The sequence below is a fragment of the Chrysemys picta genome, chromosome 7 (genome assembly GCF_011386835.1).
Source record: "Chrysemys picta bellii isolate R12L10 chromosome 7, ASM1138683v2, whole genome shotgun sequence".
Lineage (NCBI taxonomy): Eukaryota > Metazoa > Chordata > Testudines > Emydidae > Chrysemys > Chrysemys picta.
Genome location: NC_088797.1, coordinates 109,585,391 through 109,727,357, shown reverse-complemented (window position 1 = coordinate 109,727,357; position 141,967 = coordinate 109,585,391). Strand labels below are relative to the sequence as shown.

Sequence of the window (141,967 nt, the reverse complement as noted above, 5' to 3'; positions counted from 1 at the left end):
CTGGGGCGGTTCCCTATCACACTTTTCTAATTCACTTTCTAGTGTCCTAGCATAACAGACATGTGCCTGACACTGCTTCAGATATCAGAGCTATAGGCCTTGGCTACACTTGCAGATGTACAGCGCTGTGAGTTAAAGCCGCCTTCGTACAGCTGTATAGGGAAAGCGCTGCAGTCTGCCCACACTGACAGCTGCCAGTGCACTCTTGTGGCCACATTTTCAGCTGCATTGGGAGCGGTAAATTATGGGCAGCTATCCCAGCATTCACGTGGCTGCAACATGCTTTTCAAATGGGGGTGGGTGGGGTGGGGTGGGGTGGAGTGTGACAGGGAGAATTGGGGGAGAGAGAGTGGGGTTTTGGAGTGCTGTGAGTGTGGCAGAATGCTGCCTTGTAAGTTCAGACCCCCCTCCCTTTCCCACCCATCTCTCAGTCACTGACAGCAAACAGCAGCTATTTCTTTTTTTCTCATAGACCAGATAAGCAGCCGCTCACTGAAATGGACCCCAACCCCCCTTCCCATCCCCCGCGCCGCCTCTCTCTTCAAGCAAACATTAGCTGTCAGCACTCCAAACGGAGCTCCCCTGCCTGCCTCTCACTCATTCAAAGCAAACAGTAGCTGTGTTTGTTTTTTTGATAAGCAGCCCCCGAAACGGAGCTTTGAAAGGGCACTTCCTCATCCAGAGTTCACAACAAAACAAGAGAGGACGCTTCAGTTAAAAGGATTATGGGGAGTTTCCAGAGGTCAATCAGTGCGTAATAACTTTACTCCCCATTTACACTGGAGCAACAGCTGGGAGAGCTTTCATATGAATTGTATTTTAGGGGAATTACATTCAATCTTCCAAGTGGGAAACTCATCATTATGCGGGATCTCAGGGTCAACTACAGGCAAGGAAGCTCATGGCAACGTGACTCGAATGTGCCCTGGGTACCATGTTGCAGAATCATCCATACAGAGGCCTGTGAGCTCCAGTAATCTCTGCCTCCATAAAATCCTATGTACTCTCCAGGGTTTGGAGTTGAACCCTTGGTTCTTCTGCAAGGGGGAATTAAACTGCAAGAAACAAAGAGGAATCTTGTGGTTCTTTTCTCCTTCCAGGCCCCCATCATGCTGTATTCCCCACAGCAGCAAGTGATTTAGCTCATTGGAATAGAACATCTCAGATGTAATTTTACTTTATTTTTTCCAGTAGCTCCATATTTATTGAAATGTCTCTTTTGTAAAGTATTTAATTTTGGCTTTTGTTTTCTTTCTTTGTTTATCAGCTTCTTCACATACCACACAGGAGCCCATTACTACATGTAAGCTTATAGTCCAATTTAAAGAATTACGTATAATTTCACAGGACATGTACTCGATTCCTGTCTCCGCTGCTTTACAGAAACATACCAATGGAAAGAGCAGATATCTGCAGAAGTAAAGCCATTTTCTTCTTCTCTGGCTTCCTTACTATTTTGACAATAGGAAATTATTCCATAATTGGCTCCTTTTTTCATCCTCCTTAGCCCTTGTCTACAACTAGAGGGTGTCTTGCACTGATGTGCCACTACATAAGCAAATACTGGCAAAAATTCCTAGTTTAGATGAGCTGCACCAATGCAACATGTGCTTTGTACGAGATGGTCTCACCCCAGGGTTGAAATTAGGCCTTTTTTGGGGGACCTCCCAAGGGACACAGCCAAGAAAAAGAAAATTCTCTCTTATCTCCCCCGCCCCCCTGTTTTTCATTCTTTTTTTCTTCATCCTTCTCCTTGATTGTGAGGTACCTTGATTGTTTTTATAGTCTAACTTTTTTTCACAGACCACTTGAAAATGCTGAGGGTCTCGGAGGACCACTTAATGATCTTTCCAAATATTGTTTGTACCATTAGCTAACTATTGTAAAGTGCTTTGGATAAGAGCGCTTTATTAAAAAAAACATCATAACCTTTCCTCGGTCCATCTGAATGGAGTTCTTGGACCACAGTTTGAGAACTTCTGGTACAGATGAAATTTGCATTATGCTAACATGAAAAATGTATAAAAATAAAAAGTATAGATGATGCATGAATGGAAAAATAAAAGTTAACTTCCTCTGAAGAAACTTATTCGATTTGAAAAAAAAATATTTATTCAGATAGCTTTTTTTCTACACTTTTTCTTTACAAAATCGTCAATTAAGTCATCATAAGTAATATTTTGTAAAGAGGCACTTTCAATTAGCAATATTGCTGAACTTGTCAAATGTTCCCGACTCATCGTCTTTCGCAAATATTAGAGAGTATTACATCACTTAGAGAGCCACATCACTTCCTGCTGTTTAAGTTACAGGGCCCTATTGAAAAGAGAATAAAATGTTTGCAGTGTTTTGAGATGTTAGATGGTAACTTCTAGGTTAACTTCTAGCTTTGCCCCTTAAAAATCCAGTCCTGAACTAATGCTGTCAATGACAAAAGTCCCTCAATTGCAAATCAAATAATAATTTATAATTAACATTGAAATACAACTTTGACCCACATCTCCACAAGCAAAAGGTTATTACACTAACTCATTTTTCAACAAAACATGAAATCTAAATCTTTTAAACAACACCACAGTTCTAGATGCTAGTAGTAGTTGCTAGTTCTATCGATTAATTTCTTTCCTCGTCTTTCTGACAGCTTCTGTGGATAACACGACACCGGAAAGAGAGAACTCCTTTTCATCCACTTTTACGCCAGAGAGCACTGGAGCAATATCAACCCCACAACCAGTGAATAGAGCTAATGAAGGTAAGGGAAATTGGAGTGTGAACATATGCTAAGAAAAAATGCTAGAATAAGTTATACAGTTAAATAAATAAGCAAGACCAGATGCCATTCATTCATACGTTTAAAGAGGCTCATCTGTGACCAAAAATATGAATTTTTTGTATTTATGAGATTTGCCATATTTTGTGTCCTACAAGGTTTGTTGCTTTTATATAATATCTAAAGTAGCTCAGCTGTGACCAAAACTGCAAAATTTTAGAAATTATTCTCTACGTGTATAATTTTGACTTTTCTTCACAGAGGTTTTCTTTAATTGCTCTTTAATTAGTAACTATTTATAGTACTGGGAATTCTTTTTTTTTTATTCTTCCGCATTCACGAATACTGGCTACAGAACCCCTGGACAATCTGGTAAAACATTTAAATAATTTCTGGTATGTACTTGACAATATCTAGAAATGTCTTTCGGCTGGATTTTTTTTCTTTTTCTTTTCAGCCTTCTTTCTTAACTTCTGCAGTCTTTTGGGTTTCTCGCACTTCCCAAACGACTACTGTGTCAACAGTCCTGTAGGCATGGAGCCAAGTGTCTTCCCATCCTCTCTCTTTTCCATCACTCCCTACCTAAACTTTGAATGTTCCTCTTTGAACTCACTAAATCAAGTGATATTACCAGAGGACCAAAGGAAGATACACAACTGATCTTCAAAAAGTTGATAGATATAACATGAGAAACAACATTCTAACCTCAGTGTAAGGTGCATTTGTGTGTGTGTGTGTGTGGTAAATTAAACATGAGACAATCATCCACCAAGAGGACAATGCATTAGCGGGACAGAAATATTAAACATAGAGAGTAGAATAAATGGGAGTTTTCCCAATATCTCTAGCAGTAAGAGACTCAGCCAAATAAAATGCAGGTAGTTATTGTTTATGCTTTTACATTTTCTAATGGAGCCACATCACTTCCTGCTGTTTAAGTTACAGGGCCCTATTGAAAAGAGAATAAAATGTTTGCAGTGTTTTGAGATGTTAGATGGTAACTTCTAGGTTAACTTCTAGCTTTGCCCCTTAAAAATCCAGTCCTGAACTAATGCTGTCAATGACAAAAGTCCCTCAATTGCAAATCAAATAATAATTTATAATTAACATTGAAATACAACTTTGACCCAGATCTCCACAAGCAAAAGGTTATTACACTAACTTATTTTTCAACAAAACATGAAATCTAAATCTTTTAAACAACACCAGAGTTCTAGGTGCAAGTAGTAGTTGCTAGTTCTATCGCTTAATTTCTTTCCTCGTCTTTCTGACAGCTTCTGTGGATAACACGACACCGGAAACAGAGAACTCCTTTTCATCCACTTTTACGCCAGAGAGCACTGGAGCAATATCAACCCCACAACCAGCGAATAGAGCTAATGAAGGTAAGGGAAATTGGAGTGTGAACATATGCTAAGAAAAAATGCTAGAATAAGTTATACAGTTAAATAAATAAGCAAGACCAGATGCCATTCATTCATACGTTTAAAGAGGCTCATCTGTGACCAAAAATATGAAATTTTTGTATTTATGAGATTTGCCATATTTTGTGTCCTACAAGGTTTGTTGCTTTTATAACTGGTGGATGGAATAGAGAGCTGTGAGGGTCCTATGGCAGTTTGTTTTTATCAAATCAGTTGCAAATCACTTTCAATATCTGTGTGTGGGTTAGTAGTAATGTTGAAGCACATTACTAGGTGCAAGTGGTAGTTGCTAGTTCTATCGATTAATTTCTTTCCTCGTCTTTCTGACAGCTTCTGTGGATAACACGACACCGGAAAGAGAGAACTCCTTTTCATCCACTTTTACGCCAGAGAGCACTGGAGCAATATCAACCCCACAACCAGTGAATAGAGCTAATGAAGGTAAGGGAAATTGGAGTGTGAACATATGCTAAGAAAAAATGCTAGAATAAGTTATACAGTTAAATAAATAAGCAAGACCAGATGCCATTCATTCATGCGTTTAAAGAGGCTCATCTGTGACCAAAAATATGAAATTTTTGTATTTATGAGATTTGCCATATTTTGTGTCCTACAAGGTTTGTTGCTTTTATAACTGGTGGATGGAATAGAGAGCTGTGAGGGTCCTATGGCAGTTTGTTTTTATCAAATCAGTTGCAAATCACTTTCAACATCTGTGTGTGGGTTAGTAGTAATGTTGAAGCACATTATTAGGTGCAAGTGGTAGTTGCTAGTTCTATCGATTAATTTCTTTCCTCGTCTTTCTGACAGCTTCTGTGGATAACACGACACCGGAAAGAGAGAACTCCTTTTCATCCACTTTTACGCCAGAGAGCACTGGAGCAATATCAACCCCACAACCAGTGAATAGAGCTAATGAAGGTAAGGGAAATTGGAGTGTGAACATATGCTAAGAAAAAATGCTAGAATAAGTTATACAGTTAAATAAATAAGCAAGACCAGATGCCATTCATTCATACGTTTAAAGAGGCTCATCTGTGACCAAAAATATGAAATTTTTGTATTTATGAGATTTGCCATATTTTGTGTCCTACAAGGTTTGTTGCTTTTATAACTGGTGGATGGAATAGGGAGCTGTGAGGGTCCTATGGCAGTTTGTTTTTATCAAATCAGTTGCAAATCACTTTCAACATCTGTGTGTGGGTTAGTAGTAATGTTGAAGCACATTACTAGGTGCAAGTGGTAGTTGCTAGTTCTATCGATTAATTTCTTTCCTCGTCTTTCTGACAGCTTCTGTGGATAACACGACACCGGAAAGAGAGAACTCCTTTTCATCCACTTTTACGCCAGAGAGCACTGGAGCAATATCAACCCCACAACCAGCGAATAGAGCTAATGAAGGTAAGGGAAATTGGAGTGTGAACATATGCTAAGAAAAAATGCTAGAATAAGTTATACAGTTAAATAAATAAGCAAGACCAGATGCCATTCATTCATACGTTTAAAGAGGCTCATCTGTGACCAAAAATATGAAATTTTTGTATTTATGAGATTTGCCTTATTTTGTGTCCTACAAGGTTTGTTGCTTTTATAACTGGTGGATGGAATAGAGAGCTGTGAGGGTCCTATGGCAGTTTGTTTTTATCAAATCAGTTGCAAATCACTTTCAACATCTGTGTGTGGGTTAGTAGTAATGTTGAAGCACATTACTAGGTGCAAGTGGTAGTTGCTAGTTCTATCGATTAATTTCTTTCCTCGTCTTTCTGACAGCTTCTGTGGATAACACGACACCGGAAAGAGAGAACTCCTTTTCATCCACTTTTACGCCAGAGAGCACTGGAGCAATATCAACCCCACAACCAGCGAATAGAGGTAATGAAGGTAAGGGAAATTGGAGTGTGAACATATGCTAAGAAAAAATGCTAGAATAAGTTATACAGTTAAATAAATAAGCAAGACCAGATGCCATTCATTCATACGTTTAAAGAGGCTCATCTGTGACCAAAAATATGAAATTTTTGTATTTATGAGATTTGCCATATTTTGTGTCCTACAAGGTTTGTTGCTTTTATATAATATCTAAAGTAGCTCAGCTGTGACCAAAACTGCAAAATTTTAGAAATTATTCTCTACGTGTATAATTTTGACTTTTCTTCACAGAGGTTTTCTTTAATTCCCCTTAATTAGTAACTATTTATAGTACTGGGAATTCTTTTTTTTTTATTCTTCCGCATTCACGAATACTGGCTACAGAACCCCTGGACAATCTGGTAAAACATTTAAATAATTTCTGGTATGTACTTGACAATATCTAGAAATGTCTTTCGCCTGGATTTTTTTTCTTTTTCTTTTCAGCCTTCTTTCTTAACTTCTGCAGTCTTTTGGGTTTCTCGCACTTCCCAAACGACTACTGTGTCAACAGTCCTGTAGGCATGGAGCCAAGTGTCTTCCCATCCTCTCTCTTTTCCATCACTCCCTACCTAAACTTTGAATGTTCCTCTTTGAACTCACTAAATCAAGTGATATTACCAGAGGACCAAAGGAAGATACACAACTGATCTTCAAAAAGTTGATAGATATAACGTGAGAAACAACATTCTAACCTCAGTGTAAGGTGCATTTGTGTGTGTGTGTGTGGTAAATTAAACATGAGACAATCATCCACCAAGAGGACAATGCATTAGCGGGACAGAAATATTAAACATAGAGAGTAGAATAAATGGGAGTTTTCCCAATATCTCTAGCAGTAAGAGACTCAGCCAAATAAAATGCAGGTAGTTATTGTTTATGCTTTTACATTTTCTAATGGAGCCACATCACTTCCTGCTGTTTAAGTTACAGGGCCCTATTGAAAAGAGAATAAAATGTTTGCAGTGTTTTGAGATGTTAGATGGTAACTTCTAGGTTAACTTCTAGCTTTGCCCCTTAAAAATCCAGTCCTGAACTAATGCTGTCAATGACAAAAGTCCCTCAATTGCAAATCAAATAATAATTTATAATTAACATTGAAATACAACTTTGACCCACATCTCCACAAGCAAAAGGTTATTACACTAACTTATTTTTCAACAAAACATGAAATCTAAATCTTTTAAACAACACCAGAGTTCTAGGTGCAAGTAGTAGTTGCTAGTTCTATCGCTTAATTTCTTTCCTCGTCTTTCTGACAGCTTCTGTGGATAACACGACACCGGAAAGAGAGAACTCCTTTTCATCCACTTTTACGCCAGAGAGCACTGGAGCAATATCAACCCCACAACCAGCGAATAGAGCTAATGAAGGTAAGGGAAATTGGAGTGTGAACATATGCTAAGAAAAAATGCTAGGATAAGTTATACAGTTAAATAAATAAGCAAGACCAGATGCCATTCATTCATACGTTTAAAGAGGCTCATCTGTGACCAAAAATATGAAATTTTTGTATTTATGAGATTTGCCATATTTTGTGTCCTACAAGGTTTGTTGCTTTTATAACTGGTGGATGGAATAGAGAGCTGTGAGGGTCCTATGGCAGTTTGTTTTTATCAAATCAGTTGCAAATCACTTTCAACATCTGTGTGTGGGTTAGTAGTAATGTTGAAGCACATTACTAGGTGCAAGTGGTAGTTGCTAGTTCTATCGATTAATTTCTTTCCTCGTCTTTCTGACAGCTTCTGTGGATAACACGACACCGGAAAGAGAGAACTCCTTTTCATCCACTTTTACGCCAGAGAGCACTGGAGCAATATCAACCCCACAACCAGCGAATAGAGCTAATGAAGGTAAGGGAAATTGGAGTGTGAACATATGCTAAGAAAAAATGCTAGAATAAGTTATACAGTTAAATAATTAAGCAAGACCAGATGCCATTCATTCATACGTTTAAAGAGGCTCATCTGTGACCAAAAATATGAAATTTTTGTATTTATGAGATTTGCCATATTTTGTGTCCTACAAGGTTTGTTGCTTTTATAACTGGTGGATGGAATAGAGAGCTGTGAGGGTCCTATGGCAGTTTGTTTTTATCAAATCAGTTGCAAATCACTTTCAACATCTGTGTGTGGGTTAGTAGTAATGTTGAAGCACATTACTAGGTGCAAGTGGTAGTTGCTAGTTCTATCGATTAATTTCTTTCCTCGTCTTTCTGACAGCTTCTGTGGATAACACGACACCGGAAAGAGAGAACTCCTTTTCATCCACTTTTACGCCAGAGAGCACTGGAGCAATATCAACCCCACAACCAGCGAATAGAGCTAATGAAGGTAAGGGAAATTGGAGTGTGAACATATGCTAAGAAAAAATGCTAGAATAAGTTATACAGTTAAATAAACAAGCAAGACCAGATGCCATTCATTCATACGTTTAAAGAGGCTCATCTGTGACCAAAAATATGAAATTTTTGTATTTATGAGATTTGCCATATTTTGTGTCCTACAAGGTTTGTTGCTTTTATATACTATCTAAAGTAGCTCAGCTGTGACCAAAACTGCAAAATTTTAGAAATTATTCTCTACGTGTATAATTTTGACTTTTCTTCACAGAGGTTTTCTTTAATTGCTCTTTAATTAGTAACTATTTATAGTACTGGGAATTCTTTTTTTTTTATTCTTCCGCATTCACGAATACTGGCTACAGAACCCCTGGACAATCTGGTAAAACATTTAAATAATTTCTGGTATGTACTTGACAATACCTAGAAATGTCTTTCGGCTGGATTTTTTTTCTTTTTCTTTTCAGCCTCCTTTCTTAACTTCTGCAGTCTTTTGGGTTTCTCGCACTTCCCAAACGACTACTGTGTCAACAGTCCTGTAGGCATGGAGCCAAGTGTCTTCCCATCCTCTCTCTTTTCCATCACTCCCTACCTAAACTTTGAATGTTCCTCTTTGAACTCACTAAATCAAGTGATATTACCAGAGGACCAAAGGAAGATACACAACTGATCTTCAAAAAGTTGATAGATATAACGTGAGAAACAACATTCTAACCTCAGTGTAAGGTGCATTTGTGTGTGTGTGTGTGGTAAATTAAACATGAGACAATCATCCACCAAGAGGACAATGCATTAGCGGGACAGAAATATTAAACATAGAGAGTAGAATAAATGGGAGTTTTCCCAATATCTCTAGCAGTAAGAGACTCAGCCAAATAAAATGCAGGTAGTTATTGTTTATGCTTTTACATTTTCTAATGGAGCCACATCACTTCCTGCTGTTTAAGTTACAGGGCCCTATTGAAAAGAGAATAAAATGTTTGCAGTGTTTTGAGATGTTAGATGGTAACTTCTAGGTTAACTTCTAGCTTTGCCCCTTAAAAATCCAGTCCTGAACTAATGCTGTCAATGACAAAAGTCCCTCAATTGCAAATCAAATAATAATTTATAATTAACATTGAAATACAACTTTGACCCACATCTCCACAAGCAAAAGGTTATTACACTAACTCATTTTTCTACAAAACATGAAATCTAAATCTTTTAAACAACACCACAGTTCTAGGTGCTAGTAGTAGTTGCTAGTTCTATCGATTAATTTCTTTTCTCGTCTTTCTGACAGCTTCTGTGGATAACACGACACCGGAAAGAGAGAACTCCTTTTCATCCACTTTTACGCCAGAGAGCACTGGAGCAATATCAACCCCACAACCAGCGAATAGAGCTAATGAAGGTAAGGGAAATTGGAGTGTGAACATATGCTAAGAAAAAATGCTAGAATAAGTTATACAGTTAAATAATTAAGCAAGACCAGATGCCATTCATTCATACGTTTAAAGAGGCTCATCTGTGACCAAAAATATGAAATTTTTGTATTTATGAGATTTGCCATATTTTGTGTCCTACAAGGTTTGTTGCTTTTATAACTGGTGGATGGAATAGAGAGCTGTGAGGGTCCTATGGCAGTTTGTTTTTATCAAATCAGTTGCAAATCACTTTCAACATCTGTGTGTGGGTTAGTAGTAATGTTGAAGCACATTACTAGGTGCAAGTGGTAGTTGCTAGTTCTATCGATTAATTTCTTTCCTCGTCTTTCTGACAGCTTCTGTGGATAACACGACACCGGAAAGAGAGAACTCCTTTTCATCCACTTTTACGCCAGAGAGCACTGGAGCAATATCAACCCCACAACCAGCGAATAGAGCTAATGAAGGTAAGGGAAATTGGAGTGTGAACATATGCTAAGAAAAAATGCTAGAATAAGTTATACAGTTAAATAATTAAGCAAGACCAGATGCCATTCATTCATACGTTTAAAGAGGCTCATCTGTGACCAAAAATATGAAATTTTTGTATTTATGAGATTTGCCATATTTTGTGTCCTACAAGGTTTGTTGCTTTTATAACTGGTGGATGGAATAGAGAGCTGTGAGGGTCCTATGGCAGTTTGTTTTTATCAAATCAGTTGCAAATCACTTTCAACATCTGTGTGTGGGTTAGTAGTAATGTTGAAGCACATTACTAGGTGCAAGTGGTAGTTGCTAGTTCTATCGATTAATTTCTTTCCTCGTCTTTCTGACAGCTTCTGTGGATAACACGACACCGGAAAGAGAGAACTCCTTTTCATCCACTTTTACGCCAGAGAGCACTGGAGCAATATCAACCCCACAACCAGCGAATAGAGCTAATGAAGGTAAGGGAAATTGGAGTGTGAACATATGCTAAGAAAAAATGCTAGAATAAGTTATACAGTTAAATAAATAAGCAAGACCAGATGCCATTCATTCATACGTTTAAAGAGGCTCATCTGTGACCAAAAATATGAAATTTTTGTATTTATGAGATTTGCCATATTTTGTGTCCTACAAGGTTTGTTGCTTTTATAACTGGTGGATGGAATAGGGAGCTGTGAGGGTCCTATGGCAGTTTGTTTTTATCAAATCAGTTGCAAATCACTTTCAACATCTGTGTGTGGGTTAGTAGTAATGTTGAAGCACATTACTAGGTGCAAGTGGTAGTTGCTAGTTCTATCGATTAATTTCTTTCCTCGTCTTTCTGACAGCTTCTGTGGATAACACGACACCGGAAAGAGAGAACTCCTTTTCATCCACTTTTACGCCAGAGAGCACTGGAGCAATATCAACCCCACAACCAGCGAATAGAGCTAATGAAGGTAAGGGAAATTGGAGTGTGAACATATGCTAAGAAAAAATGCTAGAATAAGTTATACAGTTAAATAAATAAGCAAGACCAGATGCCATTCATTCATACGTTTAAAGAGGCTCATCTGTGACCAAAAATATGAAATTTTTGTATTTATGAGATTTGCCATATTTTGTGTCCTACAAGGTTTGTTGCTTTTATAGCTGGTGGATGGAATAGGGAGCTGTGAGGGTCCTATGGCAGTTTGTTTTTATCAAATCAGTTGCAAATCACTTTCAACATCTGTGTGTGGGTTAGTAGTAATGTTGAAGCACATTACTAGGTGCAAGTGGTAGTTGCTAGTTCTATCGATTAATTTCTTTCCTCGTCTTTCTGACAGCTTCTGTGGATAACACGACACCGGAAAGAGAGAACTCCTTTTCATCCACTTTTACGCCAGAGAGCACTGGAGCAATATCAACCCCACAACCAGCGAATAGAGCTAATGAAGGTAAGGGAAATTGGAGTGTGAACATATGCTAAGAAAAAATGCTATAATAAGTTATACAGTTAAATAAATAAGCAAGACCAGATGCCATTCATTCATACGTTTAAAGAGGCTCATCTGTGACCAAAAATATGAAATTTTTGTATTTATGAGATTTGCCTTATTTTGTGTCCTACAAGGTTTGTTGCTTTTATAACTGGTGGATGGAATAGAGAGCTGTGAGGGTCCTATGGCAGTTTGTTTTTATCAAATCAGTTGCAAATCACTTTCAATATCTGTGTGTGGGTTAGTAGTAATGTTGAAGCACATTACTAGGTGCAAGTGGTAGTTGCTAGTTCTATCGATTAATTTCTTTCCTCGTCTTTCTGACAGCTTCTGTGGATAACACGACACCGGAAAGAGAGAACTCCTTTTCATCCACTTTTACGCCAGAGAGCACTGGAGCAATATCAACCCCACAACCAGCGAATAGAGGTAATGAAGGTAAGGGAAATTGGAGTGTGAACATATGCTAAGAAAAAATGCTAGAATAAGTTATACAGTTAAATAATTAAGCAAGACCAGATGCCATTCATTCATACGTTTAAAGAGGCTCATCTGTGACCAAAAATATGAAATTTTTGTATTTATGAGATTTGCCATATTTTGTGTCCTACAAGGTTTGTTGCTTTTATAACTGGTGGATGGAATAGGGAGCTGTGAGGGTCCTATGGCAGTTTGTTTTTATCAAATCAGTTGCAAATCACTTTCAACATCTGTGTGTGGGTTAGTAGTTATGTTGAAGCACATTACTAGGTGCAAGTGGTAGTTGCTAGTTCTATCGATTAATTTCTTTCCTCGTCTTTCTGACAGCTTCTGTGGATAACACGACACCGGAAAGAGAGAACTCCTTTTCATCCACTTTTACGCCAGAGAGCACTGGAGCAATATCAACCCCACAACCAGCGAATAGAGCTAATGAAGGTAAGGGAAATTGGAGTGTGAACATATGCTAAGAAAAAATGCTAGAATAAGTTATACAGTTAAATAAATAAGCAAGACCAGATGCCATTCATTCATACGTTTAAAGAGGCTCATCTGTGACCAAAAATATGAAATTTTTGTATTTATGAGATTTGCCATATTTTGTGTCCTACAAGGTTTGTTGCTTTTATAACTGGTGGATGGAATAGAGAGCTGTGAGGGTCCTATGGCAGTTTGTTTTTATCAAATCAGTTGCAAATCACTTTCAACATCTGTGTGTGGGTTAGTAGTAATGTTGAAGCACATTACTAGGTGCAAGTGGTAGTTGCTAGTTCTATCGATTAATTTCTTTCCTCGTCTTTCTGACAGCTTCTGTGGATAACACGACACCGGAAAGAGAGAACTCCTTTTCATCCACTTTTACGCCAGAGAGCACTGGAGCAATATCAACCCCACAACCAGCGAATAGAGCTAATGAAGGTAAGGGAAATTGGAGTGTGAACATATGCTAAGAAAAAATGCTAGAATAAGTTATACAGTTAAATAAATAAGCAAGACCAGATGCCATTCATTCATACGTTTAAAGAGGCTCATCTGTGACCAAAAATATGAAATTTTTGTATTTATGAGATTTGCCATATTTTGTGTCCTACAAGGTTTGTTGCTTTTATAACTGGTGGATGGAATAGAGAGCTGTGAGGGTCCTATGGCAGTTTGTTTTTATCAAATCAGTTGCAAATCACTTTCAACATCTGTGTGTGGGTTAGTAGTAATGTTGAAGCACATTACTAGGTGCAAGTGGTAGTTGCTAGTTCTATCGATTAATTTCTTTCCTCGTCTTTCTGACAGCTTCTGTGGATAACACGACACCGGAAAGAGAGAACTCCTTTTCATCCACTTTTACGCCAGAGAGCACTGGAGCAATATCAACCCCACAACCAGCGAATAGAGGTAATGAAGGTAAGGGAAATTGGAGTGTGAACATATGCTAAGAAAAAATGCTAGAATAAGTTATACAGTTAAATAAATAAGCAAGACCAGATGCCATTCATTCATACGTTTAAAGAGGCTCATCTGTGACCAAAAATATGAAATTTTTGTATTTATGAGATTTGCCATATTTTGTGTCCTACAAGGTTTGTTGCTTTTATAACTGGTGGATGGAATAGAGAGCTGTGAGGGTCCTATGGCAGTTTGTTTTTATCAAATCAGTTGCAAATCACTTTCAACATCTGTGTGTGGGTTAGTAGTAATGTTGAAGCACATTACTAGGTGCAAGTGGTAGTTGCTAGTTCTATCGATTAATTTCTTTCCTCGTCTTTCTGACAGCTTCTGTGGATAACACGACACCGGAAAGAGAGAACTCCTTTTCATCCACTTTTACGCCAGAGAGCACTGGAGCAATATCAACCCCACAACCAGCGAATAGAGCTAATGAAGGTAAGGGAAATTGGAGTGTGAACATATGCTAAGAAAAAATGCTAGAATAAGTTATACAGTTAAATAAATAAGCAAGACCAGATGCCATTCATTCATACGTTTAAAGAGGCTCATCTGTGACCAAAAATATGAAATTTTTGTATTTATGAGATTTGCCATATTTTGTGTCCTACAAGGTTTGTTGCTTTTATAACTGGTGGATGGAATAGGGAGCTGTGAGGGTCCTATGGCAGTTTGTTTTTATCAAATCAGTTGCAAATCACTTTCAACATCTGTGTGTGGGTTAGTAGTAATGTTGAAGCACATTACTAGGTGCAAGTGGAAGTTGCTAGTTCTATCGATTAATTTCTTTCCTCGTCTTTCTGACAGCTTCTGTGGATAACACGACACCGGAAAGAGAGAACTCCTTTTCATCCACTTTTACGCCAGAGAGCACTGGAGCAATATCAACCCCACAACCAGCGAATAGAGCTAATGAAGGTAAGGGAAATTGGAGTGTGAACATATGCTAAGAAAAAATGCTAGAATAAGTTATACAGTTAAATAAATAAGCAAGACCAGATGCCATTCATTCATACGTTTAAAGAGGCTCATCTGTGACCAAAAATATGAAATTTTTGTATTTATGAGATTTGCCATATTTTGTGTCCTACAAGGTTTGTTGCTTTTATAACTGGTGGATGGAATAGGGAGCTGTGAGGGTCCTATGGCAGTTTGTTTTTATCAAATCAGTTGCAAATCACTTTCAACATCTGTGTGTGGGTTAGTAGTAATGTTGAAGCACATTACTAGGTGCAAGTGGTAGTTGCTAGTTCTATCGATTAATTTCTTTCCTCGTCTTTCTGACAGCTTCTGTGGATAACACGACACCGGAAAGAGAGAACTCCTTTTCATCCACTTTTACGCCAGAGAGCACTGGAGCAATATCAACCCCACAACCAGCGAATAGAGCTAATGAAGGTAAGGGAAATTGGAGTGTGAACATATGCTAAGAAAAAATGCTAGAATAAGTTATACAGTTAAATAATTAAGCAAGACCAGATGCCATTCATTCATACGTTTAAAGAGGCTCATCTGTGACCAAAAATATGAAATTTTTGTATTTATGAGATTTGCCATATTTTGTGTCCTACAAGGTTTGTTGCTTTTATAACTGGTGGATGGAATAGAGAGCTGTGAGGGTCCTATGGCAGTTTGTTTTTATCAAATCAGTTGCAAATCACTTTCAACATCTGTGTGTGGGTTAGTAGTTATGTTGAAGCACATTACTAGGTGCAAGTGGTAGTTGCTAGTTCTATCAATTAATTTCTTTCCTCGTCTTTCTGACAGCTTCTGTGGATAACACGACACCGGAAAGAGAGAACTCCTTTTCATCCACTTTTACGCCAGAGAGCACTGGAGCAATATCAACCCCACAACCAGCGAATAGAGCTAATGAAGGTAAGGGAAATTGGAGTGTGAACATATGCTAAGAAAAAATGCTAGAATAAGTTATACAGTTAAATAATTAAGCAAGACCAGATGCCATTCATTCATACGTTTAAAGAGGCTCATCTGTGACCAAAAATATGAAATTTTTGTATTTATGAGATTTGCCATATTTTGTGTCCTACAAGGTTTGTTGCTTTTATAACTGGTGGATGGAATAGAGAGCTGTGAGGGTCCTATGGCAGTTTGTTTTTATCAAATCAGTTGCAAATCACTTTCAACATCTGTGTGTGGGTTAGTAGTTATGTTGAAGCACATTACTAGGTGCAAGTGGTAGTTGCTAGTTCTATCGATTAATTTCTTTCCTCGTCTTTCTGACAGCTTCTGTGGATAACACGACACCGGAAAGAGAGAACTCCTTTTCATCCACTTTTACGCCAGAGAGCACTGGAGCAATATCAACCCCACAACCAGCGAATAGAGCTAATGAAGGTAAGGGAAATTGGAGTGTGAACATATGCTAAGAAAAAATGCTAGAATAAGTTATACAGTTAAATAAATAAGCAAGACCAGATGCCACTCATTCATACGTTTAAAGAGGCTCATCTGTGACCAAAAATATGAAATTTTTGTATTTATGAGATTTGCCATATTTTGTGTCCTACAAGGTTTGTTGCTTTTATAACTGGTGGATGGAATAGGGAGCTGTGAGGGTCCTATGGCAGTTTGTTTTTATCAAATCAGTTGCAAATCACTTTCAACATCTGTGTGTGGGTTAGTAGTAATGTTGAAGCACATTACTAGGTGCAAGTGGTAGTTGCTAGTTCTATCGATTAATTTCTTTCCTCGTCTTTCTGACAGCTTCTGTGGATAACACGACACCGGAAAGAGAGAACTCCTTTTCATCCACTTTTACGCCAGAGAGCACTGGAGCAATATCAACCCCACAACCAGAGAATAGAGCTAATGAAGGTAAGGGAAATTGGAGTGTGAACATATGCTAAGAAAAAATGCTAAAATAAGTTATACAGTTAAATAAATAAGCAAGACCAGATGCCATTCATTCATACGTTTAAAGAGGCTCATCTGTGACCAAAAATATGAAATTTTTGTATTTATGAGATTTGCCATATTTTGTGTCCTACAAGGTTTGTTGCTTTTATAACTGGTGGATGGAATAGAGAGCTGTGAGGGTCCTATGGCAGTTTGTTTTTATCAAATCAGTTGCAAATCACTTTCAACATCTGTGTGTGGGTTAGTAGTAATGTTGAAGCACATTACTAGGTGCAAGTGGTAGTTGCTAGTTCTATCGATTAATTTCTTTCCTCGTCTTTCTGACAGCTTCTGTGGATAACACGACACCGGAAAGAGAGAACTCCTTTTCATCCACTTTTACGCCAGAGAGCACTGGAGCAATATCAACCCCACAACCAGCGAATAGAGCTAATGAAGGTAAGGGAAATTGGAGTGTGAACATATGCTAAGAAAAAATGCTAGAATAAGTTATACAGTTAAATAAATAAGCAAGACCAGATGCCATTCATTCATAAGTTTAAAGAGGCTCATCTGTGACCAAAAATATGAAATTTTTGTATTTATGAGATTTGCCATATTTTGTGTCCTACAAGGTTTGTTGCTTTTATATAATATCTAAAGTAGCTCAGCTGTGACCAAAACTGCAAAATTTTAGAAATTATTCTCTACGTGTATAATTTTGACTTTTCTTCACAGAGGTTTTCTTTAATTGCTCTTTAATTAGTAACTGTTTATAGTACTGGGAATTCTTTTTTTTTTATTCTTCCGCATTAACGAATACTGGCTACAGAACCCCTGGACAATCTGGTAAAACATTTAAATAATTTCTGGTATGTACTTGACAATATCCAGAAATGTCTTTCGGCTGGATTTTTTTCTTTTTCTTTTCAGCCTTCTTTCTTAACTTCTGCAGTCTTTTGGGTTGCTCGCACTTCCCAAACGACTACTGTGTCAACAGTCCTGTAGGCATGGAGCCAAGTGTCTTCCCATCCTCTCTCTTTTCCATCACTCCCTACCTAAACTTTGAATGTTCCTCTTTGAACTCACTAAATCAAGTGATATTACCAGAGGACCAAAGGAAGATACACAACTGATCTTCAAAAAGTTGATAGATATAACGTGAGAAACAACATTCTAACCTCAGTGTAAGGTGCATTTGTGGGTGTGTGTGTGGTAAATTAAACATGAGACAATCATCAACCATGAGGACAATGCATTAGCGGGACAGAAATATTAAACATAGAGAGTAGAATAAATGGGAGTTTTCCCAATATCTCTAGCAGTAAGAGACTCAGCCAAATAAAATGCAGGTAGTTATTGTTTATGCTTTTACATTTTCTAATGGAGCCACATCTCTTCCTGCTGTTTAAGTTACAGGGCCCTTTTGAAAAGAGAATAAAATGTTTGCAGTGTTTTGAGATGTTAGATGGTAACTTCTCGGTTAACTTCTAGCTTTCCCCTTAAAAATCCAGTCCTGAACTAATGCTGTCAATGACAAAAGTCCCTCAATTGCAAATCAAATAATAATTTATAATTAACATTGAAATACAACTTTGACCCACATCTCCACAAGGTTATTACACTAACTCATTTTTCTACAAAACATGAAATCTAAATCTTTTAAACAACACCACAGTTCTAGATGCTAGTAGTAGTTGCTAGTTCTATCGATTAATTTCTTTTCTCGTCTTTCTGACAGCTTCTGTGCATAACACGACACCGGAAAGAGAGAACTCCTTTTCATCCACCTCCGCACCAGAGACCACTAGGGCAATATCTACCCCAGAATCACGGACTACACCTAATGAAGGTAATGGACACTCAGACTGTCAACATGATGTAAGAAAAATGCTGGAATAAGTTATACAGTTAAATAAAAAGGGAGGACAACATGCCATTCATTCATATGTTTAAAGAGGCTCATCTGTGACCAAAAATATGAAATTTTTGTATTTATGAGATTTGCCTTATTTTGTGTCCTACAAGGTTTGTTGCTTTTATAACTGGTGGATGGAATAGAGAGCTGTAAGGGTCCTATGGCAGTTTGTTTTCATCAAATCAGTTGCAAATCACTTTCAATATCTGTGTGTGGGTTAGTAGTAATGTTGAAGCACATTACTAGGTGCAAGTGGTAGTTGCTAGTTCTATCGATTAATTTCTTTCCTCGTCTTTCTGACAGCTTCTGTGGATAACACGACACCGGAAAGAGAGAACTCCTTTTCATCCACTTTCACGCCAGAGAGCACTGGAGCAATATCAACCCCACAACCAGAGAATAGAGCTAATGAAGGTAAGGGAATTGGAGTGTGAACATATGCTAAGAAAAAATGCTAGAATAAGTTATACAGTTAAATAAATAAGCAAGACCAGATGCCATGCATTCATACGTTTAAGGAGGCTCATCTGTGACCAAAAATATGAAATTTTTGTATTTATGAGATTTGCCTTATTTTGTGACCTACAAGGTTTGTTGCTTTTATAACTGGTGGATTGAATAGAGAGCTGTGAGGGTCCTATGGCAGTTTGTTTTTATCAAATCAGTTGCAAATCACTTTCAATATCCGTGTGTGGGTTAGTAGTAATGTTGAACCACCGGGTTAGTATATTTTATTTGAAAATAATCAATAATTAAATCAGAAAAAATCAGCCTTGCGATCTTAATAATATCACAATATCCACCTACGATCAAGGAAGTCATGTTTTTAAAGAGGCTCAATCCAGTCCTGAACTAATGCTGTCATTGACAAAAGTCCCCCAATTGCAAATCAAATAATAATTTATAATTAACATTGAAATACAACTTTGACCCACATCTCCACAAGCAAAAGGTTATTACACTAACTCATTTTTCAACAAAACATGAAATCTAAATCTTTTAAACAACACCACAGTTCTAGGTGCAAGTAGTAGTTGCTAGTTCTATCGATTAATTTCTTTCCTCGTCTTTCTGACAGCTTCTGTGGATAACACGACACCGAAAAGAGAGAACTCCTTTTCATCCACTTTCACGCCAGAGAGCACTGGAGCCATATCAACCCCACAACCAGCGAATACAGCTAATGATGGTAAGTTAAATTGGAGTGTGAACATATGCTAAGAAAAAATGCTAGAATAAGTTATACAGTTAAATAAATAAGCAAGACCAGATGCCATTCATTCATACGTTTAAAGAGGCTCATCTGTGACCAAAAATATGAAATTTTTGTATTTATGAGATTTGCCATATTTTGTGTCCTACAAGGTTTGTTGCTTGTAGAACTGGTGCATAGAATAGAGAGCTGCGAGGCAGTGTCATGTGGCTGTTTACTTGAATGGAATGTGGGGAACAGTTTGTGATGATTCCTGGGATATGGCAGGGCTGTACAGGTCAAACGAGCCATACCAAGCGGCAGAAGGCTATAGGGGTATCTGTATACAGAATTAGTTACTGACTTTAGAACAGGCAGCCACATGTGGGTGTAAGTGCTAAAAGGTTTTGGTAGGGGGCTATGAAGGAATGTCCCTCGATGAAAGAAATGTAAAATTCAATGTGTACTTCTAGAATAAAAGCAGCCAAGAGGATATTCAATCACAGCCTATTTGGTAAGTGTGTAGGGAGCCACATAAAGATCTCAGGCCTGGCCACTTTAGTGTGTAGAAAAAAGGAAATAATGTTGAGTTATGACATCAACAAGAAAAATGCATGAAAAGTTATACAGTTAAATAAATAGACAGGACCAGATGACATTCAGTCATGCTTTCTAAAGAGGGTCATCTGCAACCAAAAATTAAAAATTTCAGAAATGGTATTTATAAGATCTGCATGAAAAATACAAGACATAAAATTAGGACATTACTGTCCACAGAAATTACATGCAACAATTATACTTTGAAAAATTTATTAAGATATCCCTGCAAGCTAGCTTATCTAATTGTTTCAGGCAATTGTTAAGTATATATGGTGCCACATAATGATCTTGGGCATGGCCTCTTTAATGTGTAGAAGAAAGAAAATAGCATTAAACATTCAATAGCATCAACATTCAGAAAGGGAAGTGTTCAGCTGGATATGGAAATAGGTATTCAGTCAAGCTTTCTAAAGTAGCTCAGCAATAACCAAAAATGCAAAATTTTAGAAATGATTCTTTCCATGTAGATGTATAATTTTTCCTTTTCCTTTAATCGCTTATCTAACGCAGTAAGTGGTAGCGCTATTAGGCTTTAATCTTCTATGTGGACCTGCCACTAGAGGAAATGAGGATGCACAATTTGTCAGCGTGTTTCAGAGCTATTTGCTAGATAACAGAAGAATGCTGAGAATGCTCAGGAATAATGGGTTCCATTCCACATTCTGGAGGCAGGCGCACTTGCTGTAGTGCTTACAGACCCTTCTGCCCCTTTGCCTGCCCCAGTCTCTCCCTGTCCCTTCAATATTTATCCTCTTGACTACTGTCCACGTCCCTTTTCCAGCGACTATCGTCCCTGGCTCCCTGCCCACTCTTATCTTCAACCCTAGCTCCTGACCTTCTCCCATCACCTATTTATTTTTTTCTGTTCTGTTTTTGTTTTACCAGCTCCTCCATTTACCACAGAGAAGTCCATTACAACTTGAAAGTATTTCCTTAGCTTTGCCTTGCTAAACTTTTACACCTGATCCATTTTAAATGTTAGTTTAAAGCAGGGATCGGCAACGTTTGGCACGCGGCTCGCCAGGGTAAGCACCCTGGCGGGCCGGGCCAGTTTATTTACCTGCTGACGCGACAGGTTCGGCCGATTGCGGCCCCCACTCGCCGCAGTTTGCCGTCCTGGGCCAATGGGGGCGGCAAGAAGCGGCGCAGGTGAGGGATGTGCTGGCCGCGGCTTCCCGCTGCCCCCATAGGCCCAGGATGGCGAACCGCGGCCAGTGGGGGCCGCAATCGGCCGAACCTGCCGCATCAGCAGGTAAATAAACTGGCCCGGCCCACCAGGATGCTTACCCTGGCAAGCTGCGTGCCAAACGTTGCCGACTCCTGATTTAAAGAGTAGCCTATAATTTCATAATTAACTTAATAGACTTGGGTAAAGTATCTAAGTGACTTGGGAGAATAATTCCAATCTTCAATACTCTCGGCTTCAGAGTCCAAGCTCCAGCTTGAGCCCGAATGTCTGCACAGGTATTTTTAGTGGTCTGGCGTGAGCCCCATAAGCTTGAGTCTATACACTGGGCTCTGAGGGCTTGTCTACACTTACTGGGGGAGCCACAAGTGGTGATCGATGCATGGGCAATAGATTTAGTGGGTCTAGTAAAGACCCGCTATCGACTGCAGATTACTCTCCTGTCGACTCCTGTAGTACACCGGATTGAGAAGAGTTGGGGGATTTGATGGGAGACTGTCTCCCGTCGACATTAGTAGTGTGTCCCCCGTGGTAAGTAGATTTAAGCTACGTCGATTTGAGTTAAGCTATTCAAGTAATTCAAATTATGTAGCTTAGATCAAATTTCCCCTGTAGTGTAGACAAGGACAACTCACTGCCACGGGATCCTGCATGCCATGTAGATGTACCCATTGACTCCTAGATGCCTAAGTCCCTTTGACAGATGGAACTTAAGCTCCACTTGGATGCTTTTGAAAATGTCTCCAGTGCTTTACGTACATATAGCCCCAAAAGATCAGAAACCTAAAGAAATTAGTACAAACTCTGTCCCAGTCCAGCCATCTTTTAGATATTTTCAATAGGATATTATTCCTATAGTTGGTTCCATTTCAAATTCTTCCATCTTTTTTTCTGGTATCCTTTCACCATAGATGATCTGTATTGGAATATCTAAATCACTGGGAATTGTTATAAGCAACAGAGGGTCCTGTGGCACCTTTGAGACTAACAGAAGTATTGGGAGCATAAGCTTTCGTGGGTAAGAACCTCACTTCTTGCATCTGAAGAAGTGAGGTTCTTACCCATGAAAGCTTATGCTCCCAATACTTCTGTTAGTCTCAAAGGTGCCACAGGACCCTCTGTTGCTTTTTACAGATTCAGACTAACACGGCTATCCCTCTGATACTTGGGAATTGTTATATTAGTTAACTGCAGAACAAACAGGAAAAGCGCAAATAGTCTTAATTTATAAGACATCCATACCACCAAATATACAAGCTACTGTTTTGTATCATTAGTTTCACAGCAGTCAAATAGTGTTTTTAAATAATTTTTTTCAGTCCAGAGGAAATTCCTCACTTATCTTTTTTAACTTTATAAAGTGCTATGCACAGCTATAGCAGTATAAAAATATAAAACAAAGAAACCAATTATTTTCAGCTGTGATTAATAATGCAAAGGCTTAGAGTCAATGCAGATCACCAGATATATACAGGTGAATGTATTTGATTGCTCACAAACCCAGTCTGGGTATTTTTGTGGTCTAGGGGAGACCCCAACAGGTATCAAATACTTAGTTACATTTGTAGCTTGGTATATATTTTCTCTCTCTCTCTCTCTCTCTCTCTCTCTCTCTCTCTCTCTCTCTCTCTCTCTCAGGGATACTATTTTAATTTTGTTGTCTTCTTTTTCTATTGCCAGCTATAGTTACCACACAAGAGACCAGTACAACTAGTAAGTCTTTTCTCACTCTTGCCTTACGGAATGTTCTTTTCAATATGTGATCCATGTTTACAAACCTATTGAAGGGTAGCCCTTAAATTCACAGTGGATTTCTTGAATTCTCACTTCCATTTGTATACATACACATCTGTATTCTCATGGACATAGCAGATATCTGCAGAAGCAAATGCAATATTTCTTAATCTGGTTTTCTTTTCTCTTAAATAGAAAATTATTCTGGGAGCACATTACTAGGTGCAAGTGGTAGTTGCTAGTTCTATCGATTAATTTCTTTCCTCGTCTTTCTGACAGCTTCTGTGGATAACACGACACCGGAAAGAGAGAACTCCTTTTCATCCACTTTTACGCCAGAGAGCACTGGAGCAATATCAACCCCACAACCAGCGAATAGAGCTAATGAAGGTAAGGGAAATTGGAGTGTGAACATATGCTAAGAAAAAATGCTAGAATAAGTTATACAGTTAAATAAATAAGCAAGACCAGATGCCATTCATTCATAAGTTTAAAGAGGCTCATCTGTGACCAAAAATATGAAATTTTTGTATTTATGAGATTTGCCATATTTTGTGTCCTACAAGGTTTGTTGCTTTTATATAATATCTAAAGTAGCTCAGCTGTGACCAAAACTGCAAAATTTTAGAAATTATTCTCTACGTGTATAATTTTGACTTTTCTTCACAGAGGTTTTCTTTAATTGCTCTTTAATTAGTAACTGTTTATAGTACTGGGAATTCTTTTTTTTTTATTCTTCCGCATTAACGAATACTGGCTACAGAACCCCTGGACAATCTGGTAAAACATTTAAATAATTTCTGGTATGTACTTGACAATATCCAGAAATGTCTTTCGGCTGGATTTTTTTCTTTTTCTTTTCAGCCTTCTTTCTTAACTTCTGCAGTCTTTTGGGTTGCTCGCACTTCCCAAACGACTACTGTGTCAACAGTCCTGTAGGCATGGAGCCAAGTGTCTTCCCATCCTCTCTCTTTTCCATCACTCCCTACCTAAACTTTGAATGTTCCTCTTTGAACTCACTAAATCAAGTGATATTACCAGAGGACCAAAGGAAGATACACAACTGATCTTCAAAAAGTTGATAGATATAACGTGAGAAACAACATTCTAACCTCAGTGTAAGGTGCATTTGTGGGTGTGTGTGTGGTAAATTAAACATGAGACAATCATCAACCATGAGGACAATGCATTAGCGGGACAGAAATATTAAACATAGAGAGTAGAATAAATGGGAGTTTTCCCAATATCTCTAGCAGTAAGAGACTCAGCCAAATAAAATGCAGGTAGTTATTGTTTATGCTTTTACATTTTCTAATGGAGCCACATCTCTTCCTGCTGTTTAAGTTACAGGGCCCTTTTGAAAAGAGAATAAAATGTTTGCAGTGTTTTGAGATGTTAGATGGTAACTTCTCGGTTAACTTCTAGCTTTCCCCTTAAAAATCCAGTCCTGAACTAATGCTGTCAATGACAAAAGTCCCTCAATTGCAAATCAAATAATAATTTATAATTAACATTGAAATACAACTTTGACCCACATCTCCACAAGGTTATTACACTAACTCATTTTTCTACAAAACATGAAATCTAAATCTTTTAAACAACACCACAGTTCTAGATGCTAGTAGTAGTTGCTAGTTCTATCGATTAATTTCTTTTCTCGTCTTTCTGACAGCTTCTGTGCATAACACGACACCGGAAAGAGAGAACTCCTTTTCATCCACCTCCGCACCAGAGACCACTAGGGCAATATCTACCCCAGAATCACGGACTACACCTAATGAAGGTAATGGACACTCAGACTGTCAACATGATGTAAGAAAAATGCTGGAATAAGTTATACAGTTAAATAAAAAGGGAGGACAACATGCCATTCATTCATATGTTTAAAGAGGCTCATCTGTGACCAAAAATATGAAATTTTTGTATTTATGAGATTTGCCTTATTTTGTGTCCTACAAGGTTTGTTGCTTTTATAACTGGTGGATGGAATAGAGAGCTGTAAGGGTCCTATGGCAGTTTGTTTTCATCAAATCAGTTGCAAATCACTTTCAATATCTGTGTGTGGGTTAGTAGTAATGTTGAAGCACATTACTAGGTGCAAGTGGTAGTTGCTAGTTCTATCGATTAATTTCTTTCCTCGTCTTTCTGACAGCTTCTGTGGATAACACGACACCGGAAAGAGAGAACTCCTTTTCATCCACTTTCACGCCAGAGAGCACTGGAGCAATATCAACCCCACAACCAGAGAATAGAGCTAATGAAGGTAAGGGAATTGGAGTGTGAACATATGCTAAGAAAAAATGCTAGAATAAGTTATACAGTTAAATAAATAAGCAAGACCAGATGCCATGCATTCATACGTTTAAGGAGGCTCATCTGTGACCAAAAATATGAAATTTTTGTATTTATGAGATTTGCCTTATTTTGTGACCTACAAGGTTTGTTGCTTTTATAACTGGTGGATTGAATAGAGAGCTGTGAGGGTCCTATGGCAGTTTGTTTTTATCAAATCAGTTGCAAATCACTTTCAATATCCGTGTGTGGGTTAGTAGTAATGTTGAACCACCGGGTTAGTATATTTTATTTGAAAATAATCAATAATTAAATCAGAAAAAATCAGCCTTGCGATCTTAATAATATCACAATATCCACCTACGATCAAGGAAGTCATGTTTTTAAAGAGGCTCAATCCAGTCCTGAACTAATGCTGTCATTGACAAAAGTCCCCCAATTGCAAATCAAATAATAATTTATAATTAACATTGAAATACAACTTTGACCCACATCTCCACAAGCAAAAGGTTATTACACTAACTCATTTTTCAACAAAACATGAAATCTAAATCTTTTAAACAACACCACAGTTCTAGGTGCAAGTAGTAGTTGCTAGTTCTATCGATTAATTTCTTTCCTCGTCTTTCTGACAGCTTCTGTGGATAACACGACACCGAAAAGAGAGAACTCCTTTTCATCCACTTTCACGCCAGAGAGCACTGGAGCCATATCAACCCCACAACCAGCGAATACAGCTAATGATGGTAAGTTAAATTGGAGTGTGAACATATGCTAAGAAAAAATGCTAGAATAAGTTATACAGTTAAATAAATAAGCAAGACCAGATGCCATTCATTCATACGTTTAAAGAGGCTCATCTGTGACCAAAAATATGAAATTTTTGTATTTATGAGATTTGCCATATTTTGTGTCCTACAAGGTTTGTTGCTTGTAGAACTGGTGCATAGAATAGAGAGCTGCGAGGCAGTGTCATGTGGCTGTTTACTTGAATGGAATGTGGGGAACAGTTTGTGATGATTCCTGGGATATGGCAGGGCTGTACAGGTCAAACGAGCCATACCAAGCGGCAGAAGGCTATAGGGGTATCTGTATACAGAATTAGTTACTGACTTTAGAACAGGCAGCCACATGTGGGTGTAAGTGCTAAAAGGTTTTGGTAGGGGGCTATGAAGGAATGTCCCTCGATGAAAGAAATGTAAAATTCAATGTGTACTTCTAGAATAAAAGCAGCCAAGAGGATATTCAATCACAGCCTATTTGGTAAGTGTGTAGGGAGCCACATAAAGATCTCAGGCCTGGCCACTTTAGTGTGTAGAAAAAAGGAAATAATGTTGAGTTATGACATCAACAAGAAAAATGCATGAAAAGTTATACAGTTAAATAAATAGACAGGACCAGATGACATTCAGTCATGCTTTCTAAAGAGGGTCATCTGCAACCAAAAATTAAAAATTTCAGAAATGGTATTTATAAGATCTGCATGAAAAATACAAGACATAAAATTAGGACATTACTGTCCACAGAAATTACATGCAACAATTATACTTTGAAAAATTTATTAAGATATCCCTGCAAGCTAGCTTATCTAATTGTTTCAGGCAATTGTTAAGTATATATGGTGCCACATAATGATCTTGGGCATGGCCTCTTTAATGTGTAGAAGAAAGAAAATAGCATTAAACATTCAATAGCATCAACATTCAGAAAGGGAAGTGTTCAGCTGGATATGGAAATAGGTATTCAGTCAAGCTTTCTAAAGTAGCTCAGCAATAACCAAAAATGCAAAATTTTAGAAATGATTCTTTCCATGTAGATGTATAATTTTTCCTTTTCCTTTAATCGCTTATCTAACGCAGTAAGTGGTAGCGCTATTAGGCTTTAATCTTCTATGTGGACCTGCCACTAGAGGAAATGAGGATGCACAATTTGTCAGCGTGTTTCAGAGCTATTTGCTAGATAACAGAAGAATGCTGAGAATGCTCAGGAATAATGGGTTCCATTCCACATTCTGGAGGCAGGCGCACTTGCTGTAGTGCTTACAGACCCTTCTGCCCCTTTGCCTGCCCCAGTCTCTCCCTGTCCCTTCAATATTTATCCTCTTGACTACTGTCCACGTCCCTTTTCCAGCGACTATCGTCCCTGGCTCCCTGCCCACTCTTATCTTCAACCCTAGCTCCTGACCTTCTCCCATCACCTATTTATTTTTTTCTGTTCTGTTTTTGTTTTACCAGCTCCTCCATTTACCACAGAGAAGTCCATTACAACTTGAAAGTATTTCCTTAGCTTTGCCTTGCTAAACTTTTACACCTGATCCATTTTAAATGTTAGTTTAAAGCAGGGATCGGCAACGTTTGGCACGCGGCTCGCCAGGGTAAGCACCCTGGCGGGCCGGGCCAGTTTATTTACCTGCTGACGCGACAGGTTCGGCCGATTGCGGCCCCCACTCGCCGCAGTTTGCCGTCCTGGGCCAATGGGGGCGGCAAGAAGCGGCGCAGGTGAGGGATGTGCTGGCCGCGGCTTCCCGCTGCCCCCATAGGCCCAGGATGGCGAACCGCGGCCAGTGGGGGCCGCAATCGGCCGAACCTGCCGCATCAGCAGGTAAATAAACTGGCCCGGCCCACCAGGATGCTTACCCTGGCAAGCTGCGTGCCAAACGTTGCCGACTCCTGATTTAAAGAGTAGCCTATAATTTCATAATTAACTTAATAGACTTGGGTAAAGTATCTAAGTGACTTGGGAGAATAATTCCAATCTTCAATACTCTCGGCTTCAGAGTCCAAGCTCCAGCTTGAGCCCGAATGTCTGCACAGGTATTTTTAGTGGTCTGGCGTGAGCCCCATAAGCTTGAGTCTATACACTGGGCTCTGAGGGCTTGTCTACACTTACTGGGGGAGCCACAAGTGGTGATCGATGCATGGGCAATAGATTTAGTGGGTCTAGTAAAGACCCGCTATCGACTGCAGATTACTCTCCTGTCGACTCCTGTAGTACACCGGATTGAGAAGAGTTGGGGGATTTGATGGGAGACTGTCTCCCGTCGACATTAGTAGTGTGTCCCCCGTGGTAAGTAGATTTAAGCTACGTCGATTTGAGTTAAGCTATTCAAGTAATTCAAATTATGTAGCTTAGATCAAATTTCCCCTGTAGTGTAGACAAGGACAACTCACTGCCACGGGATCCTGCATGCCATGTAGATGTACCCATTGACTCCTAGATGCCTAAGTCCCTTTGACAGATGGAACTTAAGCTCCACTTGGATGCTTTTGAAAATGTCTCCAGTGCTTTACGTACATATAGCCCCAAAAGATCAGAAACCTAAAGAAATTAGTACAAACTCTGTCCCAGTCCAGCCATCTTTTAGATATTTTCAATAGGATATTATTCCTATAGTTGGTTCCATTTCAAATTCTTCCATCTTTTTTTCTGGTATCCTTTCACCATAGATGATCTGTATTGGAATATCTAAATCACTGGGAATTGTTATAAGCAACAGAGGGTCCTGTGGCACCTTTGAGACTAACAGAAGTATTGGGAGCATAAGCTTTCGTGGGTAAGAACCTCACTTCTTGCATCTGAAGAAGTGAGGTTCTTACCCATGAAAGCTTATGCTCCCAATACTTCTGTTAGTCTCAAAGGTGCCACAGGACCCTCTGTTGCTTTTTACAGATTCAGACTAACACGGCTATCCCTCTGATACTTGGGAATTGTTATATTAGTTAACTGCAGAACAAACAGGAAAAGCGCAAATAGTCTTAATTTATAAGACATCCATACCACCAAATATACAAGCTACTGTTTTGTATCATTAGTTTCACAGCAGTCAAATAGTGTTTTTAAATAATTTTTTTCAGTCCAGAGGAAATTCCTCACTTATCTTTTTTAACTTTATAAAGTGCTATGCACAGCTATAGCAGTATAAAAATATAAAACAAAGAAACCAATTATTTTCAGCTGTGATTAATAATGCAAAGGCTTAGAGTCAATGCAGATCACCAGATATATACAGGTGAATGTATTTGATTGCTCACAAACCCAGTCTGGGTATTTTTGTGGTCTAGGGGAGACCCCAACAGGTATCAAATACTTAGTTACATTTGTAGCTTGGTATATATTTTCTCTCTCTCTCTCTCTCTCTCAGGGATACTATTTTAATTTTGTTGTCTTCTTTTTCTATTGCCAGCTATAGTTACCACACAAGAGACCAGTACAACTAGTAAGTCTTTTCTCACTCTTGCCTTACGGAATGTTCTTTTCAATATGTGATCCATGTTTACAAACCTATTGAAGGGTAGCCCTTAAATTCACAGTGGATTTCTTGAATTCTCACTTCCATTTGTATACATACACATCTGTATTCTCATGGACATAGCAGATATCTGCAGAAGCAAATGCAATATTTCTTAATCTGGTTTTCTTTTCTCTTAAATAGAAAATTATTCTGGGAGCACATTACTAGGTGCAAGTGGTAGTTGCTAGTTCTATCGATTAATTTCTTTCCTCGTCTTTCTGACAGCTTCTGTGGATAACACGACACCGGAAAGAGAGAACTCCTTTTCATCCACTTTTACGCCAGAGAGCACTGGAGCAATATCAACCCCACAACCAGCGAATAGAGCTAATGAAGGTAAGGGAAATTGGAGTGTGAACATATGCTAAGAAAAAATGCTAGAATAAGTTATACAGTTAAATAAATAAGCAAGACCAGATGCCATTCATTCATAAGTTTAAAGAGGCTCATCTGTGACCAAAAATATGAAATTTTTGTATTTATGAGATTTGCCATATTTTGTGTCCTACAAGGTTTGTTGCTTTTATATAATATCTAAAGTAGCTCAGCTGTGACCAAAACTGCAAAATTTTAGAAATTATTCTCTACGTGTATAATTTTGACTTTTCTTCACAGAGGTTTTCTTTAATTGCTCTTTAATTAGTAACTGTTTATAGTACTGGGAATTCTTTTTTTTTTATTCTTCCGCATTAACGAATACTGGCTACAGAACCCCTGGACAATCTGGTAAAACATTTAAATAATTTCTGGTATGTACTTGACAATATCCAGAAATGTCTTTCGGCTGGATTTTTTTCTTTTTCTTTTCAGCCTTCTTTCTTAACTTCTGCAGTCTTTTGGGTTGCTCGCACTTCCCAAACGACTACTGTGTCAACAGTCCTGTAGGCATGGAGCCAAGTGTCTTCCCATCCTCTCTCTTTTCCATCACTCCCTACCTAAACTTTGAATGTTCCTCTTTGAACTCACTAAATCAAGTGATATTACCAGAGGACCAAAGGAAGATACACAACTGATCTTCAAAAAGTTGATAGATATAACGTGAGAAACAACATTCTAACCTCAGTGTAAGGTGCATTTGTGGGTGTGTGTGTGGTAAATTAAACATGAGACAATCATCAACCATGAGGACAATGCATTAGCGGGACAGAAATATTAAACATAGAGAGTAGAATAAATGGGAGTTTTCCCAATATCTCTAGCAGTAAGAGACTCAGCCAAATAAAATGCAGGTAGTTATTGTTTATGCTTTTACATTTTCTAATGGAGCCACATCTCTTCCTGCTGTTTAAGTTACAGGGCCCTTTTGAAAAGAGAATAAAATGTTTGCAGTGTTTTGAGATGTTAGATGGTAACTTCTCGGTTAACTTCTAGCTTTCCCCTTAAAAATCCAGTCCTGAACTAATGCTGTCAATGACAAAAGTCCCTCAATTGCAAATCAAATAATAATTTATAATTAACATTGAAATACAACTTTGACCCACATCTCCACAAGGTTATTACACTAACTCATTTTTCTACAAAACATGAAATCTAAATCTTTTAAACAACACCACAGTTCTAGATGCTAGTAGTAGTTGCTAGTTCTATCGATTAATTTCTTTTCTCGTCTTTCTGACAGCTTCTGTGCATAACACGACACCGGAAAGAGAGAACTCCTTTTCATCCACCTCCGCACCAGAGACCACTAGGGCAATATCTACCCCAGAATCACGGACTACACCTAATGAAGGTAATGGACACTCAGACTGTCAACATGATGTAAGAAAAATGCTGGAATAAGTTATACAGTTAAATAAAAAGGGAGGACAACATGCCATTCATTCATATGTTTAAAGAGGCTCATCTGTGACCAAAAATATGAAATTTTTGTATTTATGAGATTTGCCTTATTTTGTGTCCTACAAGGTTTGTTGCTTTTATAACTGGTGGATGGAATAGAGAGCTGTAAGGGTCCTATGGCAGTTTGTTTTCATCAAATCAGTTGCAAATCACTTTCAATATCTGTGTGTGGGTTAGTAGTAATGTTGAAGCACATTACTAGGTGCAAGTGGTAGTTGCTAGTTCTATCGATTAATTTCTTTCCTCGTCTTTCTGACAGCTTCTGTGGATAACACGACACCGGAAAGAGAGAACTCCTTTTCATCCACTTTCACGCCAGAGAGCACTGGAGCAATATCAACCCCACAACCAGAGAATAGAGCTAATGAAGGTAAGGGAATTGGAGTGTGAACATATGCTAAGAAAAAATGCTAGAATAAGTTATACAGTTAAATAAATAAGCAAGACCAGATGCCATGCATTCATACGTTTAAGGAGGCTCATCTGTGACCAAAAATATGAAATTTTTGTATTTATGAGATTTGCCTTATTTTGTGACCTACAAGGTTTGTTGCTTTTATAACTGGTGGATTGAATAGAGAGCTGTGAGGGTCCTATGGCAGTTTGTTTTTATCAAATCAGTTGCAAATCACTTTCAATATCCGTGTGTGGGTTAGTAGTAATGTTGAACCACCGGGTTAGTATATTTTATTTGAAAATAATCAATAATTAAATCAGAAAAAATCAGCCTTGCGATCTTAATAATATCACAATATCCACCTACGATCAAGGAAGTCATGTTTTTAAAGAGGCTCAATCCAGTCCTGAACTAATGCTGTCATTGACAAAAGTCCCCCAATTGCAAATCAAATAATAATTTATAATTAACATTGAAATACAACTTTGACCCACATCTCCACAAGCAAAAGGTTATTACACTAACTCATTTTTCAACAAAACATGAAATCTAAATCTTTTAAACAACACCACAGTTCTAGGTGCAAGTAGTAGTTGCTAGTTCTATCGATTAATTTCTTTCCTCGTCTTTCTGACAGCTTCTGTGGATAACACGACACCGAAAAGAGAGAACTCCTTTTCATCCACTTTCACGCCAGAGAGCACTGGAGCCATATCAACCCCACAACCAGCGAATACAGCTAATGATGGTAAGTTAAATTGGAGTGTGAACATATGCTAAGAAAAAATGCTAGAATAAGTTATACAGTTAAATAAATAAGCAAGACCAGATGCCATTCATTCATACGTTTAAAGAGGCTCATCTGTGACCAAAAATATGAAATTTTTGTATTTATGAGATTTGCCATATTTTGTGTCCTACAAGGTTTGTTGCTTGTAGAACTGGTGCATAGAATAGAGAGCTGCGAGGCAGTGTCATGTGGCTGTTTACTTGAATGGAATGTGGGGAACAGTTTGTGATGATTCCTGGGATATGGCAGGGCTGTACAGGTCAAACGAGCCATACCAAGCGGCAGAAGGCTATAGGGGTATCTGTATACAGAATTAGTTACTGACTTTAGAACAGGCAGCCACATGTGGGTGTAAGTGCTAAAAGGTTTTGGTAGGGGGCTATGAAGGAATGTCCCTCGATGAAAGAAATGTAAAATTCAATGTGTACTTCTAGAATAAAAGCAGCCAAGAGGATATTCAATCACAGCCTATTTGGTAAGTGTGTAGGGAGCCACATAAAGATCTCAGGCCTGGCCACTTTAGTGTGTAGAAAAAAGGAAATAATGTTGAGTTATGACATCAACAAGAAAAATGCATGAAAAGTTATACAGTTAAATAAATAGACAGGACCAGATGACATTCAGTCATGCTTTCTAAAGAGGGTCATCTGCAACCAAAAATTAAAAATTTCAGAAATGGTATTTATAAGATCTGCATGAAAAATACAAGACATAAAATTAGGACATTACTGTCCACAGAAATTACATGCAACAATTATACTTTGAAAAATTTATTAAGATATCCCTGCAAGCTAGCTTATCTAATTGTTTCAGGCAATTGTTAAGTATATATGGTGCCACATAATGATCTTGGGCATGGCCTCTTTAATGTGTAGAAGAAAGAAAATAGCATTAAACATTCAATAGCATCAACATTCAGAAAGGGAAGTGTTCAGCTGGATATGGAAATAGGTATTCAGTCAAGCTTTCTAAAGTAGCTCAGCAATAACCAAAAATGCAAAATTTTAGAAATGATTCTTTCCATGTAGATGTATAATTTTTCCTTTTCCTTTAATCGCTTATCTAACGCAGTAAGTGGTAGCGCTATTAGGCTTTAATCTTCTATGTGGACCTGCCACTAGAGGAAATGAGGATGCACAATTTGTCAGCGTGTTTCAGAGCTATTTGCTAGATAACAGAAGAATGCTGAGAATGCTCAGGAATAATGGGTTCCATTCCACATTCTGGAGGCAGGCGCACTTGCTGTAGTGCTTACAGACCCTTCTGCCCCTTTGCCTGCCCCAGTCTCTCCCTGTCCCTTCAATATTTATCCTCTTGACTACTGTCCACGTCCCTTTTCCAGCGACTATCGTCCCTGGCTCCCTGCCCACTCTTATCTTCAACCCTAGCTCCTGACCTTCTCCCATCACCTATTTATTTTTTTCTGTTCTGTTTTTGTTTTACCAGCTCCTCCATTTACCACAGAGAAGTCCATTACAACTTGAAAGTATTTCCTTAGCTTTGCCTTGCTAAACTTTTACACCTGATCCATTTTAAATGTTAGTTTAAAGCAGGGATCGGCAACGTTTGGCACGCGGCTCGCCAGGGTAAGCACCCTGGCGGGCCGGGCCAGTTTATTTACCTGCTGACGCGACAGGTTCGGCCGATTGCGGCCCCCACTCGCCGCAGTTTGCCGTCCTGGGCCAATGGGGGCGGCAAGAAGCGGCGCAGGTGAGGGATGTGCTGGCCGCGGCTTCCCGCTGCCCCCATAGGCCCAGGATGGCGAACCGCGGCCAGTGGGGGCCGCAATCGGCCGAACCTGCCGCATCAGCAGGTAAATAAACTGGCCCGGCCCACCAGGATGCTTACCCTGGCAAGCTGCGTGCCAAACGTTGCCGACTCCTGATTTAAAGAGTAGCCTATAATTTCATAATTAACTTAATAGACTTGGGTAAAGTATCTAAGTGACTTGGGAGAATAATTCCAATCTTCAATACTCTCGGCTTCAGAGTCCAAGCTCCAGCTTGAGCCCGAATGTCTGCACAGGTATTTTTAGTGGTCTGGCGTGAGCCCCATAAGCTTGAGTCTATACACTGGGCTCTGAGGGCTTGTCTACACTTACTGGGGGAGCCACAAGTGGTGATCGATGCATGGGCAATAGATTTAGTGGGTCTAGTAAAGACCCGCTATCGACTGCAGATTACTCTCCTGTCGACTCCTGTAGTACACCGGATTGAGAAGAGTTGGGGGATTTGATGGGAGACTGTCTCCCGTCGACATTAGTAGTGTGTCCCCCGTGGTAAGTAGATTTAAGCTACGTCGATTTGAGTTAAGCTATTCAAGTAATTCAAATTATGTAGCTTAGATCAAATTTCCCCTGTAGTGTAGACAAGGACAACTCACTGCCACGGGATCCTGCATGCCATGTAGATGTACCCATTGACTCCTAGATGCCTAAGTCCCTTTGACAGATGGAACTTAAGCTCCACTTGGATGCTTTTGAAAATGTCTCCAGTGCTTTACGTACATATAGCCCCAAAAGATCAGAAACCTAAAGAAATTAGTACAAACTCTGTCCCAGTCCAGCCATCTTTTAGATATTTTCAATAGGATATTATTCCTATAGTTGGTTCCATTTCAAATTCTTCCATCTTTTTTTCTGGTATCCTTTCACCATAGATGATCTGTATTGGAATATCTAAATCACTGGGAATTGTTATAAGCAACAGAGGGTCCTGTGGCACCTTTGAGACTAACAGAAGTATTGGGAGCATAAGCTTTCGTGGGTAAGAACCTCACTTCTTGCATCTGAAGAAGTGAGGTTCTTACCCATGAAAGCTTATGCTCCCAATACTTCTGTTAGTCTCAAAGGTGCCACAGGACCCTCTGTTGCTTTTTACAGATTCAGACTAACACGGCTATCCCTCTGATACTTGGGAATTGTTATATTAGTTAACTGCAGAACAAACAGGAAAAGCGCAAATAGTCTTAATTTATAAGACATCCATACCACCAAATATACAAGCTACTGTTTTGTATCATTAGTTTCACAGCAGTCAAATAGTGTTTTTAAATAATTTTTTTCAGTCCAGAGGAAATTCCTCACTTATCTTTTTTAACTTTATAAAGTGCTATGCACAGCTATAGCAGTATAAAAATATAAAACAAAGAAACCAATTATTTTCAGCTGTGATTAATAATGCAAAGGCTTAGAGTCAATGCAGATCACCAGATATATACAGGTGAATGTATTTGATTGCTCACAAACCCAGTCTGGGTATTTTTGTGGTCTAGGGGAGACCCCAACAGGTATCAAATACTTAGTTACATTTGTAGCTTGGTATATATTTTCTCTCTCTCTCTCTCTCTCTCTCTCTCTCTCTCTCTCTCTCTCTCTCTCTCAGGGATACTATTTTAATTTTGTTGTCTTCTTTTTCTATTGCCAGCTATAGTTACCACACAAGAGACCAGTACAACTAGTAAGTCTTTTCTCACTCTTGCCTTACGGAATGTTCTTTTCAATATGTGATCCATGTTTACAAACCTATTGAAGGGTAGCCCTTAAATTCACAGTGGATTTCTTGAATTCTCACTTCCATTTGTATACATACACATCTGTATTCTCATGGACATAGCAGATATCTGCAGAAGCAAATGCAATATTTCTTAATCTGGTTTTCTTTTCTCTTAAATAGAAAATTATTCTGGGAGCAACTCCATTTCAGATTTTTTTAACTCATTTTCTTGTCTCCCAACAAATAATGGTGTGGACACAAATCCGTATGGCCCTGTATATAGTATCCATGGTACCTTCCCTACCAGATTTAATAATTTTATTTTAAGTTGAATTTATGCGTCCATAAAATCCAATTTGCTCTGCAGGGTTTGGAGTTGACCTCTGGTTCTTTTGCACGGATGAATTAAATGGCAAGAAACGAAGAGGAAACTTGTGGTACTTTCCCCCTTCCAGGCCCCCATCACATTGTTTTCCCCACAGCAGCAAGCATTCTAGCTTATTGCAATAGCACATGTCAGATGTAATTTCACTTTATTTTTGTCAGTAACTCAAAGTTTATTGAAATATCTCTTTCGTAAAGTATTTAATTTTGGCTTTTTTTTTTTATTATTTACCAGTTCCTCCAGCTACTACACAGGAGCCCATTACTACATGTAAGTTTGTATTCCAAATTTAAAGAGTGGCCTGTTATTGCACAGGCTGTTCTCGATTCCTGTCTCCACTGCTTTACAGAAATCTACCTGTATTCCCATGGAAAGAGCAGATGTCTGCAGAAGTAAAGCCATTTTCCTCTTCTCTGATTTCCTTACTATGTTGACAGTAGACAATTATTCCATAGTTGGCTCCTTTTCCCATCCTTCTAAGCCCGTGTCTATACTGGAGAGGGTATGGCACTGCCGTAAGCAACTACAGGTGAAAATTCTTAGTTTAGATGAGCTGCACCAGTGCAAGCTGTGCTTTGTACCAAACGGTCTCACCCCCAGGTCCTTCTCTTTTCTGAGAGGGTCTGGGAGGCCAAGGCTCTCAAGCAGTTTTTCAGTCAGGAGCCCCTTCTTTCAGGTGACAGGGAGCTCTGACTTGCAGTCCTGCTGGCCTGAGCAGGGATCCTCCTTTTTAAGGGTCCACCCATCTCGAGGTCTGACAAGCCTTACAGGTGTGTTGCATTGAGGGTGACTGTGCCCAGAGCTCTTTAATTCTTTCCTGATTGGAGGTAGGGATCTGCCCCACTACATCCATACAGACATTTGTGAGCTCCAGTGATGTCTGCTTCCATAAGACCGGATGCAAACTGCAAGGTCTGGAACTAAACCTTCAATTTTTCTGCATGGAGGAATGAGCTCCTAATGGAAAAATGTGAATTGAACTGCATAAGAGGAAGGGGATACCGGTGGTAATTTCCTCCCTTCAGCTCCCCATCCCATTGGTTTCCCCAAAGCAGCAATGAGCCGTCTCATTGTAATAGCTCATCCCACATATAATTGTACTTTATTTTTACCAGCAACTCATAACATTTGTATATGTGGGTTGCATAAACTATTAAAATTTGTCTTTTATTTTCTTTCTGCAGTACCAACTCCTCCACCTACCACACGAGAGCCCAGTACTTCAAGTAAGTGAGAGAATAGTATTCCTGTTTCCTTGCCTATTTGAAGACAGACCTGTAATTTCACAGTGTGTTTACTTGATTCCTATCTCCTGTGGTTTACATAAACATGCCAACACTCCAGAGTAAATCCATGGTGCTCTACTGTGGTTTCCTTACTAATCTGACGGTGGGAAATTATTCTGGTGTTGTCTCCTTTTCAAATTCCTCTAACCCCTAATCTACACTGGAGAGGTTTTGTAGCTATTCATTTAGCAGCACTAGTACAAATCCCTACTCTGGATGTGTTGCAAAAGTTCAAGTACCACTGAAGACTTGGGCATGCCTTACTCACATAGATATATCCAGACTTTGCTTTTCAAATGTCAGGCTTACCTTAGGACAGCCTTGGTGTTAGCGTCTTAGTTACATTTGTAGCTTGGTATATATTTTCCCTCTCTCTCTTTCTCAGAGATGCTATTTTAATTTTGTTGTCTTCACATAAATATATCCAGACTTTGCCTTTCAAATGTCAGGCTTACCTTAGGACAGCCTTGATGTTAGCACTAACTGAGTCTCAGTTACATCTGTAGCTTGGTATATATTTTCTCTGTCTCTCTCTCTCTCTCTCTTTCAGGGATGATGTTTTAGGTTATGTCTTTCCTTTCTGCAGTATCTCATAAAGTTCATTTCAATGTCTCTTTAATAAACATGCTACTTTAATTTTGTCATCTTCTTTTTGTATTGCCAGCAATACTCCTTACCACACAGCAGACCAGTATGACTAGTAAGTCTTTTCTCATTCTTGCCTGACAGAATGTTTTTTTCAATATGTGATCCATGTTTACATGCCTATTGAAGGGTAGCCCTTCAATTTACAGTGCATTTGCTGAATTTTCATTTCTACTTGTATACATACACACCTGTATTCAATGGATATAGCAGCTATCTGCAGAAGCCAATAAAATATTTTAATCTAGCTTTCTTTTCTGTTTGTTCAGTAAAAAAATACTCTGGGGGCAGCTCCCTTTCAGATTTTTCTAACTCATTTTCTTGTCCCCCCACAAATAATGGTGTGAACACAGCTGTGTATGGCCCTGTATATAGTATCCATGGTACCTTCCCTATCAGATTTAATCATTTTATCTTAAGCTGAATTTCTGCACCTATCTTTTTTGATTTATCAGTGAACTGCTATGCCTACTGAGTGCCAGATTCACTGCCACCAACATGAGCCTTTCAGTTTATACCCATTTGAGTCAGAGGAGGGATGATTGGCACAGAGAGGGGATACCTTCAGAATCAGTGCATCTCCCAGTTGATCTGTTGGTGTCCTGTCCCCCGGAGCAGGCTCCTGATGGATCGGTGTTGTGAGGAGTTTGCATCGTGGCACACACACTGCTGATCAGTTAACCACCACCAGGGAATAACTATGCCCCAAATGTTATTGGGGAACCATAATCATATTGTGTAAATAGAATGAGACCACCCAAGACATTGTAATTAATTAATCTAAGACATTATTTGGACTAGTCCTGTAGCCCACTGTTCTTCCTTGCTTCAGCTAAGAAACATGTATCTAGATCAGTGGTTCTCAAACTTGGGCCACCACTTGTTCAGGGAGAGCCCCTGGTGGGCTAGGCCAGTTTGTTTACCTGCCGTGTCTGCAGGTTCAGCCAATCGCGGCTCCCACTGGCCGCGGTTTGCCACTCCAGGCCAATGGGGGCAGCGGGAAGTGGCAGCCAGCACATCCCTCGGCCTGCGCCGCTTCCCGCAGCCCCCATTGTCCTGGAGCGGCGAACCACGATCAGCCGAACCTGCGGGTCTTCGGCGGTGGGGGGTCCTTCCACTCCGCGTCTTCGAGGAACTTTGGCAGCGGGTCCCGGAGCGAGTAGAGGACGGCGGCCCAAGTTTGAGAACCACTGATCTAGATTACAGTTTCTAGTGACTATTACTAAACTGTGTCTTCTTTTTCTCTCATCTTTGTCAGTCTCTGACCATTACATAGCATCAGGAGAAACGGGTATTTATTAATTCATTTTATTGTAGTTATTTGTTTGCTCCAATTTATTTCTTTTTAAATAGTACTAGTGTCCTCAAAGTTGGCACCACTGACCTACTGTTTGAAAGTCCCAGCTGACAAAAATAAATAATAATAATAATAAAAAGGTTTTGTCTGAAATTCGCAGAAATCTGCTAAGCTTTAACGTTGAGTACAGTTTTGGAGAAGGTGCTATGTATTTTGGCCAAATTATATTAACCACAACAACCTGAGAAGAAAATAAACCATTACATATTTGGAGCCATATGCCATCTTAGAGCCAGATGGAATAAAATAAAAACCCCACCCTCAAACTTTTGTCCATTTTCTGTGCCACACGATAGATATTAGAAACACAGGGTTTCTGACCCTGCTGACGTCAATGGAAGATTTGCCATAGACATCCATGGGGCCAGAATTTCACTGTAAATCTTTAAACTTAAATGTATTCCATACTATGGTACTGATCATGTTTTCTTGTAGTATTTACATAATAAAAGCTTCATATACCCTTTATCTGCCCCCAAGAGAGCCAGAGATCTCAATGGATGTATTCTGTCTGGATCGATGACAAGATAGAAGCCTAAATCAGAAACATAGTGATGGTGTCCTATAGTTTTGAAAATTCATTTCCCTGCTTTTCCAAACCATGTCACTGACACTGGTGAGCAAAGAGGGCAGGTGTTCAGGTTGTGTTGAAGTCCCTTACAATGAAAGCTGGAGAGCAGTTTGTGATGATGGCTGGGATACAAAAGACACAGATATTGTGTGCAGGCAGCTTCGGTGTGGACTGGTTATTTCAGCCCCAGTTCGTGCCCATTATGATGAAGGCTCAGGAAGTATCCTCCTGGATGATGTGCAGTGCAAAGGAGATAAATCAGTGGCAGTGCTGTCTTAGAGGGTGGCATAGACATAACTGTGGCCATCAAGAAAATGCCAGTGTAATATGTTCAGGTACTTCAGCGGGCTGTGTCTCAGACTCTGGGTTAGGTTTCCCTAAGATGTATATCACTGCAGTATTTGTTTATTTTTTGAACTAATATGTATTTCCAAGTTCAGTGCACCAGTCGGATTACACAACCCACAAAATGCTTAGATAATGTGCGGGGATCTCCTTGCCCAATGGGACACATGTTTTAAAAAGGCATCTTGGTTGTAACTACAAAGTATGTGCACTTGTGTGCAAATAGTTAATGAAACATGGAAACTCTTCTCTGGATGCAAAATAAGTATTTGAGAATGCAATTGCCTGTCCATGCAGAAATACACAAAGAGCTTAATCTTCTTCCCATTTAAGCTAATAGTAATTCCCCTTTTCAATTTCAAGCAGGGATTTTTTTTCATTAGATTAGTCTTTGGAAACTGATGGTAAATGGCAGCTCTATTCATCAGAACATTTTCTATTAATATTTTCAAAATCCTTTCTAATTTTATTGCTTACACTGTATGTTAACTGATTTCACTATAATCATAATAATAACTAATGCATGAAGCGTCATGAACTATCCTTAATTTTTGCCTTTTGTTATCTTCTTGCATAGCTCCACCTGATAGTAGTGAAGCACCCAAGACACCTGGTAATATTTTCTTATCCTTCTTTCACTACTGTACTGTAAGTTTGGATAAGAGAAACTAGTTGGGAAAGCCTGATTAGGCCATTTTATTTGGTGTCTATTGCACCTGTTAGGCATATTTGGACCCTCGTGGCTTTCTCTGATGGTCACTGCCTTGGAGGCTGTTGGGGCCCATAAGCGATGGGTGGCTTTCTAGTGTGACCCAGTAATACAGTTTTAAAATTCCAAATATTCTGTGTTCCTAGTACTCACTGTGGTGCACAGCCCCAGACAACGCAGACTTTAAATGTTGCAGTGTCAGAGACCAACAGTAAGGTGGCAGATACACTGAGCTCCAACAGAAAAGAATCTTCATTGTTAGGGAGCTTCAGAGAAACTTCGTCATGGAGGATGGCCAAGGAGCGGGAAGGGGTTCAGAAAGCCTCCAGGAACAAATCAAGAAAGGGAGGAAAGTAGGAAAAAAGAGGGAAAAGTTTTGAGATCCATCAGAGAAGGAAATGTGGTGGACATCTGAAGACAATGGTGAAGCCAAAGAGGGATGCAGATTGTCCCATTAACTAACATGTTTTAAGCAAGGGCTCAAGTTCTACAGATTTTGGTAACAGCATGTTGCTCTAGTAGAAGCAGCTGTGTTTGGTAGTGTGCATGGAGAGAAGGAGCCAGTCTGCACTTGTATACTTTATCATTAAGCTAAGTCTGCATTTTTAGAGTGGTCTTCATATGGATTGATAGGCCAGTTAATTGAACCCGTGTTCACTGCATCTTGCTGGAGTGGGTGTCTGGGCCAAGGATCACAAAAAGCAGATCACTGGGTTATTGCTGTGACCTAACTCCGAGCTCACCCTCTTGGGCAGCATAAATAACTATGGAATCGAACTAACGTGTGTAACCTCAGTATTAATTCCATAAGGGAGCTAGGCAGGGGAAGTAAACTTTCAGTGGTGTCAATCTTCGCAATAAAGAAATGGCAAATTAATTTTCTCTCCACCCAGCTGTTATTTCCAGGATAGTTAATATTTTGTGAGGCCAATTGCTTGCCAGTAATGTGAACATAATATACAGCAGCATTTTAATAACTACTGGATTTGTATACATGCTTCAATATTGTTTACTGATATTAAAATTTTCCATCTAGTGGCACTTACATGTCTGCCAGAATACATGCGTGCAGTCATTAGAAAAGCCTATATCAGGTCAAAAGGCTATTTTTCATGGAATTTTCACTTGAATGACCCAAGCTGTAGACCTATGGTTACAAAATCCGATGTTATATTCCATATACCTTATGATGGCTGTGGTACAAAAAGTAAGGTAAGAGTTTACATCTGAAAATACTCTATATCAAAATAATTTATTAAAATTACTTATTAATGAAAAGTTTTCAGAGTAACTCTGTGCTTTTAAGATTCCTAAAAGATTCCCAATGGGGAAGAAAACACTGTAAAATTTATGTCACCATATAGTTTTGTGAACGCCAACACTTGGGGGAATGAGCTGGGGACCTCTAGAACTGAAAGAATGAGCAGTTACAACTGGAGCTAAAGAGCCAAAGTTCCTTAGCCAGCCTTGTAATAGACTAATATCCTCTATAAATTGGGCACAGAGGGGCACCTCTAACACACCTACAAAGCAATAGATTTATTGGTAATCATAACTCAAAGGAAAAGTTCAAGGGTCCAGTCCTGGTCCAGATGAAATTTGTGGCAAAATTACTGACTTCAGGGAAGCACATTCAGACTTTCTTTCCCCACATTTTTGCTTCAGGGTTTGTTGGGTTCTGGATGGTTTAAGGATTTGGATAGGGTGCTGGCTGCTTATTTTGGACAATTAGAGAGACAAGGTGGGTGAGGCAATATCTTTTATGGGACCAATTTCTGTTGGTGAGAGAGAAAAGCTTTCGAGCCAAACAGAGCTCTTCACTGAAGTTTGTCCAATAAAAGATATTACCTCACCCACCTTGTCTCTCTAAAATCTTGGGACCAAGACGTCTATAACTACGCTGCATATTTTGGACAATGTATTTTCCTTTGTTCTGTGGAAGCAGTATGTGTCTTGTTCAATAATGCACTTGGGCCTTGAGACTTTAGAAATCCTGTTTTCTTGAGTTAAAAGAGAAAGAAGTGCATAGCCTTGTGCTGGCTCTCTGCACAGGGCTGAATTTCTCCCACTGCAGCAACTAGCAAAGAAAACCATGAGATTCACCAAAGATCCCAAAGGTTCAGTACAGAGTATCATCTTATGTGCAGCACCATACAACTGCTGGAAGAGTACAATAGGGTATATAAGAACTCTAGGCACAATGGCTGCCACAATTCATCAAGAAAATTGTGATCCCATTACAACATATGTATAGATACCGTAGCTGGCCTATCTTTTGTTAGGTTGTCACACCACTGAGGACCCATATAGCTACTTCCCTATCTACCTCCATATACTGATGCCAGGTTCAAACCTGCAGACATTAATCATGCAAGATTTCCATTGAGATAATTTGGAATCCTGTATGTGCAAGATCTGTTGCATCAGGCATCCCACCTCCATCTTTATGTCCAATTAACACAATAGTGGCTTCACACGATGTTGAAGAAAATGAAAACTAAATTATGGCCAAAACACAGCAACAGATTAAAACCTTCCACCCGTCTTAGACCTAGAAAGGAAACAAGACCAATAGAAATTACAGATGAGAAATGCATATTAGATCATTCAGTCCATCTCTCTGCCTGGGCACACTTGTCTCCTACAGTACTTTTTCCAGTGTTTTGCCCAGTCTAGTTTAAATATTCCACACAATGGGTCTTCCTTCACAAGCCTCAAGAGGCATACCCTACTACATTTTACCATCAAGACATTTTTTCTTGGTATTCAAACTAAATTTTCCCTCTGTTCATTTCATGCAAAACCAATGACCTAGCACAGGGGTTCTCAAACTTCATTGCACTGCGACCCCCTTCTGACAACAAAAATTACTACACGACCCCAGGAGGGTGGACCCAAAGCTTGAGCTCGCCTGAGCCCCACCATCTTGGGGGGGGAGGTTGGCGCCAAAGCCCAAGCCCCACTTCCCTGAGCGGAGGGGTCGGGGGGGGGGGGGGCGCAAAGTCCAAGGGCTTTAATCCCAGGCAGCAGGGCCTGTAACCTGAGCCCTGACACCCAGGGCTGAAGCCCTTGGGCTTTGGCCCCGGGTGGTGGGGCTCGGGCTTCGACTTCAGCTCCGGGCCCCAGCAAGTCTAACACCAACCCTGGCAACCCCATTAAAATGGGGTCACGACTTTGGGGTCCTGACCCACAGTTTGAGAACGGCTGATCTAGCATAAAAGAGGATCTAAAAATATTCAAGCTGAAACCACTTTTTCACCCGTAATCATCTGACTTTTGGATAACTTGTAGTGCATTTCAGCTGTCTAGATTATAATATTTCAACAAGACTTTTGAAGCACTATACTCTGTATTTTATCCAATGTTTTAACAGGTAAATAATGGGACTATTGACTACTCCAACACAGTCAGAGCATCCACTTCTGATAAGTTCATCACCAGGGCAAAGAGGCCTCAGTTACATTTCACTTGCAGAATGAACCAGAGCATGATAGTGGACATCATGCACATCGTCAACGAGTCCAACTCTTTAGAAACTGATGAAACTCAGTATGGACAATTCAATGTGAAACTTTCCTTTTATGAAGCACCATCATTTTCAAGCCCCGTGAATGATTTCCCATACTTTGTTGACCTAAACCAGGACTTATACATTCAAGCCACTCTCTACAGCCCTGATCCAAATCTGATGTTGTTTATAGACACATGTGTAACATCTCCTGATTCCCATGACTTTACAACTGTGAAATACGATTTAATCAAGAGAGGGTAAGGAAAATATTCACCCCACAGTTTAAAATGATTTTTATATGTAACTAACCTCGTAGGGGGCTACAGCAAGGTTTGAACCTCGGCCTCACAGACCTAAAAGCCTCTAGCACTTTGCGGTAAAGGAATGTATATATTAGCTCAATGCAGTAGCCTTTTATATGAACCAGCCATTAGAAGGAACAAAGAATCACACTTTTCGTGGTGTGGATTACATATAATTCCATGTGTGTATTCTGCATGTGGAAGGATTTGGAAAGAGAAACTAGTTTAAAATCTCTATAGAAATTTCTCATCTCAGTAAAATAAATTGCAGGAATTGTGAAGCAAAGGTTTGGGTTTCTCTTCTTTTGTCTTTTCTTTTTAGAAAATCCAAATGCGAAATAAAAAATAACATTAGAAAGATATCAAGGCTCTTTATCCATATTTTTGAAAGGTGCTTTCCAAAAATATTCTTTTAAAATTCCTTTGTTTGTTTTCAAAATATTTTTGCATTTATTTCATTATTTACACTCCATCTCTGTGTATTTAGGCATTGCATATGGTGAATGTTTATTAACTTTGTTGTTTAAAATGCATGAAGGAAAGTTCCAGTCAATTTATGATGCAACAAAAGTGTTTATTTTTATGCAGCACTAAGTCACATGGCAGAATGCAATATCCATATTTTATTACGGTGTGAGAACAAACTAATTTTATGTATTTTTTTCTTTTTCTCAGGTGTGTAAAAGACGATACCTACACTGCTTACTATTCATCAAACAAAAAAATTGTTCAGTTCCATTTTAAAGCCTTTCAGTTTTTTAATGGATACTCTACAGTTTACCTCCAGTGCAAAATGGTGGTGTGCAAGGTGTATGATACTTCTTCCCGATGCTACCAGGGCTGTGTGACTAGGACCAAGAGAAATACAAGTTCTGGCCAGGAAAATGTGACAGTTGTTGGGCCAGTTAAACTCAAGTAAAAGAATCCCAGTAACTCAGATGGGCATATTGTCAATTTAATGTGATGTTATTTCAATCACTTTTAACATAAAAAGGATTGGTTCATTGCATGATTTCCTGCTGATGAGCTCTAGTAACATTTCTACCAGTGTAGCAAACCCTAATAAACAGAGTACTTGATTAGTGACGGTATACATCTGTCTTTACCATTCCCTAATTTCAAATCTGTTGCATTTACTTCCTAGACAAATAAAAGCCTATACTTCTCATCAATAAATAATCTTGGTTATAAAAGTATAGGTGAACCAGATGATTGATTTTCTGATCTAGACTTCGTGACAACAGAATCTTCTTATGTCTATTCAAATTCCCCCTTTGTTTTACATCATACTACCACTGAATAGCATGAGTGTTTATAGTTTAAGAACAATTAGCTTATATTATAATTATATAACTATATATTTATCTCAACTCACAAGGATTCACTGCTGAGCTTCATACTTGAAAAGATGAAAATAGAAGCATCTGTGTTTATACTTATTAAGTATAGAATAAATGTGTTATGATGCTTGAAAATTATGGAGATGGACACATTAAAATTGCTTAAAGAGAGAGACATATGGCATGTAAATTCTAAGTTCTGCCTCTAATTTAAGAGATTAGGAGCTTCATGTTTTGTGTCTTGAACTAAATTGATATTGTGACAAAGTTCCTCCTCTATCTTGGTGGGTCCTGCGCGTATTGGCGAATTTGCTTGCCTCCGAGATTCACCATGTGGGTTGGGGAACAGCCCAGAGACCTTCCCCTCTGGTAGAACCCACAGTCCAGGTCAACTGGGAGGTTTGGGGGGGAACCCGGTCCTGCCTTCTACTCCAGGTTCCAGCCCAAGGCCCTGTGGACTGCAGCTGTCTAGAATGCCTCCTGGAACAACTGCACGACAGCTACAACTCCCTGGGCTACTTCCCCATGGCCTCCTCCCAACACCTTCTTTATCCTCACCACAGATCCTTCCTCCTGATGTCTGTTAATGCTTGTACTCCTCAGTTCTCCAGCAGCACATCCTCTCACTCCCAGCTCCTTACACACACACACCTCACTAACTGGAGTGAGAGCCTTTTTATACCAGGTTTCCTGATTAGCCAGTCTGTCCTAATTGATTCTAGCAGCTTCTTCTTAATTGGCTCTAGGTGTCCTAATTAGCCTGCCTGCCTTATTCATAGTTTCATAGATTCTAGGACTGGAAGAGACCTCGAGAGGTCATCGAGTCCAGTCCACTGCCCTCATGGCAGGATCAAATACTGTCTAGACCATCCCTGATAGACATTTATCTAACCTACTCTTAAAATATCTTCATAGATGGAAATTCCACAACCTCCTTAGGCAATTTATTCCAGTGTTTAACCACCCTGACAGTTAGGAACTTTTTCCTAATGTCCAACCTAAACCTCCCTTGCTTCTTGTTCTATCTTTAGAGACTAAGGTGAACAAGTTTTCTCCCTCCTCCTTATGACACCCTTTTAGATACCTGAAAACTGCTATCATGTCCCCTCTCAGTCTTCTCTTTTCCAAACTAAACAAACCCAATTCTTTTAGCCTTCCTTCATAGGTCATGTTCTCAAGACCTTTAATCATTCTTGTTGCTCTTCTCTGGACCCTCTCCAATTTCTCCACATCTTTCTTGAAATGCGGTGCCCAGAACTGGACACAATACTCCATTTGAGGCCTAACCAGCGCAGAGTAGAGCAGAAGAATGACTTCTCGTGTCTTGCTCACAACACACCTGTTAATACATCCCAGAATCACGTTTGCTTTTTTTGCAACAGCATCACCCTGTTGACTCATATTTAGCTTGTGGTCCACTATAACCCCTAGATCCCTTTCTGCCGTACTCCTTCCTAGACAGTCTCTTCCCATTCTGCATGTGTGAAACTGATTTTTCCTTCCTAAGTGGAGCACTTTGCATTTGTCTTTGTTAAACTTCATCCTGTTTACCTCAGACCATTTCTCCAATTTGTCCAGATCATTTTGAATGATGACCTTGTCCTCCAAAGCAGTTGCAATCCCTCCCAGTTTGGTATCATCTGCAAACTTAATAAGCGTACTTTCTATGCCAATATCTAAGTCGTTAATGAAGATATTGAACAGAGCCGATCCCAAAACAGACCCCTGTGGAACCCCACTTGTTATGCCTTTCCAGCAGGATTGGGAACCATTAATAACAACTCTCTGAGTACGGTTATCCAGCCAGTTATGCACCCACCTTATATTAGCCCCATCTAAGTTGTATTTGCCTAGTTTATCGATAAGAATATCATGGAGACTGGTTCCAGCAAGTTCCTGTTTGTTCTGGAACTGCCCCTGTTACCTTACCCAGGGAAAAGGGATCTACTTAATCTGGGACTAATATATCTGCCTTCGATCACTCTTCTGTAGCAATCTGGCCTGACCCTGTCACACTATGAAAAGTCAAATGCAGTGGGATTAATATTTTGTATGTTATATTATTTTTAATAAAGGAAAAGATTTTCTCCATTATACTGTATTGTAGTGTGACTTGAATGATGAGTTTCCAAGAGCGCCTCTTATGTATACACAGTTGTGTAATGCGCTTTGTACTCAGAAAAGTCCACATTACTATCCCCTCCTTCTCTCTTGAATACCAACACACCTGGCTTCCTTGGTCTAAGCGAGGATTAAGGTAAGAACACGTCTGTGGCACTAGCAGGATCATAAGCACTGAAGGGTTTGTAACATCAACTTTCTGCTTCTCAGTAGGCAATATTGAGAATGCAAATGGCAGGTTCAATCCATGAATCCTTATGAGTAGTTATAGAATATAATACTATACTGGAGTGGAAGAGATTAGTCATAAACTAATTACATCACCCCCCCATGAGAAATAGGCATACTTAAGGGAATAGAAACTCCTAGAATTGCATTTGCTTTCTCACCTAAGGCCTGGCAAGACTGGGGTTGTTTCTCCTCCCTTCCACCTTTGGGAGTAGAAGGGGATTCACCTCCAAAATTACTAGAGCACCAGGAGCCTGGTGGACAGAACTACCTCTGTGGAGGCCCTGTTCTCCTCTACTGCCTCCAAAGCTCCTCTGTATCCTTGCAACACACCTCAGATAGAGTTGTGCTTCCACAGGTTCCCTGGAAGCTGCTGCTGCTACCAAACCACCTCTTCCTCCCTCTTCCAGGTATAGAAATCTACATGTTGGAAGCAGAAGCAGCCTAACCTATTGCTGGGGCATCCTGGAAGATTTGGTTGGGGAGGTCAATGTCACAAAAGCATGTATAGCCCTGCCCTTTCCAGCCTCTACCCTGTCCCTCCGCTGCATATCTCAGCTCTCATGGAGCACCTGCAAGAGACACTTCAGCAGGCTCGGGTGATGGAGATCAGGATGATGGTACTATCTGCCATGGTACTATCTGCCATGTTATGATGTATGTATAGAAAGCTCAGACCAGTGGTCCAGCTAGTCCAGTATTCTGTCTCTGACAGTAGCCAGTTTCAGATGCTTCAGAAGGTGGAAATAATTAGGAAATAACTTGCCCACAGAAAAAGTTTCTTCCTAGCCCCTGACAAATTAGGATGCTTCTACACAGCGAGCAGCATCCCACAGCAGCAAGTCTCAGAGCCTGGGTCAACAGACTCAGGCTCATGGAGCTCACACTATGTCACTAAAAATAGCTGTCTAGACATTATGGCTCAGGCTTGAACTCGAGCTCTGACGCCGAGGGAAAGGGGTGGTGTTCAGAGCCTAAGCCTGTCTGTGAAACCATTATTAGCACTGTAGCGTGAGCCCCATGAGCCGAGGACTCAGACTCTGAGACTTGCTGCTGTGGGGCTGTTGTGCCCTGTGTAGATGTACCCTTAGTGGTTAGCATATGTTGTGAACCAAAAGGGTTTATAGCCCATGTGATGGGGTGTATTCCCCACACTGGCGCTGAGAGGGTAAATTAGGCCAGGCTGGCCTAATTAACCAATTAAGCAGCAAGTAGGGGAGACTTGTAGGCTACAAGGAGGCCACTAATTAGAAGCGGGTTCAGCTGGACAGGAACAGAGTGGCCTACATAAAGCCCAGGAAGGGTGAGCAGCTGCAGGGAAGGAGTTTGCAGTCACACCCTGAGAGGAGGGAAAGTGGGCTGGTAAACCCAAAGAGGGAGGGGAGATGGTTACGTAGGAAGAAGCCTCGGAAAACAGCAGCAAGGGCTAGGAGAGTACAGGTCTTGGCTGCACGTTATAGGGTCCCTGGGCTGTAACCCATTGTAGATGGTGGACCTGGGTTCCCCAACCACCCACTGGGTAGTGGCACAAGGTGTTAGAGACGTCAGCCAGACAGCTAGGCCTTGGCTACACTTACCCGCTAGTTCGGCGGCTGGCAATCGAACTTCTGGGTTCGACTTATCGCGTCTAGTCTGGACGCGATAAGTCGAACCCGGAAGTGCTCGCCGTCGACTGCGGTACTCCAGCTCGGCGAGAGGAGTACCGCGGAGTCGACGGGGGAGCCTGCCTGCCGAGTGTGGACCAAGGTAAGTTCGAACTAAGGTACTTCGAACTTCAGCTACGTTATTCACGTAGCTGAAGTTGCATACCTTAGTTCGAATTAGGGGGGTAGTGTAGACCTGGCCCTAGTCTGAAAGGATTGCAATTTCTTTTAAAGGGGAAGAACTTAGCGATCTGGCCAGCGGGCCAAGTCATGAACCAGAAGCTGCCACTCTGAGAGCGAGCAAGATGCAGACTGAGAGAACAAGACTGGTAGAGACACTGCTAAGTAGGGTTGCCAACTGTCTAATCACACAAACCCAAGCACCCTTGCCCTGCCCTTTCCCCGAGCCCCCCCCCCGTCGCCTGCTCCCCACCACCCTCACTCACTTGCTGGGGTGTGGAAGGGGTGTGGGTTTGGGGGTGAGGCTGAGGGGTTTGGAGTGTGGGAGGGGGCTCTGGGCTGTGCCTGAGGCAGGGGGTTGGGGTGCAGGCAGGGGCATGGGTGCAAGCTCTGGGAGGGAGTGTGGGTGCTGGAGGGGGCTCAGGGCTGGGACAGGGGATTGGGGCTCCCTGCTGCTCTGGCCCCGTGCCGTTCCCAGAATGGCTGTCATGTCCCTTCGGCCCCTGAGGGGAAGCGGAGCACAGGGCTCTGTGTGCTGCTCGTGCCTGCAAACACCACCCCCACAGCTCCCATTGGCCGCAGTTCCCGGCCTGAACCGCCTGGCCTCCCCCGTCCTCCAGGGGCCACACAGGGATGTGCCAGCTGCTTCCGGGAGTGGCACAGGACCAGGGCAGGCAGGGACCCTGCCTTAGCCCTGCTGCGCCACCGGACTTTCAACACCTAAAATCTGGGAGACTCCCAGTGAAACCGGGAGGGTTGGCAACCCTACTGCTGAGGAGAGTGCAGCACCTGGCACAGCTAAACCCCAGGATGCGCCACGAGCAGTGAGGGAATCCCATCACAGCCCTTAAAAGTCAAATAATTCTGTTGAAGCCATGGATGTTCTCCTTAGCCATAGTTCTATTTCTATGCATTCATTTATTTTATTAACTTTTCTCTTCAGGGTGTATGAGCCCCATGAAACAAGTGCATATTAAGAATGGACATGAAGGAGGGAGAGGACTGAGGCATGCTGTATCAGGTCAGGCCAGAGTTTCAGACATATAGGGACACACGGAAGAAGCTACAGAGGAGGATGCAAAGGGGGCTCCATCAGAAGTCTGAGCCTGACATTTGAACTTATCTACTTTCAAAGGTTTTATTTGTACACTATTGCTTTTCAGCAACAGTTTCAATAGTCATCCTTGAATCAGTTTTAATGACTATTTCATCCTCAAACACTTTACAAACATTAACTAGATCATTGCAATACTCCTGATACATTAGCCCCATTTCACAGTCTGGGAACCGGGGACAAGGAGGTTAAATGACTTGCCCAAGGCAACTTACGAGAATCCGTGTCAGAGCTGAAAATTGGAACTCAGAAGTTCCTGGGGATTCAAATTTAATACCTTCAAGTTCCTGCAACACCAAGTTTAGTTTACCTCCAGGGTAAAGTTTTAATTTGTGACAATGGTGATGTTAATTCTGACTGTACTCAAGGTTGTGTTTCTAGGCACAGAAGAGAGATTTCTTCATACAAATGGAAAGCTGATGCTGTGATAGGAATGCATCCGTCCAAAAAGGGATTGCTGTTCTGTTGATCAGTCATGTAAGAGCAGTATGTAAACTAAAGACCTCATGCAGCTCTCATATATGATGGTGTAAATCAGAAGGAATTCCACTGAAGACAATACTATTACGCTAATGCAAAACTGGAGTGGGAATAGAATCAGGGTCTCAAGGATTCAGATAAAGAGTTTTTCTCACTTTTGCAGATTATTTGAAAGATTGAATGGTCTTCTGGCTGAATGCACACAAAGTAAAGGTGGGCATTGAATCAGGCCCTAAACAACTATCAGTAAGTTAAATACCCAAATAAGGATTTAACAGTTTCAAATCATGACTATCTTGACAGTTTCTTTAACAAAATGTGTATGTAGCTCAACATTACTAAAGTAGCATAATTTAAAAAAAAAAAAACACATTTCAGCTATCATCTTTGTTATAATCTTCTTTACAAAACAAGAGTTAATATTTCAGTTGTATTTTTTTTAATTCATTTTTATGGGAAAGCTTTTAATATGCAGAACCACAAATAACTAAAACAAAGCTAGGTTAAGCCCTCCTAAACCTGACACCTATACAAACAAAATTAACTGGGGAAAGGACAGAAACTTGGGGGGGAAAACCATGCAATAAACAGGAAAAAAATTACCGTTTAGGTTAAAAACTGAATTAGCTCACAGGCTAAATGAGTTGGATTATTCTGATGTTGTATCTTATTAACATTTATCTATCTTATAAAATTACCAAACAGTTTGACAAGATTACCTGTGTGGTGTTCACCAAAGATCCAGGTCCAGTACTGAGAAGCTAATGTAGATCATATTAAAGAGCGCAAGAAGCTTACATAACACTAGCCGATGCTATATTGTAGACTTTAGCTTTATTTGAGCATGAAACTTCATTTTAGAAATTTAAGTTTAAAAAATGCTATATGCTTTAAAACGTCTAGAGCTCAATCTCATATTTAAGGCATGTTAATCATTAGCCATGTTATCCAATTAATTTAAATAATAGTGCTTTATATTATAGATGTTATTTTTTTCCCCTAGTGGTACTTACAATGTGCTCAATCCTGCTCCCGTTTTATTTCAATGGGTGCAAGATTGGCCCCATGTGCAACTAATTGTCAACATGCATAGAATGAAGCTATCCCAGTCCCAAAGAAAATAGATATTCAAAGCACTGGATAAACATTATCTAATTATTGTTCACAATGTCCTTCTAAAGTTAGTAGTCTCATCCCCAAAACTAAGGCAAAGAAATTAAGCAATTTAGCCAAGACTATGCAGCAAATCAGTAGCAGAATGGGAATTAAAACCCTGGAGTTCCTGATTCCCGAACAATGGACTCACGCTTTCAAAGCATGCTGACTCTGAAAATGTCTTCCATATTAGTCTAACCATTCTGTAAGCCAGAATTTATTCTTTACTTTTTCAAATGTAACTTGCTAAAAATTCCCCCTTTAAAAAACAAAACAGAAATATGCCTTAGAAATGGTACAGGTATTGATTATATATGAATGTGAAGGTATGAATACTGCAAATTACAGCATGTATTCTATATTGTACTGTGAACAATTCTTTATTGGGTAAATACGACACATTTCAAGGACAAGAAACTTTAAATAGATTGTTTTTAAAAAAGCCTGGGGATAGAGAAATAAGTGATGTCAGAAGAATATTAGACTAGGACACCTGCCCCATATCCACACACTTGGTGAGACATTTTCAACTCTTCTATCAGTGGATGCTGTAAACTAGACAAGTTACTTCTCAGCAAGTCAGCCTGGGAAAGTTTGTCCAATCTGCTATTCTGAAAATTCACTGGATTTTGCATAACACTTTTTCAAATTTTGCTAACACAAAAGGGAGTTGGATCCATCAATTCATGCTGGGCATTGTCTTGACCTTCAGTATGAATATAATGGGTTCTGTCTCCCATCTGAATAGCTCAGTAGTTTAATGCTGTTAAGTAATGTTGCTCAAAGGATGAAAAATATAGACAGTTAATGAAGCTCTCTGTCACTGTGTTGGTTATGTTTTTTTAAAAATGTAAAAACTCATTGGTGATGTGGGTTCAGAATTTGCATTCTATTCCAAATCATCCTTGAGGAATCAAAATATCTGATGGAAGATAAATTTCCATTAAGGATTGGGTAATGATTCCACTGACCAACTATTTTTTTTTTCTATATAGAGTCTTTCGCTCAAGTGCAAGGAACCTTGAATCTGCAGCTCTACTGCTTATATATCCTTTCATTTGTGGTTCTGGCTACAAATGTTATTGTAGCAGCTCTGGTTCTGAAATATTATATCAATCGCCAAGCAGCAATCAGAAACTGCAGAGCTATTGCCAAAGTACCTGTCATCTTTTCTACAATAGTGTAATGTAGATAGAAACACAATTAAATTGTATATTTGCTACCCAAGATCCATAAACCTGAAAATCCTGGACGCCCCATCATCTCAGGTATTGGCACCCTAACATCAGGCTTGTCTGGTTATGTAGACTCTCTCCTCAGACCCTACGCTACCAGCACTCGTAGCTATCTTTGAGACACCACTGACTTGCTGAAGAAACTACAATCCATCGGTGATCTTCCAGAAAACACCATCCTGGCCACTATGGACGTAGAAGCCCTCTACACCAACATTCCACACAAAGATGGACTACAAGCTATCAGGAACAGTATCCCCGATAATGTCACAGCTAACCTGGTGGCTGAACTCTGTGACTTTGTCCTCACCCACAACTATTTCACATTTGGGGACAATACATACCTTCAAGTCAGCGGCACTGCTATGGGTACCCGCATGGCCCCACAGTATGCCAACATTTTTATGGCTGACTTAGAACAACGCTTCCTTAGCTCTCGTCCCCTAACACCCCTACTCTACTTGCGCTACATTGATGACATCATCATCTGGACCCATGGAAAAGAAGCCCTTGAGGAATTCCACCATGATTTCAATAATTTCCATCCCACCATCAACCTCAGCCTAGATCAATCCACACAAGCGGTCCATTTCCTGGACACTACTGTACTAATAAGCGATGGTCACATAAATACCACCCTATACCGGAAACCTACTGACCGCTACACTTACCTACATGCCTCCAGCTTCCATCCAGGACACACCACACGGTCCATTGTCTACAGCCAAGCTCTAAGATATAACCGCATTTGCTCTAATCCCTCAAATAGAGACAAGCACCTACAAGATCTCTATCAAGCATTCTTAAAACTACAATACCCACCTGCTGAAGTGAAAAAACAGATTGACAGAGCCAGACGAGTACCCAGAAGTCGCCTCCTACAAGACAGGGCCAACAAAGAAAATAACAGAACACCACTAGCTGTCACCTTCAGCCCCCAACTAAAACCTCTCCAGCGCATCATCAGAGATCTACAACCTATCCTGAAAGATGATCCTTTACTCTCACAGATCTTGGGAGACAGAGCTGTCCTCGCTTACAGACAACCCCCCAACCTAAAGCAAATACTCACCAGTAACCACACATCACTGAACAAAAACACTGACCCAGGAACCTATCCTTGTAACAAAGCCCGATGTCAACTCTGTCCACATATCTATTCAAGTGACATCATCATAGGGCCTAATCACATCAGCCATACCATCAGGGGCTCGTTCACCTGCACATCTACCAATGTGATATATGCCATCATGTGCCAGCAATGCCCCTCTGCCATGTACATTGGCCAAACCGGACAGTCTCTACGCAAAAGAATTAATGGACACAAATCTGACATCAGGAATCATAATACTCAAAAACCAGTGGGAGAACACTTTAACCTGTCTGGTCATTCTATGACAGATCTGCGGGTGGCTATCTTAAAACAGAAAAACTTCAAAAACAGACTCCAACGAGAGACTGCTGAGCTGGAATTGATATGCAAACTAGACACAATCAACTCAGGATTAAATAAGGACTGGGAATGGCTGAGCCATTACACAAAAAGAAGAACAGGAGTACTTGTGGCACCTTAGAGACTAACAAATTTATTAGAGCATAAGCTTTCGTGGATTGAATCTATCTCCCCTTGTAAGTATTCTCACACTTGCTTCTTATCAAACTGTCTGTACTGAGCTACCTTGATTATCACTTCAAAAGTTTTTTTCTCTTACTTAATTGGCCTGTCAGAGTTGGTAAGACAACTCCCACCTGTTCATGCTCTCTGTATGTGTGTATATATTTCTCCTCAATATATGTTTCACTCTATATGCATCCGAAGAAGTGGGTTGTAGCCCACGAAAGCTTATGCTCTAATAAATTTGTTAGTCTCTAAGGTGCCACAAGTACTCCTGTTCTTTTTACAATTAAATTGGATATTTTCTGAACAAAATTTTTCAGATCTGTTACTTATTTTAAAGAAGTAAATAACTCTTGCTGTCCTGAAACAATGCAATTTCAGAAAGAATATTTCAAATGTAGTATTTAAATAATTTTTTCATGGGGCTATTAAGATCACTTAGAAATTCAAATTGAATACAGCTGCCCACTTAAAGAGCTTTCTCACAACAACAAGAAAAATTAAACCTGTGCTTTGCAACTGCTGCCTTCTACGTATAGTGAAGTATTTAGATTTGACCTACATAGCCTAAAATCATTTGGGTCCTTTCTCCCTCAAAGGCCTTCTCTAGCCTTGTGATACTCTAGGAACGGCAATATCCTGAGGCGCTTGAGCTGGTGGTTCCCTGGTTTAAGTAGGAAGAGGGGCTGCTGGCAGGGTCTTCTCAGTGAAGCAACCTCAACTGTAGAACTCACATCCTCCTTTGATCCTCTACAGTATCTGGATCTGATGACCTTAAAGGCATACTGCAAGGCTCATCAGTTTCTTTGTGTGAGGAAGTAGGGAAGGAAGAGGAAGAGATGGTGGTATGGATGGGTGGGGGAGGAGAGAGAATGTAGGATAGGGTGGATACAGAACAGGCAATGGGGGCAACTACTTACTAGCCACTGCCCACGCAGACTCTTAATTTTCTTTAGTATTTATTTTAGAATTTGTACATTTTGGGTTAAACATTTTAGATATTTGAATAGAATACATTAAATTACGCTTGGAAATTAAATTTGGAAACCAGTTTTGTCCTACGTATTCTCAGATAGATGGGAATGAAGATTAACAAGTTAGAGTAAAATTAATATAAAGTTTAGGCGGAAACTTCAGATGTGTAGCTATCTCTGTCCTTCTGAAATATAGCTGCTTGTGGTTCATGAGTCTGGAATTTTATTTTATAAGTAAAAATGCCCATAATTAAAAAACAAATACATATCTCTATATTTCTTCACAGAGAGAGGATTGTCTGCTTCTCAAAGGAAGATATTGCCTTTATCTCTGTCAAGCCGGATGCGTGTAGAACATCTGTAGTCTCTGCCAATGCAGTAGACACTGATGAAAGAGGACTCTAAGCCACCTTTCTACCTCCCTGATCCTGGAGCAACCATAATACTATAGGGTCATTCCTCTGGTTCAGGATTACCATAATGCAGATATCCTGTCCCATCATACTCCCTATATAAAAGGGGGCCCCCTTACCTGCTCCTTTAGGGCAGTTTCTGCTACTGCTGTGGGCTGAGGTTCTGACCAATACGCTACACTAAATCCATCCAAGCAGTTGTGTGCTTGTTTTGAAATGAGCATCAATAGAGAAGGTCTGTCATTTAAGTCATTGATAATCGTCCATCCACTTTCTGTACTGTGCTTCAGTTCAGCTTCAGGTGTATCAGATAATGATTCTGAACTGGTTCATTAGAAGTAAAAGGTACCCTATCTTTTTAACCTTTAACCAAAGAACTAAAATAAACTAAAACTAAACAGAAACTGAATTCTGTTTTTTAATCTTCTAGAAGTGGGTTGCCAATAAAACAGAAAACAATTAAGCCAATATAAATACAAAAGTTACAACTCACTTTATTTATAGCACATATTTCATAGTTCAAGTAGATTGAGAACATGTATTTCAAGTGGCTTTTTAGAAATATTTTTAACTAAATAAACCACAAAAATACATACAAAATTCTTACACTTATGAAAAATATTGATATTCTTAAAGATGACAGATGTTTTATAACACTAACATTTAGTGTACAATACTGGGCAGAATTACAGTAACAAATGTAACAAACAACTTGGGGGGCTTAGAATTAGTTTAATAAATATTAAGCTTTGTAAAGACATCAAAATAAATACTTGCCCCTGGAAAGTATTTATATTGGGGTCCTGTCTCTTTCAAATATTGTCTATCTCTCTCCATTTGAGAGTCCTACTCCAGAGTCATATTGTTCTTGTGACATTTTGTTCGATCTGGAGTTTTGAACCATGTCCATTAACAGAACAACTTTAGTATCTATATGTTCCTGAAGTTTCTGCATACTTAGATCAATATAGTCCATTAGTTTTTTCTCCATCAGTTCCATATTTTTGGATATGACCTTTTCCAAGTAGGAGCAAATAGGCTGCTGTTCCATTCTGCAAGAAATGTAAATAATTAGTCATTCCTATTTTTAATATGGAGTCAGTGAGCATGCTGGCTAACTGACATAGAGATCCCAGTGCCTCAAGGAAGGGCACTGAAGTTTTGAAGTATTACTGGGTTTCTTAGAATATGCACTCAGTAGGAGGTACTCTTAATGTTAAAGTCAAAATAATAAATAAATACTTACACCTTTACTACACAGAAGGCCTAATTTTGTCCAAACACACACTGTGCAACATACATTAGTCAGGTGTATATCATAAGGGCAAGATTTGCCCTATTTTACATTAGTGTGTACATTTAACTGTACAACTAACCAACCAAAATACTTTTTGTAAGTGTGTAAGAGTTAAGATACTATGTTAATCTGTGTTTAATGTAATCTTACCCCAATACTGAAAATGGTAATTTTTTGTTTAAGAAAAGATTAGCACACTAATCTGTACAAATTTCATTTTATGCTTCCATACCTGCGTAGTGAGAAACAAAGTTAGGGAATTCTCAGTAAAATAGTAGCACAAAAGCCACACATCATATCCATATGATAGATTTACATTATTTATCATAGTATGTATGGGAGTATGAAATCTTAGGGGAAAAAAAGTTTGGAAAAAAATAAAATTGGCTTCCACTTACAGTGACAGCGTATTCATCAATTAGGACCAGCCAGTTCCAAGTTTCAACTTTTTCTGCCATTTAGGGTTGATTGTGTTTAAAAAAACCAAACACGACTTTTTGTACATATTTAAATGCAAGAGCTATATTTTCCCTCCCTCCCCCTTTTTAAATGTCTCAAAAATTAACTGTTTGTACTCAAACTTTCCAGGATATTCACCATACCCAAACCAGGCGGTTGGGGGAGGGGAACCCTTGCTAAATCACTTCCCACATGTAACCAATGCAATGCCCGTGTTTCTGTCAAGCTGCAATAGAGGGAAAGTTAACTAGAGTTCTGTCATTTTTCATTGCTGCTATTCAGAACCCAGTGGGCAGTAGTATCAATAAACTGATCTTCTTCAGTCTGCTGATACTTGGGAAAGATATGAGCTTTAGCACGGGCAGACACTGGAGCTTTTCACTAGGTGGGAAGACCCAAAAAAAATGAAGACCAGGAAAGAGGGTAGTGTAGTAGAGACATCCCACTCATACAAGTTCTGGGAGAAACAGAAAGAGAATGCACCTTTTGCCACTTAGCAGCCATAGAAGATTTTGGAACAAGGCTTCACACATTTATCACATCTACTAAGCAGAGGCTCATAAATGAAAAAAATGGAGCCACCAAGCACAGTTCAAGTAGAATGCCCAGATAAGGAACACCAGCACTTCCCCCTTTCCTGATAGCTGGAGATGTCTGAATTCTCACCAGAGTACTGCCAACTATAAAGCACTCCTTTTCCTTTCCACCATCTTACATAATAGTCTAAAGCTATGAATCTGGTAACATGGGAGAGAAAAGGTAGGAGAGATTGATGGGATAAGTTAAAGATAAGTAAACTGTGATAAAGGGGAAGAAAAGAAAGACACCTAGAATAATGCAGAAAAAGGTACACTAGGATCGGCCCCTGGAAAGAAGCCAGGATTATGAAGATAATAATGAAAAATATTCAAATACATTTCAAAATGCTGATGTTCATTTAATGTTCATTAAATAGGAGTTCACAACTGTTTTATTCCTTTAAATTGCAATGGCGGGGCTTTGTGGTGTGTGGCCTTGGAGTACTGTCATGGCAGAATTTTTTATTTTATTTTTTAAATACACTATTGCCCACAGGCTAGGACAAGTTGGATAAGTGTATCAAGCCTAACTTACCCAACAGTTTGAATGCCTTCCCCTTTAGCTATTGTACTCTTCGCAAAATGCTTATTGCCATCATCTAGCTGAAGATGATTTACTTGACTACATACGCTTTGAAGAAAAGGAAGCAGCAACCCAGAACTGGGCATATTTGAGTTTGCACTTGTTTGCTCTTGCATTAACGATGACAACGTAACTTTAAAATCATTTCCAGGAAGAGGAGTGCTTTGTTGCATAGTTTTAAGTCTTTCAAGATCAGGAATATTCTCTCTACCAGGTATCCGTGTGTTCACGTCAGTATGTGTTTTTAAATCTTCAAGAACTGTTTCAGTTGTCAAACAACTTTTAAAAGGAAAGGGTGCATTGGATGATTGGTTTAATCCTCTAAAAGCAGCTGCATTGTGCAATCCATCAATTGTATGCTGGTCTCCAAAGACAGATTCCTTTTTTCCAAAGATACATTGAAGTTTGTCTCCAAGAGGAAAACTGTTCTAATGGAAATAAGAAAATGTACATATTTAATGTGTTATTATGAATATAAATTTACAGAAGTAATAGATGTGCCTCTTCTCCCCCCGCCCCCCAAAAGGAAGCGTTCTGTAGCATTTTAGAGAACTATAGCATTCATTCCATTCTCACCAGTGTAAAGTTTACTCAATGAATGTGATATGAAAGTTTATTATAAAGAAAAAAGAACAGGAGTACTTGTGGCACCTTAGAGACTAACAAATTTATTAGAGCATAAGCTTTCGTGGGCTATGTACTCCTGTTCTTTTTGCGGATACAGACTAACACGGCTGCTACTCTGAAACCTGTTATTATAAAGAAAATTATCTACTGATATTTATGGAAAATAAAGAAACTTTCCCAGTAAAGAAATAATGTGAAAGTGATTAACATTTGCAAGATGAAGGTTTAGAATAGCTACAAATTTTTTTACACTGAACTTCAATTATTGAAGCAGGAGCTGATTAAATGAGGGCTCCAATACTAAAAATTACTCCATGTGGGTGGGTGCAGGGGTCTGTACATATGCTTCTCTTTGCAGGATTGCGGCCTAAATCCAATATAGTTATACTACAAGTACTACCCCTTTTATTTGGCGGAAACAAATTTTATTGTAATGAAGATACAAGCGTTTTTTAAAAACAAACAAAAAACCCCACCATACACACCCCACACAATTCTCAAAGTAGCGACAGCTCAGTTGTAACAAACAATATCTATCCTAAACTATTAAATGTATAGTAATAGTCTGCCATCTCAAGTTCCAAGATCACTTTTTATCATTTGATTTTAGCAAGGAAGTTGTGACCTTTTCCTTTTGGGTGCAAATCTCAGCGTCACCCATATTTGGTTAGTTTAAGGCTGGATTACTGCTACAAGTGGCTGATCCTTAAAAATAATTAATATTTAAGTTGGAGTAGAATGTGGCTGCACAGATATTAAACGTTATTTCCTGCAGGAAACACATTACACTTCACATACTCAATGATACGCACTGACTAGCACCTAATTTTGAGTTGAAATGAAAGGTGTAAGTTTTGTCCTACAAAACCTGAAATGGGCAAACTGTTGCTATAATACTACAGTTTAAAAAGGAGCTACCTGTAGCTACAGATCTCAACCTAACAGCCCCTTTGGTTTAAATGGAGAGGGGAGGAAGGTTTCGTGGCATAGTGTTTTTAGTGGGGAGTCTTCAACTCTGGAATTCAGTCAGCTTGGCTTTAGTGACCTTCAGCGCACATTGCAAGGCTCATTTATGTTCCCAGGCTTGTTACAGTGGTGGTGGCTAAATAAGGTTTGAAATAGTAAGAAGTTTCTTTGGAGAGGTCTTTAATCAAATGAGTTTGGAATATGCGTGTAACACAGACACAAAACACAAAGTCCTGGATTATGCCTTTTTATAAATTTAAATAAATAAAGTGTGGTAACTTGCCTTCTGCTGAAGTCGAACCATATTCATGAGTTGCTGAGCACCTGGAGATAACTTTGACCCTATGGATTCCACCATAGTTTGAACTCTGTCTAGATCTACGCTTGATCCTAGTGAAGGAAGATCTGAGGCAGATTTTGCAGAAACTGATTTTACTTGTACTACAATTTTAGTTATGAGTACTCTCTGTCTTTCACCAATGGAGAGCAGCTATTGAAAAAACAAAGAAAAATAATAAGATTTTAGAACAAAGTACTACTTTGGAAATTAAAAGGTCATTTTAGTGGAAAATTGAGACCTGTTTAATAGACTTCCTAGTACTATTATTCTGAATAGTGCTCATATTGAAATAGAATATGAGTGAAGATCAGTTGTGCTTAAGTGTTGGCATGATAAGAGCCTATGTTTAAACTTTATGCATGCGAGTAGTCCCATTGACTACAATAAGATTACTCACATATGTAAAATTACAAATGTGCATGTTTGTAGGATCAACACCTAAAATTCCCATTGTGCACAAACTGTTAAACAGCTAGAATATGTCTATTTTACAAAATTATTTGTTTAAGGGCATTCCTCTCTCTCTCACACACTTTAATAATGACATTTTAAGACATTTGTGGTGTAGATTTGACATGAGAACCCTGGTATCAAAATCCACCTACATTTTTAAAGAGAATACCCAAACCACATCTCAGGTTGATATAAACCTAACTATCATCATCTGAGTAACAGATAGTAAGGCAAAAAATGACAATTTAAAACATAATTTTGTGGAACTTCCTACCTTAATTCTACAAGAGGTTGTTGAGTACTCCAATTTAAGATATTTTTTGTATAAGGTAACCTTGTCATTTCTGTTAGAAAAATAAAATAAATGAGAGCTGTGAAGTCTCTATATGGTAAATGCTACAGAAATGCTTTCTACAAGAGGACAAAAATATCAGCTATTATATTCAGATGATAATGAGAAAAGAGCAGAGTGGGTCATCTTTTAATAGAATATTTTGGTTTTACCACTGAAATTCAGTTTGGATTTAATCATACGGCATACATACACACAAGTACACATATAGTTCCTGTTTTTTTCACGCATGGTATCCACAAAATTTTCTTCTCGTTTTGGCTTGACTGATTGGTTGGTTCTTAAATTAGCAAGTTAAGCAACGTATCTGGCCAAATGTTGATGTACTGTAATTAAAGTCTACCTCCTTTTATCCTCTCTTCCCCCCCCCTCAAAAAAAAAAAAAACTCCATAGGCAAAATCTTGCAGCGTATACAAGCAGAACCAATACTGAAATATATTTTCATTCCTCTCTTTGGAGCCATATATAAAGAGAATTTAAAGTGATCCTAAATGGCTTTTAGAGATTACTACTGAATTAAATACTTTAGCTCACTGAAAATGGTAGCTGACAGCCTTAACCATCTGTTTGACACAGACAACACATTGGCAGTGTAAACCACTAATGTGCGTCAACAATGACATGGAAGGCCTACCTTGAAGGGTGAGAAGTGCAGTTTCTATGCCCATTCATTCCTTGGTCTCTGCTGAGACTGTCAAGGCAGCACAAATTGTGTTGGTGGATATCTGACCACTAAAAACTCAATTGAGACGAAACAACCAGTAGATGGCAACACATTTTGTTCACTAGGACACCTGGGCTACATTTAAGCCAACAGTCTAAAAGCAATATAATACATCACCAGCCCCCCTAAAAAAGCCAGTTTCCTTTTCAATTGGATTTAATAAGCAAATACTAAACTGAGCCTACATAATGAAGACACTTACCTATCATTCTGGATGGTGCAGACAGTCTGTCCCCTACCAGTTCCACAATACTCTTCTCCTACATATACTTCCATGTTTCTTGCCTCACTTAAAATTCCAACATAGACTATTTCCTCAGATCCATGAGGATCACACTGCAGGTACAGTAAGCAGGGAGTTTCCTTTTCATCATTTAAGGGTCTCTCCAAAACCACAGAGTTCTCACTAGAAATATAAGAAACATTCTGTTTAAGCAACTTAACAACATTTTATTTAACCTATGCTTTCCAGGTAACACTATAGTTTATAAAACATAAAACAAGAACTCTTCATTTAAAGTCATTCAGTTTTTAAGAGAACAGATACATAATCTATATTTTTGTAACTGCAGTATTTACAACAAAGAACAAACACTACAATTACAGGTTGTGTGTGTGGGGCGGGAGAATATTTATATCACATTTTACAAATTTCAAACTTGCTGTGGATTCAGTCTGCAATGAAAATTAATGGCTCTGCCACATATGAAGGAAGTTTTGCTCCCAAATACTGTTTTAAATGTCGGGGGTGGGGGAGGGCGGGAAGAACGTGTGTGCTATCAATATTTTTAGTTACACACAGGGAGATCCCTACCTTGAAATACACTAATCAGTTCCCCGGATGCTCTAGTTCTCACAGGACTTGCTCCGATAAGCATGTAATCAGGTCTAGTTACTTCTCTTTCCATTAAAAGTTGTAATCTCCCCAGGGGGAGAAACACACCTGCCCAGACACGGTGAACCTGTGTGAAGACTCACTGCGACTATGGGCATCTATTCCGGGCTCAGTACAGCGCCTGGCACTCAGGAGAACAGCGCTGTAGCCAGGGCCCCGGGCTGAGCCCATCGCACCCCAAGGCGAGGGTATTAGGGGGTCTCGGGACTCCATGGGGCAGCAGAGGATCAGATCCGCACCCCGCCCGGGATCGGGATCCAGCCTCCACTTCCCCGCAAGCGTGAACGTGTCTGCGTTCCCGGGCATCCCTTACCCGCACTCGGGCGGCGCCAGCGTCTCGCCCTCACTGGCTCCCTCGGGAAGGAGACGCAGGGTGTCCGCCAGGCCCCCGGGAGACGAGGGGGACACGCAGTCCCACGAGCAGCCGGCTGCGATGCGGGGGCGGCGGAGGGGGCCATTGGCGCTGCGGATGCCATCCTCGGTTGCCACAGCGCCCGCCAGGCTACCGCTCGCCATCGCAATCGTCCCGCTCGCTGCCAACCGTCCCCTGCCGCGCCGCGCCGGCCAGAAATAACCCGGCAGAACTGATTTCTACAGAGAACATGCTCCCCACCGGACACCGTTGCGGGCGGAACGTCCGCCTTCCCAACGGTCACGGGGCATTCTTAACGCGCCGCTGATTGGCTCGCCGCCTTCCCGTTCTTCCCCATCCCCAGCGCGTCTCAGGCGTCCAGCCTGCAGGCGCAGGGGCATTGTCTCCCCCCCCCCCCCCCATCTGTTTGGTGACGCGCGTGCCCACAGCGGCAGTAGCCCTCGCTTCCGTTTCCGCGCTTAGCTTCTGAGCAAGCGCGCGCTAGGGCCAGGGCGGAGTGAGAGGCTGGTGGTTGTGTGTGACGCGGCCTGAGGGAAAGTAGCTGCCGGCCCAGAAAGCGCGTGGCTTGCAGCTGCGTCCTGGGCCCGTTACTAGGTCAGAAGAGCTGTTGGGTGGAAACTGTGCAGCCCGAGCCCCATAGTTCGAACAGCGACGGCCTCAACCCCATGTTCCCCTTCTGGGGGCTGCGCTCCCTCCCTGGGCATAGGCCCAGCCTCTGGCTGAGGGAGGACGTGACCATGCGTGATTCTCCTGCCTGGCACCTTGAAGGACTCTTGCATACACCTTGAATACCTTGTAAAAAGCAACAGAGGGTCCTGTGGCACCTTTAAGACTAAGAGAAGTATTGGGAGCATAAGCTTTCGTGGGTAAGAACCTCACTTCTTCAGATGCAAGAGCTAACTTTGATTCCATTTGGAGTCTAGTTACAGGCTGCTGAGCTGAATTCACTTCAGGCCAATAGTGCACCAGCACTGGGGCTCCCCTACTACTAGCTGAAATCACTAAGAGCTGAAATCACAAAAGAGCTAAAGTTACTAAGAGCTCTTAGCTTGCATCTGAAGAAGTGAGGTTCTTACCCACGAAAGCTTATGCTCCCAATACTTCTGTTAGTCTTAAAGGTGCCACAGAACCCTCTTGCTTTTTACAGATTCAGACTAACACGGCTACCCCTCTGATACTTGAGTACCTTGTGCAGTTCTGGTCTCCTTAGCTTGAAAAAAAAAAAGATATATTTGCATTGGAAAAGGTATAGAGAAGGGTGTTAGGCCCAAGAAAATAGAGTATAGAACAGGTTGTTTGACCAGCTTAGCCAAAGTTAGGCTAACAGTAGTTGCTGGGCCATTCCTGTCTCTCTGTGATACCTGAGGACATGCTTGAGCTGCAGAGAACGAGATAAGGGGCGGGGGTGGGGGGGAGGCGCATTCTTGTACCAGATGTGCTAGGAACAGTTTGTTTGGACCTATGGAGTCTTGCAGTCTCCACTCCCTGTTTCTGTTCTTCATCTGTTCTTAACTCCATCCTTCTCCTAGTTTCTGGTGCATGACAATAAAGCTGATAAGTTGCTGAGGCATCACGAATTGTTTGTAGTGTCAAAGAAGATAGATATGCATGAATATTAGAAGCTTTCTAACTAATAAAGGGGGGTTGGGTTGTTTTAACTATGACGCGACGGAACTGTCTATATAACCCTACTAGTTGTTAAAACCGTGGCTGTTTCTCTCTGGAGACGGGCCGCTCTCTATTGTTGTGTGCACTCCTCGATAAAGAGCTTGTCACTGGACCTTGCTGGTGTTTCCTGTCTCTCTCTGCAGTCAGACAACGAACCTTACCGTCTGGGTTCTGAGTCCCTGACAAGCAGGTTCATATTAACTCAGTAGCCTAGCTTATATGATGCTTTGTTTTCCTGTCTAGCATTTGAGAGTATATTGTTGCTGGTCTTTGATCTCAAAGGGTTTTAGAATAAATCAGTTTTGTCTTGTCATCCTTATGATGGGGTCAGTCAGCTGGCTTTCTCCAGTCAGCATTTACAATCATGTTATATTGGGTTTGTTGTAAGTTGTCTAACCAGTTTTTGAAAAGCACAATGTGAGAAATTTTACTTCCTTCTTCCTTGGGAGTGTTTGCTAACATACCTGAAATACTTTTTCAATGCTATCTATTGTTTGCCTTGACAACAAAAGATTCTAGTTTTTCTAGTTCTTTCACTTAAGGGAAACTGCTGGTAAGAGCACCATCCAAAATAAAACAGTGTTTCTGAACATCTTAGTACGTGAAGTGTTTGCTCAGAGAAAAATAACCATGTTAAAATGCAGCTTACTTTTGTTTGGTTTTGGACTAATATTTATTGGAAAGCCAGTTCGTACAGCAGGTGAGCTTCAGTCTTAATATTCAGTGAGAAAGTTGCTGCAAGTTATGCTTGTGCACATCAGTCATGATCCAGAACTCTTTATTCAAGCAAAATTCTTATACAAGTCCCGGAGAAATGTATTGACTGCAGGATGAGGTCTGTAGATAGTGTGTGTGTGTGTGTGTGTGTGTGTGTGTGTGTGTGTGTGTGTGTGTGTGTGTGTGTGTGTGTGTGTGTGTGTGTGTGTGTGTGTGTGTGTGTGTGTGTGTGTGTGTGTGTGTGTGTGTGTGTGTGTGTGTGTGTGTGTGTGTCAGACAAGTATGGTATGTTCTTTTTCTGCTTCATTGGCCAGCATGTATAACAAGCAGTCTTTCTTATTTTACCACCTGAACAGACTGGAATTCTGAGTGTAATGATCCTAGTCAGCTTAATAATGCACATTTATTCCAATAGCCAGGTTTATGTTCCTTGATTTCACTTAGTTGTAGTATGATAGTGTATTATGGTAGTGCTTAGAAGCCAGGGCCCCATCATGCGAGGCTCTGTAGAAAGTATTTGTTGTGACAGTTGGAATAACTGTAGCTCTCATCTGTGATGAACAATGGATAAAAAAATTCAGGTCTTCTGTGATGTGAGGGAATTCTCCCTGAAAATAATTGTGTATTTTTGTTGGACTTCTCATTTTTTAATTTCTTATTAATTTTAATTTAGGATTCAACAAAATAATAGTGTGTATGGATCATTACTTATACAGCTGTATATTTGTGACTCAATTACAGTAATTTTTTGTACTTCCCTCCCCTTCTAGTATCAAGGTATAAATTAGTAGAACTTGTTTTAAAAATTAATTGAGTGATGTATTATATCTCTGATCATACAGCATTATAAAGATAATTGGATAAATGAGATATGCTTCCACTCCAATGCCATACTTTCACATAAAACAGACTATGAGAAAATTCAATTTTATTGACACTTAATGGGAATGCTCATGGGTTAGGTGAGGGCAGGATTTTATTCAATATGAAGAAAATTAGCTTTGTTACTGGACATTTCAGTATTCAGTATTTTTACAGGTGTGGTATTAGCATAAAATTATGACCCTCGATCTCTGGAGTTCTAAACCCTATTCGGACCCTGACTTAATGTCCTCTGTGGTTTCTGGAAAGATACTTAGTTCATCTGTGCCTCAGTTATCTCATCTGTTAAAAGTGGATAAAAATACATACCTGCCTCACATGGGGAAAAAGGGGGTTGTGCAGTTTAGTTAATATTTATCAATATTTTGAAGATGAGAAGCAACATACACAGTAAGTGCTAAGTACTAATATTTTAGAAGGCTATTTTTATAAGTGAGTTACAAAATCTAACTACTGAAACTATAAATCCTACCAGTGTTACAGACCCCAAACATGTTTCTTTGTGAAAGGAAATCATATTATTTTAATTGGAGAGTCCTCCTTAATAATGTTGTTCGGTGCTCAACCCTTAAAAAGCCTTAGAGATTTTAGTAGGGAAGAAACCGTCTACAGAAATTGTGCTGAAGAACCCTCCTCCTACTCTGTAAGAGAACATTGTGGATTTTTTGTGCCACTTTGGATTACTTCCATGGACTTTTCTGTGTCATGCGTGATCTTACCTTATATTTGAGATGAAATCCTTTTGGTTTGTTATCTGAGAGCACAGTTCAAATGGGTGAAAGCAGTTTGCTTTGTTAAAATTAATTTATAATTTACTATCCATTGGCCCCCACTGAATTCAACGGGAGACTTTCTGTTGACTTCAGCAGGGATTAAACCAAACTCAGTGAGTAGACAACAAAAGGGAAGGAAAGGTCATCAGGTAAAGTTCACCATTTGAACCAGGTGTTTACCTCAATGTAATGCTGCATTGTTGAGATCAGATTCTAATCAGACTTTTGACCTCCAGCTTCCTGGTTAATAGCTGTACCACTGAAGTACTGTAATTCTGAAATAATGCAGAAGGTGTGTTGGAGTAGGGTGTACTGATGACTAACAGAAACAAACAAAATGGGACATGAAAGCTGTCATTGCTGGATTAGCTGGGTTGGGGGGCGGGAGACAACATGAGGAAACAAGGTTGTAAAAGTAGTGAGAGGGAGAATTATGCAGGACCTTGAAGACAAAGACAAGAAGTCAAAATTTAATTCAGTGGAGAGATTTCAAAGGGAAAGTGGGGTTGATGTGGTTAGATTAGTTGAATAGAAAGATAATTTTGGCTGCAGTCATTTTAGATTGATGTCTTTTAAGTTCAAAATGAAAACACTGAGATGATACAATTTTTTTCATTTTTATTTCTAAAATTGTCACGACATATTTTTATATTAAAGAGAATATGATACAGTAACTCCTCGCTTAACGTTGTAGTTATGTTCCTGAAAAATGCGACTTTAAGCGAAAGGATGTTAAGCGAATCCAACTTCCCCATAAGAATTAATGTAAATGGGGGGGGAGGCTAGGTTCCAGGGAAATTTTTTTCACCAGACAAAAAACTATATTTTATTTATATAGATATATATACGCGCGCACACACAGAATATAAGTTGTAAACAGTTTAATACTGTACACAGCGATGATGATTGTGAAGCTTGGTTGAGGTGGTGAAGTCAGAGGGTGGAAGAGGGTGCGATATTTCTCAGGGAATGCCTTACTGCTAGATGATGAACTAGCACTCGGCTGAGCCCCTCAAGGGTTAACACCTTGTTGTTAATGTAGCCTCACACTCTACAAGACAGCAGGAATGGAGGGAGGGGAGACAGTATGACAGACAGAGACACACATCCGGTGTGTGGGAGAGAGAAAGATGTGCATTGCCCGTTTAAGTATGCTGACCCCACTCTAAATAAACTGCCTTTTTAAGTATATCAGAAAGTTGAGACAGCAGCTGTGGCCAGCAAGCTCTCTCCGTCCTGAGCCCTGTCCTGTATTCACCCTGCTCTGTATGAAGAAGGGGTAAGTGGGGGGCAGGAGTACGGGGAGGGGGACACCCTGACATTAGCCCCCGTCTTCCCTCCCCGCACAGCAAGCAGGAGGCTCCTGGGAGCAGCTCCAAGGCAGAGGGCAGGAGCAGCACATGGTAGTGTGGGGAGGGACAGTTGAACTGCCGGCAATTGATAGCCTGCTGGGCAGCTGCCACACAGGGAACTTAGGGGAGCGGGGAGCTGATAGGGGGCTGCTGGTCCACCCTGGTTCCAAGCCCCCACCAGCTAGCTGCAACGGGTTGCTCTTCCTGCAAGCTGTGGACAAAGCAGGCGGCTGCCAAGCAACGTTATAAGGGAGCATTGCGCAACTTTAAATGAACATGTTCCCTAATTGATCAGTAACGTAATAACGAAAAAATGTTAACAGATGACTTTAAGTGAGGAGTTACTGTATACTATAGAATAAATAATAATTCTTAGCATTTATATAATGCCCTTCATCTGCGTATTTCCACGTGGTTCTATGAATATTATACTAAAAATATTAAAACTGAACTACACTTGTCAAATAAACAATGTATATTTTGTGATATGTTAATCTTTTTCTGTGTTTTGTGTACTAATTCTCCAAATTTGTTGATTCACAATGGTTCTCCCAGTTGGAGTTGAATGAGTTTCTATTCTACTTCCATGTTATAATTAGACTCCGGATACAAAAATGGTGGGGGTGAAAGGGAACCATTATTTAAAAATAATTGTTCACTACTTTCCCACATTTTCTCCTATCTTTCCACTATCAAATTATTTTCAGTAGTAGTATTTTACACCAATGGGGTGCCATTCTTGCCAGATTTTACCAAGCAACTTTAGAAATTATATGTACTCAGTAACACTGCATTGCTACTACTTCTTGGGTGGAGTGTGGCAGCCAGGCAAACACTAGCATGATGTGTACCACAGAGGCATAAGGAGAGTAATATAAAATATGGATTTTATCTATGGATTTAATTTTATGTATGTCTATGTCCAGGCATAATTTTCTGCCTAGATCTGAGAAGTAAAATAATCTTTGGTAGACACAGATTGTTCATATGTAAGCAGAAGTACATGATAGATGCGCTAAAACGATTCTCAAGTTAAAAAGCACTAGCTAGTTAGCCACCGATACTAAATAGTGAAAAAAGGAAGTCACTTTAATGCTATGTATATTTTAAATACTCTTTGAAATAATAAAGTTTTTAAAAAAAGGCTTTAAGTGAGTGTATAACCAAATGTACTTTTAGATGTAATAAGAAAAATGATTAATAAAATGGTCAATCTGTTAAGAAAAAGTATAGCACTAGCATTCATATTCAGATGGTGCAACCTGATATATAATTGAGATCTTGAAACCTCAAATGAAAGTGGTAAGGCATACTCAACCGAGAAGTGTCATAAGGATTAGCTGCATGACCAGAGTTGCTAGCCACTTGAGTAACCACAAGGACCTGTTAATACCTAAAAAAGCAATACACAAATTCAGCTTAGAAACACAAAGGCAAAAGAGATTGTAATTGCTTGACTGAAAGGAAAAAGTCAGTAGAGTTGCAAAATGTAAAGATAAATGTGGCATTCATGTCCTGCTACTGGGATTCTCAAACTGGGAGTCATGAGGTTATTACATGGGAGTCGCGAGCTGTCAGCCTCCATCCCCAAACCCCGCTTTGCCTCCAGGCTATATAATAGTGTTAAATATTTTTAAAAGTGTTTTGAATTTCGAAGCGTGGTCACATTTGGGGGCTTGCTGTGAGGAAGGGGTCACCAATACAAAAGTTTGAGAGCTATTTCATAAACACTCTTCTGTTTTGATTCTGTACCCAATGAAAAGAAAAAGGCAAAGTCATTTATTATAGGTGGCACAGTAGTGATTTCTATAGTTGTTTGTTTCTATTGTAAGACCCTGTTTTCACTTCCATGTAACTTTGCCAAACTTAAACCGTTTGGACTGAAATTTTCCATGCCATTTCTGCGAAGGAGGCTAGGGTGAAATGGATTGTGTTTCCAATGTTAAAAAATTCTTCCGTTTCTCTGAGAAGCTCTAGTACTTCCATGAATTGGAACAGGGACTTGAAATTTGGCAGGGGGTTCTGTTGGTATCAGGGATGTATCCTTGCCATTCTTGTGAAACTCTGCCCAAATTTGGCCAAATTATAAGTCTCTGAAAAATCTGTTTTCAGGTGCTAGATTTGGGCAGATAAGTTCTGTGAAGATTCAGTCTGCTCTGAGCATGCTTCATCCCTTCACAGCTCCTGTGTGCTGACTAGACTACCCATGTGCCATCCCCTGAAATTGCCCCTCCTGGCTACAGTGGCTGCTGTGGCACCATGCTCAGGAACTGAGCAGGGACTCTGTGTCTTGTGTTCTCTCAATGTTGCTTTATTGCCATGCCCAGCAGCAAGGTGAAGGAAGAGCCATGTGTTTGATGCAGCTAGGTAAGGAACAGCGTGAGGGTAGAGATGTACATTAGTGGGAATGTGGCAGGACCTTTGGTAGGGAGAGAGAATAGAAGCAGGACCAAAGGGAAGCTGAAAACCAGGAAGGAATATAGAAAGAGGGGCAGACACAAAGTACGGGGGAGGATGGGAAGGAACTGTGGATAGAGACAGGGGCAGGAGTCAGACAGGAGGGATGGACAGAAGCCAAGGGGATATCAGCAGGGGAGAGGGCAGGAGCTGGGGAGTTGGGGATAGGAGAAAAAAAGGGACAGGGAGGAGTGGTGAAGTGAGGAGATGGGGCAGAGGGATCTGTAACTTGCGAACACACTTCCCTGTAGAACTTCAAATTGAATCCATTATTGCCTAGTCTCAGCATTTCTTTGCTGTCTAGCAAATCACTCTGAAACAGACTGGCGAAGTGTGTGTGTCCAGCCACCCTAGTGGTTGGTCCACATAGAAGATAACTGCCTTCTACTTCTACCGATTACTCTGTTAGCTTAAGTTGTAGATAACTTTGCTGTGGATCTAAAGACACCAACCCTGCAGATGACCCATGTTGGGGTGAGTGCAGTTCCACATGATGAAATTTCTATTTTTATTTAGTTTTTAAATTTCCTGCAAACATAGGAAGTTACAGAAGGGAAAACAAAAAAATCACACCACCCTACATTAAAAGAACATTATTAAGGTTGCAAAATCAAGCGCTCAAAAGATAGAAAATGCCAGAATTAATGTCACCTGTACAACCTTAATTTGTACCCTTTTTGTCGGCGTTATGATCCAGTTTTTAATTACATGATCATACATTATTTTTTCCACAAGATTCCAGCCTTATTCAGCAAATGGGTGGTTATCTAGGGTTTTTTTAATCCTGGTCAATTAATGTGTGGCACCATGCATTATTTACTGCACACCATCCAAACACTGTACTGAGTACAGAATTATGAATTTCCTCACGGACTCTTCTGTGGTGTTATCATTGTAGTATTTTAAATCTTTTCAAACATTAATGAATTTAGTTTTGTACCACCGCTATGAACTGAGGGGTATTTTACACGTGGGGGAACTGTGGCAGAGAGATTAAATCCAAAATTGTCTAAAATGTCAACAAATTTTGGGTGCCTAATTTGAGGACTTAATTTTTCAGAGTATTTAGCATGCTATAGCACTTTATTATGTTCAGAGCAAAGGTCTTAGGGTATGTCTACACTGCAGTTAAAAAGCCATAGGTGGCCTGTGTCTGCTGACTTGGGCTTGCAGGGGTCTGGCTAAGGAGCTTTTTAATTGCAATGTAGATGTTTGGGCTTGGGCTTGGGCTGGAGCCTGGGCTCTGGGACCTGAGCCTGAATATCTACACCACAGTTAAACAGCCGCTTAGCCTGAACCCCACAACCCCAAGTCTGCTGACATGGGCCAGCTGTGGGGTTTTAATTGCAGTGTAGACATACCCTTATTGACTTCACATGCAGTTGTGGGCACTCAGCACTTCTGCAAATCAGACCCTATGAGCCCCAAGCTGGGTACCCAGAAAATGAGGAACACATTGGCCACCTGTGAAAATTTTGGTTTACGTGACTTGCCCAGCATAACATAGGAATTCTGGCCGAGACAGGGATAGACTTCAGTTTACTATGGCATTCAACTGCTTAACTATGAGACCATCCTTTCTCTTCCTGCACTTAGCTTTCTCTGATTAAACTGATTTTCAGTGGTGACCATTGTGAACATAGAGTTTGTGTATTATTTACACTTTCTATTTCTTTAGAGATTTTAAATTTTATTTTTAGGTGCATCCTCTCATCAGACATCTAGACTTACAACATTTGAAATAATTACCCCTCGAAGTTTGACAGGCAGGGAGAGACGCCACACACATTTACATGAGGTTTGTTTTTCTAGCCAATTTTTTTTCTGAATTATTTGTTAATGTTAATATTGCACTACAGTATATATAAAAGAATACACCCTACTGTGTAGAATAGTAAGTAATCTCTTCTGATACCTTTCAGCAGGTTGCATGTTTGTGAGTGAATTATTGTGCTCTCAGAATTGGCTTCAAAACAGGCATGAGATGGTGTTCTCACTCCACATCACACAAATCTCTAGTTCAGTTCATACTGATTGCTACTTTTGTTGGCAATCTTAGCAGAGACAAAAATCTGAGTGAACATGGAAAACTGCCAGGTGTTTCCTCTAAGTCAAATTAGACAGTATAGGAAAGTTTAAACTGACATTATCTATGCTGTGCCTGTTCTTTGGCTAAACAAAGGACTTCAGTCATCCTAGTGCCTTTCACTGTAAATAAGGGCCCAATCATATTTGCATTGCACAAGTAGTCCCATTTAATTCCATGGGGCTAATTGAGAGAGTAAGATAAATTTGACACTAAATTCCCTAGAAGAGAAAAAATATTAATGGATGTTTGAGATAATATTTGCTCCAAGTTAGAGTGTGGTTGCCAGGGAAATACTGTATAATGGGTCAGATTTAGTCATCTTTCAGTGAACTGACCTGTGGAATCTGAATTTGAATATTGTTTCTTGGGCTATGATGATTTGCATAAGGAGTGCCACAAGGCATTATATTATGGATCTCAAAGACTTTGTTTTTACTCTACACAATGAATTTCCCTACACATTTTCTCCCTTCTTTTGTAATAAAAGTTTTAAATGAAACATCTAAGGTAGCAAGATAAATTACAACATTGGTACACATGGACGGTATTGACACTACAAGCAATAACCCAGTGTTATACATTAATGAATTATTTTTAAAGATCTTTTTTTAATTTAAGAAGGATAGATAGTCAATACAGATGCTGATTTTACAAAAGAAGAGATAATCTTCCACATTTGCCTCCCCTTGGTGCTTTCCTACACTTTTTAGAGCATAACTATTAAAATACAGCTCTTTTGGATGGGGATTTTCAAAAGCGCGGGTGATAGCCTAAATTTGCTCCCACTGAAGTCTGCAGTAACACTCCAGTTGTCTTCTCTGACAGTAGAGTTAGGCCAATGCTGAGTGCTTTTGAAAAGTCCCCCATTAATGACTAAGCATTGGAATTTCTATTTGGTAATCACAAAAATATCTACTCTGTATTCAGCTCATTAGGATAAACTACTCCAGTCTTTTAAGCACTGCTCATTCTCCATTTATCATCCCATAAAAATCATGTTCAAAAATCTTATTGTAAGTTTTATACCAAAAGCTTTAGTAGTATGCTTAGTGTCCCATGTTTGAAATAAGATGAAAGTTACTCTCTTTCTAAGGGAGGAGATGTAATGAACGATGCAACAGTGCATCCCATCACCAGCTCGGTATCATAATCTTATTACGAAGGCCCTGATTCATGGGTCCAGGCAAGCTCTGCTCAGCGTAAAGTCTAGGCTTTAAGCTATCTTTGCACTGCTTGGATTCTGGGATCAGTCAGGAGTTAGTTTGGTTTTTGATACAGGTTAGAGCAGCCTCTGGCTGCTCTAAATATGCTTGGTTGCCCAAGAATAGCTGGAGTGCAGCTCCATAGTTGCACTAATGTTACATCCCACAGGAGGTGACAGACAATAGTTATGCTGGCTCCTCACTGCTCAGAGAACAGAATTTGGCTGGGTTTTGGCCCAGCTTTAATTTTTCCATTATTTCACCCTGATAAATTAGTAAGGGGCATTTGTTCTTGAGAGTATAAAACCCTAGACTGCTAGTCTGGATTTACCACTGCTAATGGTTATTTTCTGCTCTCCTATTAGCATAAGTTTATCTTGTCACATTTCCATAAAAGTCTCTATTAGCAGAGTATTTTAATCCTTCTGCTGGTTGTTTGTTTTTTGTTGTGTCTTTTCCATGAAGTTTTCCTAGCTGCATGGAATTTAAAATTTCAATTAAAAAAATAGTGATAAGGTGGGTGTAATATCTTTTATTAGACCAACTCAGCGTGTACTTTAGCATTTCCCAGACCTGAAGAACAGCTCTTTGTAAGCTTATCTCTCTCACCAACAGAAGTTGGTCCAATAAAAGATATTACTTCATCCACCTTGTCTCTGTAATATCTTGGAAGCAACACGACTACAACGCCTCTGCATATAATAAAAAATAATGCAGGGAATGCCACCATCACTGTGGAATATACAAAGCATGAGGTTTTAAGAATATCTCTCTTTGTAAATTTGTTATATACCTAAAACATTGAACAAAAGTAGTAGTAGTGTCTTTTTTGGTTAGAGAAAATATGAATTTATGATCTGGTAGGTAACTGCATAATCCAGGGATATTTTTGTTTTGTTTTCAGGACCATTCAGATGATAATCGCTCTTATTCGATTCAAACTGCAAATGGAACATACATCCTAAAGCTAAAGAAAAATAAGTAGGTTATGCAGTATTCTCGGACACATTTCAATTTTGGATTTTATTTAATAGAGACCACTATTTTTGTATTGAAGATTGTTTGGAATAAGCAGTCTAAAATGTTAGTATGTAATGAAAGTGAGGTGATAATAAATACTGTATAAAGGAGCTGGCTTGAAAATGGATAAAATAAAATGTGAAAGTGTTACTGTAGTTAATTTTTTTTAAATTCTGATGAAATTTTCACTTAGCACCACTGTATATAAGAAATAGTATGCCAAAAAGCATATTGTTAATAGAGATTTATTACAGAAGAAAAAGTTCTCACTGAAAAATAAATCAGTGTAAAATTAGATTTCTGCTACCTATTTTTGTTAATTATTGTGGAGGAATTTGTCTAATTTTGTTGTTACCCATCCTCAAAAGTTTATAGGCCAGCCACTTGTCCAATAACTGAAAGAATGCATCAAGATAAAAAACAATACACTTATGGATTTTTTGGTAAAAAATATTTTAAAAGTAAATTATTCTCAAAATGATGCAGCTGATTTTTTTTAAAAAGCATCCTATTTTACACTCTATGTCCTTCTACCGTATTTAATAGCAAATTTATCATCAAAGTGCTACCCTCAAAATGTATTGCTGAATATGATACTTGATGTATATTTTGTCATAGACTCTTAAAACAGCTGCAGTTTATTTTTGTTTACAGAAAGCTTGTTAGTGAAGATTTTGTACTATATACATACAGCAAAAATGGGAAATTGGAGGCTACCCATTCAAAAACCAAGGTACTGTGCTTATTAAAGTTCAGTTTTTGTGTCAGACTGTTTCTTTAGCACAGAGGAGCCAAGCTTTGTGACACCAAAGGCTGTCCACAAAGATACATATACATTTAAATACATTTTTAAACAAAAATACTTATACACAACCATTAATTCTGGTTGTGTTTATATCTTTCCTGATATAGGAATGACAATTGCTTGAGTTCACAACAATGAATAAGGCACTCAAAGACCAACTAGAGAATAATAGAAGGTTGCATTGGATCGCGTTTTAGGCCTTCTTGAGCACTCCTCAAATACCTGTGGTATTTTTATGTCATTGTTACCAATGGGTATAAAATGGCTGCCGTGCTATAATCTTAACTCTAAGTATGTTTAACCTGTTGCTATTTATGATGACATGGTGTCTACAATAGCCCCTGTTTTCAGAAATATGTGAATGTATAAGAAGGATGCTCTGGAAGTTTACATAAAGACTGAAATTAGGTTAGTTGATTATATAGCCATTGTGTAACATACATTTTTGGATCAAGATGCAAAGTTACCCAGTTTTGAGGCCCTGATTCAGGAAAATGCTTAAGCACATGCCAACGTTTATTCCTGTTCAGGAAGGCATTTAAGTATGTACTCAACTTTATTCATGAGACTTCAGTAGAATTTAAGCATGTGCTTACGTGTGCTTCCTGAACAATTCAGGCTTTAAAAGCAGGGTTTACCTGCCAAAGAACAGGATGGACAAAATAGACCCATGTGGTTTGTCAGAGGCTGGGAATGGGTTAAATTGGAACTTTTCCCTCACTTGTAAAGGAGGGGAAATTTTTTTTACCAATTATTTTACCAATTTTTTATCAATGAAGGGCCAAAATCTGCTGTGCGTACTCATAGTGAGTAGTGTTTTACTCCAAGAGTAATCCCGTGGAAGAAAATTGAGACAACTTGTAGAGTTCTGAGTAAAGCTGGCAAAATCTGGCCCTAATATATAAAATATTGTGCAAATGTGTAGTCTGGGTCTTTCACGTGAATGAAAAAAATACTGTTATTTAATTAATTATGTGGTTTCATTGTGTTTCAGACACACTGTTATTATCGTGGAGTTGTTGAAGGAGTTGCTGATTCTATGCTTGCTCTTAGTACATGTGATGGCCTTAGGTATTACTTTTTGCTTTTCACTTTTCAATGTATCATTGACTAATATACCAAGAAAATGTATTGTTGTTCAGAATATCAATTTTTTTTACATGAGAATGAATGAATCCAGAAGTGGCCAAAGTGCAACCTATACAATTTTGTAATGCTGCTTTTCAGGGACAGGGGTATGGATTTTCAAAATGCTGAGCATAGATGTAATTTCCCTCCCGTTGAATTCAGTGGTAAATCATATTAGAGTTAGGTTAACACTGAGTGCTTTTGAAAATTCCGCCTAGATGTCTCAATATGCAATACTGCATCTGGTGCTAAGCAGCCCTGGCGGATCTAGATGGACCACAGCTTGTTGGAACATAGGGCCGCATCTCCCTATTGACTGCAACCTGCTCCATCATGCAAGCAAAAGAGAGACAAATTCCTAGTGCAGCCCTCACCTGGGCAAAGTTTGAGTAACCTGAAGTTAATCTGTTACTAAAGGTAAAATTTTCACAAAACAAAAGCATAGTTTACTTAGATTGTAAATTTTTGGGGGGAGGGACTGTTTTTCATTATATAGGGTATGGGGCCAAGCACAGAGATGCCCTGCTTGGAGTCCTGTGCACTACCACAGTGTAAACAATAAATAAATAACTTAACTGCTGTGCATCACTATCTAATGTTTCCATATAGCATAAGAGTGTAGCACACTATAATCATCCTACAAATAATAGCAGCGATGTTGATAAGTTTTCATTTAGAAGCACGCTTCCAAAACCTGCAGAGTAACTCTGTTACAGTAAATTAAAATAATGTTTATGTTTGTTAGACAGGTCAGATTGGGGAATAAAAGATGGTGAATTGACAAAATGAGACACCACTTGCCGTAGTGTGCAGATATTCAAAATATGGTCATGAGTGTTCCCTGGGTTCCACGACTTCCTTGAGCTTAGCTCCTTGTTGGTGTGGCTTGAATATTCCTATAGGCTCTAGTAGGGTCCTTGGGCTTGGCTTCTTTTGTGGTGGGGAATAGGTGATGGAGCTCACACAACATCACCCACTTGCAGCACCAAAATAAGACATCAAAGTAAATTGTGTAGTTCTGTGACTTTCCCTCTCTCCTTTCTTAAATGAGGAATGAAATAGCTAACAATGTTGACATTTACATTATTACTGGGCATCTGAGTTAACATGTCACTGAAATTAATGCAACAGAGAGATTGTTCCAGGCTGTCTGCAGACTCGCATACACATCTCTACATTAATTACACTCAGTTCACATTTTTTGAGGTTTTCTTTGCAACCATAACAGACAGAGACTTATTTTAAATGAAAGCTAAGATTCTGGGGAACAATATAGTAGCTTCAGAGTGGTATTGCTACAGAGCGGTACTGCTACAAACCTTAACATGTAAAAAATAGTCACTATATTTAGCCACCATCGGGCTTAGTAGGCTAACATTGGTCAGGAGGCAATTCTACTAGATAATTTCTCATACCTTTATTATTGTAGGGGAATCCTTCACATTGGTGGCAAACGGTATGGAATGGAGCCAGTTGACACATCAGCTACATTTGAGCACCTATTTTATCCATTAGAACACGTTCAGCAAGATCCTTTTCTGTGTGGTGTGCTGAATGATAACCTACACCAGGAGAAGAGTGTGAAGAATTCTCTCAGATATACAAATGTTTCACACAGTACTTTCAGCAGGGAAAAGCTTTTTAGGGTAAATATATTTGTGTTTTTCTCTTGAGAAATGTCTAGATCCTTGGATCCAATACAACTCTTTTGGGGCTGCTTCAGTGGCCAGAAGGGGCCCTAAAACCATCTTAACTTACTTCCTGGGGTTTACCCTGGTGTAGGAGCATTCCAGGTGGTGTATCTAGCCAGCTCTTTGTTTACCCCATTTCAGGGCCCCAAGCACGGCTGGAACACTACTGGGCTTTGGAAATCTTCATATACAGCAGGGGTCGGCAACGTTTGGCACGCAGCTCGCCAGGGTAAGCACCCTAGCGGGCCGGGCCACTTTATTTACCTGCTGACATGGCAGGTTCGGCCGATCGCGGCCCCCACTGGCCGCGGTTCGCCGTCCCGGGCCAATGGGGGCGCCGGGAAGCCGTGGCCAGCACATCCCTCGCCCGCGCCACTTCCTGCCGCCCCCATTGGCCCGGGACGGCGAACCGCGGCCAGTGAGGGCCGCGATCGTCCAAACCTGCCGCGTCAGCAGATAAATAAACTGGTCAGGCCCGCTAGGGTGCTTACCCTGGCAAGCCGCATACCAAACGTTGCCGACGTAGAGGAATGGCAACATGGAGATTGTTGCAGTCAAGTGCAACTTAAAGCAGCCCAGAAGCTGTTCTAAGCTGTATGAGAGGTCAAAGCAACAGGATTGGAGGGGTAGTGGATGTAAAGATGCCATAAAGCCCCCACTTCTGAGAGCCTGTCTGCCACTGAAGTATTGAGCTGTAGATCTTTAAGCTGCCATGTAAAGCTCAAAAAGCAAACAAACTTAAGGCCAAACCAAGATACCATGCCTTATAAATATATGCAATAACCTGGTAACAAATAGTAATATAAATCTTGACTTAATGGTAATTAAAATATTAACTTATTGCATTTTCTAACTTGCAGAAAAAACGAGCTGTGCTGCCACAGACGAGCTATGTGGAGCTATTTATGGTTGTTGATAACAACAGGGTAATGTGTTTCTCTAGTATTAAACACATTTTATTAAATTATTTAATTTTTTTCTAACATCCTAATATTGAATTTTACAGTATTTGCAGAAGAATTCTGATCCTGTAGCTGTGCAAAAGGAAACAATTGAGCTGACTAATTATGTTGATGGGGTAGGTCATTTCAGTCATATGGATATTCAGTAGTCTCTTCTTCATCTTATTTCACAGAAGAAATATAAATAGTAATGTACAACTAGTGTATTCTGTGTTTGTATTCTAACTGAAAAATATAATTAATATACAGACATATAATTAATATCTAGACAAGACTCTTAGAAGCGCACCACAGAACTCACAGCCAAGGGAAGAGGGGATAAGGTGGTTTTAAGCCACCTTTGCACACACTCAATCTTAGGCTGCTCCAGCGGCATAACTTAGACAGCCCTCCCAGTGCTGCCCTGTGGACTGCAGGGATACCTGGAATCTCTGGCAACTTTGACAGATCTCTCCCCACCTCTTGCAAACCTCCTGTGCCAGGATGTATGAGGGCAGGCTTAGGGCAGTTTTTCCTCAGCTGGATATAAGGCTTTTATAGCCACATTATGGTGCTCTGGACCTTTTCCCTGGCATAAAGGAGACAAAACAGGGGTGAGGATCACACCCATAATGCAGCAAATTTTAAAAACCCCACCTCTAAAATTGTACTGTGCATTTTTGCATGGGTATTTAATGTGCAGTTTTACACATCCAAGCTTTGTACACACAAAAGCATGAGCCCAAGAATGTGTTTGCAAAATTATACATGTAATTTCAGACACCAAGTTGAGGTGCCTTTGAAAATTTAGCAAAATAACATAGGGTTTCTGAATACGTATGAATCATTGTCATTAGACTCATGCAATAACTGATGAAAAACAGGGCTAAAAACACAGATAAGAGCACAGAAGACTTTTACTAGTGTTTTTTTTTTAACTTTACCTCAAAATATTTGTACACTATTTCTGAAAGATTGAACATTCCTGTACATGTTCGTAAGAAAAAAATCAAATATTTCATCAGCATTAGGGAGGCTAATCCTCCCCTCCAACATGGTACATGGAGTGCTACATGAGGTCCATACTGCTCCTCTGTTCTACACAGGAATAATCAATGTAGGCAAGAAGTACCGATATCTAACTAAAGGCTTGATCCAGCTCCCACTGAAGACAATAGGGATCTTTCCATTGCATATAGTCCACCCTCTACTGGCCAAAGTTTACCCTCAAAATCCCCAGTTGCTGTCAGAAGATCTAGCCTCTTTGCTGCCTGTGGAGTTTCCCATTCCACAGCCGTAAGCAATTTCCATAAGTCTCTGACAATCCACTAGAGAGATGAAATCGTTCCTAGGCTCTCCTCAAGATAACCAACCAAGATAACGAATGAAACGGTTCCTCTCCCCCCAAGTGTTGGCCCTCCGATCCCTTACTCATAGGGCTCTTGCACCTGAAGGATATGGCTAGGAATCCTAATAGAGAAGACCTTCAGTCTTGTAATCTTTATTCAGTAACATCCCACCCCCCATAAATGAGTGTAGGTTTTGACTGAATAAAGAATAGGAGGATCTGGCCGAGTTTGTAATGTGAACTAATTATTTAAATGAAATAAACTTTCTTACACTTGCATTGTTCCGGTCAACATAATATTGAACTGGTAATAATGATGTATTTTTTTCAGAATTCAATTGAATTTGGTTCACATATGTGTAAAGTAATCACCATTGTGTATTTTCAGATGTATGGTGCGTTGAACATCCAGATTGTTTTGATTGGGCTAGAAATCTGGTCAGATAAAAATCACATAAATGTAATGGATGGTTCAGCTGGAGATGTACTAAGTAGATTTGTTTCTTGGAGAGAAAAAAATCTTCTTAAGCGATCAAGAAATGATGTTAGCCACCTCATAATGTAAGTTTTGGTCCATTAGAAAAACTTGCCTCATACTATAAATCAGAATTGTAATATTGCTTATGTACGCAAATGAGAATAAATAATAGAAACTGCTAATTTAAAGCTTTGGCTGTAATTGTAGCCCAACAAGAAATTATTTGTGTAATTAAATCTTTATTCTTAATCTTATTCTTCACTCAAAAACAATAACACAGCATATGTATACTTTTCAAGAGTTATGTCATACAGTTGTTGTAGGCACATTGATCAGAGAGCCATATCCGATCCTTTGGGAAAGTGGGAAATTTCCCACTGACATCAGTGAGACGAAGATTTGACTCATCATAGTATTTGGGTCAGAGCCATCAATATTTTTTCACTAGAAAGCAATGAAATTTCAGCCCCATTTTCAAAACAGTGCACGTGTTCTGTTGTTATGTTGCAGAGGGAGAAGTGCCTATAGTGGGGCAGTTGGAATGGCTTTTGTAAGTACAGTCTGTTCTCAAGTCCATGGAGGGTCCATCAGCACTGTAAGTACAGTACTTCATCTCAATTATTAATGTACAGATCTAGTCAATAAAAAAACCTAGACACCTCCCTGACTTATTCAGCCAAGTCATTAAGGGCTAAGAAGTTTGGTTTGGTGTGGGTTGTTCTGTTAGGCTTCCTATGAAAAGACAAAAAGTTTTTGAGGATGATATTATAATTCCTTTTGCCACATCCCTCTCCTTCATGTACCAATCCACCTCATTCGGATAAGTCTCAAGCTATATTTTGGCCATATTTTTAAATTTATTTAGCTCAAAGTTGGCTAGAAAAGCATACCCTATAACTGTAAGTCCATAAACTCAAAATGGACAGCTTTTTATATGTTCTCTATGGGAATGTTAGCACGGGACCCACATGTGGGTTTGACTCTTCACACTCATGCACTGTACACTGTAGCCCAGATTCTTAGATGCACGAGAATTCTACTTTGGGGAGAATGGGATAAAATTCGCTTTAGGCTGCCTTTGCCTTCCCTTAATCCTATGGGAGGGCTAATATCACCTTACTTAGGATGTGGAGGTTTGTCCTTATAATATTAGATACCACAGCAGCAGACACAGTATGAGGGCCAGATTCTGCTAGCCTTACTTATACTTAATAGTACTTTACTCTGTGAGGAGGCAAAATCTGGTCCTAAACCGATATATAGATAAAGAATTACACTGATTTGCTATTAATGCTCTCTCCTTATGATACTAGACACTAGCATCACACATTTAGAGATATATAGCTTAAATAAATCAGTAGGTAGGATCATTGCCTTGTTTTCTTGTGATTTCTTTATTTTCATGTTTTATTTTCATATTAATTTCAACATTGCTTTTCTTTACTAGCTTAATGGTAACAATGTGCTACATCATGCCACAGTAGTTGCACATGAGCTGGGGCATAATCTTGGTATGAAACATGATGATGGAAGGTGCTCCACATCCTACATTATGTACAGTACGGATAAGTAAGAGCCCAAATATTATTACCTTATTTTTAATATTATATATTTGTATTAGATTTATTCAGGAGTGTAAAATTCCTATTAACCTCAGAGAACCTTAGTAAATGGGCTTTGTATTGAGAACTTAAGCCTAGAGGGTTAAAAAGTTAATGGGACTTAGTCGATTGATGTTAGTGTGCTGTTTCCACCCAGCTCCTAACAATAGTATTCACACACTGGATCTGGTCCAAACTTCCCTTTCCTAAGGCTTACATTTACAGTTAATTTAAATAAAATGTACATCTCTACCTACATTGTATTATCAAGTTGGCAGTTCTGAGGATTAGGTTTGGGGCTAATAGGACTCACCTGATCTGACATCAGAGTGACTCAGCAAAAATAAATGCATGTTTATGCAGGGTTCAGTTTCTGACATCATAGTATCTCTGCAGAAAACCTGTATGCAGGTTAAAGGAACCCATCACTGTTCTAGTTAGAAATTATTTATATATAGTGCCACAGTTAAACTTTGAGTGCAGAGTTTCAGCCTGGAATAAATGTTGTGGCCCAGCAATAAACCCTCAAAAAAACCCATCAGAATTAGAAATTAGAGATGGAAATCATATAATTTATATGGAAAAGAACTTCCTCTAAACTAAACATCATTTATATTTAGGACTGTCAAGTGATTAAAAAAATTAATCACAATTAATTGTGCGATTACAAAAATTAATCGCGATTAATCATGCAATTAATTGCTCTGTTAAACAATAATAGAATACCATTTATTTAAATATTTTTGGATGTTTTCTCCATTTTGAAATATATTGATTTCAATTACAACACAGAATACAAAGTATACAGTGCTCACTTTATATTTATTTTTATTACAAATATTTGCACTGTAAAAAGCAAAACAAATATTATTTTTCAATTCATCTAATACAAGTACTGTAGTGCAATCTCTTTATCATGAAAGTTGAACTTACAAATGTAGAATTATGTACAAAAACCCCCTGCATTCAAAAATAAAACAATGTAAAACTTTCAAGCCTACAAGTCCCATCAGTCCTACTTCTTGTTCAGCCAATTGCTCAGACAAACAAGTTTGTTTACATTTTCAGAAGATAATGCTGCCTCTTTCTTGTTTACAATGTCACCTGAAAGTGAGAACAGGCATTTGCATGGCACTGTTGTAGCCCATGTCACAAGATATCTACATGCCAGATGCACTAAAGATTCATATGTCCCTTGATGCTTCAACCACCATTCCAGAGGACAGACGTCCATGCTGATGATGGATTCTGCTCGATAATGATCTAAAGCAGTGCAGACCAACACATGTTCATTTTTATCATCTAAGTCAGCTGCCACCAGCAAAAGGTTGATTTTCTTTTTTGGTGGTTTGGGTTCTGTAGTTTCCATATCAGAGTTTTGCTCTTTTAAGACTTCTGAAAGCATGCTCCACACCTCATCCCTCTCAGCTTTTGGAAGGCACTTCAGATTCTTAAATCTTGGGTCGAGTGCTGTAGCTATCTTTAGAAATCTCACATTGGAACCTTCTTTGCATTTTGTCAAATTTGCAGTGAAAGTGTTCTTAAAATGAACAACATGTGCTGGGTCATCATCCAAAACTGCTATAATATGAAATATATGGCAGAATGCAGGTATAACAGAGTAGGAGACATAAAATTCTCCCCCCAAGGAGTTCAGTCACAAATTTAATTAACGCATTTTTTTTAATCAGCATGGAAGAATGTCCTCTGGAATGATGGCCAAAGCATAAAGAGGCATATGAACCTTTAGCACATCTGGCACATAAATATCTTGCGACACCAGCTACAACAATGTCATGTGAATGCCAGTTCTCACTTGCAAGTGACATTGTAATTAAGGAGTGGGCAGCATTATGTCCCTTAAATGTAAACAAACTTGTTTCTCTCAGGCTTGGTCTACACTACCCCCCTAATTCGAACTAAGGTACGCAACTTCAGCTACGTGAATAACGTAGCTGAAGTTCGAAGTACCTTAGTTCGAATTAGTTCGAACTTACCTTGGTCCACACTCGGCAGGCAGGCTCCCCCGTCGACTCCGCGGTACTCCTCTCGCCGAGCTGGAGTACCGCAGTCGACGGCGAGCACTTCCGGGTTCGACTTATCGCGTCCAGACTAGACGCGATAAGTCGAACCCAGAAGTTCGATTTCCAGCCGTCGAACTAGCGGGTAAGTGTAGCCAAGGCCTTAGCGATTGGCTGAACAAGAAATAGGAGTAAGTGGACTTGCAGGCTCTAAAGTTTTAGGTTGTTTTGTTTTTGAGTGCAGTTATGTAATAAAAAACTACATTTGTAAGTTGCATTTTCATGATCAAGAGATAGCACTACAGTACTTGTATGGTTGAACTGAAAAATACTTTCTTTTGTTTACCATTTTTACAGTGTAAATATTTGTAATAAAAAATAATATAAAATGAGCACTGTACACTTTGTATTCTATGTTGTAATTGAAATCAATATATTTGAAAATGTAGAAAACCTCCAAAAATATTTAATAAATTTCAACTGGTATTCTATTGTTTAACTGTGCAATTAATTGTGATTAATTATTTTGAGTTAATTGCGTGAGTTAATTGTGATTAATCAACATCCCTATTTATATTCTAATTTCGGTTATCCATCCTCAAAAATATTGGGTTTAAACAAATAACACTTCAAACTACAGTATGGCTAGTAGATGTCACTATACTTTGTAAATTCAAGACTTTTAGTAAATTTTTTAGGTAAGGAATATTTTTTTACTATAGCACATTTGCCTTCTCTCTTAAGGGGTGTTGTGCAAAATCCACAAAAATTATTCAAGATCTGGAAAAAATGTCTTCAAGTGAGAGTCTTAAAGAACTCATCTGTTTAGCTTATCCAAAAAGAAGATCACAATCCTTAATCTAGCAAAGAGAGGCATAATGGGAACCAATAGTTGAAAGTTAAAGCTTAAACATTCAGGTTAGAAATAAGGCCAAAAAAATTAACAGTGAGGATGATTAACCACTGAAACAAATTACAAAGGGAAGTGGTGGATTCTCCATCCTTGATGGCTTCAAATTAAGACTGTATGCCTTTCTGGAAGACCTGCTGTTGTCCAGGGGTGGACAAACTACAGCCTGCAGACCACATCTGGCCCACCAGCCAATTTAATCTGGCCCTCAAGCTCCCGCTGGGGAGCGGGGTCTGGGGTTTACCCCACTCCCGCACTCCAGCCGAGGAGTGGGATCCGGGGCCGCTCCGTGCAGCTCCCAGAAGCAGCGGCATGTCCCCACTCTAGCTCCTATGTTTAAGGGCAGCCAGGGGGCTCCGTGCGCTGCCCCAGCCTCAAGCACCGTCACCACAGCTCCCATTGGCTGGGAACTGCGGCCAATGAGAGCTGCAGGGGCGGCACCTGCGGATGGGGTGGAACACAGAACTGCCTGTCCATGCCTTCGCATAGGAGCCATAGGGGGGACATTCCATTGCTTCTGGGAGGTGCTTGAGGTAAGTGCTGCCCAGAGCCTGCATCCCTGAGCCTCTCCCATGCCCCAACCCCCTGCCCCAGCCCTGATTCCCCTCCGGCCCTCTGACCCACTAAATCCCAGCCCGGAGCACCCTCCTGCACCCCAATCTCCTCATACCCAGCCCCACCCCAGAGCCTGCACCACCAGCTGGAGCCCCCAACCCTCCCACACTCCAACCCCCAGCCCAGAGCCCCCTCCCGCACCCTGAACTCCTCATTTCTGGCCCCACCCCAGAGCCCACACCCCCAGCCAGAGCCCTCACCTCCCTCCCCCGTGCCCCAACCCCCTGTCCCAGCCCTGATACCCCTCCCACCCTCTAAACCCCTTGGTCAAAGCCTGGAGCACTGTCCGACAACCCGAAATCCCTCATCCCCAGCCCCACCCCAGAGCCCACACCTCCAGCCAGAGAGCTCACTCAACCCAGCACCCCGACTCCCTGCCCCAGCCTAGAGCCCCCTCCTGCACCCTGAACTCCTCATTTCTGGCCCCACCTCAGAGCCCATACCCCCAGCCAGAGCCCCTCCTGCACCCCAACCCCAATTTCATGAGCATTCCTGGCCCACCATACAATTTCCATACCTCAGGCCAAAAGGTTTGCCCACCCCTGCTGTAGTCAAACACTTTGGGTTAAATACAGGGGTAAATGGGTGAAATTCAATGGCCTGTGTTATACAGGAGGTCAGATTACATGATCTAATTGTCCCTTCTGGTCTTAAAATCTATGAATATATGAAAGACTAAAACTCCTAGAAATATCTTTCCCTAAATGCAATATATAGATCTAAAAAATGAGTGATCCCAATGATCTTCTACTATTACACAAGCAATGTATAGAACTTTGTTATTAAATGACTTGAAATAAATTGATCTTGCTAAGAAAAATGTGTATGCCAAACAAATGCAATATTATGCTTTCTAGTGCATCCAAGAATTTCAGCACCTGTAGTGCCAATGATTTTGAGACTCTCATTTTGAATGGTGGAGGAAACTGTCTTAAAAATGCTCCAAAACCAAGTGATATTTTCACAGAACCTGTCTGTGGCAATAATGTGGTGGATAAGAATGAAGAATGCGATTGTGGCAAACCCCAGGTATAGTACTTCAATTCATTTCGGCATCCAGGCTTCAATCTCAACCTGTTTTGTACAAAGAAGTTCCTTGGGGGAAGGGGTGGAGTGGGGGCAGGGCCCGAGGTGGAGTGGGGGTCAAGCACCCCCAGGGAAATGAGGCCGGCGCCTGTGATTGGTACTACTTAGCATATATGCTAGCAAATATCAGTGGTGAGGAAAAACCCCTGTTCAGTTGAAGGTTTTTTCTGACACCAAAAAAAAAGCCTAAAAACAAATCATTTCAATATTGTACTCTTAGCTTGGAGATAAAATATATTGAGTGCTCCGAACTGTTAATAAAAACCTGTGGAGTTCTGCTTCTTTAGGACCCGGTTCTATTTAGAAAAGTAGTTGTTGCTTTACCGGCTCTTATCCCTATGCAAATAACCAATCAAAAACAAAGTTTCTCTCTAGTTTCTGATACATAGCCAAATTGCATGCTGCCTTCCAATAGGACAGAGAACTCTAAACTTCAGATACTGAAAGAGACTCAATACATTTGGCTTCTGGTCAGAATTTAATCTGGTTGTGTACTTCAGAAACCCCTGACTATAGAGAAAAGTAAAAACACTGTGTCCCTAATTCATACCTTTGCTATAGGAGTGTACTAATCCTTGCTGTGATGCTGCAACCTGCAAACTTAAGTCTGGATCACAGTGTGCTATGGGGCTGTGCTGTGAAAATTGCAAGGTAGGCTGGAGGAGCCCTTTTTTGTTAATTTATGTTCTTACCTTAAACAATTGGTACTAATTAGTAGTGAATATTTTTTTTTAATTTTTAGAAATGGATCTATCACAGTGTCTTTAGACATCTGTACATACATTATTAAAACAGTACTCAGGAGTGTAGATTAAAGTAGGGTCAGTGGGTGAACAGAGAATCTTGGTCTGAGGATTCATGGCCTTATGTGTGATCTTCAGCTTACAAATGAAGTGTTAGCTCTGCCTGACTTCTGCTATTAGGCAGAAGTAATTAGATGTCATGTAGTAGTGCTCTCATTACTGCAGGATCGAGTTTCCCCTGTCTACTCATCATTTTTTATCTGATGTTTATAAATGCCACACTCTGAACCAGTGCTGTGCATGATCAAATTCATCAACTGTATCAACATGCCACAAAAAACTCACAGGAGTGGCATACGTCCTCTGTATATTGATATGAATAACTATGTTCATCTTCCTCAAATTTATAAGCATATTTTCTTTCCGAACCTATTACATAATCATTGTATACCTTTGTGTTAGAATTTCTACTATTGCAAAATAAAACAGAGTAATTTTCTGTTCCATTTATAGTTTAAAGTGGCAGGAGTGGAATGTAGACCAAAAATGAATTTCTGTGACCTACCTGAATACTGCAATGGGACATACCCATACTGCCCAGATGATGTATATATCATGAATGGCTACCCATGTAACAACATGAAAGAATACTGCTATAGTGGGGTTTGCCAGAATTTTGATTCACAGTGTGAATCCATCTACGGAAAAGGTATTTTTAAACTGTTTGTCTGTGTAACAGAATTCATATTAATAGGAAAAATTCACTCATAAATTCACTCAAAATTCACTGTCTTGTACCTAGGATTTAAATAGCCATTGAGGATTATTCATTTTTATTGAATATATTAGTTGTTTAAAATTTTATATTGTTCTTTTAGGAGCAAGAAAAGCACCTGATACTTGTTTTGAAGTAGCCAACATGAAGGGAGATAGATTTGGAAACTGTGGAATGTCAGGGGGAATGTACAATAAATGTCCCACTGAGTAAGTGACCAGCAGGTATAAATTGAATCTAATCTTTCCTCCTGTCATTTATTCATATAAACAGTACCATAATGTAAAGTATATATTATACAGATAATGCTTACATGCTTCACTACTTAGGCCTACCTGAGTTTACCTACATTAATCTTCATTTTTTATTAGTCTGTTTTAAGTTGTTGATTAAAACAATTTCTTAAAACCAATTTAAACAATATGTGTAAAACTCAACTTTACTTAAATGTTCTTTTGAAGAAACTGAACCAGATTCTCCCCTCTGAACCAGCCCTTCTGTGCTGCTTAGGCCATGGAAAGGAGCTATAATCTGTCAGTACTTGGCCAGCTGATAGGTCCCTTGATGGATAGGAGCTCTCAAATGGTGAAAAGCTGACCCACCTAGTTCCTGCATCAACCACACTTCCAGCACAGCACAGAGGGAGGGAGGGAATGTATCAGGCTGCACTCAGATGGTATATGGTCCCTAGATCAGCCTGTGGTCCCCTAACTTAGATGGAAGATGGGGCAGATCAGGCCACAGAATCAGGTAGCCATAAACAGCCGATCTTGGCACAGGAGAGAGTCTGTCCCATCATCGCAGGTATTTTTAAAATAGATGACCTACATCAGACCCTTCCTTGTAAAAAATAAAAAAACCTCATAGGAAGGCCACAGTTATGCACTAAAGTGCATTATATAGTTTATAACCTGGGGTGTGACCCTGCTCTGAAGACAAACATATTAATCTCCCCAAGGGCTTTTCTGTGTCTCTCATCACTATAGAACTGAGAATATGGGAATTGTAATTTGTTTTTCAAAGGCTTATAACTTGGCCAAATTTGGGCAGATTTTCACAGGGAAGGCAAAAGGCACACCTCTGTCAGAAAGGCCACTCCCCTGTCAAATTTCAAGTTCCTGCTACAAAGCATGTGGCTGCTAAAAGTGTTCAAATAAAAGCTTGACAGAAATTAACACAGGCAAAACAATATATTTTCTCCTAGCCTCATTCTTGGAAATGAGTAAGAATTTGTAAGAATTTTTCCAAAAATTTCAACGTGAGGCAACACCCAGCATGCAAAATTTCAGCCCAAATGGTTAAAGTTTGGCACCTGAAAACAGGTTCTGATAATGAGAAGTGTCAGGCAACCTTAATAGGCAGTACTACGGGCCTCGCCTATAGCCGGGGCATGTGTGTTTATATACCCATAGACAAACACATATATTATGGTGATATCCATCTGATAAATTGCAGAGCCATATGCTAAAATACATTTATCAGGCACCATTAATCCTCTTCATCAACAGGACTCTTTCCACTAATCCATCTCCATTGGGATTACTTCTCGTATCCCAGGATTTTGAGCAGGTTCTGTCAGATGCCATTTCTTTTTAAACAAACTGCAAGAGAAATGTTTCCTCTTTTCCCTCAAAGGTGGAAGTACCTTGTATATACACACACAAAATTACACTGTGCCAAAGGCTCAGGATAGGCAGTCTTCAATATATATAAAATATGATACACACACACATACACAGAGAAAGAGAAGGGAAAACTTTCTTAGAATATGAGATTTCCAGCAAGATAAAATTATTGGCTCATAGTGTAAACTGTGTGACTTTTTATTAATAAATATTTTTTTTGTATTGAGTCTGTTTTCTCCCTGTTACCTTATATTTGTATTTTATTCATTTATTACAGACATAGTCTGTGTGGCAAACTTCAGTGTACACCTGTCAGTCTTGAAAATCTTCCTGCTTCTAGTGTTGTCAGCAATCAAGGTGGTGTTTCATGTGTGACTTCTGACTTTGACCTAGGGTCGGATATCCCTGATCCTGCTCAAGTTCAAAAGGGAACTGCTTGTGGAAAAGGAAAGGTAAGGTAGATCACAGCAGTTATTGCAGAATGCATGACACTTAATGAAAAGTTCTCTTTTTAATACATCTTACTATAAGCCCCTTAGCTTTCAAAAGCATTAAGCCACATTTTAATTTTCCTCATACCTACTTGGGCTCATGACACTCAAAATACTTGTCTCAAAAAAAGTGTTTGTATGTACTATAACCTTTGATATTCAGCAGGGAGAATCCCCTCAGACTTACAGGAAGTGCCTTTTCTTTGTCCCATGAAATTCCATTCAGATTTAACTGACATATAAATTGTTAAAAACTGCCATTTCCCTTCTCTCACTTGCGCTCCACAGGAAAATTTTGGCAGCATGACAAAATCAGTAAACCTTAAGAGGCAGGACTCAGGCCACCACCAAAGCAGCAGCACGCATTGCATTGGGAAGACAGGGTTACTGTTGGAAGAGGTTTCTCCACTTCCTATTACAGAGCCAACTCACTTCCCCATCACCCCTAGACCCAGCAACCCATGTCCTCCCCAGGAAAACAGCCTTCTGCTGTTGCCAGCATATGCTGTTGGTACAAGTTGTAGCACTGAACATTCAAGTTTCACCATGCTGATGGGAGTTTGCTGTCATTGAGCAATGTAGAATTTATTTGATCTTGTTCTTAAAAAAATGGAAATTACATACAAAATTATATACAAAATCTGCATTAAAGGAACATTGATAAGATTGCCAAGTCAAACACTCAAAAGTTAGGAGACTCCAGATCTGTGCTTCTCCACACAACCTTAATTCTTGTGCATATATGATACAAGCTTTAATGACATGATCACATATTATTTTTTCACAGCACCCTGGTCTCAGTCAGTATACTGGAGGGACAAAAGAAGCAGAAATAGGGCTGTGTGAGCAACTATAAATCTGGCATTTCCTAATTTTTGAGTGCTTAACTTTGCAGCTCAAGTAATGTTCTATATAGTTTTTGTGTGTTTTATATATATGTGTGTGCATGTGTGTGTCTATATATTGATACAATAAATAATACTTAATGTTCATTTATATATACATGCACTCAGAGAAGCAGTATTTATTAGCTCTGTACCATAAAGCCTGCTGTTTGGTTTAACAACGCTTTAAAAGAAATAGTTATTCATATTCTGATTTCATTTGCATCAAAATATATCCTAGTGCATGAAAATGTGTGATAAATTAAACCAGAGTTCTGAAGAATCAAGTGGTTTTAGACAGCCTTGTTTCTCACCACTTACATTTTGCAGTATTACTGTTTTTATATATATTATTTTATGTTTATAAAAATATTAGGGTAGTTGAAGTACTCTTTTAAAATAGATATTTAATATTTTTCAGGCCTGTGTAGACTTTAAATGTGTTAATGCAAGTGAGCTTGGTTACAACTGCGATGTAATGCAGAAGTGTAATGATCGTGCTGTAAGTATATTATTTTTATTACATTAGACTTCTAGAGATTATTGATAGGTGCAGTAGATCTAAATAAATAAAATAAATAATGAAACATATGCTTTGTTTTTTCTAATCTGTACTAAAAGTCAAATTCATTTTTTTATCTATAGTTCATGTTACCAATGCACTGTAAACCATTCATCACTAATGTGGATAGTACATTTAATATGAAATAGGCAAAGTAGATCCCATTACATTACTAGATGAGCTGTCCAGTTTTGAAAGCAATGTAATTCTCTGCAGAGGAAAATATAATGAATTATGTAATATTCCTGTGTGAAAAATCAGAACAGGATCCAAATATAGTAAAACCCAGAAGCTCTCCTTTGAAACAATGTTCTATGCAAGACAAATGAGAAAAGGAGCTAATTGCTGTAGAGGCTTTGCTGCCATAGGAGCCAGCAATATCACTCACAATGTATGGGAATGCCAGTGGAGGGGGAAAAATGCTTGTGCCAAGATCCCTCCTTCAGCTATCCACCACTCTCTGTTTTCACACACAATTCTTCATGTACAACTCTAAATATGATTTGTTCATTTGGCAATTCTGATTTGTTCTAAATGGATGTACACGTTTAGGCTGCAATTCTACAAAGGGATCCATTAGCACAGTCCTTTGCAACCACGTGGAGTCTCATTGACTTCGATTGGATTATCTGTGAGAGTCATTGTACTCGCGGGCAGTAACCCTGAGGAGGTTCAGCTTTTTATACTACAACCAACCCTCACTCTGGGGTTGACCATAAATGTTGTAATGTTTCAAACTTTTCTGGGTACATGCTAGTACTGCTTACATACCACTAGCTCAGAAAGGTCTGAAGGCTGTAGCCTGAGGTGGCTTCCAAATAAAACATTTCATATGTCTGATAAAAAAGGAGTCTTTAAAAAAGAGTGCAGCTACCATAGGCACAAGATCTTATTCAATTTTATAAGTCTTTCATTTAAATAATTTATGGTGTTATCAGTGACAATTGTAAAGAAGTTCATTTTGAATTGGAACCTGATGTCCCTTCAAGCATGGGATTTGGCCCCTGTTCCAAAGCCAGTTGAAGTCAATGGAAGTCCTTTTATTGACAGCAGTGCACTTTGGATCAGGACCTTGGTTAACAATCCTGAATGGAACCCTTCTTTTTTCCCATCTCTCAGATGGAATATGGAGAAGTAAATAATATAAATGCAAAAACTACATTTCAGAGCTACGAAACATTTATTTAATTGTGGTATCTTGTGTGGCTACAGGTGTGTAACAACAACGGGAATTGTCACTGCAATCCTGGATGGGCTCCTCCTTTCTGTGATAAATCGGGTTATGGTGGCAGTATTGACAGTGGTCCAACTCATATAGGTAGGATGCTGAAGCTCTTTCCGTTTGACTGTAATGTCTGATAAAATAAACTACTACTTACTTTTGTCTCCTTTTTATTTATATTATGGTAGCACACAGGAGCCCCAGCCATGGACCAGGACCCCAGAGAATGGACAAAATCCTCTGATGGCTTAACTCCACTGATTTAAAGAGAGTTATATACAGTGTAGTTATAGCTGTGCCAGTGCCAGGATATTAGAGAGAGACGGTGGGATTTAGTCCTGCCCACAATCTGGCCCAACATTTATATTGTGTAAGCTTGTACTAAAAACAAATCTGTTATTTTTTTCTTAAAAAAATATTCTAATTGTTTAGAAATCATTATTTTTATAAAAGCACAAAAATAATATATTATTACAAAAATAGATACAAATCTGTTTACATCACAAAAGTTCAGGTTGATTACAGCTGTGGGTTGAACCCTGTGCTCCTTATTCACTTAAAGAATTGGGAGGATTATGCATGTGAATAAAGTGTTCAGGATTTGATCCACACATCTAATTAAATTTAGGAAATCCTGATAAGCTGAATGGGCCAAATCCTGCTTGCTTTTTATATATACCATAGAGCATGTTACACACTTTTTTATTTTTTATATAAAAAACTAATTGATCCATAACTTTATAAAAAACCTTTTATCTCTTACTGGATTCTTATTTTGAAAAGAAAAACAACCTACTTTTGATTTGTCAGTGTGCTGAAGAAAATGTGTTGAATCACAGAAATAATGAAAATTAGGGATGTGCAAGCAAATAATTTTTTTTTAAAGGTGAAATTGTGTTTGTCAGTTTCAGGGATCTTGAAAAAATAAACATTATGGAAAAAGATAGAAAAGTTAGCACATTACTTTCATCTCTTAAAAAAAAAAAAAAAAGGCAAGCAACCTCTGATCTTAGAGGCAAATCCTGCTTGTGTGATTTATACTATTAGTTACATTGACTTCATTGGAGCTACTAATGTGTGTATACTGATCAGAATTTTATCTATGATTACTTAAAGGTTTTAGCATTCTCAACAAGAAGGTTAATACAGAAGCAAAATGTTTGCATAATGAAGTTAAACAAGATGATTAGCTCATGTTGTTTGCATTGCTTTTCCCTAGATACATCACTTAGAGATGGCTTGCTTGTGTTTTTCCTGCTTGTGCTTCCAGTGTTAATTGCAATTGTGATAGCAGTTATCAAGAGAGATGCAATAAAGAGAAGGTTTTGCCGGAAAAGTAGAAGAAGATACAGGTATCAAAAATTTATTTTCTTCACAACCAATGTCATTCTTGTCACAATAGGGTATTTCATCACTTGATTATATCATGTTCTAATGCTACTCAGAGCAGGTCTTAATGCCACTAAGTATTATAAAGCAGACCCCTGTGGTGACTTTGTCTGTACTAAGGCTCCCATCACTTCTACCACCAGTGGAATTGCCCTGATGTTATCAACAGTAGGAAATAGTTGTCAAAATACCCAGTCTAACCACAGCCTAAAGGGAGAATTTTGAAGCTCTGCCTAGGTATTTAATGATTTTCTCCAGATTTGGTGCTCATGATTGGATGATGCGAGATTCACGCAGTAATGAAATGTCATCTCTGTAAATTAAATTAGAAAGGGAGATCTGTAGCTTCTATGTTTTGTCATGTAAGGATGGTATCATGTATTTCTTTAAGTGCAGCTAGTCACAAATGTACCTCACTATAGCTGTCTGTGTTATAAAATCTTCCAGTTGGGGAAACTAGACCCCACATTGCTTCTTATTTCTTTAGAATATTAATAAACTAATTCTGGGTTTGTGACAGAAAAAAAAGTACGGATACAGTCCAATTCTTTTCTGGAATAGATTGGAAAAATTATTAGTACATTTTGAAAAAAGTAAGTGTAGGACTGGTGGTAGGATGCACTAAATTAGTTGCAGTGAAGAAGTAAAGGGAGATTATATTAACATTTGAAAGTCTAATGTTAAAGTTTGAAAAAGGGGGAGTGGATTCAGTGTTATTGTAAATAAGGTGAAATTTCATCCTCTGATCTTTAGGGGATGTTAAAAGTTAATATTGGATTGTGTTATTGATTAGATCATAGGCATTGCTTTAGATTTGTCATATTTACATCCTCTGAAACTGCTGTTTGGCTGGAAGCAGTTTTCTGTACGGCTGGGTTACAGTGCAGTGGTTCAAAAGCCTGTGTTAGTTTAGGAAGATGATCTGTACAATGGAAAAAGCTAGAAATTTAGGCTCTGATCCTGTAATTGATAGTGTGTGAGTGGACTGTGCATGTGCAGGGCACCATTTAAATCAGTGTGCAGGCAGACACATTAACAGGTGCAGTATTGGAGCTTTCTTTTTCTTAAATTAATCCTTTTCTGTGAGAAACAAATCATGCAGAAAACCCTAAAATTGTGAAATATATATGATATCCACACTTGTAAATTCTGTATGTCCAAAATAAAGATTAAAAAGAAAAGAAACGCTGGGCCAGAAGTTGCCGTAAATTATGGTCATGTAGTTCCACACCTTTGGCCTCCTGATGCATTTGTGTTTTTCTCAGGCAGCAAAGTTTGTGGCTATACAGGAACCTTTTTGTTTTAATTAAACTGTTCAGTTCCTTTTCTCTACTCACTTCTCAAGTATTCTTTTCCAATATATATCGTATTTATTTATTGTCATATTTGTATTAAGTAGCACCTGGAGGTGCCCGTGGTACTAAGCTTTGTATAAACATATAGTAGGAGATAGTCCCTGCCCTGAAGATCTTACAGTCAAAATAGACAATTCAGATAAAGGGTCGTAGGGGAAATAGAGACACAGAGAAGTAAATGACTTGTCCAAGGTCATACAGTGACAGAGCCAGACAAAGAACCCTGGTCTCCAAACCCCTGACCAGTGCCCTAGTCACTGGGCCACACTGCTGCTTAAATGTAATTAATCTAGATTTATATTAATTTTTCTGATTATGTGAATTTTATTCTAGGGACAACAATACACAGCAACCAAAGCAAAATAATGGGCCAAACCAGAATAACGCTATAAATAATCGGGTAAGACAACGTTTGATCATACTGTCTCCTGTTGAATAAATTTCACTGATGACTAAGTTACTGTACTTTAGAAATCATGGTGCATTTTTGGACTTCTGTACAGTCTGACTTTGTGATATAATAGATTAGAGCCATGCGAATATCACAGGGCATTTGAAGGGATTTATACCATTTTAGTCAGGATTTAGGCCTATTTTATTTTTGTTTGGGTTAGGGTGAGAGATTCTGCCACCCACTGGCCTCATAATCCCTTCAGCAAAGGGAAGCTGGGCAACACTCAACAGTGCTCTTAGTACTCACCAGAGGTGCTTTCTTCCCACAGAAACTGAACATCAGTCTGCAGAACTCTTTGCTAGCCCAAATGTTGGACCTAAACTGTGATCCACATGGAGCAATTGCCAAGTTGGCCCATAGGTCCATTTCTGGCAAAAATAAATAAGAAATGCTAAGAGAATATGAAGAATTTGCAGAGAAAATGAAAAAAAAACTCTGAAACCTTCATGGATTTTAAAATTAGGGAATAAAGCAAAATAGTAGAAGTGTGACCTTGCTAAAGAAACCTCTTTAAAAATAAACTAAATTAATAGGAAAGTATGTTTGGAACACACCGTTTTGTTTTCTCCTTCCCATCTCCCTGGCACACTATCCATTTTAAAAAAAAATCAGCTAGTGTCATTTTGAAATGTTTGTGTTGTTTTATAGTCGTGATGTTGAGGACTTGCCCCTAAAACCTTTAAGTTTTGTGTCTGCTGTCTTCAGTATTTTCCCCACAACCCTTTCTATTTTATTCTTTATTCCTGCTTTTTGTCTTTTCTCTCATTCTAATTTCTCTTCCCTTTTTCTATGTTTAGTTCTCTTGCCATTTAATAGTAAATTGTTTATAGAGCTTTGCAAATATTAACTTATTACTTCTCATAACACTCCAGTGCACTATTTAAATAAGTGTAATCCCATTTTTCAAATAGAGAAACTGAGCCATGGAGAGGGTTAAGTAATTTGCCCAGCATCACTCAGGAAATCTGGGGTAGATATCAGAATAGAACCCAGATTTCCTGGCTCCCAATCCTGTGATCACGCCACAGGCCCCTACTCCTCATACTTTTCACACAAAGGCTTTTCATGTCTTCCATACCATGCTTTTCATTTCCCAGACATTCTTCTGCTGCCCTTTCTGATATTATAATTTTTTCAAAGTGCCTTGGGGATGAGCAGATAACCTGGCCCCAACATACATACCTATTTTCCCTGTAGATTAGCATGAAAATTGCAGACTGTCACTTTCTAATGGCAATTGCTACACACTCAGTCATAAAATAATAGTTTGAAGAGGAGAAAGAAAGTTTTGGAGCTGAAGCACAGTAGATCGGGCTCCTATTCCCAGCAGTGCCACAATCTTTGTGTGAGACCCTGGGCCTCAGTTGTCTCATCTGTATAATAGCAATGATAATGCTTTCCTACCTCACAGGAAATTGTGAGGTTTGATAAATTATTTGCAATGTGCTTTGAGATCCTTAGATACTTCTATTTAAATTCAAAGTATTATTAAATCCTAAACTCTTAAAACTTAAAAGGATTTGGCATAATTTTTGAGGTATTTTGTCAAAAAATGGCATTGACAACTATTCTGCTATTTTTGACAAATGTGTATAATGTTCTCAGTTAAAGATTTACAATAGTATATTTATAATTTTATTTATTTATTAATAATTAGCCACGTGTTTTTTCAAAGATATGTCTTGTGTTAATGGGTTTTTTGTAACTTCTTTTTATTTCATACTTGTTGCTCTCTTTTTCAGCCTGCAACAACAAATTCTGGGATTTTTACAATATCGCATTTTCCTGCTCCAAGGTTTGTAATTTTAAATTTTTTTACTGTATTTTTAAAAAATGTGTTCATTGCATTATCATCGCAAACAAAGGGCGCAAAGTACCTAGTAAATCCGGCACACTCCTAGCTCTCTTCTCTACTGTCTTTTGTACAGTGTTTTGTACATTGTAAAATAGGCAATATTTACAGTGTTTATATATTTGCAGAGAACTTTTCAAAAATCTTTTCTTGTCATCATCCTGAAGTCACACAGTGCTATTAAGATGGTCCTGATATTAGAGACATTTTTCTTCATTAAAAAGCAAATCCAGCCTGCTGCCAAGGATGCATAGATAACAGCACCAATATTTCTGTTGTGCAAGGTGAGGGGCTGATGACATGGGACCATGTAGGGAATGTGCATCTTCTGGACTGTGCCACATGCAGCTCCCTATGATCTTCCTGTAATGGAACACTAAATTGTATTATATTGTTCCACTACTAGGTGGCACTGTTTGTAAAATATCTTATTTAAATAGACCTCAGCCATACTTGTCAGAGCATTAAAGAATCTTGTGATGAATGTTTCTGGTGTGTATTAGCAAGCTCTGTAGTCAGTCCATATCTAGTACAGGAACATGACACTTTCTGCATAGCAAAATACAGACTGGAATGTTCAGAAGATCCCCTAACCCAAGGTTCCTCACAGGGGAAAGGGGACACGTAAGGGCATGCTGCAGAGGTTACTCAAGCCATTGAAGTGGCTGCTGAACTTTTCTGTGGCCTGGAGGGAAAGTGGGAAGGATTCCTGCCCACTGTGCATCTGGTATGTGCCCAACCCAGCTACCTGGGCCATCCTACTGGTATTTCCATCAGCCTACTTCTCTGAGTGGTCTTAAATGACTGACTCATCACATCAATGCATTCTTTCACAGTTTGGGTAGCTACAGAACATTTCTGTTACTGACTCTTATTCCTTAATACCTTACTGTGTTATAGCAGTCCTCGAGGATATGTCATCAAAGAACTGTCATCCAGAGTTTTCTGTAATTGTGGGAATTGTTTGCTCGACACTAAATGTATGTGGATGTACAAATTCCCTTGCAAGTTGTAATTTGTTTAAATGCCTTACAAACCAAACTAGAGGTTGCAGACTGATAATTGTGGTAGGTGTCTGATGAAAGATGAAATCATATGCAGCCACCTCAGCATTCAAACTAGTAGTGCAAAAATAAACAAAGTTCTTGAGAAAAAAAATGAGCAACTGCTTTTTAAAAAGCATTTGAGGTAATAGTGTAGGGGGTGGGAATGCTGAAGCAGTACTGTTTAAAAACCTCTCAAAACAGTTCCTCTTCCATCTTTACTGTATCAGTATATTAATACCTTCATTGGTGCTAAATGCTTTTTACTGGTTTCTACAGTAGAGAATTATGAAATATTGTTGCATGTTCAGCCTTCTATCAGTCACAAATGCTGCCATTGACAGCCTCTTCAGAATGAGAGGTAAAAAATGAAGGTAAAAAATCCATTGCAATCAACATACTACACTGAGTATGGTGAGAGACTGTGCCACACACTCTCAAAGAAACTGAGGAACCACCTGATCAGCATCCTGTACAGCAGACAGGAGAAGATCAAGAATGAGCTCTCAGAACTGGAGACTCTCATACAATACCAGCCTTCTACACAAACTTCAACGTGGCTGGACTTTACAAAAATGAGACAAGCCATTTACAATGCACACTTCACTTCTCTACAGAGGAAAAAGGACTGTAAGCTATCTAAACTAATACCTGCCACTGGGGGCTATAACAATGGTACCCTCAACTCATCTAACAACATTGTCAATCTTTCCAACCACACACTTAGCCCAGCAGAAGAGTCTGTCCTATCTCGGGGACTCTCTTTCTGTCCCACCATCCCCACGAACATGATACAGTTCTGCGGTGATTTGGAAGCCTACTTTCGTCGTCTCCGACTCAAGGAATATTTTCAACGCACCACTGAACAGTGCACTGACCCACAGGAACCTTCCTACCAACACTACAAGAAGAGGAACTCTGCGTGGACTCCTCCTGATGGTCGAAATGACAGACTGGACCTCTACATAGAGTGTTTCCGCAGACGTGCACAGGCTGAAATTGTGGACAAACAACATCACTTGTCCCATAACCTCAGCTGTACAGAACGCAATGCCATCCACAGCCTCAGAAACAACTCTGACATTATCATCAAAGGGGCTGACAAAGGAGGTGCTGTAGTCATAATGAACAGGTCAGATTATGAACAGGAGGCTGCCAGGCAACTCTCCAAGACCACATTCTACAGGCCACTATCCTCTGATCATACTGAGGAATACCAAAAGAAACTACACCTTCTTCTTCGAGTGCTTGCTCATATCCATTCCATTAGGTGTGTGCGCGCCGCGTGCACGATCGTCGGAAGATTTTTACCCTAGCAACACCGGCGGGTCGGCTGTGGAGCCCCCTAGAGTGGCGCCTTCATGGCGCTGAATATATACCCCAGCCGACCCGGCGCCCCCTCAGTTCCTTCTTACCGCCCCTGACGGTCGTTGGAACTGTGGAGCGCTGCTTAGCTGTTCTCCACTTTCCCTAGCTTATCTTGTTGTATCATAGTTGTAGTTATAGTTATAGTCTTAGAGTTTGTTGTAAGTTAGTTAAGTAGTTTTACAGTTGTTCTAAATAGTCCAGGGGATTAAGGGGGTCGTCTCCCCCCTTTCTCCCCCGGCCGCGGGGCCGGGCTCATGCCCAACGCTCCCGGCTTCAAGCTGTGCGCCTCCTGCGCTAAACCTATGCCCACGAGCGACCCGCACGAATCCTGTCTGAAGTGCCTGGGAGAGTCACACCAGACAGACAAGTGTAAAATCTGTAAGGCCTTTCGTCCGAGAACCAAGAAGGAGCGGGACTTTCGGCTCAGGCAACTTCTGATGGAGGCGGCTCTTAGCCCGGACGCTCCTTCCACGAGCAAGGCCCCGGCACCTAGCACCTCGGTGCGCAGTGCCCCGGCGGCACCGGCTGCGACGACCACGCGAGTGGCGTCAGACAAGCCTCCCCGGCACCGGACCTCGTCGGCACCGCAGACACAGCAAGTGCCTCGGCGCCGGTCCTTATCCCCAGGGCATAAAAAAGCCCATAAGACGGGGACATCAGTGCCGAAGACGCCAGCTCCCCCAGTGTCGGGGGTAGAGCCGCGTCCACCGGTGGAGCAACGAAAACAGGTGCCTCCGGCACCGTCGACTCCGGCGCCGAGGCCGTTGAGTCCGGTGCAAATAGCGTCTCCCCCCAGGCCGGCGGTGATACAGTGCCTCCCGTCGACTCCAGAGACCTTCGCGGCGGCGAGAGACTTAATAGCTCTCACGGAGCCGGCACCGCCTCAGCCACCGGCACCGACTGCACCGTTGACTCGCCCGGTCCAGTCGAGGGGGAAACCTGCCTTGATGCGCCCGCCATCACAAGGGCTGGAACCTCGGCACCGGTCCAGGTCCCGAAGCAGGTCCCCACGCCGCTCGCAGTCCCGGCACCGAATATCGTCTCGGCACCGGTCGTACTCGCGGCCAAGATCTTCTTCGCGGCACCGCTCTTCGTCTCGGCACCGACATGATCGTCGGCACCGATCAACGTCGAGACGTAGTTCTCGGCACCGCTACGGTCGGCGCTCGACGTCGAGGGGTCGCTCCCGGCACCGGGCATACTCCAGGTCCTCGTCGAGGTCCAGATCCGACTCCCGGCACCGACGAGGTCATCGGCACCGGTCGCGGTCCCGGCACCGATCGCCGGCACCGCGTAGAGATAGATCATCTCCGGACCGGCACCGTGCGGCACCGCAGCCCACCGGGATGGTTTCATCTCTCTCGGCACCGCCATGGCCGTCTAGATCGGTGTCTCGCTCCTCGGAGGACCTGTCGAGATCGGCATACCCCCCTCAAGGGCACGCCGATGAACAAAATTTCGGCCACTGGCAAGAGATGGCAGAGGACCACTCTCATGGACCATCTCACTGGTCGTTTTGGACCCCGTGGGCATACCACCAAGAGCAAGGGGCTCCAATACCATCGACCTCTCGCTCGGGTCACTCGGTTAGAAGGGCCCCAGAATCCACCATCTCTCGGCCTCCGCCAGGAGGCATGGAGGCTTCGGTGTCCACGCCACCCGACACCAGGGACCCAAGTGCAGGTGATGCCCCGGCCCAAGAGCAAGGGGATCAGGACCCCCCCTTGGATCCGGTACCACCGGAGGCATCCTCTTCCTCCTCTCCGGACGAGGCAGTGGCGGGCACTTCATGTACGGGTCCCCCTCCGATAGATCTTCGGGCTCACCAGGATCTCCTGCGTAGGATGGCCCGTAATATGGACCTGCAGGCGGAGGAGATAGTGGAGGTGCACGACCCGATCGTGAACATCCTTGGAGCAGATGCCCCATCGAGGGTGGCGTTACCTCTGATCCGCACGATCCAATCGAATGCGGATACGATATGGCAAACTCCTGCCTCCATTCCACCCACAGCGAGAGGGGTGGAAAGAAAATACTTTGTCCCCTCTAAGGACTATGGGTACTTGTATACCCACCCCCAACCGTGCTCACTGGTGGTGGAATCAGTGAATGCACGAGAGCGCCACGGCCAGCAGGCTGCAGCGCCTAAATCAAAAGAGGCTAAGCGGCTCGACCTGTTTGGCCGTAAGGTTTACTCAGCCGGAGGGCTACAACTTAGAGCGGCGAACCAACAGGCGCTACTGAGCCGCTACAATTTCAACTCCTGGAACTCTATGGGGAAGTTTAAGGAGTTGATTCCCCAAGAGTCCAGGGAAGAGTTTGGAGCCATGGTAGAGGAGGGCAAGAAGGTGGCTCGGACCTCCTTGCAGGCCTCCTTGGACATTGCAGACTCAGCGGCGAGGACCCTGGCTTCGGGCATCGCTATGCGCAGGATCTCCTGGCTTCAGGTTTCGGGTTTGCCTCCGGAGCTGCAGCAAACCCTACAAGATCTGCCTTTTGAGGGTCATGGATTGTTCTCGGATAAGACGGACTCTCGCCTGCAGAGCCTCAAGGACTCGAGAACAATCATGCGCTCCCTGGGGATGCATGTTGTGGGCCCCCAGCGCAGGCCATTTAGGCCGCAACCTCAGCGCTTCTACCCCCCCCCGCCTCGTCAGAGACAGGACTCGGCCCGGAGGCGAGGGCGAGGTGGTAGAAGAAGGTGGACCGGCCCTCAACCTGGCCAGAACCAGGGGCCACCTAGACCACCTTCAGGCCCCAGGCAGAACTTTTGAAGGTGCGGTCGAGGACGGCGCCCCAGTCATCCCCCAGGATCCAGCCCCCTCCTTTCGGGATCGCCTCTCCCACTTCCACCGTGCTTGGTCCCTTATAACTTCGGACCGTTGGGTCCTCCGCACGGTGGAGAGGGGATGCGCTATCCAGTTTTCTTCTATCCCCCCCTCCTCCCCCCCTTCCCCGTCCCTCTTCAGGGACCCTTCTCACGAGCAACTTCTTATACAGGAAGTTTCTACGCTCCTCGCTATGGGGGCCATAGAGGAGGTTCCAGTGGAATTAAGGGGCAGGGGATTCTATTCCCGTTATTTCCTCATTCCCAAGTCCAAAGGAGGTCTGCGACCCATCTTGGACTTGCGCGGACTCAACAAATTCGTAGTAAAGTTGAAGTTCCGCATGGTCTCTCTGGGGGCCATTATCCCTTCCCTCGATCCTGGAGACTGGTTTGCCGCCCTCGACATGAAAGACGCATACTTTCACATTGCTATTTTCCCGCCTCACAGACGCTTCCTCCGATTCGTGGTAAACAGGGTGCACTACCAATTTGCAGTCCTTCCCTTCGGACTATCTTCGGCCCCACGGGTCTTCACGAAATGTATGGCTGTCGTGGCAGCGTACCTTCGTCGGCAAGGGATACAGGTGTTCCCGTACCTAGACGACTGGCTGGTACGTGGTCGCACCAAGGAACAAGTTCGCGATCACGTCCACATAATAGTGCGCACATTCAACAAGTTGGGTATCCTACTCAACAAGGACAAATCCACTCTAGAACCTACCCAGAGAATAGAATTCATCGGTGCGGTTCTAGACTCCAGACGCGCACAAGCCATCCTGCCAGACAATCGCTTTTGCACCATCACGAGCCTCATCCAGGGACTCAAGGCCTTCCCAACTACCACGGTGAGGTCGTGCCTTACCCTCCTGGGTCACATGGCTTCATGCACGTACGTAACCAGGCATGCCAGACTTCGGCTTCGCCCACTCCAGACCTGGGTGTCATCAATATACCGCCCACATCGGGACAGCCTGAATATGGTGGTCACAATCCCGAACTCGGTCCTGACCTCCCTCACATGGTGGCTAGATCACAATGTGGTTTGCGAGGGGATGCCGTTTCACGCCCCACAACCCTCTCTGCACCTGGTCACAGACGCTTCATCTCTGGGTTGGGGCGCCCATCTCAACGAGCACCATACCCAGGGCCTGTGGACTGCACCTCAGCTAGCCCTACACATCAATGTTCGGGAACTGATGGCGGTGCGCCTGGCGTGCCAGGCATTTCTCAATCTCCTACGTGGCCGCTGTGTGTTAGTTCTCACCGACAACACCACGGCCATGTTTTACATCAACAAGCAAGGAGGAGCACGTTCGTCAATTCTATGCCAAGAGGCCATGCGCCTGTGGGACTTCTGCATCGCCCACTCAATCCATCTCACGGCATCGTTCCTCCCTGGAGTCCAGAACACTTTAGCGGACCGACTCAGCAGGTCCTTTCAAACACACGAGTGGTCTATCCGTCCGGACATCATACATTCCGTCTTCCAGAAGTGGGGGTTTCCCCACATAGACCTGTTTGCATCTCGAGACAACAGGAAGTGCCACGTGTTCTGCTCCCTGCAAGGTCGAGCTCCGGGCTCCCTCTCGGACGCGTTTCTCCTTCCCTGGAAAGACCACCTGTTTTATGCCTTCCCTCCGTTTCCTCTGGTCCACAAGGTACTGCTCAAATTGCGCAGAGACCAGGCACAGGTGATTCTGATCGCTCCAGCGTGGCCGAGACAACATTGGTACACCACGCTGTTGGAACTCTCGGTTCAGACACCGATCCCGCTTCCGTTGTATCCGGATCTCATCACGCAGAACCACGGCCGACTGCGTCACCCCGACCTGCAATCACTCCACCTCACGGCGTGGCTGCTCCATGGTTCACCCAGGCAGAGCAACAGTGTTCTCACTCTGTCCAACAGATTCTGCTGAGCAGTAGGAAGCCCTCAACACGGACCACATACTTGGCCAAGTGGAAGCGGTTCTCCTGTTGGTGCGAACAACGAGCCACGTCCCCATTGCACGCACCTATCCCTCTCATTTTGGAATATCTCCTCTCCCTAAAACAGCAAGGGTTGGCGATATCTTCAATTAGAGTTCACCTGGCCGCTATATCGGCCTTCCATCCAGGGGAACTCGCGTCCTCGGTATTCTCTAACCCGATGGTCGTTAGATTCCTCAAGGGCTTAGACCGGATGTACCCACAACAACGTCAGCCCGTTCCGACGTGGGACCTCAACCTGGTTCTCTCCAAGCTCACAGGTCCTCCATTCGAGCCACTGGCCACCTGTTCACTTCTGTACCTGTCCTGGAAGACAGCCTTCCTCGTAGCCATCACCTCAGCAAGGCGCGTTTCTGAACTCAGGGCGCTTACATCCGAGCCCCCTTACACAGTTTTCCATAAGGATAAAGTGCAGCTCCGCCCACATCCTGCCTTTCTCCCTAAGGTGGTTTCTCCATTTCATATCAACCAGGATATATTTCTCCCGGTTTTTCACCCTAAACCACATGCTTCTCGCCAGGATCAACGTTTGCATTCCCTGGACGTACGCAGGGCCCTGGCCTTCTACATTGACCGCACAAGGCCCTTTAGAAAGACGACGCAACTCTTCGTTGCAGTGGCTGACCGAATGAAAGGCTCACCGGTCTCCTCACAACGCCTATCCTCCTGGATTACGTCTTGCATCCGGACTTGCTACGACCTGGCAGGTGTCTCAGTACCACACCTCACCGCTCACTCCACGAGGGCCCAAGCGTCCTCGACGGCTTTCCTGGCGCAAGTTCCGATCCAGGACATTTGTAGAGCTGCGGTTTGGTCGTCAGTCCATACGTTTACAGAACACTATGCACTAGTGCAGCAGTCCAGGGACGATGCTGCCTTTGGATCAGCGGTTTTGCACGCAGCAATGTCTCACTCCGACCCCACCACCTAAGTTGGGCTTGGGAGTCACCTAATGGAATGGATATGAGCAAGCACTCGAAGAAGAAAAGACGGTTACTCACCGTTGTAACTGTTGTTCTTCGAGATGTGTTGCTCATATCCATTCCAAACCCGCCCTCCGTCCCCACTGTCGGAGTAGCCGGCAAGAAGGAACTGAGGGGGCGCCGGGTCGGCTGGGGTATATATTCAGCGCCATGAAGGCGCCACTCTAGGGGGCTCCACAGCCGACCCGCCGGTGTTGCTAGGGTAAAAATCTTCCGACGATCGTGCACGCGGCGCGCACACACCTAATGGAATGGATATGAGCAACACATCTCGAAGAACAACAGTTACAACGGTGAGTAACCGTCTTTTCTGCTCAAGAAACTCCCAGCTACAGTACGGGAACAAATCTACATGGACACACCCCCAGAACCCCGACCAGGGGTATTCTATCTGTTACCCAAGATCCATAAACCCGGAAACCCTGGACGCCCCATCATCTCAGGCATTGGTACTCTGACAGCAGGATTATCTGGCTATTTGGACACTCTCCTCAGACCCTATGCTACCAGCACTCCCAGCTATCTTCGAGACACCACCGACTTCCTGAGGAAACTACAGTGCATTGACATTCTTCCTGAAAACACCATCCTGGCCACCATGGATGTTGAAGCACTTTATACCAATATTCCACATGAGGATGGACTACAAGCTGTCAGGAACAGTATCCCTGATGAGGCCACAGCAAGCCTGGTGGCTGAGCTTTGTGACTTTGTCCTCACCCACAACCACTTCAGATTTGGGGACAACTTATACCTTCAAGTCAGTGGCACTGCTATGGGTACCCGCATGGCCCCACAGTATGCCAACATTTTATGGCTGACTTAGAACAACGCTTCCTCAGCTCTCGTCCCCTAGTGCCCCTCCTCTACTTGCGCTACATTGATGACATCTTCATCATATGGACCCACGGAAAGGAGGCCCTTGAAGAATTCCACCTGGACTTCAACAATTTCCACCCCACCATCAACCTCAGCCTGGACCAGTCCACACAAGAGATCCACTTCCTGGACACTACAGTACAAATAAGTGATGGTCACATAAACACCACCCTATACCGGAAACCTACTGACCGCTATACGTACCTACATGCCTCCAGCTTCCATCCAAGACACATCATACGATCCATTGTCTACAGCCAAGCCCTAAGATACAACCGAATTTGCTCCAACCCCTCAGACAGAGACAAACACCTACAAGATCTTTATCAAGCATTCGTAAAACTACAATACCCACCTGGGGAAGTGAGGAAACAGATTGACAGAGCAAGACGGGTACCCAGAAATCACCTACTACAGGACAGGCCCAACAAGGACAATAACAGAACACCACTGGCCATCACATACAGCCCCCAGCTAAAACCTCTCCAGCGCATTATCCACAACCTACAACCTATCCTGGAAAATGATCCCTCACTCTCACAGACCTTGGGAGGCAGGCCAGTCCTTGCTTACAGACAACCCCCCAACCTGAAGCAAATACTCACCAGCAACTACACACCACACCACAGAAACACCAACCCAGGAACCTATCCCTGTAGCAAACCTCGTTGCCTACTCTGTCCCCATATCTACTCTGGCAACAGCATCAGAGGACCCAACCACATCAGCCACACCATCAGGGGCTCATTCACCTGCACATCCACTAATGTCATATATGCCATCATGTGCCAGCAATGCCCCTCTGCCATGTACATTGGCCAAACCGGACAGTCCCTCCGCAAAAGAATAAATGGACACAAATCGGACATCAGGAATGGTAACATACACAAGCCAGTAAGTGAACACTTCAATCTCCCTGGTCATTCTATCACAGATTTAAAAGTCACTGTCATTGAACAAAAAAACTTCAGAAACAGACTTCAAAGAGAAACAGCAGAACTAAAATTCATTTGCAAATTCAACACCATTAATCTGGGCTTGAATAGGGATTGGGAGTGGCTGGCTCACTACAGAAGCAGCTTTTCCTCTCCTGGAATTGACACCTCCTCATCTATTATTGGGAGTGGACTACATCCACCCTGATTGAATTGGCCTTGTCAACACTGGTTCGCCACTTGTGAAGTAACTCCCTGCTCTCCATGTGTCTGTATATAATGCCTGCATCTGTAGCTTTCACTCTATGCATCCGAAGAAGTGAGGTTTTTACTCACGAAAGCTTATGCCCAAATAAATCTGTTAGTCTTTAAGGTGCCACCAGACTCTTTGTTGTCTTCAGAATGAGAATGTACATGGCTGCATCATTGTGGAGAAAAATGTACCATCACATTTTCTGAAATTTCCAGTAGAAAGTTGGTCCTGAAATGACACACAATTCGAGAAAAGCAAATGTTAATAACTAGAATGTGGGGCCTGCTTCCACTGAAGTTAATAAAAGGATTGGTTCCATATCTAAGCTCAAGATACTCCAGCTTTTTGGATTGATTCTTATCACTTATAGCAGACAGTGTGCTTAGTACTTCAGAAACCAAGATGCAATCAAAGACCTTAGGTCTGAAGTATTTGTGCCTATATTGCCACTCTTATATTTTGTTGGTCTTTTCTATTTAGATGGTAAGCTTTTCGGGGCAGAGACTGTCTCTTATTATGTGTATGTGCAGTGTCCTAGCACAATGGGGCTGTGATCTCACAAAGCCTGTATGTGCTACCATAATATTAATAGTAAATAATTACTAACATTCAAAATATTTTAAAACGGGAGATTCAACATCTTTGTAACAGGCACTTGAGAAATAACGTGGATAGGTAGATTTCCTGATACTAATGATCTTTGTCAGCTCCTGAAATATGGTATCAAACATGCACTAAAAGTATTTTTCACTCTTTAGGCAGCCAATACAAAATCAGTTTCCTGCAGCTCCTTCAAGATCTAATCAACGACCACCTGTCCCACCTAGACCTGTTGTCTGAAAGCCATTTTTAGGAGTCCTCACAAATTCAGACAAATGCCTTGAGTAAACTGGAAAAAAATGTGGCAAAGGTAAATTAATGAAGTATTTTTTCTTTGTTATATGAAAGTCTCAATCTTGCAGTCCTAAGAGTCAGCACTACCTTTGAAACATAATAGACTGTTTCATCGGAAAAGGCATGATCCTGAGGGGTGATGAACACCTACCATTCAATTTCAGTGGAAGTTACAGGTCCTCAGCTCCTCCCAGGCCTTTTTTATCAGAAGGCATAAGAGCCCAACTCTTGTTAGCCTACAACCTACAATATGTACAAATAATCATTTCTTCCACAACCTCGACTTCTTTGAGGCACAGCACAAAACTAGCAGCCAGGGAGAGGGGAGTTTAAGATGGATTTAACTCACCTTCCTAATCCTAGGCTTCTCTGAGGCTCTTGTGTAACTCAGGCAGCTTTGGAGGCCTGTCTAAGTTATGACAACCTCACTGGGCTGTCTGGTGGGAAGCAGCACTGCCTGGCATCTCTGCAGGACCACTGTGCTGGAGCCCTACCTCATCACTCTCTTATGCTAGGGTGTGTGAAGAGATCCTTGGGAGGCAGCATTACGGCTGTCTTCTGAATGCCTCCAGAACCAAGGCTTCTGGGCTCTTTTATGCCACTTCAGCTCTTATACACAATGTATCGGGGCTGGAGCAGAGGTGATAACTTATTAGCAATATTACATTTAAATTCAACTATTACAAATAAACAAAAGAATTCTGATGAAGATAATATAATGAAGGAATCTCTTTAAAAATAAATTTGGGTATAAATAATGAATGTAGCCTCAGCAATAATTTTTACTTTATTATACATAGCCTTGTGTACTACCTTATTTACAATACATATCAGGAAAAAGACTAGCTGCTTAACTACATATTAAATGTTTACTGGGATTACAATATGAGATTTCTAGGAATATCTTCAGCTCTGAAATGAACAGATTCTAGTCTTGTAATTCTAAATGTGATACTGTCAGCAAGGAGTATTCATTTAAAAGAAAATAACTAAAATTTCAGAGTTTGGCAAAATGGACAACTAATAGAATGAGGGCATGGAGAATCGATTACATATATCCAGGGTGAACACACAGTTGAAAAAGAGAAAATGTTTAAGGTGATTCAAAGTGATAGGAATGATAAAATAAAATTAACCAAAGGACACTTCAGGCTGAATGTCAGGAAGATTTCCCAGTTGTGGGCCATATCCCGCCCTCCTGAGTCTGTGCGAGACACCTAAGGTGAAGGAAAGCTCGGTAAAAACTGAGTTTGTTCTGTTCTTCTTAGAGGAATTTCCAATAAGGCTGGTGGGGAAACAATGTACATTTCTCTGATCCCTTCCCCCTCCCAACATGGGTCTCACTGCTACCTGATCTGCTTTCTGTGCTCACTCACCCCTCCCTAGGGAAGGGAGCACTATAGCAAAGCCACTCTTTCACATAGAATGGTGAGATCTATGATTGGTGGGCCAGCTTCATGTGTGAATCTTGGGGGCATAAACTAACATCCTAAGATCTATTAAATTATGGGAGAATAGTCTCCCAAAGGAACAGTAGAAACCTCTAGATTGCCATTTTACAATTGAACCAGACAATGAAACAGAAAATATACTGTAGAAGAACAAAACTCAGCACTGACAAGGAGATGGATTAGATGACCTAATAAATCTCTTCCATTTGTAATTTCTCAGTCTGTGGAAGGCAAGTATTATTTTTAGTTATACACCTCTACCCTGATATAACGCGGTCATGGGGAGCCAAAAATCCCTACCGCATTATAGGTGAAACGCCGTTATATTGGGGTAGGGGTGGCAGGGCTCCAGTGGTGATTTAAAGAGCCCGGGGCTCCAGCCGCAGGGAGCCCCAGGCCCTTTAAATTGCCGTCGGAGCCCCACTGCCGCAGCCCTGGGGTAGCGGCGGCAGGGCTCCAGTGGTGATTTAAAGGGCCCGGGACTCCCTGCAGCAGCCGGAGCCCCGGACCCTTTTAAGCGCCACCGGAGCCTCGCTGCTACCGCGCTATATGCGAACTGGTTTTATATCGGATCGCATTATAGCGGGGTAGGGGTGTATTAAATATATGCCCTTTGTTAACCTATTGCTTATTGTTTTAATAATAATAGTACTACATGCTGGCAGCATCTTAGCACAAGTTGTTAATGTTAGCATATTTAATAGTGCCTTTATTTTTTTAATGTAAGAAATATAAAAGTTGATGTCAATTTTGTACTCTAGTAGTGTATACATCAGGAATCAGTAAATCATTTGCATTGGTACTTCTGATATGGAAAAAATGTTTACTGAAAACTAGCATTGTAATTTATTTCAAACTAAGTCTGGATAAAAAATAATGGTTTATACCTATATTGATTGTAATAGTATTCACACATCTAATTTATTATGGAAATACTATCCAGTGTTTCAAGGAGCATTTTGTTATTCTCACCTTGTTAAGAGAATTGACTCAAGCAATTCCCTCTGCATGGAGTCAGAATGTATCTCTTAGAATTTCAGTAACTCCCATATTAAACATAAATAAAAATGCATCTTATTATCCATGTACATTAATAAAATAGTGTATGAAGTAAAATAGAAGTACACTTTTAAAATCACAGAAAGAAATATTTGTTCCTGGTTTTGTTTTAAAAGTATTAAAGTTCTGTGAAAGTTGGTTTTTCTGTCAAAGTACCTAAGGATGCACATTTTGCATGTATAAAATCACTATATATGGGCTCAAACCAAAATCCTTCACCCAAAGACTACAAATGAATTGTTCAAGATACTGTTTGTGGTACTGACAGAAGAATTTTTCTCTACAGCATCTTATTTTACGTGCTTGATTATTGTAAATCAATACTTGTGAAATGTAACATTAAAAAGTGAAAATCTGAGTATATGTAGGTATGTTTTTTACAATGGGCAAATATATTCTGATTGCAACAACTTCTGGAAAATGAATTAATGGCAAGATAATTTATTTAAGAGAGCATCTGTTTGAAAAAATGTCTCCAAGATATATAATAATGTTTCACAGAACTTCTTTTTTTTTTTTTTTTTTACTGAAGTGGTTAAGAAAAAGGTGCAGTAAGGGGACCACTACTGCCATCTACCTGCAGTAATTAATAAATGCAATAAATGACTTTGGTCTTAACCCACTCAATTTACGAGATTCCTTATGTCCTAATAAGGAGGAGAGGATGGAAACTACTCAAAATAGTTAATCCCAGGCAGACTGCAAAGAGCTAGAAAAGGATCTCTCAAAACTGGGTGACTGGGCAACAAAATGGCAGATGAAATTCAGTGCTGATAAATGCAAAATAATGCACATTGGAAAACATAATCCCAACTATACATATAAAATGATGGGGTCTAAATTAGCTGTTACCACTCAAGAAAGATCTTGGGAGTCATTGTGGATAGTTCTCTGAAAACATCCACTCAATGTGCTGCAGCAGTCAAAAAGGCAAACAGAACATTGGGAATCATTAAGAAATGAATAGGTAATAAAATAGAAAATATCATATTGCCTCTATATAAATCCATGGTATGCCCATATCTTGAATAGTGTGTGCAGATGTGGTCGCCCCATCTCAAAAAAGATATATTGGAATTGCAAAAGGTTCAGAAAAGGGCAACAAAAATTATTAGGAGAATGGAATGGCTTCCATATGAGGAGAGATTAGTAAGACTGGGACTTTTCAGCTTGGAAAAGAGACGACTAAAGGGGGATATGATAGAGGTCTATAAAATCATGACTGGTGTGGAGAAAGTAAATAAGGAAGTGTTATTTACTGCTTCTCATAACACACAAACTAGGGGTCACCAAATGAAATTAATAGGCAGCAGGTTTAAAACAAACAAAAGAAAGTATTTCCTCATACAACAAAGTCAACCTGTGGAACTCCTTGCCAGATGATGTTGTGAAGGCCAAGGTTATAACAGGGTTCAAAAAAGAACTAGATAAATTCATGGAGGTTAGATCCATTAATGGCTATTAGCGAGGATGGGCAGGCATGGTATCCCTAGCTCTGTTTGCCAGAAACTGGGAATGGATCTCTTGATGATTATCTGTTCTGTTCATTACCTCTGGGGCACCTGGCATTGGCCACTGTTGGAAGACAGGATGCTGGGCTGAATGAATCTTTGGTCTGACCCAATATGGCCATTCTTATGTTAACTTCAGTCAAGTTATAATGTAAACTAGAAAACACCTGAAAACATTTAACTCATTTTTTTGGAGACTGACTAGATCTCAGGTTTTAAAAACATATGGACAATAATTTCACTGCTTACAAAAATACCATCAGTGAAAATATTGTGCTTGGTATTTTGTAGACATAGTAACATTATATGCATCTATTCATTGTAGAGGCTGCATAGTGAGTCAATTGGACTAAGCACAGGCGGGCGAATCAGGTCTGGTCAGTTCTAATTTTGGCTCTGCAGACATTTTGAGGTCTTAACCAAGGGCCCAGATCCTGCAAGCTGACCTGAATAATGCAGTCCCCTATCCCCACACAGTTTCACCCACACGGGTGGCACTCCATGTCTGTGCAGGGCTCCATCAACACAGCTAAGCTTGCGGGGTCGGGATCCATGTCAGGTAAGGCAAAATCCGCTCTCAGTCCAATAAGTAGCCTCATTCACTTCAGGGAGACTACAAAGGTCAATCCGCAATGTGGATCTCTCTGTACTTGGTTTCCACCCCTTTTGGCTTTCCATACCGGTTTCACCAGGGTGTTCTGAGAATTAGTATTTCTAAGGGCTTAGCTACACTTGCAGATGTAGAGTGCTTTGAGTTAAACCAGCCTTTGTAGAGCGCATAAGGGAAAGCGCTGCAATCTGTCCACACTGACAGCTGCAAGCACGCTGGCATGGCCACATGAGCAGCTCTTGGAACAGCCAGAGAGCAGTGCATTGTGGTAGCTATCCCAGCATACAAATGGCAGCAACGTCCTTTTCAAATGAGGGGGGGTGGGGTGGAGTGTGACAGGGAGTGTGTTGTGTGTATGTGGGGAGAGAGCATGTCAGCATGCTGTCTTATAAGTTCAGACAGCAACAGACCCCTCTCTCACGCACACAGCATTCCACAGTAATGGTTGCTTTGTCTTGGAGCAGCTAAGCATGCCAGCTGTCAGAAAGGGAGCTTTCAAAGGGCATATCGGCATGCCTGCAGTGATTCCAAAACACTGACAAGATTGGCCCCTTGACTTAAGAAGATTATGGGACTTTTCCAGCGGCTGATCAGAGCGCAGTAATGCAACCCCTCATTCAGACCAACACCTGGGCGTTTCAGCCAATGCGCACCAAGTGTTAATCGTCTCGCTGAGGTGGAATACCGGGAACACTTTAGCCCTGGAGTCAGAGCGCTCTACATGCCTTGCCAGTGTGGGCAGGTAGTGAGCTAGGGCACCCGGGACTGCTTTAATGTGCTCCAACTCACAAGTGTAGCCAAGCCCTAAAGCACTGTGAGATGTAAAGTACTGGGGAATCACTGAAAGATTTGCCAGCTAACTCCGATTGCAGGGGAAGGCCTATTTTCGCCTCCAGCTGCACAAACCAAGGGAGACCAAGCGATGGGAAGTAGGACGTCATACAGCTGAAAAATCCAACTGCGGCCGGGGCTGGGAGACGGGGCAGCCCCCGATGTGAGGCCGGGCCACCTCTCCACCACCTGCCGGCACGACAGCCGCTCCCCCGCCGGGCATGTGCTGGGCGGAAGGGAACGACAACTCCGCGGATCCCCCCAAGCGCCGCCCGAGGTGGGGACGTTTCACCGCCGCTCTTCCCCCACGGCTGTGAATGGGGCGCAGAGGCACGAGAACCCCGCCCACCCCCAACGCCTGCGCGCGCCCAGGGCGCAGCGGCCTCCCGAACGTCTACACGGGAATAACAAGGGGCCCTGCCCCCACATACGGGATAGGAAACTGCGCACGCGCATCTAGGCGAGACCGTTGCAAGCGCGCATGCGTGTTTTTGAAAGGGCGGCGTGCCAGGCGCTGACGACGGCACGCGCAAGGGGCGCCGTCTCCGCTGTACGCGGGTGCCCACAGGCGTCCCCCTCCGAGGCTTCGCCTCCCGACACGGAGGCGCTCGCTGTCGGTGCCCCGCCCCGATGGAAACTGTCGGGTTCCGGCGGCTGGGCGTGTGCGTCTTGTGCGGGCTGCCGGCGGCGGGCAAGTCCACTCTGGCGCGCGCGCTGTGCCACAGCCTACGGCGGCGCGGGGGCCCAGGCTGGGACTGTGTCCTCCTGACCTACGATGACCTCATTCCGCAGGAGGCCTTCAGCCAACCAGAGACAGAAGCGGGGCTCGTAGCACAACACCCATTGGTCAGTACAGTTTTTGCCCTTCCTATTGGTTAGCATAGATTGACATCCTCCGCTTTATTGGCCAGCGCGCTGCACTGGCAACGGGAAAATGATTGCCCCGCCCCTCCTCGGGTTGGCTGTGCGTTGCCCTTGCTCCACTCAGGGCAGCTGTATCCCGGGCACTGCTCCCCCCCCCGGTGCTAAGGGCAGGGCTGTCCCCTCCCCCCCATGGCAGCTGTATCCCGGGCACTGCCCCTCCCCTGTGCTGTGGGCAGGGCTGTGTCCCCTCCCCCCCCCCCCCCCCCATGGCAGCTGTATCCCGGGCACTGCCCCTCCCCTGTGCTGTGGGCAGGGTTGTGTCCCCTCCCCCCCCCCAGGGCAGCTGTATCCCGGGCACTGCCCCTCCCCTGTGCTGAGGGCAGGGCTGCCTCCCTCTCCCCAATGCAGACTGTATCCCAGGCACTGCTCCTTCTGTAGTGCCTAAGGCAGTGTTATTTTCAATCCACAAGTGCCACCTTGTGGGCACTCCCCTTCTTCTTCCTCACAGGGCCTCATGCTTTTCCTGATACCTCTGGTATCTCTGATAGCTCAACGTGGGTAACACACACACACCAGGCCATTGTTTCTGTTCCCATCCTGTGCTGACTACAGAGCCCTCTCACAGCTGGGAGGGAATGTGACCCAAGGGCAGAGCTTTAAAAGTGGTGCTACCCTCCCCCAGCCAAGGCCAAATCCTGAGAGAGGCTGAGTATATGCGATTTATATTAAAATCAAAGGACAGTGTGAGCACTCAGCACAGGCCCTGCAGCCCATTACCGTCTCCTCCTTCAGCCCTTCCCTTCTGACTCATTTCTTGCATTTCCATTCTGTTTTGCCTCTCTTTCTGCATTTCCCTGCAGAGTACATCCATACCCCAAGTGCTATGGGAGGGAGCAATAATCAAATACTTTAGACACAGAGGTGCCACAATTGTCCTTGCCCAGCAGCTCTCATTTTAGCTAAGTGTTTATTTCCTAAACACAAGCGCAAAGACATTCAGAGGTAGTGTCAAAATTCTACCCTAACTTCGTTCCTGAGTCTAAATATTGAGGTATGAGCCAGTGTTAAATCTACTGCCATATCTAAATATGAGTCAATTAAAGACAGCAACAAGAGGCCTCCTTCCTTTAAGTGCATGAGAATGTTGCCATACAAGTAGATATGGTCCCAAGTTCTCTGGCTGAAGAGCTTGTATCCAAACTGAAATAGACATAACACCTGACACTGCATACAGTTCAAGCACAAAGACATGAAAATGTGTGAGGCGATCAACCTTTGGGCACTGATTTAGCAAAGCAGTTAAGCACACACTTAAATCATTATTAAGAAAAGACACATTAGCATATGCCTGATTCTAAACATGTGCTTAAGTGCTGTGCTGAATCAGGGCCTTTGCCACAAAGGTGGGCATGAGGGAGGAAAGTTCGGTAGGCTTATATGGAATTGGAAGGCTATGGTGTGGGTAGTAGACAGCATGAAAGAAAGTGGAAAGCTGAAGAAAAAAGGAGTCACAAGAACTAGGGTTACCATATCTAATAAATAAAAAAAGAGGACCCTCCACGGGCCCTGGCCCTGCCCATTTCCCCACCCTAGCCCCGCCCAACTCCGCCCCTTCCACGCCCTAACTCCGCCCCTCCCACTCCCAGCCACGGGGAAAGGGCTGCCCCAGCGCTACCGGCTTCACGGTTTGCCGGGCAGCCCCCAGACCCTGCGCCCCCGGCCGGTGCTTCCCCAGTGCAGCTGGAGCCTGGGAGGGGAAGCACCCAGCCGGGGGCGCAGGGTCTGGAGGCTGCCCGGCAAACCGTGAAGCCGGTAGCTCTCGGGCTTTGGGCAGCCCCTATGCCTCCGGACCCTGCGCCCCCAGCCGGGCACTTCCCCTCCCGGGCTCCGGAGGCACGGGGGCTGCCCGAAGCCGGTAGCGCTCGGGCAGCCCGGCTCTTAAACAGAGCCGAAGAGGAGCAGAGCCTCCAGCCACGGTGGCTCTGCTCCTCCCCAACTCTTCGGCTCTGTTTAAGAGCCGGGCTGCCCGAATGCTACCGGCTTCGGGCAGCCCCCATGCCTCCGGACCCTGCGCCGCCGGAGCCCGGGAGGGGAAGTGCTCGGCCGGCGGCTGGGGTCCGGAGGCAAGGGGGCTGCCTGAAGCCCATAGCGCTCGGGCAGCTCGGCTCTTAAACAGAGCCGAAGAGTCAGGGGAGGAGCAGAGCCGCCATTTTCCCGGACATGTTTGGCTTTTTGGCAATTCCCCCCGGACGGGGGTTTGACTGCCGAAAAGCCGGACATGTCCGGGAAAAAGAGGACGTATGGTAACCCTACAAGAACAGTCATAAGGGAGAACTGGAAGGAACATGAGACGCATAGGGGGCGGGAGTTAGTATTTGTTAAATTAAACATTAATATTAAATGTGAAATACTTTGTTTTTTTCATAGCTTTCTCGCTGGAAATTGTACCGACATGAACTGTTAGAGTACCTTGAACACTTCTTACAGGCTCTTATTAATGGAGATCATTTGTGTGCTCCAACAAACAGAACTGAAGCAACATGGAAAAGTTTTGTTTCCTGTTTCAAAGAACAAGGATTAATCTCTTCAGAAATACATGATGCCAAATCTTTTCATTACTTAATCAATACAACCACTTCCAGACCATTGTATTTTGTTTTGGATGACAACTTTTATTATCAAAGCATGAGATATGAAGTATACCAGCTAGCTCGCAAATGTAATTTTTTTTCCTTTACATGCATCAATTTCATGTTTTATAGCAAAATAATTATTCTGCAGATTCAGTGAACTTTAGATGCTTAGTCCATTTTGGAAGTTATTTAATGGTTAAATACATTCTAAATGGCTAAAATATTTAAAAATAAAGCACAAGCTCTAACTACCTGTATATACTCGTTCATTAGCCCGTTTATAAGCCGACCCCCCAAGATGGCTAGGTAAAAATTGCAAAAACTGTATGACTCTTTCATAAGCCAACCCTATATTTTAGGGGTTGGCAAACTTTGGCTCCTGGCCCGTTAGGGTAGGCCTCTAGTGGGCCTGGATGTTTTGTTTATCTGGAGCGTTCGCAGGCACAGAGCTCCTCAGCTCCCAGTGTCTGCGGTTTGCTGTTCCCAGCCAATGGGAGCTGCAGGAAGTGGCGCGCCACTTCCCACAGCTCCCATTGGCTGGGAACAGCAAACCACAGCCCCAGGGAGCTGAGGGGTTCCATGCCTGCAGACGCTCCAGGTTAACAAAACGACAATGTATTAGATATTCAATTCAATGGTTCCATAGAGTTTAAAATCATCAAATTTTGGTGTAGATCTGTTTATAAGCCGACCCCCGCTCTTTGATGCATCACTTTTTCACCAAAAATATTCGGCTTATGAACGAGTATATACGGTAGTTTCTCTGACTGCATTATAGGCAACTTCTAGTTTATGTAAAATGTCTCTATTTCTCACACACATAGTTTTCAGAAAATATTAGTTTAGCAGTTTAAAATTACTATTTTCTTCAAAGCAAACATTTTGTGAAATTCTTTTAGATTCATTGGGCTTCTGCCAGTTATTTTTAGACTGTCCACTTGAGTCCTGTTTACAGAGGAATTGTCTGAGAAGTCAGCCGTTACCTGATGAGACCATATGTCTAATGGCAAGAAAAATAGAAGTACCAAATCCTGAGAAAAACACATGGGAACAAAATAGCCTAATTCTGAAAAGTGTCGAATGCACTTCAGAAGATAAGTATGTTGTTATATTAAAGTTCTCCTTTATATACTTTGCTTTCATAGAGAGGCAATATGTGCAGTATGTTGTACACACTCTGTAGAGCTATTTCTGGAAACCATTTAATTGATATAAATGCATATTGCACATAGAAAATATTTTAAAACTTGAGAGCCTGAGCCAATAGTGGTTCTACCAGGGCTTTGGAGCGGAGCCCGGAGCTGGAGCGCGGAGCAGCTCCGGAGCAGTGGAGCTGCAGGTTTTTGCCTGGCCCAGGGCTGGGGGCACTTTGACTGCGCTGCCTGGCCACCCAGGGCTGGGGGTGGCCACCTGGGGCACCAGGGCTGGGGGCAACCATCCGGGGCACACTAGGGCTGGGTGGCCGCCTGGGGCTGGGGGTGCTGTGGCTGCTCCATCCGGGGCACTGAGGCCGGGGGGCCGTGGTGGGGGTGTTCTGGGCTCCTGCGAGGGAGGGGACAGATAGAGAGGGGGTGGAGAGGGGAGTCAGGTACAAGGGGAGGGGCTGACGGCTAGCCTCCCCCAATGGCCTGGTGACCGGCAGCCCATGGCCACCCTTACTTCTGTGCTGCTGCTGGCGGGGCACTGCCTTCAGAGCTGGGCATCCAGCCAACAGCTGCCGCTCTCCAGCTGCCCAGCTCTGAAGGCAGTGCAGAAGTAAGGGTGGCAATACCGCGACCCTCCTAAAATGACCCTGTGACTTCCCTGCAACTCCCTATTGGGTCAGGACCCCCAGTTTGAGAAACTCTGGTCTCCCCTGTGAAATCTGTATCGTGTAGGATAAAAGCACACAAAAGACCAGATTTCATGGGGGGAGACCAGATTTCATGGTCCGTGACGCATTTTTCATGGCCGTGAATTTGGTAGGACCCTAATTATGGTACAGATTTGTGGCTGACCTTGCCAACACTTATGCATGTCAATAAATGTATCCATGTGAGAAGTTTCACTGAAGTCAAATAAAGTTAAACACTTGAAACTTTAGATAGATATAGGTTTAAACAATATCTCCTGTATAGGATCATTTACAAAGATATAAAGAACAAAGATATTATCTCAACTAATCATAAATTATTTATTTCAGAAAACTTTTCAAGTAAAATGTCAAAAGCTGACATACAACTTTAAATATCAAAACCTGATTTATACAGTTTAATATGTGAAATCCTCTTTACCCTTGCAACTGATATAATTCATTGTGTGTATTTTGAAAAAGTTTATAAGTGATTATTTTGGACCAGAGTTAAGACTGTTGTTAGGAATGAGTATGGTGAGTTTTCAATTGTCAGTACTGTCATTAACTGAATTTTGGAACTGTAAGAGTAATAGCATATTTATGTAATTTACTTTAAGTGATAGTTGTGATAGTTTCCATAATTTGTAATGTTCTTCTTGTCCTCTTATCTTGTATAAGGTTTATATTATTTACTTTTCAATCTTAACTGAAAATCAGCTGTTTTTGGGGGGCGGGGAGGTTTGTGCCATTATATTGTATGTTGATTTTACAAAATGAGCATGACATTGTTTTTTAGTTTGCAGGTGATTAATTTGTTGGTTACTGCTTTGGAAAATCCAGTGAAACAAATTGAGGAAAATACTGAACAAAAGGTAGTACTAATTGTCTTTAAACAAATGCCCTTCTGCCGATTTTACTGAAAGAATTAATTGTGCATTTCTAGTTGTGCTCTGTTCACCTTGATGTCTAAAAATGAGAAATTCTTCCACAGTTCTTGCTTGCAAAAGCCCAGATTAAAAAAGACTATGTATGTAATGAGTTCTTTTCTCTATGAAAAATAGTGACTGTGCTACAAATTCTTAATTAAGTCATCTGGACTGTATTCTAGCAAACTTTGAATATGTTCTATAGTAGTTAAGATAATGCCTCCCAGAACTGACTGACCGCATTGGGAGGGTAATTGTCTGCTGCCCCCCTTAAAGGGGTGGTACAGATTGCTTTCCCCCGTACAACTGAGACACTCCATGAGGTAATGCCATGGTGCAGCTCCATGCTACTCCCAACACAAAGCTGTGGCTAAATGCTATAGTCTGCCCCTGAATAATGAATACTTCAAAATCGTTATACTTACATTTTTGGATGCATTTCTACTCTTAAATATAACTTTCTTTTGGTCTTGGATAGGAAACAGACAGAGCCATATGTGCAGCTAGTATTCTCCACCAAGCTGATCAGGCTTTCAGACGAATTGTCTCTCAAACAATGAAGGATGTGAGAGGTATGCATGGCATATTCTAATTGCCATTCTCCAGGGGTATATAGCTCAACTGGTAACTAACATAAGGCTAAAACTGTGAAATACTCGTACACTGAAATAGTATAATATTAGACCCTAGGGTCCTGCAAGTAAAACTCATGTGAAACTTGACTCTCATGAGAAGTCGCACTGAAGTTAAGTGTTTGCAGGATCTGGGCCTAGGTCTTTGAAACTTAGCAGACATCTGAAGATAAAACTATAGTTTTATTTTTCTTTTAGATAAAAATATACTTCCAAGTGAGATGAAGATTCTGGCAGAAGAACTTAATAAGCTTAAAGCAGAATTCTTGGAAGATTTACGACAAGGGAATCATCCAAAAAATCAATTTTGTCTGCCAAGCAGTGAATTTGTTACAAATGTCATTACTTCATTCCAACAAGCGACAGACAATGTAGTGAAGAAGGGTTTTGTTTTAAATGAGCACACTGTGTTTTCAGTGCAAGGAATGCCAAAAACGTGATAGTTTTAGCCATCCTGCTGAATACGTTATCTGAGGAAGCCAAGCTGCCATGTGTGGAGGTTTATGTTAATTTATAATTTCATTTCTGTCACAATGTTATGAAACAAAACAAAAACAAAAAAACTCAGGTGTTTCATCTTTAAGACCAGGCCAACAATAGGAAGAAATGAGTTTTGAAGATGAAAGAGATTTTGGCATTGTAGTCCCCTAATCGGTGTCTCTTAAAACATCTTTGGTGCAAATCTTTGAACTCCTTCTCTGGCTCCTCCATCCCTAATGTTCTTCGTCCTTGCTTCTATATTTCCTAGATTTCCCATGTATCCATCTCTCTGGTCCTTTCCCATCTCAGATTAGCTCAGTTTTCCTTTTTTTTTTTTCAATGTCATTTTCCCTTTTCCCATAAAACAAATAATAGAAGCAAAGAATTCTCAAATCTTCCTCCCAATCCTTTGTTCTTCCAAAGTATTTATAGCTAGGCAACAAAGATGTACATAGGTAGAAAAGCTCTGGTCTTAAATGTTGTTTGCTCTCAGTAATTAACCGCCTCCTACATTATTAAAGTCATCATTCCTATTGGGACAGTCAGGGAATCACATGTCGTCATACTGCATAACAATAGAGTGAATCATAGCATGTGTAAGAAATTATAGGAAATTATAAATTGTCTTATTTAATAGTCAGTACAAACAGTATTACATTAACTGGTTAATGTCTGCATGATGCTATTTAACATGTAAAGTGCTAGGTAATATTAATAAAGAGATTAGAATATCTTTGTTGTATCCTTTGACTTTTCTCTTCCACAGCTGTTGTTTGTCATAGTAATGTGGGTAACTGATTGCACCTGCTGGGCCTTTCTTTCTAAGCAACACACAGTTAATGTGTATCATATTTGCATGATCTCTACTCTGCAATATTTGGCAACAGAGATCAAATCAAACCTACAGCAATGCATTTTCTAGACTTGACACTTACACTGTGTGGAGAGAAAAATGGTATTCTCTCGCTCCCTGAAAAACAGACAGTGCCGGGCTACTTTAGGTAACTAATAATAAAGGCAATAAAGTGTTTAATACTAAGCCAGGCAAGATTCAGGTTCTGTAACTAAAAGTTTTCCTGCTGCTTATGCTAGTGTAAGCTTTCTCTAGCACTATGCTCTTATCCACTTGAATCAGAACAGTAATAGGAAAAAAAACTTCTGCTGCAGTTAGAGCACACAACTGGCAGCTGGGAGACTTTTAGTTCTAATCCTTACCCAAATCAGGGATTTGAACCTGATTTTTCTACATCTCAGGTGAATGCCCTAACTACCAGGCTACAAAGTCAGTGTCTTTTTTTGGTCCCCCAAATAAATATTTATACAAAGTGGAAGAGTTTCAACAGGTGAGATTGACCCACCCCAGAATAGCCTTGTGGTTAGAGCACTCCCTTGGGAGGTACAACATGTGGATTCAAGTCTCTCCTCCAACCGTAGCAGAGCAGGGAATTGACTCTAGGTCTCTCACATCCCAGGTCAGTGCATTAATCAATGGGCAATGCATTGTTCAGAGATAGGCTGGGGGAGATAAGCGTGCTCATCCTCAGCTGTTTTTTTGTCCAACTTGGTAGATGTGCACTGGGGAGATGGGCAGGGGAACGCCTAGTTTTGAGAATTTTGCTGGGGTTAGGCATGAGCAAGGGCTCTGAGGAGTTTGTTAACTCTGGGGCATTATCAGGCCAGACAGTGTTCTACACGCCTATCCTGTGACAGGGTAAATCTCTGGTGCAAGGTCAGTAAAACTAGACTTCAGCAAAAGCACCAGGAATGACCATCCGTACCAGCAAATAGCTAAGAAGCTGGCAGCTGTACAAGACAGGGATCAGTGCAGGGAGTGTATTAAGAGGCTGAAGAGAAAGTACCGGAAGATCAGGGTTAAGAACTGCACCTTGGGCCACTCACCAGTGGCCCAACAGCAAGCTCATTTTACGATGACTTTTACTGGATTCTGGGTGTGACGTTATGCAGTCTATATGGTTTTATAAAAGCTTGATAATAAGTCAATATAATGTAACTGAGATAGTTTTAGAGAAAATACGGTAATAAGTGAATGTAAGTAACTGGGATATGCCTCATGCAAAAGGTCTCTTGTAAGGTATCATTACAAAGCTTATAATCTACTGAGTATGATCATCTGATTTGTATAAATGTACCACTCTTGTATCTAAAACTAGAAATATAAAATGTAACTCTGAGGGCCTATTGTAATTGTGTAAAGTGTGGATCATTAATGATGGTTTGGAATCTTGATGACTCCCATTGTCTGCAGATGGCTGTATTTACCTGTGAGTCTTCCTGTATATGTGTGTGCTGGCAAGTGAGTAATGAAGTCTTGCGTGATCATGTCACCTGAACTGGAATCCATCTTTAACCTGGTGCTTTTCCAGTGAGGGGGGGTGGAAACCCAGAGAGACAAAGAGTTCCCGCCTTATGCAAAAGATATATAAAGGGGGGAAGAGAACAGAGAGAGGGAGAAGCCATCATGAAGAATCCCCTAGCTACCACCTGAGCTGCAACAAGAGCTGTACCAGGGGAAAGAATTGTGCCCAGGCCTGGAAGGTGTCCAGTCTGAGAAAAACTTACTGAAACATCTCTGAGGGTGAGATTATCTGTATTTAGTTTGATTAGGCATAGATTTGCGCATTTTATTTTATTTTGCTTGGTGACTTACTTTGTTCTGTCTGTTACTACTTGGAACCACTTAAATCCTACTGTCTGTATTTAATAAAATCACTTTTTATTTAGTAATTTACTCAGAGTATGTATTAATACCTGGGGGAGCAAACAACTGTGCATATCTCTCTATCAGTATTATAGAGGGCGAACAATTTATGAGTTTGCCCTGCATAAGCTTTATACAGGGTAAAACGGATTTATCTGGGTTTAGACCCCATTGGGAGTTGGGCATCTGAGTGCTAAAGACAAGCACACTACTGCGAGCTGTTTTCAGGTAAACTTGCAGCTTTGGGACAAGTGATTCAGACCCTGGGTCTGTGTCTGGAGCCAGACAGGAGTGTCTGGCTCAGCAAGACAGGGTGCTGGAGTCCTGAGCGGGCAGGGAAAACAGGAGCAGGGGTAGTCTTTGCACATCGGGTGGCAGCTCCCAAGGGGGTTTCTGTGATCCAACCCGTCACACTGGGCACTGTGCCCAGCATGGAGCCAACTGTGCTTCATGACCACCTGGTCAGCTGGGATGGTGCCCTGTTGGCACGGAGACTGATGGGAACCAGCAGCAGGATCCCAGCGAGAAGCATGAAGTGACTTTTATTGAAACCAGTCAGAGCAGGCTGTGGATCACGATCAATAGCAAATTCTTGGTCCCTATTCAGAAGAACTGTTTGATTTCCCCACCCCTGGAACAGCCGGCTGCTGAGTCTTCAGCAAACCCAGTGGAGACAGAAGCTGCCCCAGAGCCCGGTAAGTGTCTGACTCAAATTTACAGTTTATTATTAAAGTAATGGGAGGGATTTCTGCTCTGAGTAGCAATGCAAAAATTATGAGCTCCAGCTACCAGCATGTGACCTCTAAAGATGGATTGTATCACAGCGCCTTGGCGTCCCCCCTTCCCCTGCCCCCCCCCCCCACACTGAGTTCAAAATGGTGACTTGGAATTTCAAACATTCATAAACAGCTGTAAAGATTATTTTAACTGTAAAGTCACAGTCTGCTAGGGTCATTCTTGTTTTCCTTTCAATAATAAGACATTTGCCACTCTGTAATCACTCCTCCTGGGTCTATGGAGCATCTTGTAAACAGTGAACTGAGTGTGCATGTGTTTGGGAAACAGTATTCTATCTCCAAATCTAGTCCATTTCAATTACAGGTACTCCGTGCAGGCTGCATTGTGTCCCCAAAGTACAAATGGGGTGTGTCATAACTATAAAGGGAAGGGTAACAGCCCTCCTGTGTACAATACTATAAAATCCCTCCTGGCCAGAGACTCCAAAATCCTTTTACCTGTAAAGGGTTAAGAAGCTCAGGTAACCTGGCTGACATCTGACCCAAAGGACCAATAAGGAGACAAGATACTTTCAAATCTTGGTGGGGGGAAGGCTTTTGTTTGTGCTCTTTGTTTTGGGGGTTGTTCGCTCTTGGGACTGAGAGGGACCAGACATCAATCCAGGCTCTCCAAATCTTTCTGAACAAGTCTCTCATATTTCCAACTTGTAAGTAAACAGCCAGGCAAGGCGTGTTAGTTTTTATCTTTGTTTTCTCAACTTGTAAATGTACCTTTTTGCTAGAGTGTTTATCTCTGTTTGCTGTAACTTTGAACCTAAGGCTAGAGGGGATTCCTCTGGGCTCTTTAAGTTTGATTATCCTGTAAAGTTAGTTTCCATCCTGATTTTACAGAGATGATTTTTACCTTTTTCTTTAATTAAAAGCCTTCTTTTTAAGAACCTGATTGATTTTTCCTTGTTTTTAAGATCCAAGGGGGTTGGATCTTGATCCACCAGGAGTTGGTGGGAGAAAGGAGGGGGATGGTTAATTTCTCCTTGTTTTAAGATCCAAGGGGTTTGGATCTGTATTCACCAGGGAATTGGTGAAGAGTCTCTCAAGGCTACCCAGGGAAGGGAATTAGCATTTTGGGAGTGGTGGCAGCGGACCAGATCTAAGCTGGTAGTTAAGCTTAGAAGTTTTCATGTAGGCCCCCACATTTGTACCCTAAAGTTCAAAGTGGGGAAGCAGCCTTGACAGGGTGTCAGATTTTTCCCTGAACTATGCTGGGTGCGGGTGGAGGAAAGTCATAGATGTCAGCGTGTTTGCATGCAGCAAAACAAGGTAAGCCATGTGTGAGCTAATGCAGCATCACGTTAATTCCCTCAGGGATTCTGACCCAATCCTTGTAGCTGACAGCTGCAAACTTTTCCTGAAGCATGAACTCCAGATAGTCACATTGGAGGGAAGGGCATATTTTCCAGGCCCACCTGTGTAGCTGACTAGTCCATTCCACTCTCAAATGTGCTTCTTCGGTTACTGTACGTTTGAATACTTCAGCTGTATACACTGCAGGCTTCCCTCCAGCAGCCTGGAATAAAATCTTCCTTTGCCAATAGGGCACCACAAGAACAGTTATGTCTTCCAAAATGTGAAAGGCCTGAAATGACAGAAAAAGCCTTTTGCAGCAAGAGCACTAAACACACCCATTCCCCACCTCCCCCCATGTGGCAATTACTTATGAGATTATTATGAAACAGAAAAAAGGTTATAATTTTAAACTTACCAACTTGTCTCTGCACTTCTGTAACTGCGATTAACAAGGCTGTTGTCAGAGGTCCATTCAGGGGGAATGGTTCACCTCTGGCTTCACAAAGGTTATGAAGAGTCCAGCAAGCCACGGTAACGTAGAGAGCATTGATGACACTGGCATCCAAATGGGTCTGTAGACACGTCCAACATGATTTTATCTGCCAAAAGCACATTCAACAACATTCTACACCTCTTGAGTGTAGTTAAACCTTCCTTTGCCAAAGCAAAAGAGGGTATGCAGGGTCCCCTAGAATAACAGTGGGGACAATTACACCATTTATGTCAATGTCATTGGGTGGGAATAGTGTCCCAGCCTATCGATGCTGAATGTAGATTCCCGAGCAGCAAAAAACTCAGGCATCAAGAATTTTTCCAGTTCAGCCCATGTTGACATTCACACTGTGGTCCACAAGTGCCTGCATAACAATGAAGTAGTACCTTTGATGGTTTATGTACTCGTGCTCTTGAGGAGGGCAAACTATGAGTCCCATCAGTGGGCCTGGCCCAGTTAGGAAACCCCATTCTCTCAAAGCCAGCATTTTCCTCCGGAATATCTGTAATGTCTGCCACCGTGAGGTTAACCACATGCCTGATTGCCACCACCAGTTTACGCACAGTCAACTTTCCTACCCCAAACTGGGTGGCAACAGACCTGTAGCAGTCTGTGGGAAAACAGCTTCCAGACAGTTATAGCAACCCTCTTCTGGACCTCCAATGGTGTCGCTTTATGCTAGAGGGTGGGGGTAAGCTGCTCACAAAGCTCCAGAAATGTGGCTTGCTTTATGCAAAAGTTCTGGACCCACTGCTGGTCATCCCAGGTCTGTATGACAATGTGGTCCCACCAGTCTGCTTGTGGCCCTGCGTCAGATGTGGCAGTCTACGTAGGGGGCATCAGTCGCTTTGCCAATTATATTGAGCAGCATCTGCTACTGTGAGTCTGCAATTGCAGGGTTCTCCTCGCTCTTCTGCCTCCTCCTCCTCCTGCAGCTCCATTAGGAAATCCATCAGATACTTTTTGGTGGGACAGAAATCGCTGCCAAAATGTCCACCAGCACCTAGTGGATGCTTTGCCAGTTTCCTGACACAGGAATGGAAGCACAAGCAAGAGTAGTTCATCAAAAGATGCTTCTTCCACATTGCTGGCCCCAGTAGCTGGGAGCGCACAGACCGAAATGACTGCTCAGCAGGCAGTCTTGGTGAGCTGTTCAAATTTCCTGTCAAAGGCAAGGTGGGCAGTAAAGTTTTCCCACAGTGCGCCATGGTCCTAGGGCTAGAATGGCCACATTTTGGGGAGTGGCGGGGTGCTAAGGATTTTGGGATATGGTTAGTCTGACTAGGCTCTGCATGCTGCAGGGTGGATGACAGAACCCCAAGTTCAAGCATGGGTCAGCAAAGTCTTCATGTAGGGTTAAAAAATAATGTAGATGCTTAAGCCCAGGGTTCCCTAACGTGGGTAAGCTGACTTAGGTCCCACTAACCCTGGGCTTACATTGCAGTGCTGCCAAGTGTCTGATTTCAGCCTATGTTCATCTGGCTCCACTCTGTTCAATTTCAGTTTGTTTGTTACAAAAATTTGCTCAAAGCTTTATTACAACACTCTGTTGATTTCACTGAGGCCCAAATTTCACCCTCCAGATCAACTGGCAACAGACAAATTGAAATTGAACAGACTGGAGTAATCATAAACTGAAATCAGACCTTTGACTCCAGCTGCGGCATTGGATTTAGGCCCTGATTTGGCCAAAAAGGCTGGGGCCAGTCTGGCCCTCTGTGATTGGCTGGTCATTGCTGAACTCTCCAGAGGCTTTCCCAGCATGCTTTTCTGGTAACTGGTCCTTTAAATCTAGGTGGGACAAACAGGTGTAACCCTAAGGGAACCATTTTGATTCCAACTACTGAAGGCATAACTGAAATTACAGGAGGTAGCTCCCTAGGGAATACGCACAATTCTGGTCTATTTGACACCATACACAGGTGTTGCCCTTGATTGGTTCTCATTAATCTGGTTAAACAATATGCAAGCCAAAAATGCTCCAATTCCTAGTTTGTGTTTAGCACTCCTATTGATATGCAACAGCACATCAAGCCAGCGATCAAACACACAAATGCAGACTGGATATCACAAGCATTTCAGAGCAGGAGTCCGGTGAGTTTGACATCATTCTGTTTCTTTCTTGTATAATATCATGCTTCTGTAATAAAGATCTAGATAATTTTGGGGGAACAGTTGCTTTCTCTGCTAAAGTTTACTACCATTGCATTTTTGTTTTTAAGAAGGTACCACTAGTCCTGAAATATGACGGTAGTGTGGTCTAGAGGAATGAACACCAGGTTGGGAGTTGAGTCCTCTTAAGCATTGATCGACTGTTACCACTGACTTGCTGTATGGCCTCAGTTTCCCCTGTAAAATGGAAATAAAAATATTCCCCCCACGTATTACACAGGGATGTTATGAGAACTAGTTAATGTCATCTGTATCTTATTGTTTATTTATCTATAGTCCCTAATCATGGATCAGAACTCCATTGTACAAGCATAGAATATAAAGACAATCTATGCCCTATGGAGTTTAAAGTCTAAGAACAAGAGACAACAGATGGCTATAGACAGAGAGGGGAATACAAGTAAACAATGAGACAATATTGTTTGTGATAACAAGTGAGTTTCAAATCTAGTACACTATTTCAATTCTGTCTTTGCTAAGAGAGGGTGATTTCAGTAAAAGGAAGTTAGATAAATTCTAATTCAGGCAGTTATGAAATACTCATGTTATCTGGCTCATCCACCAGCAAATCCGATGTGTCCTTTCATGTCATCCACTTATGAAAGAGTAAGTGCTTGGGTCACTTCATATAATTCCATCTCATCTCCTAAAGACTGCAATATTAGAGAAAGAGTTACTCCATCCACAGATTCCTAGTGCACCTATACTAATGGCATATAGGCCACAAAGGGTAAAGGAGAACAATGAATGGCATGGTACCTCGGTGATGGGTACACTACAAAATTCCTTAAGACAGATCGTTTTGGGTATAGCTGTCTGATTGGATACTTTTAAAATAGTGTAAGGCTCAAAAGAATTGATACTGGTTTTAGGAGAATAAATACTAAATGTGTCAACTTTTAATGCCATCTCTCAGTGACTTGTAATGAATGCTTGAAGGTGCATTGAGTTAGAAAGGCTTAAAACAAGTGATATAGGGCAGTTTCACTATAGGAAGCAATAGCTAAAAGATGGCTTCTCCGATTATTTTGGTGTTAAATTTCCCTAAACATCTTTATAAATGAATGAAATATCTTTTGGTGGAGGATGAGTGTTGATAAACTTTGGAAGTAGTGAGTTTTAAGGAAAGGTCTGGTTTGTGGCACAGTAACAGGGTGGCTGGTCTATGCACAAGGCGCAGCATGGAAGAAGACACAAAGAGAGAACTAGAGATACAGAAGAGGGAGCTAGAGGAAAGGCTAACCAGTGGGCACGTATGACTTACTCATCAACAGCTAATCTATTGAAAAAGTGTAAACATCAACGACGAAAAACAATGTTTAGGAGAAGGGGGATGAAATTAAAGAAAGGAAAATTTAGGTAGGACAACAGAGAACATTCATTAACGGTGAAATTGATTGATCATGGAAATACCTTCTCGTAGGACATTGAGAACTGAACTAGACATTAGAAAACATTGTTACTTGTAGTATATTCTACAGTCTTTTAGTAGCTGTGACTAGATGTCCCTAATAGTGTATAATTCTATTTTTTTATTCAGGAAGATACTTCATTAGCTTTTCTTCTTAAAAACATTCAGTAAAGGCAACAATTGAGTTGTGTTTGAGCGTGGGAAGTACTAGCTTTGACATTGGGTAAAAATTTCAAAAGCACCTAAGTTATTTAGAAGCCTAAATCCCAATGAAAGTCAATAGGACTTAGAAACCTAGGAGATGTAGGTGCTTTTGAATATTTAGCTCTTGTGACTCTCACCCTTCTCAAGATAGTTTGTCATTAATTTTACACACACTCTGCCATATTATTACTTACTTTCTGAATCACCTTCCATTGGTACATGATAAACATATCCCACTTGACACCCATGTACCCCTATTGACCTGAGTAGTTAGCCAGTATTTGGGGTCTTGTGGGTTGTTTCTGTTGGGAGGAGAAATTGACTGTGGGGCCAGCTCTTTGATGCAATCCCATTTATTTACAAATATACATGAAATCCTGTTTCCCTGAACACAGTAGGAATCAAACAGCCGGAGACATTTTCTTTGCTCACAGTGCCAAGCCACTTTCCAGCTGGCACTCTACTCAGAAGCTCTCAGCTTTTTCTCAGGGTCATGCTACAAGTGCTTTTCTGGGGCTCTCTCGTTGCCTTCTCTCTCTCACACACAGTTGCAGCAAATAATATCCGGCTCCCTGCATTTACATTCAGACCCCAAAGGACAACCCCCTCAGACCACATGACTCAATTCCTGCTACAACCTTGCAGGTGGCCTGTGTTTTGGGCAGTGGGTCCTAGTGTTTCAGCTGTCTGTTCCATAAAGGAACTTAATTGCTTTTTACGTTTATCCTGAATGAAGAGCGGCTGTTACACCTAACAGCCTAACCCTCAGCATAACAATACAGATGTTTAGTACAGTTAAGTCTCAGCGTGAGGTTCACTACTAGTTCATTCCTCCTTTTATTGGTAAGAAGTAAAAGAAAGTGAACAAGCATATTAAAAGAACCATTCTGGATCCTTCAATAGTGGTTAGCATGTACAGTAGGCAATGTTGATTCTTACTGGCATGTGCTGACTAAAACACCTGTATCCTAAATCCTTTTCTCCCCACAATAAAAGCATGGTGCCAGTATTTAAGTATGAATTCCATATAATTACAAAGTGGCCTAGCACTGATCCTGTTTAATATCTATACCAGTGACTTCCTTTGACCATCTTAATGGAAATTTGCCTAGCACCGGATTTACTTACCATAGAACAAATCCTAACCATGGACTTTAAAACCATATTTCGTACACTAGCAGCTAAAACCAAACCCCACCAAGACTGTTGTCAGCATTTAATTTAAACAATCAAAAAGCTAGGTTGGAACTGTACATGGACTTCTGTAGCCAGCAGGTAAGACACAATCCCACCCTGAAATATTTTGGGGTGACATTAGACTGAAGCCTCACACGTGGAAAAATATCCACAACAAAATAAAGATGTGTGTAAACCTCATCCAGAAGCTGGCAGGAATGACCTGGACAGCAGGTGCAAAAACTTTATGGTCCTCTTCACTGGCCCTTGTTTACTCTACCACAAAATACTGCTCACCTGTCTGGACACACCTCTCCCACACATCACTCACTGATTCTCAACTTGACATTGCTATGTGGCTAGTTATGGACACAGTAAAATCAATACATGACTGTGGCTTCCCATACTCGCACACATCCATCCACCCTAAATTTGTTGTTGCAGCATGAGAATTCTTCGAGAGTCCCATCATATTCAAAGGAACAAGGATTTCCCAAGACATGAAGATCTAAATTGCCAGTCAACCCTATTAAACCTTTTGGGCTTGCAGTGCAAGAGCTTGAAGACTTGGGGTTTTCAGTGGTGAGCAAGGTGGAGGGAAGGCAACATCCTGAACAAACAACTCCTCAAGGACCAAAGAACCTAGTGGCTTTTCCCTCCCATGGAAACTATGGTCCATTTTGAACCATCTCTGCACATCAGAGGGCAGATGCACATACCTCCTCCATAAAGGGTACTGAGACACAATCCAATTTGTGACTGCAGAAAGAGATTTGAAACTATGGAACATCTTGTAAATCAGTGTTCCAAGTAATCATGTCCTGGCCATATCTCTGCCATCCATTCTGTAAGTCCTGAAGCAGTCAATTGGATTGCCATCATAGACTTGAACATATAACATTGCTGGTGTTAAGTGTTACGAAAGAAGTGGCTTTTTCCCCAGTAAAAGTATATGGCCAATTCTAACAAAAGAATATATAAATTGAATATTAAGAGCTTAAAAGCTTTGGAAGGATTCATTTCTGGGCAACCATTTTCCTATATAAAAATCACTCAAACAGAACTAGGGCAGAGTAGCTTAGTTCTAGGCAGTTATTAAGATAGGCACCATTGTAAATGCCATAGTTAAGGCTGTATACTGACTTCCATTATAATGCCCTGTTTTCATCTGCCTGCAACGTTCTCATTTAGTTTGCTTTGGAGTTGAAACATTCCATGCTTTGTTTGAGTGCAAAAGCTCCTCAGAAAGGATGAAGTAAAGTCATTCAGCAGCTTTTTAGTTACCTAAGTGAGTAATTTATATACTAATGCTTTTATAAAAAATTGAGGGTTTTGCACATGCATTAGTCCAAATGCTAAATCATTAAATATGGCTAGGTTTTAGGAATAATCTAGATAATAGGAATAATCAAGTAAATCTCTTAAATATGAAGATCTGAGTAAGGCTACAATTTTGTCACAGACATCAAGGTGGTCACAAAAACTGTGAATTTTAATAAAGTCAGTAAAATACTCCCAAACCCAGTAGCGTTGTGACCTAACGCCACACCACTATTCAGGTTTGCTATGTCCACCCCTCTGTAGATGGAGATGGAGGAGCGGGAGACAAAATTTGTGCAGTGTTGCAACCCCATGTGCTATGTTGCAATGCAAATCCAATTTGGTCCTCAGCCCCCTCCATTTCCATCACAGGAGGAGCATACAGGCCAACCTAAGTGGTGCTGTGATCCCATGTGCTGGGTCATAATGCCCAGAGCAGGGAGCCAGGTCCAACCCCAGGGGACAAGAGCCAGTACTGCAGGGTGAGCTCGTTCTCAAACACTGTATGCCCCTATGATTATCAATGGTTCACAGTCATGCTGAAAGGGCATAATGAGTGGGGTCCCGCAGGGATCAGTTCTGGGTTCGGTTCTGTTCAATATCTTCATCAATGATGTAGATAATGGCATACAGTACACTTATAAAGTTTGCAGACAATACCAAGCTGGAAGGGGTTGCAAGTATTTTGGAGATAGGATTATAATTCAAAATGATCTGGACAAACTGGAGAAATGGTATGAAGTAAATAGAATGAAATTCAATGAGGACAAATGCAAAGTACTCCACTTAGGAAGGAACAATTAGTTGCACACACACAAAATGGGAAATCTCTGCCTAGGAAGGAGTAGTACAGAAAAGGATCTGAGGGTCATAGTGGACCACAAACTAAATGAGAGGCAACAGTGTAACAATGTTGCAAAAAAAGCTACCATCATTCTGGGATGTATTAGTAGGAGTGTTGTAAGCAAGACATGAGAAGTAATTCTTCTGCTCTACTCCGTGCTGATTAGGCCTCAACTGGAGTATTGTGTCCAGTTCTGGGCACCACATTTCAAGAAAGATGTGGACAAATTGGAGAAAGTCCAGAGAACAGCAACTTAAATGATTAAAGGTGTAGAAAACCTGGAGGGAAGATTGAAAAAAAATTGGGTTTGTTTAGTCTGGAGAAGAGAAGACAAAGGGCACATGATAAGTTTTCAAGTACATAAAAGGTTGTTACAAGGAGGAGGGAGGAGAATTGTTCTTAACCTCTGAGGATAGGACAAAAAGCAATGGGCTTAAATTGCAGCAAGGGAGCTTTAGGTTGGACGTTAGGAAAAACTTCCTAACTGTCAGGGTGGTTAAGCACTGGAATAAGTTGCCGACGGAGGTTGTGGAATCTCCATCATTGAAGATTTTTAAGAGCAGGCTGGACAAACACCTGTCAAGGATGGTCTAGATAATACTTAGTCCTGTGATGAGTGCAGGGGAATGGACTAGATGACCTCTCAAGGTCCATTCCAGACCTATGATTCTATACCGCCTCTTCCCCCCCCCCCACTTCTCCGCTTTCCCTGACAAAGATTTCATAGCAGGGAAAATGGCTATTAAAAATGTCCATGACAAAATTATAGCCCTACTTATGAGCCATTAAAAAGGGATTTGGGTAGATAATATGCACAGAGAGTTACTAAGCGCTGGTCTACACTGGGAACTTACATTGGCATAGCTATGTCTCCCAGGTAAGTGAAAAATTCACACACACACACCCCCGCAAGACGTAGCTATGCCAACCTAACCCCCGGTGAAGACAGTGCTAGGTCAATGGAAGAATTCTTCCGCCAAACTAGCTACCATCTCTCGGGGAGGTGGATGACCTATGTGAAAATCCTTCCAGTCAGCATAGGTAATGTTTACACTGAAGCACTACAGCCATATAGCTGCAGCAACAGTTTAAGTGAAGACACTGTAAATTTCCTATTAAAGTTATGCAACTCTATAGAGCCCCAGTTACTGCCAAATAAATGTGTAACTAGCGAGTGATTGCATTTAAAATAGATTTTGGCAAACAATTTCCCAAATCTATCAAAAACTAAGTTCTATAAAAAAAAAGAAAAGCAAAATGCAAAACAAATTAAACTACAACATACAATTTTAAGGAAGTCACGTAATACAAATATTAAGGCAATGTTTAGTAACATTTTTGCTTACTCGTCAGACTGTTAAATTAACCTGAATATGCTGTGTTGTGAGAGTTGATTGTTTGCAGTGTTGTATTGGGCCCAGGTTATGATAGAGAGAAGGTGGGTGAGGTAATATCTTTTATTGGACCAACTTCTGTTGGTAGACGAGACAAGCTTTTGAGCTTTTCAGAGCTCTTCTTCAGATTTGGAAAAGGTAACCAGATTGTCACAATTAAATACAAGGTGGGACAGATTAAGAATAAGGGGTTAACACATGTTGCAAGAAACCACTTAACATGAAGGGGTAATTTACACTTCTGCATCATAGGACAAAGAGGGGTTAGTAGGTTACAAATTGTTGGAATGAGGCATAAAACTAGCAAGTCTGTCAAGACCTTCTCTCTCAGAGGGCAGGTCTACACTTAAAAACCTGCACCACTGCAGCACTTTAGTAAAGCTTCTCCTTGGCCAGTGGGAGCCCACATAGTGCTGTCTACACTGGGGGGTAGATCAGGGGTATGGATTTTTCACACCCCTGATTGATGTAGTTATACCAATGTAAATTTATAGTGTAGACCTGGCCTGAGTTAAGATTCTCAGTGGCATTAACTTTTTTGCATTTCCTGACTTGTTTATATTTATATGAACATTGCATTTATTATGCTTTAATAAGGCTTTATAATTAAAAATTTAAGTGAATTGATCAGGACTCTAATATTTGGACCCTTAAATTGAATAGCATCATCTTACTGTATGCAAGTCAACCAAACATTGGTCTATCCAACTCATTTTTCCCCACCCAGTTGCCACATACTGAAGCAGGTGATCTTTTGAGTTAAAGAATAATCAAAACAAGTTCAGAGTGTGTTAACTGCTTGAAAAGTCATTTACCATGCAGGTCAGAAGAGCAATGCACTTTTACAGTGGGTGCGTGGTTAGGAAATAGAATTGTGCCCCACCTTGAAGCTTCCTCTTTTGGGTCTTTACGCCCAGACCACCTCAGGAATTAACACTGCTCCCTCTGGAACTTAGTATTATAGGAGTCCGCAAGAACCATTCATTCTTAGCAATGAAAGGGGATTCTTCCCTCCTTTCCTGTTGCCAATCCTGGTCTAATTCACTCTTGTCATGCTAGAATAGTTTTTGCTCAAGAAATGAGTAACTCATTAACATTAGCGATGGACATGAATGGAAAGAATTACCTTAACCCTGACACTACAGGACTACATTTTTTTCTCTGTTTTATGCAGTTTTTTTTTTTAATGGTCTAAGCAACAAGTACTCCTCCACTTCCTTTGCTGGGGCTGCACCATGTGTGTTCACCCAGTACTGTTCCTTATTACGCCAAAGTACGTCTTTGCCCTCTTCGGATACTTGTATATAGCAAGGTTTCTCCCCTCATTCCATTTGGTAATATAGCTAAGCTAGACTGTGTTCTTTTACATTTTTTATGTCAGTCAGTCACTTCTTCCATCCCTTTAATCATTTGTGTTTTACTTCAATTTTCACTAGTTTGCCAACATTTTTCTGGTATTGAGGTGCCTTGAATTAGTTCTGCTGAATACTGCAGCTGGAGATTGGCTATGATAGTCCTGCTCTGCCTTACACGCTCTTGCAACTCCAGTTGGAAGAATCACTTAGCTTCATTAAATCTCCTCTTTCCAATCCTAAAACAATGTTTAGCTGGGTGTATTAATGTATGTTCTTAGGGTAGACTTTGGTATTACATTAATTAATTCAGTAGTTATTTGATAGTATCTATAGTGCACACAAAGCTTCAAGTTTGGATGGGATCCAAAGGCCATTGGAGTCTTTCTATTAAGTTCAATGAGCTTTGTAGGACCTAATCCTGCACACTTTGGCAACTAGTCCTCACTGAAGTTGATGGAGTTGCTTGCATGAGTAAAGACTACTCATAGGAGTAGCAGTTAAGACCTACATCGTTTTCAAAAAGGATTAATAAATTAAACATCATTAGAAAGTGTTTTATTCATATCTTACAAAACAAGCTCCACAACATGAACTACACTAGATATAGTCAAGTTATTTCAGAATTAAACTTTGTTTTCTAAAAACAGCATCACTACACGATAAAACTTGTTTTACAACTAACTCAAGTCTCATCTTTTGCATACAAAATATGCTCTTTACATTGAAATACACATTATTAACAAAGCAGGAACTAGAAGCACATATGCTAAGATTGCTCAGTGAAAAATGCCTCAGCAGGGAATTGTTTTTTCTGCAACAGAACATCTGTTGGCTATGTATTTTCACAGAAACTTAAACTGATGGGAAACTTGCCAGTGACATTCCCTTTGTCAAGGAAAAAAAATCCATAACAAAAGCATGTCCAACGTAGTTCAGATTCTGCTATGAAACAATGTCAGAACATGTCTTTTCCAGAACGGAGAGCTGTATGTTAAAATACAAATACAATTTTATGCAAAAGTCATCTGAAGCAAAACATTGCATTTGCAAAAATCAAATTATTCCATTAGTTGCTTCACAGTTTATT

The 141,967-nt window shown here is 41.1% G+C and overlaps 3 protein-coding genes across 9 annotated transcripts; 2 read left to right on the top strand and 1 right to left on the bottom strand.

Annotated features, from left to right (window-relative positions):
- Positions 1-58,392: 58,392 nt before the first annotated feature.
- On the bottom strand, positions 58,393-65,853 carry C7H10orf88 (chromosome 7 C10orf88 homolog). 3 transcript variants are annotated; one of them, XM_005305889.5, is made up of 6 exons: positions 65,511-65,853; positions 64,505-64,708; positions 63,500-63,569; positions 62,716-62,922; positions 60,792-61,267; positions 58,393-58,974 (listed from the first exon to the last, which is right to left on the bottom strand). In XM_005305889.5, the coding sequence occupies exons 1-6, from the start codon at positions 65,711-65,713 to the stop codon at positions 58,746-58,748; spliced, it is 1,389 nt and encodes a 462-aa protein (XP_005305946.2). In that variant the 5' UTR covers positions 65,714-65,853; the 3' UTR covers positions 58,393-58,745. The 3 variants fall into 3 exon arrangements, with proteins under 3 accessions (XP_005305946.2, XP_042711283.2, XP_023959338.2); XM_042855349.2 differs by lacking the exon at positions 65,511-65,853 and adding an exon at positions 65,246-65,420; XM_024103570.3 differs by lacking the exon at positions 62,716-62,922 and having other exon boundaries at positions 65,511-65,846.
- A 1,866-nt stretch (positions 65,854-67,719) lies between these two features.
- On the top strand, positions 67,720-116,009 carry LOC101942413 (disintegrin and metalloproteinase domain-containing protein 9-like). 5 transcript variants are annotated; one of them, XM_024103568.3, is made up of 23 exons: positions 67,720-67,938; positions 75,120-75,217; positions 77,615-77,691; positions 78,385-78,463; positions 79,530-79,606; positions 81,093-81,309; positions 82,215-82,280; positions 82,361-82,432; positions 84,032-84,204; positions 84,632-84,716; positions 85,569-85,690; positions 90,126-90,297; positions 90,916-91,005; positions 91,611-91,806; positions 91,976-92,081; positions 93,775-93,949; positions 95,294-95,374; positions 96,647-96,752; positions 97,876-98,008; positions 99,734-99,800; positions 101,597-101,649; positions 112,742-112,893; positions 115,920-116,009. In XM_024103568.3, exons 1-22 carry the CDS (start codon positions 67,869-67,871, stop codon positions 112,821-112,823), a joined length of 2,397 nt encoding a protein of 798 aa, XP_023959336.1. In that variant the 5' UTR covers positions 67,720-67,868; the 3' UTR covers positions 112,824-112,893; positions 115,920-116,009. The 5 variants fall into 5 exon arrangements, with proteins under 5 accessions (XP_023959336.1, XP_065408352.1, XP_065408354.1 ...); XM_065552280.1 differs by lacking the exon at positions 115,920-116,009 and adding an exon at positions 112,464-112,550 and having other exon boundaries at positions 112,742-112,865; XM_065552282.1 differs by lacking the exon at positions 67,720-67,938 and adding an exon at positions 72,296-73,893.
- Positions 116,010-118,703: 2,694 nt separating this feature from the next.
- Positions 118,704-126,441, top strand: PSTK (phosphoseryl-tRNA kinase). Its single transcript, XM_065552283.1, is given in 7 exon segments — positions 118,704-118,953; positions 118,956-119,185; positions 121,631-121,922; positions 122,736-122,934; positions 124,467-124,542; positions 125,075-125,168; positions 125,427-126,441. Coding segments are annotated over 7 exon segments (1,266 nt in total). The 5' UTR covers positions 118,704-118,820; the 3' UTR covers positions 125,669-126,441.
- The last annotated feature ends 15,526 nt before the right edge of the window (positions 126,442-141,967 follow it).

Bases quoted from the DNA above. Each gene is read 5' to 3' on its own strand.
- C7H10orf88 (XM_005305889.5), bottom strand. From the start codon at position 65,713: ATGGCGAGCGGTAGCCTGGCGGGCGCTGTGGCAACCGAGGATGGCATC. The intron at 63,570-64,504 runs GTAAGTGTCTTC...TTTTTCTAACAG, and splicing joins TGCACCATCCAGAATGATAG to AAATGACAAGGTTACCTTAT. The intron at 61,268-62,715 runs GCAAGTTACCAC...TATTTCCATTAG, and splicing joins TGGTTCGACTTCAGCAGAAG to AACAGTTTTCCTCTTGGAGA.
- LOC101942413 (XM_024103568.3), top strand. From the start codon at position 67,869: ATGTTAAAATGCAGCTTACTTTTGTTTGGTTTTGGACTAATATTTATT. The intron at 82,433-84,031 runs GTAGGTCATTTC...GTGTATTTTCAG, and splicing joins TGACTAATTATGTTGATGGG to ATGTATGGTGCGTTGAACAT. The intron at 101,650-112,741 runs GTTTGTAATTTT...TTCACTCTTTAG, and splicing joins TCGCATTTTCCTGCTCCAAG to GCAGCCAATACAAAATCAGT.